This window comes from Camelus dromedarius, chromosome 15, assembly GCF_036321535.1.
Source record: "Camelus dromedarius isolate mCamDro1 chromosome 15, mCamDro1.pat, whole genome shotgun sequence".
NCBI classification, from domain to species: Eukaryota; Metazoa; Chordata; class Mammalia; order Artiodactyla; family Camelidae; genus Camelus; species Camelus dromedarius.
In genome coordinates, this window is record NC_087450.1 from 38,878,798 (window position 1) to 39,022,976 (window position 144,179).

The following is a 144,179-nucleotide window of genomic DNA, read 5'->3' on the forward strand; positions in this document are numbered from 1 at the left end:
GAGGCACTGTTTGGATATTATGGACATGATCTCTACAGAGCTCCAGGATGAAGTAAACTATACCTTTTTAAATTTCTTGGTATTTTGGGAGAAAAAGTAAAGGTTAGCAATGTAGGCAGGAAGATAGGAAGTGTATCCGTGGGGGACAAAACCCCCAAACCAACAAAAAAACAAGTCTTCCAGACACCAAAGTACAGGCGTCTTCATGTTATCAGGCTGCTTCTAAATTAAATGAAAAATTCTATAGCTCTTTCCAGTCTGCAGAACATTAGCTGAGCCTTGCTTGGGGATTCCAATATAGTATTTATCTGCATTTGAAATTCAGGTGGTGATTACTGATGCTCTGCCTGTGTTTAGGGAGACAGATGTTAAAGGTACCACTTTAGAATCAGGTAAATGTGATTTTCTGATTCCACTGACAGGAAAAAAAAAAAGCTTGTCATTGATGCAGACAAGTGACTCACCTTTGAGGAGATTCAACTCTATGGAAACTGTCATTCTTTATGACTTTTAAAAAAAACATTTAAAATCACTTAAGTCTAGTTCTTTGATGATCCTTTATCACAGAGGGAGACTCTTAGATAATTGAAAAGGGATGAGTCATAATGAGTTTTCACCGATGCATATTGCCTCTCATCACTAATTCCACTGATATCCTATAGGGAGCATAAAGAGCCTTGAAATTCACTGATTGGTGGCATGAAAAGGCTTACATCTGACACACAGTCCTTGACTCTGCCCTTTCTTAACTGGATGGGCTTGCCTAGGGACAGAGAGGAAAATGCCTTTGTTCTCTGACCCTCCTTCCTACAAAAGCTCTAATTCAGTCAATTTTATTCCTGATGGATTGAAGAATAACCAGATGCCATACCCCATCATTATCCTGCCAGACATTTGTTCCACATTTGCACCTGCTCTCAGTCGCTATCCCATTGGGACAGTTAGAAAACTTAGATAAACATAGTGTAATTCCACATTTACTGCAAAAGATCTCTTTGTTTCTGATATATTAGCTAGCCCATCATCAGTTCACCTGATATTTAATCTTAAGACAGTTTCATGTTTCAGTCCTACAGGCAACTGAGAAATGAGTGTTTAAAAATATTGCAAACAACATAGGGATCTTTTTTCCCCCTCAATTTTTGCATCCTCAAAGCCTGCAGCGCCTGATGACTATAAAGTGCTCAATAAATGTTTATTGAACCAAATCAAAATCTTAAGCAAATGTCGTTACAGAAATGTTTGTAAACATTTACAGATTTTAAAGATAAAGTTATATTTAGATAACTTCATGAATTTTGGGAGAGTCTGATTAGGACACTGCTGAATTAATACATTACTCCACTGAAATGGAATTGAGAATTCTGATAACCATAACCATCTGGAAGCAAAACCAGAATTCCTTGTGAACAAAGATTTCTAAATAACAGGAAGGAAAAAAAAGCTGTCCCCAGGCCTATGCACACTGCAGGAGAGGTACAAGGTGTTAAAATTACTGAATTAAAGAGCTTGATCTTTAGTTTGCTTCCTAATCTTCAATTCTTCTGGTTCAAGGTGAGACAGGATGGAAGGGGGCAGGGCACAGCCATTCAAGGAATGCTACAACAATTAACATCAAAATGGTGAAAGATTCAACCCCCAGTAGGCCTTGAGGCTCAGGATGATGGGAGATTTAACTTCTAGTAGCTTCATTATATGCTCATTGTAATATATAAGCATGGTGAATAACGCCCACAGGCACCATGGCAGTCCCAAGGCTAGCCACAAAAGGTCAGAATGGAAAATGGACAACTTCCTGGGAATTCCAGCCCCTTCCCCAGGCTACTTAGACTGGTCCTTCCACTTATTAGCATATGAAGCCACAAAGTCCATAAAAACTGACAACACGGCAGTTTGTCGCTGCCTCTCTCTCTCTCCTTTCGGAGAGAGCTCACACTCTGTCTAAGGAGTGTGTACCGGCTTTTAACCTGAGCACCCAACCCCCCAAAGCTCATGGCCTTTCTCTTGCCTTTCAATGTATCTCTGAGTAAATCTACCTTTACTCAACCGTGGCTCACTCTTAAATTCTTTCCTGTGCAAAGCCAAGGACCCACACTTGGCGGGGCACATCCCAGGGGCTCAACCAAAGCCTGGGGCATGGCCTTCCTCACACCCTACAACCGTTTTTCCTGCATCAAAGAAAAGATAAGATATTTGTTCTATTACGAAGTCAATGGTAGAGGTGAGAAAACAGAGCTGTGTTGAGTCATGTTGGAGCCTGAGGCAAAAGGAAAAATTAGTAATATTGCCGCTGATTTTTTAAAATGATACTTTGTTCATCATGGATTTTATTTACTAATTTTGACTTTCAAAGCTATTTTATTAAAAGATTATTCATCTGGATTACTGAGTTTTTTATTTTCCCTTAGATTTTGCACCTAAGGTCATTACCTCACTTGCCTTAGCCTAGTCCCAGCCCAGAATGTGACAGTGGAGATGTTATTTTTCTGGCTGGTATAATTTAGAAAATACTTAACTTCACATCTTAATGTGATGCTGAGTCATTAAGGAACAAATGTAAAAATATTCAATGTATTATTTTTAATAAGGGAGGGAATATGTCCTGTTTTAGAAAGATACCTTTCAGGTGGAAATAAAATTATAAAAGCTTTTTAGTTAGAAATGCTCTCAGCTATAAGTGATGGCATATTCAACTTCTAGAGGCTTAAAATTATGAATCTGTTTTTCTCACATAGTAAGTGGTCTGGAAGTAGTCAGCTGCGGAATTCCTGCCCTTGGTTTCTTAATGCCTGTGGTTGTAAAATAGCTACTTCTCTTCTGGCAATTTGTTTTTTGATGCAAAAAGAAGGGGAAAGAAACTTGCTAAGAGTACTTATATGCCCTTTATTGGGGTGACCATGCCCTCTCAGAGGGCACACCAACATACCTTTACTCACGTCCCCTTTCAGAATAACCGACCCTATCTCCTAAGGAAGCTGGGAAAGCCAATTCTGACATGGACCCAGTCACATTCCTGCCCTGAACAAAAGGGTCTTAAGCAAGAAGAAGGAAATAGATACTGATTTATGAGCTAAGAGTGTCTTTGACAGAGTCCTAATGTGAGTTAGCTTCTAAAGAATTATTGTAAATGATGCTTTAACTACTTGATGTGAAACATGACCTGTTGTCTTTGTAAACTCATCTTCAAGAATGCCATTCATAAAATTGTTCTTTGTAGAGACTTTGTGGGTTTTATTATTTTTTATTTAGGAAGTCCCCAATGCCATTTCCCTAATATTCCCACTAATCAATCTTAAAATGTAAGTGACAAATATGTCTATGTACAGATCTGCCAGAAAGAATAAATGGATGGGATGTGTTAGCAACTGTGTTTGAATATTGATTTCTGTGAGTTTGATTTTGTTATCTTGCTGTGCTTTAGGCAACAAGCTCTCATCCAACAGCATTTGGGGTTCAAATATCAATCCACTGACCTTCCTTTTCAACTAAGCTGAAACATATATTAGGCTGGCCTCTTCAGACCATTTACATATGATAGTGTTTTCAAGCAAACGATTTCCTACCAGAAAACAATAGAGGTGCAATATATTTAGTTACTCTTTTACAAGGTACACTTTTACAAATTGTTATTTAGTTCATAGATTTTTTTAACCTTTAAAATTGTAAATACCACCACATGCTTTTTTAACAATTCAATTACAGATGCTCCTCAACTTACAATGGGGTTGAGTTCAGCTAAACCCCTAGTAAGTGGAAAATATCATTAGTCAAAAATGCATTTAATACACTTAACCTACATCATCATAGCTTAGCCTCGTCTACCTTAAACGTGCCCTAACACAGTGCACCACAGAGAATGTTATTCACCTTCGTGAGCATGTGGCTGAATGGGAGCTGCAACTTTCTGCCACTGCCCAGCATCACCAAGATAGCATTTTGCTGCATATTGCTAGCCCAGTGAAAAGATCAAAATTCAAAATTCAGAAGTACAGTTTCTACCGAACACATACACTTTTCCACCATCAAAAAGTGGAAAAAACCACAAGTCAAACCATCAAAAGTCAGGGACCATCTGTATGTGATAATCAGCCATATACGTAATTATGTGGATGAATTTTCCATAGAATAAGATACTATTTCTTCTCTATTTTCTAGTTTCTGAATCATAGAGGTATGATCAGCAAAAGTTCAGCTGACCAGTTGGGCTCTCCAGAGGTCCGACAGGTTTAGAGAGTTCAGGGATCAAGTTCTGGGAACACAGGCAATCCCTATAGACTAGACGAGGTAAAAGTTCAGAGAGCTTCCTGAAAGAAAGTGTCACATACTAAAATAGCCACATATCATGGAAATTAACACAATGGATTTTTGTTTTGTTTGTTGGTTCGTTTCATGTTAGGATTACTTTTGTACCTTGAGAGAAGATTATGAGTTGAGTGACCTGTCCTGTAGTAGAACTAGCATGTGCTGAGGTGCAAAAGACCTGGTTTAGCTAAATGACTCTGCTAATATGTACAGTGACCTTGGGTTAGTTTCTCCATCCTTGGGGCTTGGTGTACTTATTCACAAAATGGATGCTTTTTTTTTTTTTTAATAATTTCTTTCTTGAATCTAATCTTATAGAGAAGCTTACAGAAAAATTTCTTATAGAGAAATATTTGGATGGATAAAAGCAGATCTACTCTGCTTAAAATTAGGCAGAGGGTTATCCCCAAACCCTGTCTACTGAGACTTTCTGGTAGATCCTGCCTTAGCATTTGAAATTCTGCTGCAAAATCTTAGGCTTCAGGGGTGTGACCGTAAACACTCCCGAGGGAAACTGAATGAAAACTGTGAATAAGATCATAGGGATAAATCAAAATTCATTTTTGTTTTCATTTTCCTGACTTCTCTTATTTTCCTTTTTAATTTTGGGGGGGTTCCTTAGAAGCCCCAGGAAATTGCTTTCATGGTTCACCTTATTATTGCTTGAATTAACTTGTTTGTGAATATATAATTATCCTCATTCTAATTATTTTTTCTCTGCATGTCACATCCACTCACTTTCATGGACATGTAGACGCAACATCAGCATCAGCAATTTTGTTTTAATTATCTAACCTTCTTATTGTGCATAGAGCAAAAATGTATGTGTCAATGAGTCTGTCACAAAGCAGCCACCCATGGAATCACCACACAGTGAAAGAAGTTGAACACTGACAGATTTCTAGAAATGAAACTTCTGACTCCTTGCACCCGCCCCCCTACCATTCAACACCCCCATCATTGTTTGCTCCCTTTGTCATTCTGGCTCCGGATGGTAATGGGGCACCTCTGTTTCCAAATCTGAAGATTCATCATTCCTCTTTGGTTCCCCTCTCCCTGCCTCCCTGTTCCTCTTTATTCACCTCTCTTCAATTAAACTGCTTGCATTTGCTCCTGTCAGGAATCTGAATGACACAAAACCCCTGCAGAATGTTTAACAGAAGTGGTATTAGCAGTTTCAGGAAAAAGCTTCTTAACATTTCATGATTAAATATGATGCTTGCTGAGGGTGTTTTCTAATAGATACGATTTATCAGATTAAGGATGCTCCCTTCTATTCCTAATTTGCTATATACATTTTTATCATGAATGGATACTGGATTTTATCAAGCCATTTTTCTGTAATGATTGAGACTATCATGTGATTTCTCTCCTTGGTTCTGTCGATGTTTGAATTGCATTAATAGCATTTTGAATGTTAAGTTCTGTTGAGTTCCTAAAATAAAGCAGTTTGGTCTGGTGTGTTATTTCCTTTCTAAAAAATTACTGAATTTAATTTGCATATATCTTGTTTAGGATTTTTCCATCTATATATTGAGTAAGATTTAGCCATATTTTCACTCCATTTAATATATACATTCTAAAGCTCTAAATTATTCTCCATGCTAACCATTAGTTGTATAGTGCAGGCTTTGATATATAGTGTATTTATCATTACCATTCAGTTCAAAATATTTTTCTAATTTAAATGTTGATAGTTTTATCACCATGGGTTATTTGGAACTGTATTTCTTAATTTCAAACTATGATGATTTTCTAGTTCCTTCGTGTTATTAATTTCTAACTAAATGGCATTTTTGTCAGAGACCATATACTACATGATTTTAATTTTTTGAAATTTGTTGTTGCTTCCTTATTATGCAGAATATGGTTAATTTTTATAAATGTCCTGTATATTTTTTAAGAATGTTTACTCTGCAATTGTTGGGTAAATTGTTCTATATATACATAATAGGTAAAATTAATTGTGCTATTCCAATATTTATATTCTTATTGAATTTTTGTCTTCTATCAATTACTGAGAGAGATGTGTTAAAAAAATTTCCAATATGATTGTGGAATTGTTTATTTCTTCTTTGACTCCTGTGAAGATTTTGCTTCAAAGATTTGCAGCTGCTTTATTAGGGTCAAAAGTATAACATTTTTTATCATCCTGGTTAATCAAATATTTTACCTCTGAGATACGTACTTCCTTCTCTCCAGTAATCCTTTTTGTCCTTAACATTTGCTTTGATATTAATGTAGTGACCCCTGCTTTCTTTTGGTTAATGTTTTCAAGATCTTCTTCCATTCTTTTCTCTTCAAGTTGACTACATCCTTCTTGTTTAATGAACAACACATAAAGTTATTTGAAAATGCAGTCTGGCAATACATGTCTTTGAATTGGAACACCTAGTTCATTTAATGTAATCACTTATATATTTTGGTTTAAACTTGTAATCTTAAGTGTTCTATGTTATTTTCTCTTTTCTTTCTTGTCTATTTATACATTCTATTACTTTTCCTGTGTGCTTGTAAGATGTACTTTCTTTTACCATCCTCTCAGTGATTACCTAGAGAGTATAATACGTATCTAATTTATCAACGGCTAATGTTACTTGGCACTTTTACCCAAACAATGTACGGGAACAGTTCAATTCTCTCTATCCTCTTCCAATCTACATGCTATTGTTGTCTTGTATTTTATTTCATTTTGTATTTTAATCTCAAGGCATTATTAATATTGGTTTATTCAGTCAATATGAATTTACATTTTCCTGAAAACTTGTTATTTTAATACCTCTTTTTCCTTTTTCATTATTCTTCTGCCCTTAAAATACCTTTAGTATTTATTATAGAGTGGGTTCAGTTATGATACATTCTCTCATAACACCTACTTATAGTTACCTTGCTATTTTCACTTGAAACAGGATTATACATTATCTGAGTTTCCCTCCCCAGCATGTTGAAGATGTTCTATGTCTTTTGAATTTTATAGTTTTTGTTGAGGAGTCAGTGGACACTCTAACTGTTGCTCCTTAAAAAACAAGTCTATCTGTCTTTCAGTCTCTCTCTCTCGCTTTCACCTCTTTTAAGCTGTTTTTAAGATTTTCTTTTTGGCATTCAGTAATTCTGATATGTTTGCCTATATTTAATTAAATTTTATTTTATTATTTTAATTTTTCATCTTACTTGATGTTCTCAGGGTTTCTGGATTCTGTGGCTTTATGCTTGATGTTTCTCATTATTTTTGGAAAAAATATCAGCTATTACCTCTTCACTGCTCCTTCTGTCTCATCCTCTCTTCTCTGCTACTCCAAATATATGCATTTTAGACCTATGATTATATGCTGTATGTCTATTTCTCTTATTTTTAATTACTCTTCTCTCTTTATATTTCCTGTGAAGCATTTTTTCCCCAATGTGTGGTCTAGGATATCGATGATCTATTCAGCTATGTTTAATCTGGCTATTAAACCTATCCACTGAGTTCTTTTCTTTTTTGGTTATTTTATTTTTCAGTTCTAGAATTTACATTTGGTGCTCTTTCAATAGTTTTACATTTAATGCTAAAATTTTAAATCTAGTCTTTTATTTCTTGAACACAGTAAGTGTAGATTTTTAAAAGTCTATGATGATTTGAGTACATTGAGCTCCTATGGGTTTTTTTCTGTTGTCTATTTTTTTCTGTTGTTTTTGTTCCTCATCCTCAAATGGCTTGTTGTTCATGATTACATGCCAGACATTATATTTGCAAAATTGCTTTTAGAAATAATGTGTGACCTAAGATAATGTTATCTCCTTCCAAAGAAGGATTTATAGTTCGCTTCTGCCAGATACCTGAGGGCACTGCTGATTTAGGAACACTTCAATCCAACTTTAAGAGATAAAAATGATTTGAAAATGAGCTGTAGTCCCTGTGAAGACCTGTCTACTTTCTCCTTCTAGCTCATTCTTACTCCTGGTTGTAACCCTTTTGTGGTTCCAATCCAAAGGAAGGGGGAGTGACCAGGGCCCCATTAGTAGATTATGGTTTCTGATCTCTATCCCTTTAGCCCCAGAAGATGACCTAAACACTTCTTATCTTCTCAGCCATCCTCTCTGAAATTGACAAGTGTTACCAAAGAAAAGGAGCTTGAAAAGCTGGACTCCCTTTCCTTGGTGTCTGTACTCTCTCATGTCGAGTCCTCTTGGTACACTATCTCATTGCCTCTCTTATGTCTATTTTTTTCAACTCTTCCAAGTGGCAAGACTAGTTTGAATTACCTAGTCTGCTGTTACCAGAGGTGGCTATTCCAATGATTGTGTGCATATTATTTTTTTGCCCTGATAATTAATTTTCCATGCAATTCTTGGAGTAGTCCCTTTATTAGTACACCTAGGAATATGTGAAATATTAGGCATACACCCTTACCAAGAGTTATTACATTAAAAAATTTCATTCCCATGGGAAAAAACTTGGCTATAGGGTATAAGCTCTATAAGCGACATCGATATTCTTGAGAATTCCTGGAGACTTTAAGCTCAGTTCAGCTCACCTCGAAATGATTATGTAAGCCCTCTTAAACTGATGTCAAGCTAGGAGGTGTGACTTGTTTATGTTTCCAGGCTGTCCATCTTCCCAAATTTCCAAAGAGCCCTTTATGTGCATTGACTTCTGTTCCCTTCAGAAATCCAACTGAATATATTCTCAAAGGAGCACATAGCACAACTATCTCAGGGCTAGCCTTTATCTATGTAATCCATCTTAGCATAGGAATATCCACTGAAACCTATCCCAGACAATCTTAGTTCCTTTTCTACTCTCACTGGCTCTAACTCCCCACTGGTCTATAGAATTCAGTTTACTTTTTTATTTTTCCATTCCAAGAATCCACAGGTAACACAGTAGTCACTGCTTGCCCACCCTGGTATTAAACAAATCACCAACATTCTATTTAGTTTTATCAGAAGAGAGGGCAGCCATTTCTTTTACTGGTCTTTACCACCCTGTTTCTCTCTCCCTTGTGACTTTTACTTAACCCAAGACAGACATTTCTGGTCCCCAGTATCATCTTCTCTTTATTTTTGGCCAGTTTTCCGAGATCCTTGCTTCCAAAATTTCTCCAAAATCCACTTCTTAAAAAATCAGATCAGTCACCTATACTTCAATTAAAAATAAAGAAACAAAGCAAGCAAACAAAAAAACCTAATACAAAACACAACCATTCTCACTTACTTCCTTTCTTGTCCTTATGTTTTTAGTAGCCAGTGCCAAAGCATGGCCTAGAAGCTGTGGCATCCAGTGCTTTGGTGTACTCTCACCTGGGAGAGACCACTGCTGCTTTTAACATAAGTTGCTGCCTATTACGTGCAAATGACTAACATTTGTAGCTCCAGCTTAGACCTCTCCTCTGAACTCAAGAGCTGTATACTCAACTATGCCTTGACACATCCTTTAAGTATTCCAAAGGTACTTTAAACTTCACATATCTAAAACCAAAATAATCTTTTCCCACACCTCACTCTTTTCCAGTCATTTGTATTTAAATAAATATCATTATTGTCAATTTCCCTTTTAAGAAATGTATTTGAAGTTTAAAAAGAAATTAGTAGACTTTATTTTTTAGAGCAGTTTTTGGTTTAGAGAAAAACTGAATAGAAATATACGGGGAGTTCCCTTATATTCCCTTTCCTCCTGCCCTCAGTTTACCGTGTTACCAATGCTTTGCTGTGATGCAGTACATTTGTTAAAACTGATGAGCCAATTATTATTAACTAAATTTCATAGTTTACATTAGGGTTCACTCTTTGTACTGTATTATTCCATGGGTTTTGCTAAATGTATAATATCACATATCCACCATTACAGTATCATACAGAATACTTTCACTGCCCTGGAAATACCTTGTACTCTGCCTATGGATCCCACCATCCCTCATCCTTCTTCCTACCTCCTGCAACCACTGATTTAATCTTTTTATTGTCTCCACAGTTTTACCTTTTCTAGAATGTCATATAATTGATTCCATAAAAGTATATTGCCCTTTCACATTGACTTCTTTCACTTAGCAATATGCATTTACGATTCCTCCATGTCTTTTTGTAGCTTGATAGACCATTTCTTTTTGTTGTTTTATTTTGTGCGGGGGGGAGTGGTTAGGTTGGTTGGTTGGTTTGTTTCATTTATTTTTTTAATGAAGGTACTGAAGATTGAACCTCAGACCTTGTGCTAAGTATGCACTCTACCACTGAGCTATACCCTCCTCCTCCTCATTTCTTTTTATTGTTAAATAATATTCCATTGTATGGAAGTACCACAGTTTCACCTATTGAAGGACATCTTGGTTGCTTCTAATTTTTGGCAATTATGAATAAAGCTATTGTAAACATTAGTGCACAGGTTTTTATGTGAATATAATTCTTCAGTTCATTTGGATAAATGCCTAGTAACACAGTTGCTAGATCTTATGTTAAGACTATGCTTAGCTTTGTAAGAAACTGCCAAACTGTCTTCCAAAGTAGCTGTACCATTTAGCATTCCTACCAGCAATGAATGAGAGTTCCTGCTGCTCCACATTCTTACCAGCTTTTGGCATTGTTGTGTTTTGCATTTTAGTCATTCTAATAGGCATGCAGTGGTTACCTCATTGTTGGCATCCACTTACTTCTACAAAGCAGAATCTTTAGCCCTCTTTGACACCTTTCTCTCCCTTAGCTCTTATCACCAATCTCTTTTGTGGATTTTCCTTCTACATATCTTCCATTTTATCTACTCTCCATCTTCATAGCTGCTACCCTAGTCCAATCCATCAATTGTTACCTCTAGATTACCTCAAAGCTCTCTTGCTCCCTAAATAATGCAACCATAGCAATCTTTTCAAAAAGTAAATCTGATCACATTGCATCATCCCCCAAACTTGCTAGAAACTTCTCAATAGATTTGCATTGTGCTAAGATAAAACCAGATTTTTTTTTTGTCCTGACCTACAATGTTCTGTATGGCTGTCCCCTACTTCTTCAGTCTCATCTGGAATCATGCCTCTGCACTCCCCGCACTAATCCTGCTGGTCCTATTGAGAGTCTTGAAAACACTTCTTAAGACATTCTGTTTCTTCTGCTAATTCTGATCCTTATCACCACCAAGCCCCTCTTTACCCCATTCCCTTTGCCCAGTTTGTTCCTACTCACCCTTTCACTGTAAGTACAAGTGTTATACATTAGGGAAGGCTCCCCCAAGCTCACCAAAGAGGTGGGTTCTCCTGTCATTCTCGCATGATACCATATATTTTATGTGCAAATTGTAACCATACATTTGTCTTTATGATTATTTGATTGATGTCTGTCTTCCACAGTAGTGTTTGAGGAGGGGTTTGCATGTTTGTTTATTTATTCATTTCTTTAAAATCAGTACAACCTCAGCAACTAACACACTGCCTGTCACCAAGTAGATGCCTCATACAAATGTGCTGAACAGATACTTTGTCCTGGAGGATAGTGAGATTTATTAGTCAGAAATCAAAATTTAGGGACTTATGAGCTATACAGTCAAAGAAATCTAGCTGGCAAATGGATATAAGGCAAAAGAGAAAAAGAGGGAAGAAAAAGAAAACTATCATTTTAGATGCATAGTATTTTCTTTTTCTTCTCACACTTAAGGAACCTGTAACGGAGGTAATAACCACTTAGGCGAAGCTTCAGGGATCTTAAAAATGGTGGCAATTAAAAAAAAAAGTCTTTGATTAAAAAAAACCCAAACTGCTGCTTTTGTTTCCCCTATCCTATAAATCCAAGAGGTTTTTCAGTTTTTCCTATTTGGATGAAATACAGAATCTGTGGTTTTTAATCAGCCCTGTCCATGTGCATTAATGCTTCCTTAATGGTGATGACTCTCTACTTGTATTATCCCCAAGTTAAAAGAACACAAGCGCATGTGTGTGTAAGCCCAACAGGTTACAAGAACGTAATAGAAAACAGCCCACTGTCATCCTTTCAAGCCCATTCCCAGATGTCTTTTCCCTGCACTGAGGTTATTTGCATGTGTTGAGATTTTGGCTAAACCTTGGACCACATTGTGCCTTTATAGTATTACTCACTCTAAATAAAGATCTGCATTTCCTCTGAGATCTGCAAAGTAGCCAGCACAAGCCACTATACCTTAAGCAAGCTTATGAATTACTAATTAAGGCAATGAGAAATAAGTGTGCTCTGAGATGTTTCTTTTCTCTCAAGAATCATCATGAAGCCTTTGGATGTGCATCCCTAAGCACTGATATAAGTGTAGTCACTGTGAAGTCTTCTGGTAAAGCTGGCTTAGCCTGAAGCTGTGTATTTATGCTCAAACCCTTGCTGGCCATGGCTGGGAATATACCGGTTTGCAGAGAAATATTAACAAAGTCTTTGGTGAGACACTGTTTATTTCAGTGGAGGCTGCCATTCATTTGTCAGTTCACATCAACATTTCTAAAATATTTTTGGACACCAGTTACATATGCCAAGCATAGAACTAGCATGTGGACATAAAAGTAATTTCCTTAGCTTACAAATTATAACGGACCTACATGTACAATGGGCTATGTACTATGTGAGAAAGAAGCCTCAATTAATAAGTGTGTTCTGAGGTCAGACAGCATGGTGCTCCATAATTTGGCCCCCATTCCACTTATTTGACTTTATCTTATCTTTTCCACTTGGTTATTAATTTTCCAAATCTACTGAGAGGGACTCCAGGGAAGGAACTCTGGGACTGTGGGGAGGGTGTCGTCAAGAGGCAACTCAGTAGACAGGGCTCCAATCTTTCATCCTCCTCCCCTTTTTACTGCAGTCATTTTGCTGGTCTTACATATTGTGCCCCTTCATCTGATTTCATTGGGAGGACCCAGGACTAATACATTTTGAAAATGATGATTCTAGACAAACCATCTCTTCTAGTCAGACTGCTCACCTTTATTGCCTCCACTCCTCAATAACATGTTACAATTGTTTGTGTGCCTTTGCTCATTGTTTTCCTTTCCTTCTTCCAACTCAGAAAGCCCTCTACATTTTCTCTGCCATGTGTCTGCTCATAGAAGACCCCTCCTCCAAGGTTCAGTTCCATGGAAAGTTCCTTAATAACTTTCACCTGAGTCAGTAATTGCTTTATTTTAATCATCGAAATGTTAAGCATAACTCTAGTTTCATACAATATCCTCAGTAGATGTTTGTTGACTGAATGAGTCACGTCCACGTAAAAGGATGAAATATGAAAGAAACTGAGACATTATCTGAAGGGCGACCTCTGTGAGTACAACTGTAGGAAGTACACAGATTTTCATTTTTTAATCTTAGTTTTGGAGATTTTATATAATTTCACTTTTTATGTAAATAATAAAAAAGAATTGGGGAGGGAAAAGCTGAATACATTTGCCCCTCGATATCCCTGGGAATTGGTTCCAGGACCCCCCAAAGATACCAAATCTGAGATGCTCAAGTCCCTTACAGAAAATGGCACAGGGCTTGCATATAACCTATGCACAGCCTCTTCTATACTTTGAATCAGTTCTAGATTATTTACACTGTACCTCAAACAGTGTAAATGCTATGTAAATAGTTGTAAGTACAATCCAAATGCTGTGTAAGTAATTACCACTGCACAGCAAGTTCAAGTTTTGCTTTTTGGAACTTTCCGGAATTAAAAAAAATTATTTTAATCTGCAGATTGAATCCACAGTTGTAGAACCTGCAGATACAGAGGGACAACTGTAGGTTTCTTCAAGGAAAGCAACTTCAGTCTCCAAGAGCTATGCCATACCCAGGACTCAGGACTCCTGAATGTTTGTTTAGCCTTAAAGAAAGACATTAATTCATCACCCTGGCCTCTATGGCAAATATTGGAGCTCTTTTTAGAATTTTACAATTTCTAAGGAAAGGTTGCCTTTTATTATAATCCAGTTTCTTCTACTTCGACTTCAAAAAGTATAACTGAAATGAAGTTGAATGAGGCATGATTTCTGCTTCTAGTAACTCATGCTTTAGTGATGAGACCATCACAAAGAGAAGAATCACTGCAGCCTGTGGTAAGAATTGGAGTCGAAGTGTAACAGTAAATAGAGGAGGGAAAGACTGGTTTTGTCTGAAGGGGTCTCCAGCAGACCTGACGGAGGAAGCTCTGCCTAAAGACTGTGCAGAAATGCAATAGCAGGAAATGAGGTTGGAGTATCCAAGGCTCAGGGGACATCATGGGAAAGGCACAGAGTCAGGGAATTGTTGGAAATGTTGGTGATGCCATGAATCGCACGTGTGACCACAGCACCAGTTACAGTGGGGATGGCACATGAGATGCAACATGGAAAATCTGCTGCAACCAGTTCATACAAGATACTTGATTTTGTTTTATGTGCAGTTTGGGGGTCACTGAATGTTCTGAAAAGGGGAATGATGTGATAGGATAGGGCTTGGGTCTGGTGACAAGAGAGAAGACTTAGGAAACTACTGGGATGCTCCTGACAAGCTTTAATGATGACTGGACCTAGACGATGCCAAGGAGACTAGAAAGACTGAGGGTGAGAGATACTTCAAGAACCAACTAACAGGATTTGATACCTCTTGGATGGGATAGAGAAAGAAAACACTTTAATAGAGAGATAAAGTACTTGAAGAAGTCTCCAAAGTTTTGAGTTTGAAATACTGGGGGGATAATGATTCTATCTATTGAGATACAGAATGTATCAGATAGAGGAAACTTGTGAGTCGAGAGGAAGACCTAGTGGGGAAAGGTAGTGTAGAGATGCATATTAAACTTCAAATGCCTACAGCTTATCCATGAAATGGTGCCCCACAGGTGATTAAAGATGCACAAACTGAATCAGGAACGGAGAGCTTATTTGGGAATCATTACAACAGAGTCATAATGAAGTCACGGACAGTGAAGGCAAAGAGTGTAGATAACCATGGGAAAGTCTCGCTGATGTAAAGATGCTGACTGAGCCCAGACATGAAATCAGGAAAATACTCTATCAGGGACGTCAAGAGAGGGAGTTATGAAAAGCAGACAGAATGAGTAGATTGAGACTGTAAGGGCTTGAACTTGCTAATTAAGCAGATTTTAATGATCTAAAAAGGTGACTTCCCTAGAGGAAATAGAGGGTGGAACTCAGATTGCAAGAGGTTGAGGAGTTAATAAGAGGGGAGAGATGGGATAGGAGGTTGAGGAGGACGAGGAAGAGGGCTGACTCTTGGTATATGCTTTGAATGTGTTTGAAGGTGAGGGGGAAAGAATGAAAGAATCATCATAAAGAGTAAGCTGCATATAAAATTAATTCTAACCATGTTGTAGCAATAAGTAGATATAAGCAAGTGAGTGTAGACCTCTGCCAGAAATCAGACCAAAGGCTAAGAACAGTGGGAAATAGGTCAGTTTAATATCCCTGGGCATCAGAGAGCTCTGCCGGAAAAGGATATTTGGCTCTTAAGTAGTTTTGATCACAGTGATTTTTGGTCACATATGGTATGCATACACTTGGAGGGGAACCAACTAGCAATAGGGTTATCTCCAAGGAAGGACTGAGGAAGGGTGAAACAAAGGAGCTTGGGCACCAGCCACTCCCCATATTACAATGACATGATAATGACAGGAAGTGTGGCCTGATTTGGTTCCAGCGCAGGAACCTGGAGGAAGTCTTGGGTAGGAGCCTGGAGAGAGTCAAGAGGGAGAACAAAGGAGGGAGGGGCTTGGAGTTTTGCAAAAGCACATAAAACCAAGCTGGTATTCTGAGATTGTCTGATAGCGCAGGCTTGTCACCTCACTCTCTGATTTTGGCCCAAATTAGTATTAAATTAGACATGTAATTATGAACCAGGTCTCTCACTGTTTTACCAGTCAGCATTACTGAGTGGAGTAAACCCTGAACCAGAGAATGGGGTCATGGACAGGGGATCTGGCTCAGAGAAGCCACAAAAGTCTATTGCTTGGGTCACTCTTTCCCTGCTCTGACTCAGAGTCCAGAAGGGTTGGGGCTTTTCCATCTGAAAGAGATGAAGGAGACGTAATCAACAGATGGGCAGAAGTGGAAGTTATGAAAGGCTGAAAGGAGGTGGTTGCTTAGGAGGAGGAAGGAGATTCCGTCAAAAACATGGGTAAAGAGCAAGCTATTGGATTTGGAATGAAGCAGAACAATTGGAAAGAAGCTACAGTAAAGGGATGATTTAGAAAATCTCTGAGGTTAAAAGGAGGGAAATTTCCCTTGAATTTGCCTCAAACTGTTGATGTGGGTAAGGGTTTGAGAACTCGGGAGGAAATGAAAAAGGTTTTCAGTTTCTGTGGGGCACTCGATGGTGTGCCTAGGAGATGGTTACCAGGACTCATGAGCAAAGAGCTGGGGATGTGAAATGCTAGTGAGGGCAGCTGAGGAAGCTGATGGAGACCAGGAAAGGGCCAAAAGATGGAGAAGGTTAAGTCCAGAAGCTGACGGATGGACTCAGTTGTGCTCAAAGAGTAGGACAACGATGAAAGACTAGGACTGCATTTCACTCTTCAAGTCACCACTAGAAATATTACGTTGTGGTTTTCATCGGCCGGGTTAAGAGCTCCTTATATTATTTCAGTGACTCCCGCCATTATGAGGAAATACAGTGAGGTGGAAGTAGAAATTCAAACCCTCCAGAACACTTGTCCAATAGAAATACAATGTGGATTTCAAAGGTACTTTAAAATTTTCTAATAGTCACAATAAAAATAAATAAATTAAAAGAAACAGGTCTTAAGGACACATTATTTAACTCAATGTATCTAAAACGTTATCTTTTCAATTCATTATCAATATACAAATTATCATTGAGATTATCTACATTCTCTTTTTTCTTTCTAAGTCTTTCAAACCTTGTGTGTATTGTTTGTTTTCAGCACACCTCAATCTGGAGGCTAAGTTTTTATCAAAAATAGTTGCCCTGCACTTAGATTTCATATAATTTACTGCTGAAAAAGGAGATTCACATACCCAGGTTGTTCCAAACAGAATTAAAATTTGAGAAGTTTTTATGTTTAAATTTATACTCACTACAGTGAAATAAAATTTTAAAAATTCAGTTTTTCAGTGTCATAGCTAAATCCACGTGTCCAGTAGCCCATGTGGTCAGTGGCTGCTACACTGAATAGCACAGAGCCAGCACACTGGGTAATTGCTAATAAAGTTATTAAGAAGTTATTGACCGTTATTGGGATTTATGTAGTATTTTATTGAAATTAAGAGGGGAGAATTGGATTCTGCCCTTTGGGAAATAAAACCACAAAGGCATGAGAGAATGAGCGTCTGATTCTCGTTGTCTGGGAAAGTGCCAGGAGACATATGTATACCAGCATAGCCACAACCTGCCACAAAGAAAGTTCCTGTGTTTTTCTCTCATATTCAGATGATTCTGAATGGTCTGAAGCTGACCTCTCTTCTAAAAGTATAGCCCTGCATTAAGCATTAAAATGCAAATGATGGTAACTATATTATCAAATTATTCACCCTATTTTCCAAGTCCTTTTGCTAGACTGTGGGCTATTGATAAGAGACTTCTTAGAATTATATTCCATTTTCATTATTTTTAGAAGCATTTGGCTCTTGTTTTTGCACCAATTAGGAGGCTTGGATAAAAGGAGCTGGTGAAAGAATAGAGATCTGCATTGTTGTTAGTGTGATTTATGCTGCCTGCTCTGTCCCACCTGTATATATAGCTCATAATCAATTTGCACATAAAGTTGATTGAGCTCTATGGGAATATTTAGATGAAAGAAACTCTGTAAATGCCAGGTATTTATTATATTCATTATGGCGATATAATGTGGTAATAACAGAAATGTTACAATTGATTTAATGGAGCTCTGTAATTTGAAGCAAGTTTTAGAGTTATTATGGTGAACTTATTTCTTGAATTTTTATATTGTTCATGTAAGTTGTTTCATCTATGAGCTTTCTCACATGGTGACAGGACGCTGAGTAGATTTGGTTTCTTTTACAGAAACATCACAGTTTACAAAGAACAACTGCACAGATTTGTCTGTTATTAGTTACTTATAAAGTAGGAAGGACGTTGAGAGATGAAACTAGTCCTAGTTTAGAGATGAAAAAAGGGAGGCTTAAAGATGTGTAGTTTGAGATGACACAACTAGCACATGGCTGTGTGAAGACGAATACTTATCCCTTTCTTATCATGAATTCAAATTTGTAAACTATGTGCTGATGAGTAATATTCCAGAAAAGCACTAGGAAAGAATGGCTAAGAGTGCAGGCTCTGAGTGCAGCAGCCCTGGTTCAAATCCTACTCGGCCTCTCACTACCCATGTGATCTTGCTCAAGGTACTCTCAAAGCCTCAGTTTCCTCACTTATAAAAAGGGAAATAATAATAATCACATAAGCTCTTTTTTTTTTTTTTACATTAGGCTGAAACATTACTCAATTTGTGATTGAAGAATACAGATATTTATAAGAACAGCATATTAAATAAATACCTGGAGACATTAACATTAGGTATAAGCATCACTGTGACCACCATCTGAGCACTTATTTTCTCTACCAACCACAGCCCAAGCCTCTCTGCCTCCTACCCACTACCTCCCAACCCTACTGGCCTCTTTATAGAGCTCTGAAACTGCTAAACTCTTTCTCTTCCATAGCGCCTTTGCAGAGGCTGGTCCCTCAGTCCAGAATGCTTTCTGATAACTTTTTGCGGGTCCTCTCTCCGTCCCTCCCTCCCTTCCTTCCTTCCATCTCTCTTTCCTTCCTTCTAGTCTGAGGTTAAATGCCACCGTCTCACAGAGGCCTTTCATAACTACCCCATCTAGGGAGATTCCCCTTATCCCCTAGTTACCTCTTATTACTAGTCTCTGTTCCTTCATAGCCAATATCACAGTTTATTTAAAATTTTATTACTCACTGAATTCAACTTATTTGTCCACATAAGATTTCCCCCGCAATATCCTGAGGATGGTATATAGTGTGTGTTTGTGTTTGAATATACGTATATCCAATTTTGCATTCTGCTTTAATAACCTAGCATTTTACTGAGGTCATTTTCTGGTGATTAATATATGTTTATAACATAACTTTTTAATGTTTGTATATTATTTGTTCACATGGATCACACTGGCTTATTTGATCACTTCTGTTTTATTGTACTTTTTTTTCACTTTCTAAAAACTATTTTAAGAAATGTTCCTATGTTTGTACTTAAGTCTCTATTTATACCTTTGTGCTAAATTTCTTTCTGGAGAGATTATAACAATTTATATTCTGTGATGGTGTTTGCGAACACCTGTTTTACATACTGTGAGCAGCAATGAATGTTAATCTTCATAAATAATGCAATTTTATAGGTAAGAAATAGCACTTTCTTATTTTAACTTGCTTTTTTTTGATTACTCAGGAGTAATTGGGTTTTCCTGTTTACTAGACACTTGTATTTCTTCTTCCAGAAGTGGGCTTTCTATTCATTCTTCCATTTTGGTTTTATGTTTTCTTATTAATAAGGCCAATTTTATATTAAGAATATTAGCCAATTGTCTATATTATTGAAAATACTTTTCCAATTTCTTGCTTGATTTTTAATTTTGTTTATATTTTCGATGGATATGCTTTAAAAATTTTTATGCACTCAAGTTGACTGAACTTTACCTTTATGATCTTTTTCTACCCTCTTCATATTTAAAAGGTCCTTACATAAGACAAGATCAGTTAAATATCCATAAATTTTCTCAAATTATTTAATTTTTTTCATTTGATTTAACTCTTTAGGCCTTCTAAAATATATCCTCGAGTATGATCTCCTATAACATATTTTTTTTTAACATTTTTATTGATTTATAATCATTTTACAATGTTGTGTCAAATTCCAGTGTTCAGCACAATTTTTCAGTTATTCATGGACATATACACACTCATTGTCACATTTTTTTCTCTGTGAGTTATCATAACATTTTGTGTATATTTCCCTGTGCTATACAGTGTAGTCTATTCTACAATTTTGAAATCCCAGTCTATCCCTTCCCACCCTCCACCCCCCTGCTAACCACAAGTCTGTATTCTCTGTCTGTGAGTCTCTTTCTGTCCTTTATTTACGCTTTGTTTTTGTTTGTTTGTTTGTTTTTGTTTTTGTTTTTTAGATTCCACATATGAGCGATCTCATATGGTATTTTTCTTTCTCTTTCTGGCTTACTTCACTTAGAATGACATTCTCCAGGAGCATCCATGTTGCTGCAAATGGCATTATGTTGTCGGCTTTTATGGCTGAGTAGTATTCCATTGTATAAATATACCACTCTTCTTTATCCAGTCACCTGTTGATGGACATTTAGGCTGTCTCCATGTCTTGGCTATTCTAAATAGTGCTGCTATGAACATTGGGGTGCAGATGTCATCCTGAAGTAGATTTCCTTCTGGATACAAGCCCAGGAGTGGGATTCCTGGGTCATATGGTAAGTCTATTCCTAGTCATTTGAGGAATCTCCACACTGTTTTCCATAGTGGCTGCACCAAACTGCATTCCCACCAGCAGTGTAGGAGGGTTCCCCTTTCTCCACAGCCTCTCCAGCATTTGTCATTTGTGGATTTTTGAATGACGGCCATTCTTACTGGTGTGAGGTGATACCTCATTGTAGTTTTGATTTGCATTTCTCTGATAATTAGTGATATTAAGCATTTTTTCATGTGCTTTTGATCATTTGTATGTCTTCCTTGGAGAATTGCTTGTTTAGGTCTTCTGCCCATTTTTGGATTGGGTTGTTTATTTTTTTCTTATTGAGTCATATGAGCTGCTTATATATTCTGGAGATCAAGCCTTTGTCGGTTTCACTTGCAAAAATTTTCTCCCATTCCGTAGGTTTTCTTCTTGTTTTATTTCTGGTTTCCTTTGCTGTGCAGAAGCTTGTAAGTTTCATTAGGTCCCATTTGTTTATTCTTGCTTTTATTTCTTCTAGGAGAAAATTTTTGAAATGTATGTCAGATAATGTTTTGCCTATGTTTTCCTCTAGGAGGTTTATTGTATCTTGTCTTATGTTTAAGTCTTTAATCCATTTTGAGTTGATTTTTGTATATGGTGTAAGGGAGTGTTCTAGCTTCATTGTTTTACATGCTGCTGTCCAGTTTTCCCAACACCATTTGCTGAAGAGACTGTCTTTATTCCAATGTATATTCTTGCCTCCTATGTCAAAGATGAGTTGACCAAAAGTTTGTGGGTTCATTTCTGGGCTCTCTATTCTGTTCCACTGGTCTATATGTCTGTTTTGGTACCAATACCATGCTGTCTTGATGACTGTAGCTCTATAGTATTGTCTGAAGTCTGGGAGAGTTATTCCTCCAGCCTCTTTCTTTCTCTCAGTAATGCTTTGGCAATTCTAGGTCTTTGATGGTTCCATATGAATTTTATTATGATTTGTTCTAGTTCTGTGAAATATGTCCTGGGTAATATGATAGGGACTGCATTAAATCTGTAGATTGCCTTGGGCAGTGTGACCATTTTAACAATATTGATTCTTCCAATCCAAGAGCATGGAATATCTTTCCATTTTTTAAAGTCTTCTTTAATTTCCTTCATCAATGGTTTATAGTTTTCTGTGTATAATTCTTTCACCTCCTTGGTTAGATTTATTCCCAGATATTTTATTACTTTGGGTGCTATTTTAAAGGGGATTGTTTCTTTACTTTCTTCTGTTGATTTATCGTTAGTGTAAAGAAATGCAACTGATTTTTGAACATTAATTTTGTAACCTGCTACCTTGCTGAATTCTTCAATCAGCTCTAGTAGCTTTTGTGTGGACCTTTTAGGGTTTTCTATATATAGTAACATGTCATCAGCATATAATGACACTTTTACCTCTTCTTTTCCAATTTGGATCCCTTTTATTTCTTTCTCTTGCCTGACTGCTGTGGCTAGGACTTCCAGGACTATGTTGAATAGGAGTGGTGATAGTGGGCATCCTTGTCTTGTCCCAGATTTTAATGGGAAGCTTTTGAGTTTTTCACCATTGAGTACTATGCTGGCTATAGGTTTGTCATATATAGCTTTTATTATGTTGAGATATGTTCCCTCTATACCCACTTTGGCGAGAGTTTTTATCATAAATAGGTGTTGAATTTTATCAAATGCTTTTTCTGCATCGATTGAGATGATCGTGTGGTTTTTGTCCTTTCTCTTGTTGATGTGATGTATTACACTGATTGATTTGCGTATGTTGAACCAGCCTTGTGTCCCTGGGATGAACCCCACTTGGTCATGATGTATGATCTTTTTTATGTGTTGTTGGATTCTATTTGCTAAAATTTTGGTGAGGATTTTGGCGTCTATGTTCATCAGTGATATTGGCCTATAATTCTCTTTTGTGGTAGTGTCTTTGCCTGGTTTTGGTATCAGGGTGATGGTGGCTTCATAGAATGAGTTTGGGAGTATTCCCTCCTTTTCAATCATCTGGAAGAGTTTGAGAAGGACTGGTATGAGTTCTTCTTTGTATGTTTGGTAGAATTCCCCGGTGAAGCTGTCCGGTCCTGGACTTTTATTTGTAGGGAGGTTTTTAATTGCTATTTCTATTTCCTTTCTAGTGATCGGATTGGTCAAGTGTTCAGATTCTTCTTGATTCAGTTTTGGTGGACAGTATGTTTCCAGAAACTTGTCCATCTCCTCTAGGTTATCCAGTTTGGTTCCATATAGTTTTTCATAATATTCTCGTATGATATCCTGTATTTCTATTTTGTTTGTTGTAATTTCTCCATTTTCCTTTCTTATTTTGCTAATTTGTGCTCTCTCTTTTTTCTTCTTTGTGAGTTTGGCCAGAGGTTTGTCGATTTTATTTACTTTTTCAAAAAACCAGCTTTTGGTTTGGTTGATTTTTTCTATGGTCTTGTTAATCTCTATTGTATTTAATTCCTCTCTGATCTTTATTATTTCCTTCCTTCTGCTGCTTTTTGGGGCTTTTTGTTCTTCTTTTTCTAATTCATTCAGGTGGTGGGTTAAATTGTTTATTTGAGATTATTCTTCTTTTTTGAGGAAGGCCTGTATCGCTATAAACTCCCCTCTTAGCACTGCCTTTGCTGTGTCCCATAGGTTTTGAGTGGTTGTGCTTTCATTATCATTTGTCTCAAGGTATTTTTTAATTTCAGCTTTGATTTCCTCATTGATCCATTGCTTTTTCAATAACATATTGTTTAATCTCCATGCTTTCCTTTTTTTCTCCTTTGTTTCTCTGTTGTTGATTTCCAGTTTCATGGCATTGTGGTCAGTAAAGATGCTTCAGATAATTTCTATCTTCTTAAAATTGTTGAGGTTTCTTTTGTGCCCAAGTACATGATCGATCCTGGAAAATGTTCCATGTGCACTTGAAAAGAATGTATATCCTATTTTTGGGGGGTGTAATGCTCTGAAAATATCCACCAAATCTAGTTTTTCTATTGTAGTATTTAATTTCTCTGTTGCCTTGTTTATTTTCTGTCTGGAAGATCTGTCTAGTGATGTTAATGCAGTGTTAAAATCTCCAACTATGATTGTATTCCCATCAATATCCCCCTTTATCTCTGTTAGTAATTCTTGTATGTACTTAGGTGCTCCTATATTGGGTGCATATTATTAACGAGTGTAATATCCTCATCTTGTATCACTCCTTTAATCATTATAAAATGTCCTTCTTTATCTTTCTTTATGGCCTTTATTTTAAAGTCTATTTTGTCTGAAATCAGTACTGCAACACCTGCTTTTTTGGCTTTTCCATTTGCATGGAATATCCTTTTCCATCCTTTCACTCTCAATCTATATGTGTCCTTCTCCCTAAAGTGGGTCTCTTGTATGCAGCATATTGAAGGTTCTTGCTTTATTATCCAGTCTGCCACTCTGTGTCTTTTGACTGGAGCATTTAGTCCATTAACATTTACAGTAATTAATGATAGATGTGTGTTTATTGCCATTTTGAACTTATCTTTGCAGTTGAATTGGTATTTCCTCTTTGTTCCTTTCTTCTTCCTTTTGTGGTTTGATAGTTTTCCTTTGTATTATCATGGATTTTATTTAGTTTTTGTGACTCCCTTGTAAGTTTCTGGCTTGTGGTTACCCTTTTTTGTAAATCTATCAACCCATTACTATAACTGTTTTTATTAAACTGATAGTAACATGATCTCAAACCCATACTACTGTTAAAAAAATTTAAAAAAGAGAGAAAAAAATATTCTATATTTCCCTGCCTCCCTCTCCCACTCTCAGTGATTTGTATGTCTTCTTTTATAATTTCATGTTTACTTTATTTGTAATTCATGAGTTATCACCTTTCCAGTTGTGTGTTTCTCATTTCTGTAGCATCCTGCTGCTTTTCTATTTAGAATAGCCCTTTCAATATTTCTTTTAGCATGGGTTTAGTGTTGCTAAACTCCTGCAGCTTTTTTTTTGTCTGTGGAACTCTTTATTTCTCCTTCTATCCTCAAGGATAGCCTTGCTGGATAAAGGATCCTAGGCTGCATCTTTTTTTCATTCAGGGCTTTGAATATATCTTGCCACTCCCTTCTGGCCTGTAGTGTTTGTGTAGAGAAATCAGCTGAGAGCCTTATGGGGGTTCCCTTGTAACTTACTCTTTGCTTTTCTCTTGCTGCCTTTAGAATCATTTCTTTATCCTTGACTCTGGCCATCTTGATTATGATATGTCTTGGTGTGGGTCTATTTGGGTTCTTCCTGTTTGGGACCCTCTGAGCTTCCTGTACTTGGATATCTGATTCCTTCTTTAAGTTTGGGAAGTTTTCAGTCATGATTTCTTCAAAAACCTTTTCAATCCCCTTTGATCTTTCTTCTCCTTCTGGGACCCCTATTATGCAAAGATTGGGACGCTTTATATTATCCCATAGGTCCCTTATGCTATTATCATTATTTTTTATTTGCTTCTCTTGTAGTTCTTCTGAATGGGTGCTTTCTATTGCCCTGTCTTCTAGATCACTAATTCGTTCCTCTGCATTATCTAGTCGGCTTTGCACAGCTATTAGATCATTCCTCATCTCTGTCAATGAGTTTACCCATTCTACTTGGCTCTTCTTTATAGCTTCATTTTCATTTTTGACATATTTTATATCTCTAAACACTATCTCTTTTAATTCCTTCAGCAATTCGATCACTCCTTTTTTGAAATCTTGATCTAGTAGGCTATCGATGTCTATTTCGTTGATCTTTCTTTCAGGGGATTTCTCTTGTTCTTTTAATTGGGAAAGGTTTTTCTGCTTCTTCATCTTGCTCATACCTCTTTGGCACTGTGGTTTATGGAGTATCAGTTGTTTATTTTGGTCCTTAAGGATTTTATCTATCTGATGCCTATTTAGGAATAGAACTTAGGAAAAAAAGAAAAAAAATAGAGAGAGAGAAAGAATTTTAAAAGAAGGGAGAAAGAGGATTTGAAAACAGTGTATAATGAATAATAGAAGAGTGAGTTGAAGCAGAGTATTAATCAGGTTGAGACGTCCTTTTGAAACCTTTACAAAAAAGGGGGGGGGAGATGAATAGATGTATTTGAAACCTGTGTCTAATCAATAGCAGGACATCAAAACCCAAGAGAAATAGAAATGAATTAAGAAGTAAAGATTAAGAGAGTAATAGAAAATAGAACAGGTAAAAACAGATTTAAAAAAAAAAAGGGGGGGTTGTCGGTGTTCTCCTGGAGTCTGTGTGCTTTTAATGTGAAGTCTTTCTGTCTTCATCCTGTTTTGGAAGCTCAGCTTGCTGTTTTCAGAGGCCCTCCGTTGGCGCCCTCTTCTGTGATGCTCCCAGCACCTGTCGGCAAGCGGATCGCGCCTCCTCCTAACACTGGGTCAGGTGCAGCTCTCTGCTGTGGGCGGGCGGGTGGCTGCCCCTCCGGATGCCGCAGTCAGATGTTGCAGACTGGCCGGGTAGGAGGGCGGGTCGTGCCCCCTCCCAGCACCTCGGTCAGGGGCTGTGTTCCTGCCCGAAAGGCGGGGGGCCGCTCTCGCTCTACCTGCGCCGCCGCCAGTAGCTCCGCTGCTCTGTGCAGCTGCGCGCTCCGCCCTGGTCGGCGCTCCGCCCTGGTCGGCACTCCGCGGGTGGGATCGGGGAAGACTGAGGGACAGCCCTGTCCCTGCTCCGAGCCAAAACTCAGCTCCTTGTTTGTCTTTGTGGAGCAAGTTCTCTGAGGGACCAGGATGGAAGGATCCTATCTGCCCCAGGCTGCAGGCCAGTCTCAGTCTGGCCTTTGAGGCTGCTAAGCCCTTCGGTGCAGATGCAGGTTTCGCCCCCGCCCCCGCCTGGGTGCTCAGCGCGGAGGATATGGCGGCTGTGCCTGCGCCCCGCCTCTCTTCCCCCGAAAACTTTCCGCGGGTTTTCAGAGATGGGGGTGTGCACCCTTCCCCCGAGAGCACATCAACCTTGCTGTTTTATGGAGGGCCCAGGTTGTTCTACCCTGTGCACCCACAGCCACGGTGCGCAGCCCCTTACGTTCCTCCGGGGCTGCCTCCGTGCAGCCACTTCCGTCCTCCGCCCGGCTTGTGCAGCCTGGCTCTGCCCGCGGCTGCCGGCCCGCATCTCAGGCTGGGTGTCGGGGGGACGCTCTGTGCCCGTTTAACTTAGTTCTGTTAGTCAAGGGCTGCTCTGTATAGATCCGAGCCTCGGAGGCTCCCCCTCCGTCCCGCTGGCCTCTCAGTTGGAGAGGGGAGACCCAGCGAGCGAGCGCCAGTCCTCCTTTGCCGCTCCCTCCCCGCGGGACCTGTCCCGCGCTGCTTTGCCTTTTGTTCTTTCTTTTTTCCTTTTCTCCTACCAGATTTTTGGCATCTTTATCTTTTGAAGAGGGCGATGTTCTGTCGGAGTTCCACAGGTGCTCTGGTTGGCTGAGTGGGTCTGTAGATGTGGGTCTTGGTGTATTTGTGGGAGAGGGTGACCTGCAAGCGTCCTTCTACTCCGCCATCTTCTCCGTCTTCTCCTATGACATATTCTAATTTGTCTTTTTTATTTTTTTAAAGAAAATACCTATATTTTCTGAATAATTCATTTCTTCCTTATTGGCTTATGGTATTTTATCACATATTCCATTCTCATGCATACCGGACAGTTAGCTGGAAACCTACACTGGTGTCTTTTTTCTGTAATTACTGTAGGTTTAAATGATAATTTAATATCTAGTAATACAATTTCCCCCTCCCTATTCTCCTTTTCCAAAGTTTTTTCAGCTACTATTGCTTGTTTATATTTCCAATAAATAAAGAACTATAGTGTCAGTTCTGGTAGGCTGAATAATGACCCTCAAAGATATCCAGGTCCCATTTTCTGTAACTAGTGAACGTTATCTTATATGGAAAATGGGTCCTTGAAGGTATAACTAAATGAAGGCACTTTAGATGGGAAAATTTTCCTGGATAGATAGGCCTTAGATGTAATCAGTAGTCTGTTTAAGTAGAAGACAGAGGGAGATTTGACTACAGAGAAGAACGCTGTGTGAAGATGGAACGAAGAGAGAGTTGAAGATTCTACCTGCCTTGAAGATGGAACGAAGGGCGCTGAGCCAAGGAAGGCAAGGAATGCAGGTCTAGACACTGGAAGCAAGGAAAAGGAATCTTCCCTAGAGCCTCCCAAGGGAGCATGGCCGTGCCTACACCTTGAGTTCAGTGCAGTGAATCTGATTTTGGACTTCTATGTCCAGAACTGTGTGAGGATAAATGTATGTTCTTTTAAACCATCAAGTTTGTGGTAATTTATTACAGCAGTGATAGGAAACTAATACATCAATTTAATAAAAAATGCTCATGGGATGTTTGTCAATTTTCATTAATGTCATCCATTAATATTTGAAGAATTGACATATTTAAGTTATCAATATTCCTTTCCAAGCAAATATATCTCTTATTTCTGAGTAAAATGTTATGGCTTTTGGGGAAATTTCTTGTACTAATATTTCCAATGAAAGAGATTTTTGTTTTTCAGAGAATCAGCAGCATATTTTTTGTAAAGCAATTTTCTGGAGGGTAAGTATAGAGGGAAAATGGGTGTCATTACGATTGGCAGGAGCTGGGCATTTAACAGGTCAACTTCTATACTATTATATAAGGAACAACAATTTGGTTCTTCAAAAGAGGTTAGCGTAAAGAAACAAACTCACTATTTCTCTAAATTATCTTATTCTTTTGGAAAGCTTTTCTGTAAGCAGGTTTTGTTTACTCTATGAGGATAGATGATGAATAAATGGAAATATAAAGCTGTGTTATCTCTTTAAAATACAACCTTTTTCTATAACACGGCATCAGAGTATCCCCAAAATAATTCTTAAAGACTGAAGTCATGTTTTTCACCAAGACATCAAAACTCTGAGGTTTCTGGCATTTTATATATACCCATCTTCTCTGGTTTGCATTTCATTTTTTATTGTCCTTATTTTGATAATCAAGTTACTTACTTTTTCATTGTGGACACTGAGATTTATTTTGTTGTGTTTCAGACATAGTTATGGGAAGAAATTCTGATGTGTTGGGAGTGGAGTTAATTATTCACAGATTTTTAATACGATTCATGGGACATTTGGGGCTGGTAATTTTTCTAGTAGGTGGTTTGAGTAGGTGAACATAAGAATCCTATAAGAATCTGAAAACATGCAGATGTCTTGATCTTCCTCAAAATATACAGAGGGAGTCAAAGCATTTGTATTTTTAAAAAGCACAAAAGTTCCCTCACCTTGGGTTACGTAGTAAACCCTCCAGAATTAGAGATCTTCTTGAACTGTCAGTCAATCATCCCCAAAGATCTGCTGCTTGTCATCTCCCTGACATAGCTATGTCAATGTGTCCCATTCTCTTTGCTCTAAGAAGAGAATCTAGTTAGTCTTCTTGCCCCTAGCCAGTATCTCCCAGAATTTTCTCTTATATAGTAAATCTTACTAACAGTCAGAAAGGGCAACTTCAAATATTTAATCAATGTTACTTTATTTCACAGGGAAATTTTTATGCTAGTGCAGCATTTGTGAACTGAAAATTAGAAAGTTCTTTAGTGTATCTCTTTCCAATGTCAAGGGTATACCATTTCTAGTTTATACTGATATTGTGACTATAACTTTGATGGAAAATATCCTACAAACACAGTAATTTTAAGGAAAGGAAATATGTCATCTTTTTGTTCTGACTTTTTAATCCTAAATCTTCTTCAAGGAAATGCCTTCTTCTTAAAGACTACTAACATACTCAACTTTCATGGTAACCTTTCTTGTTTCTAATTGTGAGGCATTTGCAATTATTTTGGTGCCTAAATACTATGGTTTTTATTGTGCTTCAATATTTACATTAGAATTTTTTTCTCTACAAGTACAAGGCTCTTAAAGGCTAAGATTTGTAGTACCCCATGCACTGCTGAGAAAACAGTGGTCCCTTCTTATCTGTGGTTTTGATTCTGTGGTTTCTGTTACCCGTGGTGAACTATGGTCCAAAAAATATGAAATGGAAAATCCCTGAAATAACCAATTCATAAGTTTTAAATTTCAGCCATTCTGAGTAGCATGACGAAATCTTGCACTGTGCTGCTCAGCATTGCCTAGGACGTACATAAATCATCCCTTTGCCTGTAATATCCTGTGTTAGTCACTCAATGGCCATCTGGGTTATCAGATGACTACTGCTGTGTTACCACAGTGCTTGTGTTCATCACCCTTATTTTACGTAATAATGACCCCAGAACACAGAGTAGTGATGCTGGCAACTTGGATATGCCCAAGAGAAGCTGTAAAGTGCTTCCTTTATGTGAAAAGGTTCAAGTTCCAGACTTAAAAAGGAAAGAAAAAAAAGTGCTGAGGTTGCTAAGATCTACACTATGAACTAATCTTCTATTTGTGAAATTGTGAAGAAGGAAAAAGAAATCCGTGCTAGTTTTTGTTGTTATACTTCAAGCTGCAAAAGTTATTGCCACAGCGTGTGATAAGTGCTTAGTTAAGATGGAAAATGCATTACATTTGTACAATGAAAGGGAGAGAAACTACACTCACATAACTTTTATTACAGTGTATTATTATAATTATTTTCACTGTATTATTGGTTGTTATTAATCTCTTACTGTGCATAATTTATAAATTAAAGTTTATCATAGGTATGTATGTATAGGAAAAAACATAGTATCTACAGGGTTCAGTACTATTTGTGGTTTCAGGCATCCACTGGGGGTCCTGGAACATAACTCCTACAGGTTAAGGGAGATTATTGTTTTCTCAAGTACATTTTAAGTGCATGAAACTCATATATTGAATTGAATGAAATAAAAACATCTTTCTTAACAGAGAAACTGATTTTATCAGTTCCAGCTAAGCAAAGTTATTACCTATTTATTTCTTTTTTTGTACAGTTAGAAAATCTAATGAGATTAAAGAAAGTGACCATTTTCTTTTTGCAGCTGGTCTTAAAAATATGACTGCCATCTTGGTATCATGCATTGTTGTTTTTAGAAGAATGCATTTCAAAAACTATTGTATTCATATGTAAACAGCAAAACCAACCTTTAGTAGCTATGTTTAGTGTGAGTCTGGTGTGTACAGACACATTCTGATGTCTGTGTTTGGTTTAAACATGTGTGGTGAGGTGAGAGGAGAAACTTTCCTTACGGTAATTATCAAAGCAATACTTAGATAAGAAACATACAACAGTTATGTGATTCAAGATAAGTTACATCCGTTATTATCCAAGAAATTTAAATCTCTTCACTTTGCTTACTACAATAGTAATGCATCACCTGTGTGGAGGATTTCTTGGCATTATTGGCTGATCTTAATATTTATCATAAAAACACTGTTAAAGGAATGACATTGTAAATGCTCTCTTCCACTTTTATGAAAGTGTTATTAAAATGTCTTTACAGAATACAACCATCTTCTCATTAGATGTCACAGAAGGGTTCGGTGAAAATAGGCTTTTCCCACAAGTTCCAATCCCCTTATCTTTTTTCCCAGCTGTTTTGATTCTTCTAAAAATCAACTTCTCTTGATAGTTTCTGTTAATAGGTAATAAGACCAGTGATTCAAATCACTGATTACCCTCTTTGGGCTTTCAGACCATTCTAGCATGCTTCTAGTTAGAATAATGATTGCAGTGATAAGTCGGCGTGAGAGGATAGTAATTTTATACATTAATGCTCATCGACCTCCTTAGATTTACATTAGCTCTTGCAATAATAAAAAATGTTCTAATGGTAGAAGAAATATTTATGAATATTTTAAATATATTTGTGCCCTCTAGCAAAATTAGAGGTCTACCTGAGCTTTCCTGGGATACATTTTGCTGCAGCAAAGCATGTACTTCCAGTACTGATAACAGATAAATTTAGATTACTCTGTGTTCTTGTATTCCTTCTCAAAATGTTGTATTTTGATTGGATCTACTAGCTGTGTCTTTAGAGCTCTTTAAGGGAAATTCACTTAAATTTAGAGGACAAATTTAAAATAATTGCTAGCCCTGAATCCTTCATCTTTCCTCCCGCAGGTGCACAGGCACAGGTAGACATGGTCATATTTACTTTTTCCACAGAGTCTCCGTGACCTAATGACTAGCTCTGACATGTCTGATAACAACTCTGACATAGAAGAAGATGTATACTTTTTAACTGGAAGTAGCTACCTTTTCAAATTCTTTAGCAAACCATTACTTAGCATAAAGTCACTTTGCAATCAATTAAATATGAACCTTTGTCACATCAGTATTCATTGAAAAGCACTTAGGTGACTAAAGACCCTTGGCTCCTAAATATTTGACTACTCACCAGCACCAGCCATTTAGAAAGCCTTATTAGCTCTTTATACTTGCAGGGATGGCAGCATGGAAAAGTGAACAAAATGAGGGGAAACATAATTGCCTCCAAATGAATGTTCCTTCAGCTTCGGCATGGCTTGTGCTATTCTGGGGTGTGCCTGTTCTTCCTCTAACTCCCCATACCTTCTGCTGCTACCTTCTGGGGCTTCCAGAACTCTCTGCTTCTACAGCACAGTCTTTTTAAATGAAAATTCAAGATAAAAATAAAGGAATAAATTTATAAATTTTCATCATCCAAGTGGGATCAGGCTAAACTACACATCTTCCATTTAGCAAATGAAGCAAGTACGAGCGTGTTTAATATTTCAAGAACTGCCTTTAAACAAATTTTTAAACATGTTAGAGCACATGTAAACACAGTAAACAGGAATAACATTAGTTTTAAATGCTAATTTATGATACTAATCACAATAATGACTACTCTATTGATGGAATTATACATGAAGCTACGTGGTGTATGTGTGTTTCTTTCATCTTCTCAGCACCAATGCTGTGAGGTCGGTATTTTCATCCTTGTTTATGTATGAGAAAACTGAGGCTTGGAGAAGTAATTTAAGTAATTCAGGTGATCCTCAGAAGATTACACAGTGCTCTAATTGGAATTAGAATCCAGGCTGGCCTAAATTCAAAGTTCTGTTTCTTGACCATTAAGCCCAATGATGCCTTACAAAGGTTCTCTAAGAGTCTATAAAGAGATTTCTTCAGAACTGTTTAAGTTCTTAAGTGCACAACAAATTTTTGCTTGGACAGTTACTGAATAAAGTAAAAACTTTTATAAAGCTTACCCTTTGCTCAATTTGTTTCTAATTCATAATTTTACCTGTTCAGATGGAAACTTCTACTCGTTATATACCTGATGCTTTCATGAAGTTAAGCCCTTTCATATATAAAGAGTCTAATATACAGTCTGTATATTCAAAAATATACATGATCTTGTAATGCTTGGCTAAAATTTGCAAAATATTTACCTGTGCTTTATTTGGATGATCAATGTCATTAAAAAATATTCCACATCATAAATGTCCTAATTTAAAATAATACTCTTTAATAAATTGAAACAAATAATTATAAAAAGGAGATAATTTTTTCTCCAACAGCATAATAATGACCATTGACAGAATTAGTGAGTGACTAATTGCCAAAAGGGAACGTGAAACAATTATTATGAGACCAGATAATTAATTTATAATGAAAAGGAGTGATACATTTGGCAAAAACTTTTTTAATGCTTTTTGATTTATTTGAAAATAATGATTTTTTCCCAAGTTTATGACTCTATATTTTCCCTTCTCTGTAATGCCCATTTCTTTCAATTCTACAGAAATTATTTTAATCTCAAATAATAAAAAACCTGTATGCTTATTAATCTGACTCAGGCTTAATGAGAGTTAAAGTTTGGGGTTTTCCTGCTGTCAGCAAAGTCCTCCAATTGTCTCAGTTTTGTAAGATTACTGCCAATATATACAAATTTTCCAGGAATGTTACACTAAATATTAATAGGCATCGAGATTGCTATGCTTGAATTTTTATTCAATGTATTGTTCAGTAACTTTATTTTAACCTGCAGTATTATGAAGCTTGGTATTCTAGGTGTAGTGTTGTTAATATATTGCATATTTTCTCTCCTTTCTCCTTTCAATGTACAGATTTTTTTCTATTTCATACCTTTTAGGTCAGGCATACATGTTAACTTTCATGTGGTTTAATCCCCTGGGTACTGAATGCATTGCTATTTGGGTACTTACATGCATCCGACCATCTCGTGGAGTCCAGGTGGAGAAGAGAAATATCTTCATCTGAGGCAAGATGCTAGAAGACAGGAGAATGTTTTAGGTTAGTCAGAGGTTGCAGTAAAGTTAGGTGAGGAGAATTCTGCTCAAATATTTCTACGTTCTCTGGAACACAAGGCAATATTATGACTTACGGTGAAGAGCTGGGAAAGCAAGCTTAAAAGGGATCATAACACAGATGCCATGGGGAAGGTGAAGGGGGCTGACTAGGGACAAGATAAGTGATCATGAGCAATCCTCAAGCCCCTTGACCATGTAGCCTGCGCAGGTCTGCAATATGGGCAGGATATCCTTTCGGGATGAATGCTGATAAAGCGGCCTCTGGGCTGCCACAGATTCAATATGCCCAGATATGAGTTTTAGGGGCTAAAAAGGTGCCATTTTCTCATTTACACTACTCTATGAAATATATATAGTAAGACTCTTTTTCTACAAGACTGTAACATCTTTGTTAGTTTTGAATTTTAAAATAATGACAAATAAACCATGACATACCAGTGCAATTGAACACTACACATATTAAAGGGAGTAAGATGAGAAGGACCATACATGCTTACATAGGAGGATTTCATAGAGAAATTAAATAAATAAAATTGCAACATTATATGTGTAGTAAGTTTTTTGTGTGTGTGAATAAGTTGTGGTTAAAACATACCCATGGACTGTTACTAGTTTGTAGACATTAGATAGTAGTCTACAGGCTGCAATTGTGGAATTTAGACATGGCTTTATACAGCATATTCCTTTGTTTCTGAGGCTGAATGGCTAACTTTTCTTGAAGTATATATGATAAAGTGGGACACTGCCCACCTTAATGTTATCATCTATCAGCAGGACTCTAGATGGTGTCATCTGATGAAGTATAAGGGTGTGGCTTGGAGATTTAAGTCTGGTTAGAGCAGGTCAGAGCTTTACTGGAAAAATCTTTACTATCCCAGAAAATGGAGGAGCTCTCAAATTCTCACTAGTAGTGAAACATTGTGAGAGAAGGAGAGAGAGAGAGAGAGACATTATTGAGTATTCTGGGCATAAAAGCTGTGTAGTGGGTTTGGTCTTTGAAGCTTTTATTTCCAGATATGATGGGCAACTCATGTCAACACTCTCACTGAACTCAACTCAATAACAGATTTAAAAAATCTGCTTAAAGGTACTGAAAAACAAACAAACAAGCAAAAAATCTAATGATGAATGATCAAACCAGAATCCTGAGGGGGACAGAAGCACAGGGAAGAAAACCTGGCATTGCGGATGCTTTATCCTGCGGGGTAATGCACTGATTATTGAGAAGGCAGACAGGTCAAGAGGCTTACTAGCCCTCTTGAAAATACCCATATAAATACAGGATGCCCAGGGAAATTTGAATTTCAGATAAATGATGAGCAATTTTTCAGTATAAGCATGTCCTGTGCAATATTTGGTTTAAGGTGAATGAAGGGGAAAAGCTAATATCCACAGGAGGCCAGCCCATCTGGGTGTTCAACAATGAACTACTGATAGGCTTTATTGCCATGTGAGGTTTTAATTTGTGGTGGACTAACACTTCCATACCAATAATTTTTTATGACCACTGCTGCTTTTGTCCTTCTTTCCTAGTATGAAAGGAAAGATGCAGTTGAAAAATTTGAAAAAAAGGATGGCTGAATTTGGCAGAAAAGAGAGGAGGAACTGAGATAAAATGGAATGTTTAGTGAGTTGCTTTTTTCCTGCGTTACATTCCCCCAAACACACACGCGCGCACGCACACACACACACACTGGGAGAAGAAAGAGAAGAAAATCAGATTTTCCTTTGAGAAGATTTAAAGATCTAAGCATAGGGGAATCCGTATAGTTCTTCAAGTGGGAAGCTAGTGGAAGTACTCACAGACCAACCACAAGGTAGAATGAACAGAAGAAATGGCTGTATGGCATGTGGAGATGGGAGGAGGAGATAGCAGAGCACTTCCTCTGGGTTCTGAAAGGAGTAGAGAGAGCCAAACTGCCGGAGCCGGCTGTAAAAGAAGTGGAGAGGCAGGTCCAGGACATCTGCCAAGTATTTGAAGAAGTGCAAATTGAGGAGAAATCCCAACCTACAGCAGTGGTAAGAAGTAGACAGCCCATGTACAGTCAGCATACGTGGTGGAAATCTCTAGGAAGCGCTCCTCCAGACAACACCAGCTGGGCTAAAAGCTGAGGAAGTTCTAGGATGTGGGAACAGATGGGAAGGGTGTATCTGTAGAGTTGTAACAATGACCTAACAATGGCCCAAGTTGCTTAACAATGATTCCAAGTCAAACAATGATCTCTCTTTTCCTGCTGGGATGGTTAACTTTGTGTGTGAATTTGACTTTGCTAAAGATTGCCCAGACAGCTGGTAAAACATTATTTCTGAGTGAGTCTGTGAAGGCATTTCTGGAGGAGATTAATATTTGAATTGGTAAAACAGATAGTCCTTCCCCATATGGATAGGCATCATCCAATCTGCTGAGGCCCTGAATAGAACAAAAAGATGGAGGAAAGGTGGCTTTAGTTTCTCTGCTTGAGCTGAAACATCTATTTTCTCCTTCCTGGTTTTTGGACTTCTGGATTCAGATCAAGAGCAACATCAGTATACCCCTACCCACCACCCCTTGCCCAGTTCTTAGGCTTTTAGACTTTGACTGAATCATACCACTAGTTTCCTAATTCTCCAGCTTGCAGACAGCAGATCTATGACTCTTTGGCCTCATAACTGCTTGAGCCAATTCCTATAATAAATATTCTCTTATCTCTTTTTGTAGCTTATTGGTTCTATTTCTCTGGAGAGGTCTGACTAATCCACTTACTAACCCTACTGGGAAGTAGGCTAGCAAACCCATAAGAATACAGACAAGTCAGACAGAAAGTAGATACAGAGAAAAACCTAGGAATTTATGGTAAGCTAAGATATGATTGTATCATAAACCTAAATCTGTCAAGAAATCATTGTGTTGGGTTGAGAGACACTGAAATTGATTGGAGTAAAATGTTCACATTATATAGCTGGGATTTCAGAGACAGGTATAAATTGATTATAGAAATGAAGAAAATTTGCTTAGAATCTTGACCATAAATCTTATACTTGTGATATCAGGCTATACACAGAAAGAACCTGAAGAAAGATCCAATCAAATTACTCATGGTGATTTGGGACTGGAGTGGTGTGGAGTGGAATGGAGATATGGGATTATAGCAATACTCCCTTAGTACATTGTGTATTTCTCAAATGTTTCAATTTTGAACCAAAGGAATAGTTTCATTGGAGCAAGAAATAGATCCTTCCAAACACAAGAAAGATTAACATTAACATGGGGAAATGGACTGAGCATATATAATCATGACCTTCCTCTTACTGGCGCACTGAACTACTAGGCAAAGCATAGCATAGAACTGGGAAACCTGGGGGAGATCCCAGTTGCTACATATAAGACCTCAGATTCATTGATGAGAAGATGTACCTTCAGGGCACCACTGTTGTAAATGCTGAGCAAAGACCCAATCATTACAATGTGGCTCTGCCTCTTTGGAAAAGTCCATGATGAGGCTCTGATTCGTGTCTAGGGTGGAACATCTGAGTTAACACAGGTAAAAGAATGACCTGTCATCTTGCTTCATGAATCCCTGGAAGAAATAATTTTCCTGCTCACTTTAGCTGTCTGAGAGAAATATCCAGGTAGAGTAGAACTACCACTTCCTCATTTAGCTGGGAGAGGATGGTTCTCTACACTGGTGAAGCCTCCTGGCTAAGCCTCAGTGAAGAGGACTTAATTTAGTCCTGTCACTTCCCATCTGCTGGTGGAGAAAATCTTATCATATTTTTCACTACTGGATCGTCCATTACTGCTGAAGAGCTGAGGTGACAACTCACACTGAGGAGGCTCTCTCTTTCTGACAGGAACAGGCAAAGAAAGCTCAAGAAGGAGGCAAAGCTGAAAAAAAGGAAACAGGTGGCTCTGTTGGAGAGGTTGCACCATTAAAGGTGAAAAACAGAATCCATGCTGCTGAAAACAGAGTTTGTGACCAGAAGGTTAAATGGAGGAACAAGATTTCAACACAAAGGAGAAACACTAAAAAATGTAATTTATGACTGAAAATATGGGAGATGCAGGAGAGTCCCAGGGGAAGTAATATGCAAATAATCAGCACTCCAGGAGCAAAAGGAGCAGATGGAGGTGGAATCAATAATCAAAGCAATGATCTTCAGCTCCCTGATCTGAAGAAAGATCAAAAGGGCTTATCACATGTCAGGTAGAAGTGATGGAAAAGGCATACTTCTGGATATATCTTTGTAAAATTTCTGGCCTCTGTGGAAAGAGAAAAAATATATACATTTTTCAGACAAATAAAAAAGTTCAAATTAATGAAAAAGGAATGGTTGACTTTGACTTCTTATGTATGACAGTAGAAGCTAGTGGAACAATGGTTATAAGCTTTTGAGAGAGAAAGCACTGTTGTATAAAAATCCATGTATGACTGAAGAATTGTGCTGTATACCAGAGATTGACACAACATTGTAAACTGACTATACCTCAATTAAAAAAAATCCTACTCTTGGAAATGTTATTCATACGATGAAAGAAGAGGACATTTTGGGATATGTAGGAACTCAAAGTATTCTACTCATATTCTCATTCAAAATTACTCAAGGATGTACTCCAGCATAAATGACAGTAAATTTGAATACAAATCTAAAGCAAATGGAAAATAAAAAAATACAATAAATAGTAGTGAGCAATGAATCTAGCAAAATATGTAGGTGTTGTCAAGTGGATGAGGATAAAGTGATTGCAAAACGTAATCACTGTTGAATAAGTATACTAAGAAGAGAAGAGGCATGCTCTAAGGAAAAAGTGAAAAATAACATGGAATTGCATTTCTAAAGTACATACTCAGAAAAATCTAGGATTTGGAAATGTATGAATGAGTGAGAGAGTAAAATATTTTTATGGTCCTGCCACTGTGGGAATGGTAAAAGTACTATTACTTTTAATAAAAGAGCAGAGAAATATGGGTTTTAATATGACTGCTTAAAATACAGGCTGATAAACTATTCAAGCAATAGAGAAACATATTATTATTGCCAAGTTATTGGTAGGGGGCAATTGAAATGCAAAACAAAATAAAATGAGCACAAAAACAACTTGTTCAAGCCAGTGGAAGTAGAAAAACATAAGTAAAGAGTATAATGAAGAAATTAACATAAAATTAGATGGGAATGAGAACAAACACATGACTTTTCACAATAAATGCAAATAGACTGAGTTCTCCAATTAAAAGACAAAGTCCAGCTATATACTTTTTATAAGAAATGTAACTGAATTAAAAAAAAAGTGTTTCATAAATACAAAGAAGAGCAAAGATAAAGTAAGTGCAAAGAAAAAGGGGTGGTTATAATATCAGAAAGTGGGGAATTTCAGGCAAAAATAAATCAGTAAATGTATCAGAAAATATTATGTAATAATATATATTTTTTAAAGCAGCAAAACTACCTGGTAAATGTATCAGAAAGGGTCCAGTCAGGAGATAATAATCACACTATAATTTAAATGGGGAAGTTAAATGTAAGAAAATTTTAACTAATAACAAGGGATTAGCTACTAAGAAATAAAGTGAGCACTAAAGAATGCAAGAAGGGCAGATAGAGGGAACCCCCTAGGGCTGAGACTGGTTACCTAAAAAATGAACACATTTGGGAGCACTCCCTTCCCTCTCTGCATCCCTCACCTCAGGCTGAGATTTAGATGTCATTGGAGAAGGTATGACTCCAGCCCTTGGTGAAGTTCACCAAGGTACTGCAGATTGCAGCTGGCAAGCAGGAACTGCCAGCTAGAATAGTAACGAAAGTTTCCAGGAGGCTGCCCAGGTGGTGCTGTTGAAATTCACTTGAAAGCTATTTAGGGTGCCGGTAAAATTGACATGGAAGCTAGCTGGGGTGCCTGGGGAACTCTCCAGAAAGCTACCCATAAGAGAACTGCTAAAATTTGCTGAGGAACAGTTCCACTGGGAGTCCTGCATGCCAGCCAACTGCCAGAGGATAAAGAAGAAAAGGGCAGCTCACTGGAACCAGAAACAGAAGTCCCTTTCTCCCACAACGTCCCTCCACCGCCCCCTACTGACAAAGGCTAATATTGGCCAAGTGCCAAAGAAGAAACGTTTATAGGACCCAGCTCCAGTATCACAAGTAGGGCAGTGAAAGGCAGATTTACAACTGACAATAATTTGATAACTGGCAGAGTATTTAAGGAGAACTCGATTAAAAAGAATTGAAACAGTCGTATTTTAATATCCCTCTTTCAGAGTGATAGATTACATTAAAACATGATGCAATTAAAAAGATTTCATACAGAAAATGTGAATATTACAACATAATTATTATGTACTTGACAACAAAAATAAACCTTAAATTCCAAAATGTGGCCATTTAGAGGTCCTATTATTTGGGTACAAAACAAAACAAAACAAAAAAACAAAAACAATACTTCAAAAATGAGGTAACTGAAATTAAGTCTTAAAACAATTTCAATTGAAATCAAGAAAGCTTTTAAGTTTTCGGATCAATTTGAAAAACAAAAGTTAAATTATATCTAGAAGTTGATAGTAATAAGAACACTAATTATCAAAATCTATGAGATATAGCATAAATTAAAAAATGTATAATCTAGAAGCTTTTATTTTTAGCAAAAGAGAACATACATGTTTAAGTGTTCAACTTAAGAAAAAAACCAATAAAATAATAAAATATAATAAATAAAATATATAATGTTAAATCTAAAATAAAGGATTAAAAACAAAATAATAAAAACTAGAGTGAAACACTAAATAAAAGCAAATGCAAATAGAGAAATAAGTGATTTTTAGCAATCTATAAAATAAAAAATTTATACAGGAAGGGATTAAGTATTTGAGCAGACCAATTTTTGCATTGTATGTATGTAAAAGATTATTAACAATCTAACACTAAAATATATAAGGTTTGGCTGGTTTTACAGTTAAGTTCTAATTAACCTTCAAGAAACTGGGATTTTCTATATAACCAGATTTTTTCAGAGAATGGAATAAAAACAGCTTTAAAAACTCATTTTATAGAGTGAACACAATACCTCATACAAAAACTTGAAAGGATGGTACAATATTTTGTCTAGGTCACCTATGAATACAGACATAAATATCCCAACTATAAATAGAATTGCAGCAGTGTTTTAAAATAATAATAATATTTTGTGGCCAAATGATTTATTCCAGAGATGCAAGATTGTTTCAAAATTAAGATCTAGCTATATGATTTGTAATATTAAATTATAGGGAAAAACCTCTCAGTGTCAATAGATTCTGTGAAATACTTTGATTAAAATAATTCACTTAAAGTAAAAAGAGGGGAATAAAAATGGTAAAAATTTATTTTCTAAAAAAACATAATGAATGATAAAATAGTACAGTCATTGATCTTAAAATCAAATATAAGGGAGGGATGCTTCCTACAGATCACTATTTAAAATTTTATTTTGTACTTTTAGTTCATATAACATAACAAGAGAGTAAGTGGTATCAACATTTGAAAACAAGAAATAAAATTACCATGTTTTTCATATGATTTGTTTGTATACTTAGAAAATTCCATGAGCCAGAAAACAAGACTCAAAAATAATTAGTTGTATATAGTAAGTTACCTGGATATACGATAAAGATACAATTTAATGACTTTTTTTCATAGTAACAAAAACCTGTTAGAATGGAAATTTTAAAGATATGCTAATCTCAATAGCAGCATTAATCATAAACTCCCTAGGAATAAATTAACAAACAAGAATGTTGGAAAAAAACTATTTAAAGGAAAACATTCATTGAAGGACAAATAAAGAGTGATGGTGTTCCTGAGGGGAAGATTTACTAACAAGCATATAAATCCTTCCCTAATTAGTATATACAATTAACATGTTTCCAATAATAGTCCCAATGGTATTTTCTATGCTCAATTCTACAGTTCCTTTGTATATCATTAGCTTCCTGGCAGAAAGCAGATGGCACATTTAAATGGAGAAGTTGAGGAAAACTTAATGAAGAGACGATTTACAAAGGTTTTGGTAGGGTGAATTGGAAACCACAGGAGACGACGAAGTCCCCTGGACTCATTTTACCCTCCTCAGTTCTAAACAAATGGGAAAAGGGAGGGAGTAAAGAACAGAGAGTACCAACTCTAGCCATAGGAGAGACCACCCAATGAGAACTATGGCCCACTGGATGGAAGCTACTGAGGACTGGTAGTCCTGTTGTGAAGGAGCAGAGTGAACAAATGCTGTATCTGTCCTTCAGTCTCTTGTTGGTGCTTCTCATTGGCCAAGCTCAAATGGAAACAAGAGACAAGAGATTCAGAGTAAAGCAGTCCACTTATGCCAGCCTCCCAAAATACAGAAGAAAGTTAAACAGGAGATACAAATACAGACATCCCACACTATATAAAAAGAATCATGTATAATGCCGCTAAGAAAATGTTGAAAACTACATGTAATAGAAGAGGACTTATCCTATACCAGGTCTTAAAATTCAATAAATGTACTGATTGAGGAAAGGAATAAGTAAGCAAAGCAACAGACTGGAACAGAGAGCCCAAGATAAGCTTGAGCATACATGGAAATTAAGCATATATTAGAGATTCTATTCCATTATGTAGAGGAAAGAATGGCTTATTTGGTAAAAGTTTTTAACAATTTAACCATTGATTTGGAAGAAAATAAAGCCTATATTCAACTCATACAATGCAAAAATAAATTACAGATGACTAAAAAAGCTAACTAGGAAAATAAAATATAATGTATCTGAAGAAACTATAGTAGACTATTTTTTATAACTTTTGTTTTGATTGCATTTCCTAAATAAGACAGGATGCATCAAAAGAAAAGTGTAATGGATTTGTTCAGATAGAAATAAAGTTTGGATCACAAGAAATAAACACTACAAAGACATATGACAGCAAGAACATATCTGCAACAAAATAAATACATAGCGGATCAATTCCTATAAAATAAATAAAGCTATTCACTAAAAATAAGAAAAACACATACCATCAAACAGAGATATGGGCAAATTATAGGTACAGGCAATTTGAGAAGGGGAAATATAAATAATAAGCATAAGAAGACATGTTAAACCCAACTAATAGAAAAATTAAACACTTGAAAGTATCATCATCAGAACGGAAAACTTTGAAAATATTAATAACATCTAGTGATGATGAAGATGTGCAAAAAAACAAGTACTTTTCCTACTGTTGGTAGGAGTGAAACTACTACACTTTTTCAGAAATTACTTCTCAAGTATCTATTAATTTTAAAATGTGAATATAGTTTGTCCCATAATTCCACTTAGAAGCATATCCTATAGGAATAAAATCATTAAGCTATGAAGAGTATCTCTTCTTTCCTTCCTTCCTTCCTCCTTTCCTCCCTTCCTTCCTTCCTTCCTTCCCATTAACAATTTTTAAAAAAGAAACATGCATTTAACATGGTTAGTTAAATGTCCTTCAGCAATGGAAGGGTGTATGACAGAAACTTAGTGCTCTCAAAGATCCATATTCTCTTCTACATTTCCCAAACTCCCTCTCCTTAGCTTGGGAACATCTGATTACCTCTGGCCAATGACTGTGAGCAAACGGCAGGACTGTGGAGGCAGTCGGGAGGGGTGTGATTCCTGCCGCCCTTCTCTTCCTCTGCCACGTGACCCTTGGAGACCAGTGTCCCAGATGGCATAGTCACAATACGGAAAAGGGCTGCCTGACGGAGCCACGTTGGATTTACACCATCAAGAAATAAGCATTATTGTGTTGTGCACCTGAAATTTTGAAGTTTATTTGCTATAATAAATATTTGTAGTTTTTTCTCTGCAATCTTCAACTGATTGAATGAGTCCCACCCACAATATCAAGAATAATTGCCTTTACGTAAACTCAACTGATTACACATGTTAACATATCTATAAAATACTTTCACAGTGACATCTTGATTAGCACTTGATTAAACAACTGTGAACTATAGCCTAGCTAAGCTGACATAGAAAATGAACCATCATAGAGATCTATGTGTACTGACTTAGAAAAACATGTTAAGTGGAAAGAGAAAACTGCCAACAAATTGTACAAAATATGGGGCAGGTACTTTGGGTTTGCTTGTTTAAGTTCTATTCTAACTTTCTCCTAGCATGCCTCTGTGCACTCTGAGACTGGAAAGGTGGAAACTGTACTTCCCAAGCTCACGAGAAGCTTGGGTTCCAGACGAGGCAAGGTTCTCCTGGGCTGACATAATGAGATAAGGAAGAGCAAGGTGAGACATGGGTGCAGGTATGTGAGAATGTTAACTCCTCTCTAATGTATGATGTTGGGGACATCTGACTCTTCTGGGGTGGCTCTGGCATAGGTTCAACTATCAGATCCCAGTGTTCTGGTTACCCAGTTGTGTAGTCTCAGCGCCAGATTTTTGGCTAGAATAGTCTGTGGTGCAGATGAACCTTTCTCCTGGCTCCTTTTATTTTGAGCTGCATATAATACAAATCTGTCTCTGTGGCTTTCCCAAGAATTCTGTACAGTACTTAATGCTCTCTAATAAATCTCTTTCTGCTTAAACAAGCTATATTTGATACTGTTTTCAGTTACTAAGAATCTTAGCCAATAATGTATGATCTATTACTGTAAAAAGAAATAGCCCTTTCTGTTTTATTTTCAGTATGAAGATATGTAAAATTTCAGATATGCCCAAGTAAACATTAAACAAATGGGAAACATAGAGGTTAAACTATTATACACATAGCATGAAGTAGAAGAGGGAGGGAAAATAATTTTTATATCAATCAGAGTCCAAATCAGTCTGGAAAAATTCAAACCACTCAAGACTAGAAATGCCACTACCTTCAGGATTCATTGCTATTTACAATAAACATTTCCTTTTGGTTTGTTACATTGAGTTGGGATTTCTAATAATTGTAAAAGTAAATTTTATAAATTTATACTGATAAATTGTTGAGTGAACAAAATTCTGGAACAAAATTTCATTCAAAATTCTGGAAGGTTATGTCAAATGCAACTCATCTAAATCCAGCTTATATGAATACAATTACTTACATTTATTTAAGTTACTATTAACATCCTATAGGAATTCAAAGTTCATCTTTCATTAAATGTCACAACTTTAATTAAAACAACTTATCTATGCTAAAATAAAAAATTCTTATCAGATTTCATTGCTCTAGTTTTAATTTGTTATATTTGGTTCTCTATATCAGATTTGTTATCAGTTATTTGGTTAATGCGATCTGACATCTACTTATATATGCTAATAAATTTTTAAAGCCCTGAAAAACTATCATAGTCCCATGAAGTTAAAGAAATGGTTACTGAATGGGGCCCTCTCCTCATTGTTTCCCAAAGGCAAGCCTGTAGTGGGCAGTTAATACTTTATTTGCTCAGCACCCTACCTGCTATCTTACTGAGAAGGTCCCCAGGAGTGGAACTGGCAGCTGCTGAGGTCTTGCACAATCTAGGTCCTCCCCACCTCTTGGATTTTTTTTCCTGGTAAATGAGTATGCTTATGACTTCCGCTGAGCCTGGGGATTTTTGAAGTTGGAACTAGAGAAAGTAGGGGTCAATTCTCCCTCTGCTGATGAAGCTGTAAGGGTCTTACCAAGTTCATCATCAGTATGGATAATGAGGCTGATGTGCAGAGAAGATAACAAGGGGTGATGAGTGAGAATCCTGGAGACATCTTTGGTTACTCGAGCCTGATTGCTTAACATGCAATTGAAATATGAGTTTCAGTCACTTACGAGGGAAGATACAGGTAATGGAATCTCCTATAAAAACTTTATTTTTCTTGAGATGAGTTTGGTAGAAAACAGAATGGTTTACCTTGCAGGGTTTAGTAATAGTTGCCTAGTAGCACTAAATTATGAGTGCTGCTGGTTTAAACTGTTGAGTGCTTTTGGAGACATGTTATCCACAGGTTCGTGAAAGAAGGGTCTGCACTCGACGGCCCAGTTTCAATGGCCCCTAGATGGAAGTTCTCCTCCCACTGCCCTTCGGGACTTTCAGACATTCTAGATTGCTACTCTCCTCCTTCACTGCTGCCCTACCAATTCTCCCACACCCTCCTCCTAACCCCTATCCTGTTGGTTTGGGGAAGCAGAAGCCCTCCTGAAGCATTAAGGAGCTGCATGACCATGAACTAGCAGCCTCATTCCATTCAGGACCAAGTTTCCTAATGGACAAAATGGAAGCGGTTGACAAGGTCACTTCTAATATTCCCTTTTATCCCCTTCAGTGTCAAGTCTTTCAGTGTGAGTAGAACAGCTGGAAATAAAGCTTCAAAAATAGACTGGGATTCTGTTTAAATACTTTGCCAGATATGATGAACACTATTCTATGGGAACAACAACAACAACAAAACTATTAAAGGGTTTTTGTTGTAGAATAATAAAATTAAGGTAGAGGTAAACTGAAAGAGTGAGAAATTAGGAGTGGCAGGAAAAGGTAGGAGGCTATTACAAGAAATCAGTAAAGAACTGATGATAATCTTAACCAAGGAACTATCTGAGAAGATGAGGAACAAATCATATACTTTGGAAATATTTAGCATGTTTTGACTGGAGGGTAAGAATTATAACTTTTGGGATTCTGCATTGTAAACCATTAATTGAAAGGGATTACAAGAGGAGAAGAATGGAGACAATATTTCCATTCTTGGAAATGTTGCTTAAGGTACCTACAGAGCACTCAGGCAGATAGGCTAACGGCAATAGGGAATCAATTTGGAATTTCTGAGAGACAGTTGAGGATTCTAGATAGAAACTTTTAAATTTTGCTTTCTATGACAACTTCTGGTCTTCACTTCTTTCCTTCCTTGATAGATTCCATTGTTCATACTTATCATAACTCGTAAATGACCCCAAATTTCAACTCTTCTCACTCCTCTCTCTCACTTAGTTGCCTTGCAAAACAAAACCCCTACCTTAATAAAACCTAAACTCTTTTCATTTCTCACATCTTTACCTGAGACCTCGCTCTCCCATAACCTTTCTTTGCCGCTCCAGTTGGAACTGATTTGCTTTCCAGGACATCTGATGTCTTGGAATCCTGTTGGATCTCCTGTTTGTTGGATTATATTTACTCTTCTTTCTTGATTTAAAGTAGCATGGAAAGTAAACTTCTAAATCTTTGCTTGTGTGAAAATGACTATCTCACCACCATGATATTTTGACTTGGTTTAGAATTATAGGCTGAAAATCAGTTTTACTCAGACTTCTGAAGGCATTGAAGGCGTTTTAGGATCTAGGATTACAGCTGAAAACTCTGACATCACTCTGATACCTGTTTCACTGTTTATGACATGGAAGTTCTGTGAAGGGCTACTGAAGTTCACCTGAAGATCTTAGGACTTTCTCTTTACTCCTTGTCTTCTGAAATTTTACATTGATATGTGGATCTTTTAAAATTTATTCTGTTGGGCATTCTGTGGTCCTTTCAAACTGAAGAGCCATTTCCAACAGTTTTGGGAAATTATCCTGTATTATTTTTTTGACAGTATCTTTTTGTTCCATTTTCACATCTATCTTTTCCTGAAACTCCTGTAATATGGAAGAAAAACTTCTTAAAATAATTTTCTAATTATTTTATTTTTCTATTTCCTTTTTAATATGTCTGAAAGATTATTTCGACTTTATCCTCAATTCATTTAATTAATTTTTCCATATGATTAATTTTATACTTTTGGACTATTTTTCATTTCAAAACTCATGTTTAAAAAATTTAAATAGCACCTTGTTCTTTTTTATGGATGTAATAATTTTCTTACCTTTCCACTTACGTTAATTAGATTTTAAAAAGTGATTATTTTCTCTTTATATTTTCTGTGATTTCCAACTTCTTATTCCTGTTTGTTTATTTTATCTCTGATGTTCATACTGAGTCTGATTTTCAATTTTGTTTGGCTTATGTGATATTTATAAAACCACAGATTTCACATTTTTAAAAAAATCAGTGATTTTTGGCTTCTTTAGAAAAATTGCAAGATTTGATCATACTGGGGCCATATTTTTTTCCCCTGGTCAGTAGAGATTATACATTTTAGATGGGACATGTATTCTAATGGTGTCCTGCTGATTTATTTATCTTTCAGGCCCTATAGGCATTTAGGTAGACCACATTCTCCATGGTCCTCTGTCACTCATATGTCTCTAGTCCACTCAGAAATCCTCTGACTTATACTTCTAGACACAGGGCTTATCTCTGAAGATAATAATATTTGCTCTGTTTTTCTTTCATTAAATCCTCTCCTGTCACCAAATCCTTTTGGAATGTAGTTGTTCTTTTAACAAGACAATGAGCAAAAGTTTTATGACCACTGAAATCCACCAAAGACAGGTTATTATTTGATGTGTTCCAAAGACACTCATTAGCAGGGATAATTTAGAATGTTCTATCTTGTAAATCTACTCTTGTACAAAATAAAGAAAATTTAAAGCTTCAAGTTTCTCATGTATCATTTTGTGAAGTTTGAGTCAATTAACACTTTCTAAAGATAGAGCTCTCTTTTTATATGTGGATATTGTGACTTAATTAAATGTTGACAACTTGGTGTTTATTTATAAAATGGTAAATAAATTTTTTCTTTGTTTTTTAAATAAAAGAATTGATTAATTCAGTAAATGTCCATCATAGTTAAATAAAACAGTATGCCATATCTTATGGGAAGACCACTGGACTGATCAAGTCTGAGGAGCTAGATTTCAGTTCATTGACTCATCCTTCAACTATAGACATTGATTGAGCACCTACTGTGCACCAAGCACTCTTCAAGGTGCTGTAAGCACTCAGTCAACCAAACAGTTAAAGTTTCTGTTTTCAGGGAGCTTATAAAACAGTGTGGAGGAAATAGATGGTAAGCTATACAAACAAATTTGTTAACTTATAAATTAACCTCATGGTTTTGGGAAAACCATTTTATATTTCTGAGACTGTTTCCCCATGTATAAAAGTTAAATGCCAAGCTCTAATTTTCTCTTACATTTACAAGTTAATGTTCTGCTTTAGATTTTAATTTTTTTCAATCATCTAAGAGTCCTGACTGAGTCTGGATGTTGCATAAGGATAACATATAGTGGAAAAATAACCTCTTGGTGTGGTTTTTCTGAGAAGGCATCTTGAGGAAGAGAAGAGTTTCGTGTCGATTTTCAAATTGTCTGACTGTATGATGGAAATTGCTTTGTATTTTTCTCTAGGAATACTTTATGTTTTAAAAAATATAATAAAGAAACATTCCATGTTCATTTTAACTTAACTGTGTATCTTTCATTCAACCATTCAATACATATATTTTACCATCAATTATATGTTGGGCATTAGGATTAGGGCTTAAGAAGAGAGAAATATTTTGTCCTCATGAAATCTACATTTTTAGATAGAAAGGTTTTTTTCATAAACACAGACAATTAAAAAATATTTCAGGGAGTGATAAATGCTATGAAGAAAAGCAAAGTAGGGTAGGAAGAAAGCAAGCAACGGAGGAGGAAAGGGTTCTATTTGACATGAGTAACAGGAAGACCTCTCTGGGGAGGTAATAGTAAGGTTGGCAGATCAAATACAGGATGATCAGTTACATTTGGATTTCAGATAAATGACAAAATGCTTTTTAGTATAAATATGTCCAATACAATATTTGGGATGTAATTAAAGTATAAAATTCATTGTTTATCTGAAACACAAATTTAACGGGAAATCTTGCATTTTTATTTTCTAATCTGGCAACCTTACATTTAAGCCAAGGCCTGAAAATAGTGAGGAAACTGTCTGCACATTAGATTCAGAGGGATGGCTTTCAAGATAAAAGAAACAGCAAAGTGCCAAGTCTTGTGGTAGGAATTAGCAAGGCTGTACAAGAAACAGCAGGAAAACCAACGTGGTTGGGTTGGATTGAGGGAGGAAGTGAACAGCTGTCTGTGTTGGAGACAGAGGCAGAAGTCATATCATAGAGGTCCTTTAGGCAATTGTAAATAATTTGGATTTCACTTGATAGAAAGCCATCAAAAAGTTCTGGGTGAGGAATGATGAGGCCTAATTTAAGTTTAAAGAGACCACTTGGCTGCTATATGAACAAATTATGCAAAGGCAAGAGATGAAGCAGGAACACTTGTTGGGAAGCTAATGAAACAGACGATGGCCGAGATGGTGTTTTGGAATTGGGCATTAGCAGTGGGGATGGTGCACCAAGGTCTGAGTTGGGTTATGTTTCAAAAGAAGAACCACAGGCCTTGCTGGTAAATTGTGGGGTATGTGAAAAAGATGAACCAGGGATGCTTTGTCTTTGGCCTGAGCAACAGGATAACTGATCATAAGCAAGTTTTATGACAAGTAAAAGGAAGTAAATTAAATTTGCTTAAGCAGTTGTTTATTGAAACAAACACAAACACACACTCACCCCGCCTTGCACATTCCTTGCCATGGTTATCAAACCACCTCACTGTTCTAATACATGATTTATCATCATCATTATCCACATTGTATACTGAGTAATATTACTCGCCTATTAAATCTATTACTCAGTTAAGTGTGATATAGTTACTATTATTATAATGGTTCTCATATTACAGACAAGGAAAATGGAGCTCAAAGAGATTAAATAACTGTCCCCAAGAGATACAGCTAGCAAATGGTGAAGCATAGCTCTAAAGACAACCTGCCAGACTTCAAAACTTTCCCTCAACAGCTGAGTTTTGCAAAAACAAAGAAGGAAAAAGACAAATATGTTTTCAATCATTCTGAATATAAAAAATATTCATCCAACTTTTATACTTTATTCAACTATTTCAAAAGAACTTGAAATTTTTATTATGAAAAGCGAGGAACAAATATGAAAAAAACTTTACTAAATGACAAAACAGAAGACTTGGCAAATTAAGGATCAGATGTTTGTTCTTAGATGGGAAGACTAAAATTATAAAGAAGTCAGTGTTTTAAATTAATTTATAGTTCAGTTCCCATCAAAGTCGTATATAATAATACACACAACACTCACACTTATGTGTATATACATATATATTTATGTACAACCTATGTGCTTATTGGTGTTATTTCAATAAATCATCAAATCTAACTTTATCAAGAATAAGGAGAGAAAGCAGAAATATAGAACACAGGAAATAAAGTTAAAGTATGATGAGAAACAGTAGAAATTAGAAGACTCCTAAGAGATTAACTTTTTCCCCCCAGATCTATTCATACATATATGAAAATGCTGTTGACATAAAAAGATTACCAAGCTATGTGTTTATTGATGAGAGCAAAGGAGGGAACAGGAAAAATTATAATTTTTGGTTTGTAAAAAGGCAGAAAACAAGAGAGTAAATTCATATTCACTATTATTTGAATACTCTGAAAGGATACTTTCATTTGAAACTCTCAGAAGATACACAGGACACTCTGAATCACTGTACCTGGGTGAGAGGCAGGGGTGATGGGAAGACTTTCCACTACATAACTTTCACTTTGAACAATGTGAATGTATCACCAAGTCAAAATTTCAAGAAATAATATTAACATGCTATATTTTGGAAACTGAAGGGCAATTACTTCTGTTTGTGGTGAAAAAGGCACGCTTTGAGCACTGACCATACAAAATTTGACTAGTTTTACTCTAAAGCTGCCTTGGTTAGGAAGCATATGGTTTTGATCAAATAAATCTCTGGATGATTTTTATAAGTCTTTCATCACCTATTGATTCTGAAGAAAAAGTCCTTTTGACATCATAGCCTGTGTTTGGTCCAATTCCGTATTACTAGCTTGATTTCCTTTCTCATCGTCTCTGAAGCAATTTGCCTCCACGCCTGAGCAGGGTTTCAGTTCAGAGATAAAATAGAACAATTATTAACTAAATCTGATGTATTATTTACTCTGTTATGCTTCTTAGTCTCTGAATCTAAGGTTCTGTGTTCAATTTATTTATAAAAAGGAATATAAATCTCTCTAGACTTAATGCTTTGAACATTGCATTTAAGACGTTTCTACATGTTTAATCATTTTTTTCTATTCCATAACGAGCTGCAAAATAGGTCTGAATAAGTTTTAACAAACTTGATTACATTGTTCTCCAGAGCTATTATATTTTGCATAATTCAATCTGTAATTCTGGTAACTGACTAGTATTTGTAATTTATTCAGGACAATTTCCCTTTCATACATTTTTATTGACAATATATTTTTTATCCACATACCCTCTCATTTTACTTTGTCAATATTATGCTTGGCTGAATTTGGGGATTATACAGTTTATCTTATTTATTTTTACTTTTATCTTCCATCCAACGAAAGTTGGTAGTTGGAAAGATGATTATTATTTTTAATGTTTCTTTCTTTGAATAACAGAGAAATCATTCTCACTATGTTCCAAACCCTTCTTTTCTATAGGGATTCTTTATTTCTCAGCTCCATTTCCAACATGCTAGCTCCTAATGCTTCTAAATTTCATCTGGGGGTAACACAATCACTAGTTCTTGAAAGCTGATAGTATTTGTAAGACATGAGAAAAACTCTTAAGCAGCTGATTACATTGACAGAACAATTTCTATTAAAGAAGTGAGTTCTACAGTTCATTTCAAATACTGATGGCACTGTAAGTCTTCTCTGCTCAATATTAGAAATAATCTAAAAATTGTTTTTAGATGTTGTAACGTAAAATGTCTTTTGGAGACCTCTCTTTGCTATGGAAGATATAGGATCCCAGTGGTTTTTATCTCGCATAGATACCATGATGATTATGATGATATAAGGATTTGATAAGTATGATTTTCAGAGAAATTTGTCTCTTTTGAAAGAAAACATAGTGAGGTCATTTAATGAAATCCTCAGGGTGTTTGGATTTGGATTATATGGTTGCCATAATAGAGACAGACATAAAGCATGGTGTCAGTAGCAGAGGCATCTCCCCTACACTGGAAGGGAATGATGTCAGAGGAGGCTTTGCAGAGAAGGTGACTTGAATGGATCATAAAAGGATGTGGAGGAGTTTGCCTAGTGGAGAAGGTATGAAGGGCAATGAAGTACATACAGAGGTAAGTGCTGTGTATAAAAACAGGGAGGCATGAAACACTCTGGTACTTTTGGGCAAACAGATGAAATATTATGAGATATTGGGGAGAACAATTGAAGATGGAGGAATTCAGCCACATCAGGGGCAAATCAAAGAGGTCCTAGTCACCCATTCTAAAGATTCTGAAAATTATTTTTGTAGCCATTTTTGATAATTAAAAATAATAGTAAATCTGCATTAATTTTAACCTTAGATTGGGACTTACACTGTCTTAGAGAAACAACTAACTCTGTATTAGAGCTCACAAGCCAGGCGCTAGAAAAAGTATAGACACATCAATTGAAAGTAATCTCCATTTGAGTGTCCACTTTTTCACCTTCCATTCACTCCTCCAAGTGTGACTTAGCTGTTTCCACCACAGCATCACAGTCATTTAGGTCACTGTTACGGACTGAATGCCTGTGTCCCCCCAGATTTATACACTCAAATCCTAACCCTCAACGTCGTGGTGTTAGGAGATAGGAACTCTGGGAGGTAATTAGGTCACAAGGTGGCAACCCTCATGAATGGGGTTAGTGCCTTTACAAGAAAAGACACGAGAGAGTTTTTCTCTCTCTCATCTTCTCCATATAAAGAAGCATGAAGATGGTCATCTGCAAACCAGGAAGAGGGCCAGCACCAGACTCCAACCATGCTGGCACCCTGATCTTAGACTTCCCAGCCTCCAGAACTGTTGGAAGTAAATGTTTGTTGTGTCAGTCTTTGCTAATTTGTTATAACCACCTAAACTGACTAACAGAGTCACTAATGAACTATATTTCTAAATTCAACACATATATTTCAGCTTTGTTCTTGTTTGATCATTTGGGAACATTTAGCATTGTATGCCACTATCTGCTTCTTTAAATTCTCTCTTCTTACGTCTTCCCAAATGCCCTACACCTCTGATTTTCCTTGTGTCTATGGTCCCTCATTTCAGTCTACTTTAGAAGCTCTACTCTTTTCAAACTTTTAATTTTGACCTTCTTGGGGTCCTTTTCTCTTTTCACCATGCCCTCTCAATAGGGTCAAGTCTATTTACTTCCATGATTTTAATTACAGTTAATATTTGTATGCAAGTGATCTCTAAATCTTTATCTCCATCTAAATTTCCCTCTTGAGATTCAGATTATATTTTTTCTCAGTGTTTCTACTAGGACATTCAGTAATTCAGGCTCAATGTGATCAAACGTGAAATCATTATCTTCCTCCCCATAACTCTTCCTGATTTTGGAAATGTTATGTTCCTCCACTCAGCTGTTCAAGCCTAAAAATTACATGCCGTCCAAGATTCCTTTTCTTATGTTCCACAGCTGGGCCTATTGATTGTACCTCTTTAATGTTTATTTAATCTCTTTGTCTCTTTCCTTTCTCACTGCCATTAGCCAAGTCCAGGCCACCAAAAAGTCTAGCCTGGCTATTGCTGTAGCTTCTCTACTTCCACCACAGTGCCCACAGCGATTTTTTAAAATGTTACCTAATCACATCTCTCTCATGGATAAAACCCTTCAGTGGTTCCATATTTTCTCTGTGATTATGCCCATGCTTCACCCTAAAAGTACTTATCAAACACATTGTAATTGCTCATTTCACTGGGTATTTATTCTACTGGACCATAAATTATTGTTTATATAATAGAAACAAAATAAGATGGTATCCTGTATACACAGCTAATGAGGGATATATTCCAGTCTACTAGTCAATGTGTGCTATAGTCTCTCAACTGTAACGGTTTCTGTAGAAAGAGGACTAGAAACTAGTTTTTACCCTCTCTAATTTTATTGTCTGGCTGGGAGCAAGACAACTTGTAAGGTATGAATTAAACAAAAGCCATTCAGCAATAAATTATGTAGCACTGCCTGTAAGTGAAGAGATGAGGAGAGAGAAATCCAAGCTAAAATATTTGAAGAAATTTCACCAGAGATGAGGTTGGAGGAAGGGCTTAGAAAATAAGTAGAATTTGATAACATGAAAGAAGAATAGAGTTTATTTCACAGAAGGAGAATATTGCATAAAAATTTAAAAACCAGAAATAAAACAAGTTTTTCTTTTTTAAGGATAAATAAGCCTATCAGTAAACTTGTATAAACTTTAAACTTGACTGGAATTTCAACTGCCTTAGAGAAACAAGGTAACATTTATCAGTAAATTTTTCCCCCTGGTAACAATTATTTATCTTGGTTCCTAGTGATGGTTAGGGGTGGCTGAAGAAGCCACTGTCTTGGTTTTTATCTCTGTGTAGGCTGCCTTAGTTCCAATGGCCAAAACCATGCCTTCCTCATACTTGGCCAGCTCTACTGCAAAGGCATATCCTCAGAGGTGGGGTGCTGGTTGCTGTTTAAAAGGCATAGGCAAATAGATGGGTTGAGTGTTTGTCTTTCTTATGAGTCTTTAGAGGGACCACTCTGGTCCTGACCCGCTAATCAATTAAGGTCCTATAATTTAACTCTTTCATTGTCAACAACTGCAAGTCAAGAACAGATCTACTTACTTTTCCTTGAGAAAATGTCATGTGCTAGTCTGATTGTACAGACTGAACTGTGTCTTTTCCCACCTCAAATCATGTGTTGAGGTCCTAACCCCAGTACACCACAAAGTTGACTGTATTTGGATACAGGGTCTTTAAATAGGTAATTAAATTAAAATGATGCTGTTAGAAGAAACCCTAATCTAATATGACTGGTATCTTTATTGGAAGAGGAAATTTGGATACAGATGGTATAAAGGGAAGACCACATGAAGACACAGGGGGAAGACAGCCATCATCAAGCCAGGGAGAGAGGCCTTAGGAAAAATCAACCCTGTTGACACCTTGATCTCAGGCTTCTAGCCTCCAGCATTGTAAGAAATACATTTCTGTTGTTTAAGGCTCCAGGTCTATGGTATTTTGTTATGGCAGTCCTAGAAAACTGACAACAGTGATGAACAGTAGATGTTTGGCTTTCTAAGCAAATTTCCAACCAATAGCTAGGATAGTGCTCTTGCTACACATCTTTAGGATAATAATCTTTAAGTAACTTTAAAGTGAATAATATTATTTTTTGTTAGGGTCAATAAAATAAAAATGTGATATTCAATACTAATTTACAGTTGCACATGAACTTTCAGATGCTGCTTTACTGAAGGACTATTAATATAGTCAAATGCACCCTATTGTAAGTAATGTGATGTGGTCTTGTGTGCATGTTATGTTATTGCATATTCTGGTACAATCTAGAACTCATTTTTAAGAAAGAGATCAGAAAAATGCTGCTTCAAATAGATATAAGCCACATATGATAAACTTCTTTTATGTTACCCACGGATGTTAAATGGATCATACAGTAATGTGAAAGTGCCAATCCTATTTTTAAGGTTGAAAAAGTCATTTCCATTTAAAACTCCTATTTTCTCTTCCTCATATATATTTTTTAAACTCCCATTTGCTGAATCCTCATGCTTCATCTCCATTTCAGCCACATATAGTGAAGTTACACAAAAATTCTTTGGGCCGATTCTGAGACATCCAAATGTGAAAGGGCATTTGTCAGTTCGAGGAAGTTTTTGAAACCAATTAATTTGAAGATTTTGATCATTCAGAATGGGTTTGGCCTTTATGTAATGCTTTTATTTGAAATGATTTGGATTATCAGGAGCAAATGTGTAGCCTGTTGAAAGAGTTGCCCTGACCGCGGGGATGGGCACTGGCTCGTGCACGGTGCTGTCCCAGTGGCGTCCCCAGTATTTCTCCTGATGTGCACCAGCAGCTGTGAAACACCATCCACGGTGGGGCTGGCAGCTCAGGTGCCCTTCCTGGGCTGGCTGTTACTCCAGGCAGCTCAGTTCTTCCCCCTGAGGCTCACTCAGAGCTTCTAAACTTTCATCTAATTTTCTCACTCACAGTTTCCATTGTACCACACAAGACAGTTTGGTTGAGTTATTTTGTGGAAATGAGGGCATGCAGACTCAAACACACACACACACACACACACACACACACACACACACACACACATACACACAGCCACAGCATTTAGAATCATTAGGATGCGACAGGCTTACGGTATAAGCATTGTCTTGTGAAACAGGGAACAAGTATCTAGAGGCTGATTAGACAAAAAGGGGGTGAGATGGGAGAAGCACTTCCCAAATAGGTCCCAACTGACAGTCGCCCAAGAGGGACTTGGCACTGAGCTTGATGCAATTTGCATATTTACACTCATACTTCTTAATGCAGGATCTTTCTTCGCTTGCTTTCTCACTTACTTTCACTCTTTCTGTCTCCAAAAATGTAGCATGCACTTATAATAGTAAATATTGTGAAAATACAGAGTATAAGGTAGAAAATATACTCATTTCTACAAATCTATTTTGATCTATCTCTCTGAATCCACCTATTTATAACATAATTTGTCTCAAACTAAATATATCTAGTTTTACATTATCATGTTTGAAGTGTATTATGAGCATTTAACGTTTTATTAAATAATTTTTTAAGAATTAGCTATGTAATGATCATTTTATTTTTTGTTATTTTTTATCACTTTTTACATTGAAATAAATAAGTTGTTTCAGTTTAATTTTGTTTTGCTTTGCTATATAATTAACTCTGAATAATAAACCTATTGAAACAAGTGCCTGAAAAATTCAGAGCTGAACAATGACTGGCAGGTGTCTGGATGTGACTGCACAGGAACTTTGGTGGAACAACTCTGAGACGTGACGTCCCCTCCAGAGTTTCCCTGAGGGATTAGCTGAAGTTTTACCTGCAATTGCTCCCTTGCTTTGCTTCCTCTCTTTTCCTGCTCCTGCTTCTTCTACTTACTGATCACTTTCCCTTAAGAGCATTTCCTTAATAATTCACTTGCAATAAATCCTTGTCCTGTGGTCTACTGATGAAGAACTTGACCTAAGACATCTTTTCATAAATCTGATTATTCTCATAAGATAATATCTTAGACATTTTCAATTATAGAGTATATGTCTTTTTAAAGTGTTTGACAGAGACTGCTAAATTTCCATCTAGAAAAGCATAGAATTAAGTTTCAGCCATCAATTCATGCATGCTCCTTCCAGTGCATCCTCTGATCATTTGAATAAATCTTTGCCTTTTTGGAAGCAAAGGATATTTCATTGACATAATTATTTGGGGCTCTTTGATGAGCAGTTTCTGAAAAGAATTTTGTCATACTCTTTTATACTTTCATATGGTTACACTATCAAACTTCTGACAGTTGCTCAGATAAGTAGTCACTGAGCCAGCTCCCTTTCTCTCAATAGTTTTACCTTCTCTGGAGATGGAGGTGGACCCCTAGTGGCCGTATTTGCTCTGTGTCTACAACAGATGATGAAGCTTGGAGCTGGTATTCAATTGACCTGGGCCCATCAAATTCTCTTTTCTGTGAATACAAAATGGGGGTTTAAAGCCAGAAATTCTAAACAGTCAAAGGGACTTAAAAAATCCTTTTAGGAGTGTAACTATATTTATAGCAGAGCCCAAAAAAGGTGATCCAGTTGCTTAAATAGAAGAAACCGAATATTGGGCTTAAAAATTGGCTCATGCTCATGTATGGAAATATGATAATTAAAGAAGTTGGTGTTGCAGAACAGAGAAGTAAAGGAAGGACCACTCGGTAAATGATGCTGGGAAAATGTCCATAAGGAAAAATGAAAATGGATCTCTACTTCATATCATATACAAAACTCAAATCCAGTTGGAAGAAGGACTTAAATATGAAAGGTAAAATTATAAAAAATTTTGGAAAAGAATAGGAAAGAAAGAACTTACACTCTTGGCGGTATAGAAGGATTTTAAAGGAAGAAATCAATAGCTCTTACTACAAAAGAGCTGAGTGAAAACAGAAATTTTATTGCATTCAAATTAATAACTTCTGTTCTGTAAAAGCAACCATTAAGAAAGGAATAAGAAAAGCCACAAAGTGGGAGAAGCTATTTGATAAACATCATAATAAAGAGATGATTAGTATTCATACTATATAAAAATGCCTATAAATCAACAAGAGGAAGGCAACATAATGGAAAAAAAAATGAGCAATAGGTATGTGGACACATTTTGCAGTAGCAGAAAAATGCATGGCTCACAAACATGAAAATATGCTCAACCTCATTTGTAATCAGGAAAAGGCAAATTAAGCATAATGAAACAACATTTCACCCACCAGAATGGCTATAATTTATAAGCCTGTTAGTACTAAATATTGATAAGCATATTGAGCAATGATAACTCAAATGAGCTGCATTTTGGAGTGTAGATTGGAACAGGCTCTTTGGAAAACAATTTGAAATTATCTTTTACATTTTAATATTTCCATCCAGAAACCTCAAAAGTTCTACGTTCAGGTATACATACCCTACAGAAACTTGCACACGTGTGTGCTTGAAGACATGAATAAGATCATCTTGAGCAATTTTGTAACAGTAAAAACATGTGAGCAGCCCAAGTGTTCCTCAGCAGTAAGACGGGTAATTATATTCTAGTGTATTCACATGTTGGGGTATTAAAGCAAATGAAATCATAGATATATGCATCGGCACGTGTGAATCTCAAAATTAGTTCTTAGTCGAAAAAGAAAATCACAGACCACGTAAATATGTCACTCAGAAATCAGAAAAAATTACTTATGTGGGTTCATGTATAACACAAAAAACTAGAAAGAAAAGCTAAAGAATAACTAAATATAACACAAAAAATTAGAGTTGTAGTTAAACCCACCTAAGGGAAGGGGAGGATGATAAAATCAGGAAGGGCACACAGGGGTCCTCAAAGCTAATGGTAATGGGATAGTTTCAGAATTTGAGTGGTAGGTTCGTAGGTTTGGTTTTGTTATTACTTTTGTAACTCTTCAAAATACTATATACACTAGTATACCTACATCCATATTGATAAATATATTTTATAATAAGCAGACCAATTTTGGATGTGGCAAACAAGGGATAACATAAATAGACCACAATGACACTGTCACTACTCAGGGCACTAAATATTGGTAACAGTTGTCAGCTGCGGTGTACCAGCTTAAGATACTTGTTTTAAAATTACAATTTTAAAACTTGAAATATTGTTTTTAAAAGCCATTTCACTGTGTTAAGTGAGATTATGGAATTTGTTTACTTACTCTTTGAACAATGAATGATTTTTTTTTGAGATGCTTGTATGTGTTAAGTTACTATTCGAGATGCAGTGTTTAGAGTATCAAACAATACACAAAATCTTGGCTTCCTGGGAGCTTTCAATCAAGATGGGATAGGGAAATACTTATAATAAGCAAATAAACTAACGGACATATGATATGTCAAGGGCTGACAGCTCTTATGAGAAAAAAATAACAAACTTGCCTTCTCAGTTAATAACTATAAAATTGAACAAAGCATATGAAGTAACTGTTTTCAATGACTGAGCAAAAGACAATGTAGGCAAGTATAGGTGAGTCCAATGACTGACAAAGATTTCCCTGGGTTTTCACCTAGGACAGACACTTTGCTAGTAGAGTAGGGAGTGGGCTGAATTTCTGAGCTAAGGAAATAGAGGATCAAAGTTCCAAGCTGCTGAAACAGTTGAAATTGTGGGGCAGCATATCTAACAAGAGGCAACCGAACATAGAACCCAGAAGTCTGTGTGGAAGTTTCTCACATATACTTGGCCAAGCACTGAGCTGCATATATGCCCACTGAAAAGTCGAGAGCTGAAAGAGGTCAGCTGGTATTAGAGGTCCTGCAGTTCTGGAAGACATTGGAGTTCCAGCCCAGTCGTGGTTGGAGGGACCATGCTGAGCATTTGTAATTTTCAATGATACAGAATGAAATGCTCATACTTTATGGAAATTGTCACAACTTATAGTAAAGGGCATACCACAATTCAAAAAAATAAAATAAAATAAATTCAAAACCAAAGGAAATCTGCCACAACAAATAATAGAATCAAGTCTGATAGAACCCAAATAATCCTTCAGCAATTTGACTGCTTGCCAAAACAAATGTCAACACTTTTTAAAAGATGAAGGCATAATTTAGACACCCTATAATCCATTATCCACAATCTAATGCATATAATAAAAATGACTAGACTTGAGAAAAAATAGGACTACATCAGCCATAGTCAAGAAAAATAGTTAATCAAAACTAAATCCAAGAATTTGTAAGCAAAGATTTTAAGGTAATATTATACATATATTCAAACTCTAAAAAAATGAGAAATTTAGAACTAAAAGTACAATATCTGAAAAGAAACATTTGTATTGTGCAGGAAAGCATCAGTGAACTTCAGGATCGATCACTAGAATTTATCCAATATGAAGGAGAGAGAGAAAGATGATTAAAATAATGAACAGATCTTCAGTGACATATAGGAAATATTGATTAGTCAAATACGTGCATAATTTGACAAGAAGGAGAGGAAACAGAATGAAGCAGAAAAAGCTTAAAGAAACAATGGCCCAAAATTTCCACAATAGGGTGAAAGACAAGGTTATGAATTCAAGAAGCTCAGCAAACCCTAAACAGGGTAAGACAAAGAAAACCACATCTAGAAATATAATATTTAAACCACTAGAAACCAAGTATAAACAGGAAATCTTGAAAGGAGTCAGAAAAAAAATTACTTGTTATTTACAAAATGATGGCAAACTTCTTATCAGAAACAGTAAAGGTCAGAATCAGTGGGATGGTACCATTAAAGTGCTGAAAGGAAAAAAAAAACCAAAAACCCTGTCAACCGAAATACTATATCCATCAAAAATATTCTTCAAGAATAAAGTCAACCAAAGATATCTTCAGATAAGTAAAACATAAAGAATTCATTTCCAGCTGACCCGCACTACAAGTAATGCTAAGGCAAGTTCTTTACTCTTATGATAAATGCCATCAAATGGAAACTTCAATATACAACAAATAATGAAGAGTATTATACATAGTAAACATGTGAATACATACCTATAGATATAATATGTATGTAATATGTATGACAAAAGCATAAAAGTAGGGAGTAAATGGAACCACATTGCTGGAAATGTATCATGTTTTATATGAAGTAAAACAATATTAACTCAAAGTAATATGTTAAATAAATGATACATCTTGTAAATTCTAGAACAATCACAAGGAAAGAAAGAAAGAAAAAGGCAAGGAAAGGAAAAAAAAGAAAAGGAAAGACAAAGAAAATACAAAGAAGTAGAGCTAAAAAGCCAATAAAGGAATCAAAACTAAATACTAATAATATTTGGTTAACCACAAAGGAGGCAGGAAAAGAGAAATAGAGGAACAAGAAACAAACTGGATGGAAAAAAAATAATGGATCAAAATCCAACCCTATTACTAATAACATTAAACAAAAATGGACTAAACCTCCAATTTAAAAACACATTGTCAGACTGGGTAAAACCCAAGAACTATCTCTATGCTGTCTACAAAATAGATACTTGTTTAAACTAAAAACTCAACCAGCTTTATTTATTCTATTGCTCAGCCTCTGCTTTCAAGATGCTGCTTTAAAGTGTAAATCATCTCTATCTACCCTTATAACAATGATGACTTCAAAAGTTATGTCTCTAACTCCATCTCCTTTTTGTGCTATGATACTCCCAAATGCACACGTCTATTTAAGTCTCTTGGTACCTCAGAAGAAACACTGCTAAGATTGGCTTAATCATTCTACCCCAAAGCAAATTTCCCTCTCCATTTTGCCTTCTCTGTTAATGAAATTACCATTTTTGCTAATTGCGTATGCCCAAAACTTTGAAATCAACTTAAATTCTATCATCTTTTAATAACTAAATCACATTACATGTTTTGCAAAATGTCTATGTGCACTGACGTATGATTTAGGTTATCGTCATTTGACATATTTTGTAGAGTGGCCACAAAGTGTTTAAGCGGAGAAAGTAGATGTCATTTGTATGTGCTTCTCCAATTTCTGCACACAATTTAATTTTTACAGTTTTACTCATCTTCTTTTTGACTTCTTCTTCTGTATTAATGGATGGAAGTCATTAAAACAGACCCTGATAGCTGTTCTTAGGTATTTAATTGATTTTTGTTGAATTTCAAACTTAGGGACTTTGTAGTTACTTGGTACTAGAACTTCCTTAAAAGTGTTATTTATGGCGGAAAAGCATTGTAATAGCATTAAAAGAGACACAAATGTATCTACCCACTGTACCTAAAAATTACATTGTTTTAATTAAAACTTTTAGAGATACTTTTTTTGTACTCTGCTTTTAAACTTCACACTTCTCATTTCTGTTGAAAAGTCTTGAAATTGGGAGGAGTGATGTTAGCAAAATGGTGGCACGGGAATTTCTAATGCTCGTCCTCCATCAGAAACATCCATTTGAACAACTATCCATGCACAAAAATACCTTTATAAGAGCCAAGGATTCCAGATGAGGTATTACAGCATGTGGGTGAAGCACAGAAATAAGAAAAGATGCATTGAGGAAGGTAAGAATAATAGATTCAAATACTCCCATCATCTATTCTTTGACCTTGAGCAGCCCAGCAAAGAGACATACCCTCCTGGTGAAGAAATGAGCCCCAACTTCATCGCAGACCTTACAGCTAGCCTGTCCCAGCACCATGGAGATTCCAATGGCCTCAGGTGGCTCCCTGGGGACTCCTACCAACCCAGACCCTTAGCTCACCAGGTAACTCTCAGCTCCAGTGGCCTCAGGCAACTCTTACAGTGTAGGTGGCTTCTGTGTTACCAGGCTGCCAGCAGGCTCCTGCTAACCCAGGCCCCTGTCTCACCCCAGCTGCCTGCTGGCTTTAGGCCTTCAGTGGATCCCATGCCCCTAGACTCCCAGTTAAGCCCCAGGAATTCAAGTTCCTTGGTGGGATCAGCAAAGGAAAGTGAGATGGAACAGAATGAAAACTATATACAGTCAAATTAGACATTATTATTTAAAATTAATTTTAATAATACATACTGTATTTTCAAATCTTTTGTTTCTGGAACTCAATTTTTTTTTTTTTTTTGCAGGAGTATCTTCCTGTGGCTTTTATTTTTTATTTATTTATTTTTGGGAGAAATTTTATTTTATTTTTTTCCCCTTTTTCAGTTTTATTAGGTAGAATTATTACAGTTTGCACATACACATTATATTGCATGTAAATACATATATACAGTATACTGTACTTATTTTAGTTTTCATTTATGTACTAATTATAGTTTCTAAGAACAGATTAGATCTCTAGCTTTTTGAACTTACATAGTTATCAAAGGAATAAAGCCAATGACAACAAGACTCAACAGAATGTGGTAATCCAATCATAAAGGACAGTCAAATGTGCTTACACATATTCAAGAAATCAAAATAATAATTCTTTCATTTGTGTCCTTATTATTATTGTTATTATTTTTTAGGTTCCTCATATAAATGATGCCATATGGCAGTTTTATTTCTCAGCAATATGGATGGACCTGAAGACTGTCATTCTAAGTGAAGTGGGCCAGAAAGAGAATGAAATTCTTTATCAAAGGTGAGTGAAAGCAGTATCTTGGTCCCGATTTGTTCCGGTTTCTCCTCTTCTTTCTGAGATCAGCGTGTGCTTGATCTGCTGGCTTATTTGAACACATCCACAGTGGTAGGTTGAGGGAATTCTCAGCCACATGGTCTGTAATTGCAGAGCTTCCAGACTTTGAAAGAGAATCCTCATCCACTATATATCCTGGAGTGTAATGTGGAGAATTTAAGGAAGTTCTGTCTTTCTACAAAACACTTTGCAAAAAGTTTGCCACTTTCTTTTTCTCCTGCCCCTCCTCCGTTTCCTCCTCCTTTTTCCTTCTTTCTCTCTGTAATTAAAGCAATGCAACTTTTTTTTTTTTTTTCCAAAAGACTATTCTTGCCTGCTCTTTCTCCGGCTAGAAAATATAAAAAGTTGCCCTTTGCTGCCAAAATCTTTGGGCTTATTGATCCCTTCCATGTAGTATAGTGAGCATAGCCCTTGGGTTAAGACTCAGAGTTTTATTTTATATCTTGGGTCTGGTGTTAGCCACATGAAGTGAAGATAAGTACCTTCTGACACCTTTGGGATTCCAGGGTGTTCTTACAATCAGGGACTTTGGAACTTGTCTATTAAGGTATGGTCTGCATTTTCCTGAATAATTTTCTTGTTGAAGCCCCCTAACATGTGGTAGAGTTATGTTGACAAAAAGTCAGCCTGTCTCAGTTACGGTAAGAGGAACCGAGGAACGGAACTTTGTGAGAGTCAGCTTCAGTGTTTCATCCAGTGAGCAGCCCATCCCTGGAGAGACTTGTGGAACCAATGAGAGCATGAATGAGAAGGAAGATTTCTGGATGCAGAGTCAGGGTCTGGTTTGCTTCTCAGTTTTCAGCTAAAGATAGGTCATGGTCCATGCGAAGAGAGTCCTTATAGGGCCATATCTTAAATAAATGTGTCTGAGAATTGCTTTCCCTTTTCCATCAGAGATCCAGGTCTCCAAAACATATTTTTGATTTTAAGGGATTCCCATAGACAAGCCTTAGTTCTTTCTTTCTGTTTCCCTCCAACTAGATTTAAATCCCAAGAGACAACTTACCCTATGCAAAATAGCAGGGATCTAACTAGAGCTGGAGCTAGAGATTAAAGTGGGAGGAGAGGGCTTGGAGAGAAAATAAGGGGAAGAGATAAGATTAAAAATCAACATCCTATGCAAGAAAAGAATGAGCTCAGAGCAAAGGGCCTAAATTGCAGCTCCCTCCACTTCTCTGTCACATCACCAGGCTGATACCTGCATTCCAGCTGCCAAGTTCCTCATGGCTGGAGTTGCTCTTCCTAAAGAGGAATCTTTGCATTTAAGAATGAGTCTTTGAACAATAATATATGCTTTTTTTGAGTTATGTTACTACTTTAATGTAATGGGGAACTGAGTGCCATTAATTCACTCCCGGATAGGAGACTTAACTAATACCGAATGTGATTCTGGTCTTTTATTTACGACCACTTTTCTTTTAACTCTGCACTGGAATGAACTCAGCACTGCATTTCACGTATTGATTTGGAATCTGAAAGTTTTATTTATTACCTTAATCAGAATCCTGGGTATTTAGACAGCATTTGCCTTTCCCCTGTGGAATGTCACTGTGTGGCTGTCCTCTGGCATCTCTTTCTTTTCTTGCTTTTCTTTGGGTGTTTAACAGCTCCCTCAGGGCATTGCCAATTATTTATGACATACTTCTCCTTGTTAAGATCTAGTTGGAAAACCTGTTCCTATGGAAACTGCTGTTTTCAAACAGGAGGGTTCCAACTTCAAAACAATATCATCAAATATGCAACAGCATATATATCTTTTAATGGCAAGCATATTCTAATGATTTGTATAACCAAATCTGAACATTAAAAAAAAAAAGGACAAAATGTACAGAAAGCCCATCTGATTGAGTGGGAGATGAGGATTATCTCAAGAAAACTGGGAATTAAACAAACAAACAAAAAACAAAGCATAAATACAAAACAGAAATAGACTCATAGACATAGAATACAAACTTATGGTTGCCAAGGGGGCGGAGGGTGGGAAGGGATATACGGGATTTCAAAATTGTAGAATAGATAAACAAGATTATACTGTATAGCACAGGGAAATATACACAAGATCTTATGGTAGCTCACAGAGAAAAAAATGTGACAATGAATATACGTATGCTCATGTATAACTGAAAAATTGTGCTCTACACTGGAATTTGACACAACATTGTAAAATGATTATAAATCAATAAAAAATGTTAAAAAAAAAAAAAAAAAGAAAGAAAACTGGGCATTAGTTTGACATGACATATTTAGGGAAGCCTAGTGAGAAGAGCTAGGCCTGTGACCTTTGTGAACAGATGTAACAGAGATGGACTAAACCTGGGTTTTGACATTTCTGTTTTTAATGTACTCTTTAACATTAAACCCCGACTGAAATCTATTCATTCAAAGCATGTTTCACTGGCAACGGCACCAAACACTACATTTTCCACCCAGAGTATTTATTAGCTTATTACCCAGCCATAGTTTGTTTTCTTTGTCCCACTATTCATTCATTTCAGTGCCAAGGAAAGGAAGGACAATGTTACCACTGAGTGATACTTTGAGAGTTTTGTTATTCAGGTTACTAAGGCAAAATCACTCTATCTATATCCTTGACTGGTATTTTTTCTTTTGTTTGTTGAGAGACAGCCATTTTCTCTCACTGCAGTCAAAGCCAAATTTTGCTAGTTACCATGGCAATATTTTTGAAGTCAGTATCACTCTAATGTTCCATCATGACTTATTATGATATAGCTTGGGTTTGTTGTAGAATTCATTTGCCTATCAATCACACTGGAGAATTCTAAGGTGGGAGGAGAGAGAGGGGGAGAAGGTGAAAGAGAGAGAGAGAGAGAGATTGATTCACAGAGAATTATAATATTGCATCAGAATGTAAAAATGAGTCTACATAACTTCAGAGTAGCATGTTGTATTGAGGGGGACAAATTATTCTTTTAATCCTTACTCAATTGTAATGAAATGTAAATGCAGGCTCAAATTATCAAGTCCATTGTCAGGGATATGCTTGTTTCTTGATTTTGAGCCAACATACTACACAAGATATGTATAAATACTTAGGAAAAAAAATCAGCATGTTCAGTTTAAAGATGCAATATTAGAGTCCCTGTTGAGAAGTTCACGTTTATAAAGACTTCAGCTTGTTCTCTCTGGGACCTGATTCATTATTGGAAGTTTCTCCTGGAATGTGCATCATTTCTGAGGGAAGGCTTGAAGCATATGAACCTCTGGGAGACAGATGGCACAAAATGGAAAGCAGCACTGTGTACACTGGTCCCTGGTCAAAAGGCAATGTTCAGCTTTAGAATAGAAGGAGTCTGATTCTATATGGTCAAAATAAGTTTCGTCTTTGCACTGATACTATCACTTTCACTATCAATCACCTCTTATGGAACATCACACAGCTCCCCACCTCCCTGAAGATTAAAGCATCATTTGTAATAATTTGTAAAAATTAGGAAATTATGTAATTAACAATGTTCAGTAGCTGGGATAAACATCAACCATATAGTGTATGTACGTTAAATGAGGGTGGTATTGAGTCTTGGAGGGTAAAAAATACAGATCATAAATAATAGATTAACAAATGCACAGTATATGTGTGATAAAATTTCATGGGAGAGGGACTATTTTAAAAATGTCAAAAAATAACTCCTTAGGGAAATAATAATGAAAAAGGGCTGAGAAACATGAATCCAATGTAAGTCCCAGGTAGGTTGACTGACCTGACCAGTTTCCACAGCTAGTTAGCACAGATACAGCTCTTGGTATCAGATCTCTTGACTTCCTCCTGAGATTTCTAAATTTATTCAGCAAATATTTATCACATGTCTGTGATGGATTACAAACTGTGTTAAAATCTGAGACACAGAAACAAAAATGTCATAGTCCCTAATGTCAAGGAAAACACTGAGGAGCGCCTGGTGATTACAGAACAATGTAGTAAGGACTGTGACAGCAGTAAAATATTGTAGAGATCCCTTGTTCTCAGTACTATGGAAGAATCAATTAAATTCATAAGTTGATTTACCTTACTATGTCTACATTTTCATGAGCTTGACATTGGTTTCTCATGTGAAATTGTTCTTTGGGAAACACACACTATGTACTTAGTTAGGGTGTAACAGAAAGAGCATTAGACTTAAACAATTTGGACTCGAATCCCTGGTTTTTGTCTTTAGTAATCATCCAGGTAATTTTTAGTTGGCTGTGGATATGCTCAAAAAAACTTAATTTTTTTTCATCTATTGATGTCACAAAATTTCTTTGAGAATTAAATCTTATAGAAAAAATATCCGTTCAAACCTAAGAAGGCACTTGGGTGTTCCTCTGGCCAACTAAAATGAGGACATAAAGCAGGTGTGTTGTCATAAACCTTAGGGCCTGACTTTCAGTAAGCAGGGGATGGACTGCTCTGTTTCATCAGCTAAATTTCTTTGCCATCTACTTGTGCTCTCATGCCCAAGGCTTACTCTTGGAGATATGTTTTTGATCTCAAGGGAGTCCATCAGTGGGACTTCAGCATGAACTTTGCTGACTGGGGTGAGGAAGAAAGCCCTGCATATTAATCACTGACTTCCGGTGAGATCCAGTGGGGAGGAACATGCCTTGTCCCTGCCAAGTGCAGTCAGGCCAGTGAAAGCTGGAAGAACAAGAGGGAACCAGGGGCTCACACTTGAGTGACCTGTATAGTCAGTGGCTCTCTGGAAGTGACTGGGGACTTTAGATTTTTGCAAAAGGCTTATTATACAAATGAAGACTCCCTAAATGAGAACAAGCAGAGGCTATTTATTTAGAGCTTACTGTAGCAAGGGAATCACTTGGCTTAGCAAATAAATCAAAGATAGGTTGGGGCATGTGAAAGCATTCTAGTATAAAAAAAGGGAATGGGGAAGTTCTAGATATGCTCGGATAGGAGATCCTTGGCATAGGAGGTGGGCAAATTAGAAGCACAGCATTGCCATCTACATGATTGATTTAGGAATATATTTGACTTTCTTTGATTGGTTCTGACTTGAGGTTGAGGGAGGCAAAAATTAGGTAAACTGGCAGTCATTGACTAAGTCCTGACCTTTCTGGGCCAAGGGTTATTACAGAAGTTGTGGTTTGGTTTCCTGAACTGATTGTTGTAGAGGCTGTGGGTCAGATTTCTATTGTCACGCATGGTCTGGTCACTGTTCATTTGTGTATTCAATCTCTCAGCTGGTATGCACAGTCCCCTGCTACAGGTAACATATTAAGCTGTTATCAGTCACTTTAAAAAAATATGTGACTAAAACCTCCTTGGAACACTTTTGAGAAATGAGTTGGCCAGGAAAAATAAAAGAAAGACCTAGACTGAGTGTTTCAATAAATCTGGGAATAACTATGACACAAATTTCCTGAGCTTTCTGGAATTTGTACAACTTCCTCACGTCTATTTCCCCCAAGGTGATTAGAACTAAAAGTTTAAAATGAAAAGAACTCATGTACTTATTTCCCCCAACATCCAGTAAAAGAGCAGTTGGAAGGGTTGTGTCATTATTTACAGCAGTCCTGGGAAGCAGGGAAGTGGACAGAGGAACCCTTAGGTTAGATTTAAAAGCTGGTTGAACCAAAAGGGTAGAAAGGGGACCCCTTGTACATTGTTGGTGGGAACGTAAATTGGTGCAGCTACTATGAAAAACAGAGTGGAGTTTCCTTAAAAAATTAAAAATTGAACTACCTCATGACTCAGCAAATCCATTTCTGGGTATGAATTTGAAGGAAATGAAATCACTATCTTGAAGAGGTATCTGCACCCCCATGTTCAATGCAGCATTATTTACAACAGCCAAGATGTGGAAACAACCTGAGTGTCTATCAACAGATGAATGGATAAAGAAAATGTGGTATATACACACAATGGAATATTATACAGCCTTAAAAAGAAGGAAATCTTGCTATTTATGAAAACATGGATGAAACTTAAGGGAATTATGCTAAATAAAACAAGTCAGACAGAGAAAGACAAATACTGTATAATCTCGTTTACGTGCAGAATCTAAAACCTGAACTCACAGAAACAGTAGAAAGATGGTTGCCCCCAGGCGATTATGGCGAAGGAGGAAATAGGTGAAAGTGGTCAAAGGGTACAAACTTACAGTATATAAAAAACAAAATACAAAAAATGAATACAATTAAATCTTAGAGCCAGAGTAAAGAAACTAGGGAAGGGGGAAGGAAAATTAGTGTTTGTTGAAGACTTGTTTTATGTCAGCTACTATGCTGAAACTTAACAAATATCTCACGTAGTCTTAACAAGCAAACTGAAAGGTAAATAGTATTTTCATTTGACTGATGGGGAATATGAGACATACAGAGTAAATGAGACACAGAGGGTAAATGAGTCACCAGGTTACAGAAATTGTAAATGTAGGATCTAGTATTACTACTGTCTATGCCAATATGATTTTACTATTCCAGGAGATTCTTTCCCAGGGGTATAAAAGGTGAAAATAACTTTATTATTCAGGGGAATTTCCTGAAAGATTCATTAACTCTTTAATAGAAAATATCAGTGGACTATTAAGTCCCTAACGTTCTTTGAACCCTCATCTCCAAATCCTCACCTTGCTCTTTCTACCACTCCTAAACCATTACACCAAGATCTTTACTCAGTGCTAATGAAATCCCCTCCACCCTGCCTCCACTCACCCATTGAAAGATCTGCCTTAAACCAGACTTCAAAGTCTCAATAAATCAAATCTTGCTCCTTTCTTTTCAAGACTACTGGTAGAATTAGCAGGCTCTTACTGCAATAGGCTATAAATTCTACTTTATCTTATCTGGTTGATTCTTTCATTCAATACTCATTCAACGTTATCTGTGAGGCTAAATTGTGTAAGTCCTCTCCTTCCCATGCTTAACTGATACATCCTTTATTGACACATTTTCATTGTTCCACCTCTACCTTATTTGCCACTTGAATCCACTTAGATGTGCCCACACGGACACGCAGACCCAGACAGGCATACACACAAAGAGTCAAAACCCTCATCTGCATCTCGGTGTAACTTCAATTACGGAAGTCCCATACCATTGCTCTCTCTTTTTCCTGGTTTATGTAGATGAAGTTTTGAACAACAATGGACCACCAGCTTTGTCTTACAATAGTGCACCTGAGAGGGGAATTATTTAAAAATATGTATAATCTGTTATTTTATCTGTGATAATACAGAATATTATGAGATAGTGACATCCGACTTGCAAAGTGGTATTAACATACATCTATTCTGATTATTCATTCTGAGGACAGAATAAATGTGCATACTGAGGCAAACAGTGGAAGGAAGTGGAGAAAGTAGCAAATCTTGATGAGCAAATACCAGTCAAACTTAAAGGGACCTTTTGATTTCATCCATGAATGGCTACTTAAAGCCCAGATCAGATGAGGTAGAATGGGAACAGAAAGTAGCAGAGTGGAAGATGTGTGGGAAATCAGAAACTATGGACAAATGTGGATTTGAACCATGCATATTACTGGGTGGTGATAAGTTTCAGAAGGCTAAAGGTGGTTTTTGAGGAAATGGAAAGTGTAAATCAAAGTAAAAACTTCTATACTTTAATAAAATCTGTAGAGCTACAGGCTGTGTTATCTTCATAAAGTCACAAATTAGTCATAGCCTTCAGGCAACAGTGGGTTACTATTTACAAGGAAGACATGGGATATCTGCCTCGCTGGGAGCAGCCTCAAAGAGCCAAGGTGAACTGGAACAGCTGAATCTGACTTATAACCAGTTCCACCATGTACAAGTAGATGTGCATATTGGAAGTGGTTTGTTTATGCTAAGAAATTAAGGACATAAAATTATATTTTGGGGATGAAGGAAATCAGTGGTAAATATCAGGTAATGAGATTCTGATATCACAACATTTCAAGGTTGTTTTGAAATCCATTATGGGCAATGCATAAGCCAAACAGGAAGACAAGAAATTAGGTGTCTAAGGCAAGACAAGTCCCTTTGCAGCTTGTCATTAAGATGGGTGAGTAGTCTTCTCCAATTTGCAGCTGGGGAGTACTGTTTCTTTCCTTAGAGTGATGAAAAAGAGAACTGAATGGTAAATGACAACCCAAATGTCAAACGGAATTGCACAGCTTTGAATCCCTTGTATTTTAATCCTTAAAAATTGCAGGATTCTGAACTCAAAGTAAGTCATGGCATTAAATTATCACCTATTCAATTTCCGCTCTCAGTATGAAATTATGCAGTTTGTTTTGAAAATTAGACTACTTTTCGTTTGCATTTTTCAACTTCATATTCACAAACAATATTGAATTTTTGGGCTCCAGGATAACATAAGTATTTTTAATACTACTGAATACTGTTTATATGTTTTTTAATTGCAATTAGTAGCCAATTTTTGCAGCTTTACATCTTTTGTCCTTACACCATCTTCCCTTTCAAAATCAGTATTTTATGAGAAAGATAGATCAGTAGGCTAAAATATACCTGCTAATAACCAAACAGGAATGATATCTGACAAACTGATTTCCTGATACAACTGGCATTTTAATAAGTAAAATAACTTAGGAATGTGTGCCTAATTTATATTCAAAATACTCCAGTCAGTGGGAAAGGTATAGTTCAATGGTAGAGCTTCATGCTAGGATGCATGACGTCCTGGGTTCAATTCCCAGTACCTCTGTCAAAATAAACAAACAAACCTAATTACCACCTCCCCCCAAAAAACAGACAAAGCAAAAAGACAACAACAAAATATTCCAGTCAGATGTATGATTTCTTCATGGTAGAACTATGAATATTAAACTATTACAAGTACTTTTTGCTTTATTCTCATTTAAAATAATGAAATTGTATCATTAGCAACACAAGAAATTTTCCAAACTAAAATTTCAAGACACAATTTGGTTATGCCATGAAAATATGGATTCACCATAGTCCTACAAAGAAGGAAGAATATACTTTTAAACCTTGACCCATATTTGCAAAGTTTCTATGAAAAAAAATGAGAAAATCTTACCAAATGAAATTACAGAATTTTCAGTCTTATTTTTCTCTAAAAAAATATAACACGATGTCCTTCTCCCTTACTGGAATTTCTGCAGTATTTTTAGGGTTTATGGTTGACTTGGGCACACAAACAGAGGTGGTGATTATAAATTTAATGTCATATCCCATAATTTCCTTCAGCAAAGTAATGGAAGAAAAAAGCTGGAGAAACTTTGCTTTACACCCAAGAGACTTTCTGGTGTATTCAATATCTACGTTCCCAGATGAAAGGGAAGGGGAAGTTAAAAGGAGAGAATGCAACAATTCAATTCAACTCATTAGATCTACATATAATTATTGAGCTAAGTTCAACTCAAAGCATAGTGCAAAGAATGAAAACGAGCAGGTGTGGTTAATGGCCTCAAGGAATATCTCCCTTTTCTTTCCTAATGAGACAGATTTTCATTTTGGGACCCTCCTCTCTGTCATAATGTAGCAGCCATATGCTTTGGGACTGACCCTAAGGCCAATTTCAAGGATCCATCTAAAACAGTCTACATCAAGGATTAGCAAATTGTTTCTGTAAAGGGCCAGACTGTAAAGATTTTAGGCTTTGGGGAACCACATGGTCTTTGTCACAGCTGCTCGCCTCTGTCCTTGCAGCACCCACAGTGAAGGAGTATACAGATGGGAGTGTCTGTGTTCCTATAAAGCTTTATTTACTAAACAGGCTGCGAGTCCAGTCTGGGTCTTACACTACAGTTTGTGGCAGTGCCGAGCCCTGGCCTAAACGAAACTCCAGGGCTCCTCCTATGGATTCAGACATCAACCAATCAATGCATGACATTTCCTTAGTTACATGGATTCTTGGGAAATGGGGGTCAATCAGCAGGAAACTCAAGATTTCTTTTTTCAGTTATTATGGGATGTCATATCTCGTGTCTACCACGTGTGAAGGAGAAAATTATGGTTGCTGCCAGCAGCCAATTTACTGCTATGAATGAAGTCAGCTCTGAGGATGGAACCAACAAACGGAGGAGAGCAGAGTGAAAAAGATCAAAGAGCCACAGATATTTGGAATTCAAGTTCTTCTTGAGTTTTTTTTTTAAACATTTTTTATTGGAGTTTTTTTAATTTTATTTTTTATTGAAGTGTAGTTGATTTACAATGTTTCACGTGCACAGCAAAGCAATTCAGTTATACATATACATACATATATATGTATTTTCAGATTCTTTTCCATTATAGTTTATTACAAGAAATTGAATATAGTTTCCTGTGCTACACAGTAGGTCCTTGTTTTGTATTTCTTTTATATATAGTAGTGTATATCTGTTAACCGTAAAATTTATCCTTCTCCACCTTTCCCCTTTGGTAACCACAGTCTGTTTTCTATGACCTAGTTCTTCTTTAACCATGCCAGAAGTCTGCCCTGCTTCAAGACTTCTCAGTTAAATGTTCTGTTGCCTTAGCCAGTTTGAGTTCTATGTTACTTGTAACTGAAAGATCCAAACCAGTACAGACCCACGTGTACATGGAGTAAAATAGTATGAGTGCTACAAAAGAACTGCCAGGTACCATAGAGGCTCAGAGTAGAGTCATAACTGGTTCTGAAAAACCTTAAGTGATGGCATTTGAGGCAAACTTCTTAGATTATAATTTTGTAGCAGAGGTGGAAGATAAGAACAAGCATGTAAAGTGTTCATGGGTGGTAAAGAGTGGGCCAAATTTCTGGACAGTCAAATGCTATGGTTTGAGAGAGGCATACGGCTTTCAAGGGAGGAGAATGGTGGACTGGTCTGGAGTCAGTGTGAGGACTCTGAATAAACTCTCAGGCTGGAAAACTTGAAGGTGAATAGATGGCTTGGTGATAAAACTGGGATTTCCAACAGAAACCAGGTAATGTCTGAGATACTGCCATACACGCGATGATACAGACAGTTAGTTAGGAAAATAAGGTGGATTTAGAGATGTGCCAGCCACAGGGTATCAACCTATGCAGGGCACATGTACATCCCTGGAAAGGTAAAAGGCATCCTATTTTATCTCCTGTAGTCCCTTTGAGGGAAAAATACAAATGCAATTAGTAGGAATATTAATAAAGTTCTTAGAAATGGTGCAGGTGACACTGCCAGCAACAACCTTAAAGACTGACAGGTTACCACTAAAATTACTTTGAATAGCTAACTGAAGGGCTTTTTATATTGCAAAATGCAGTATGCAAATTTGAGTCCAGAGCTGATTTGTTCATATATTGAAAGAAAGCCAGACTACTACCACCAGCTCTTCTCTGTCCTGTCCTTCCCCAATAGATCCTTTGGCTTCTCCACCAAAGGCCAGCTCACATTTAAAGTGAATATCCATTTTAAGGGGCACCAAATTATTACCCAGTCCCATGTGACCACAACTATCCAGCCATGTCTGGTGGTGCTTACTTAAGGAATGCTGATTTTCAGGAGGAAAACCCTCTAGAATCTAGATCCATCAGACAAATCCAGACAAAAAGAAGTCTATCTTTATAATTCAGTCCCATGTGGTAGGTATTGTGTGCACACTCTGCAGATTCTCGCTATGTCAGGTGATGGGAATTCGAAGATGAACAAGAAGCAGTCCCTGCTCTCAGGAGTTGGGGTACTTCCCTCTTGCCGACTCCTCACTCCTTACACCCCTCAGTCTGTTCATTCTCCTCAGCCTCTGCAATCTGTCATTTTATAAATTAGCACCCAGCTGTGATCTCAAAAAATACAGTAAGACAAAGCCTGGGGTTAATTCTCCATTTCAGCTGCCTTGATTAGCCACTAATTAAATGTTTTGTTAGAAATTCACCCTCTAATAAGCAGCTAGATTACATTAATTATCTGTTTCTTGAATCTTCTAGAACACTCATTCTCATCCTTGGCTGTGAATTACAATTAACTGAGGGGATTTAATAATACCCAGGCCAACCCCCAACCCCAGAGATTCTGATTTAATTCATTTGGGGTGAAAATGAGCATGGGTATTGTTTTCAAGCTCCCCCAGGTGAGTCTAATGTGCAGCCATGGTGCAGGGGGACTTTTCTGGACTTTTTTACTGTCAAGAAGTCTGTTGGAGCTGGCTTGGTTCTCTAGTGCCTTCTAAGAAGGTGATTATCATTACATGCCAGGAGTAGTTTAGAATTTAGCCAGTCCTCGTGGCTCACAACTCTGCTCAAGATCCTTTGGTTTCTGCACCAGGTTTCTTGAATAAAGAGTTGCTGGGTGAGCTGGTGTGACCCCTAAGGGGGAAGTGGAAAGACTGAAGGGTTTCCCTGTATTGCTTTCCTCCTGTGTTACTACTTAGAATCCCTCTCAAGGCCAGAGGCCAAGGAAGAAGGTGAGTGAATCATACCATCAGAAATGAAAATTGCTGAAAACAGGTAATTCATGGAGTGTAGGGGAATGTGGAGGGATTAAAAAATAAGAACTTTTGTTGACAGTTGCATTAAGTTTTAAATTTTATGACAACCTCCTTTGGATTCCAAGGGCCATATATTTTGAGGGGTATGACTCTTCCCCATGTTTTATTTTATTTTTTTAAATAATCACTTAAAAATTAAACCTGCTGCTTAATTTCCTGAAGGTATAAATTCATCCTGCAAAGAAAAGACTCCCTGCTGGCAGAAAGTCTCTGTTGTTTGGCTTCCTGGTTCCTCTTGCCTCAGAACTGCTTTTTCTGTACACTTTCCAGGGTAAACCCTAGGCTTAATTTGAGGGCCTCCTCATTTCCCCAAGGTCTCTTCCTTCCTTCTCTTCTCTGCCTTATTCTTCACTCACACCATACATGCAAATGGTCATTATGCTAATATTCTCAGTATCTGATTATAAAAAGAAGATCAAAGTAGTCATTTTATAACCACCTGCGATACCTTGTGAATTAAACTAAACACAATTGGCCCATCATTTTGTTTCAGTTGGCATTTTTTTTTGTCACTCCTAGCACTCCCCTGGTTGAAAGCAGTCATTTATTGTGCACTGCACTTTAACAGAGCCCTCACAGAATACTCATAAAAATCACAGAATGTGACATTTTGGCACAAATTTGTAAGAAAGACTAACAACTTTGACATCTGAGTTCTTTACATAGTCCGGTCAAGTGATGTGGTGTATAATAAATTGATATTCCTTGTAGTTAAATACTCCTCTGTCATTAGTACTCCCCCAAACACTTTTCAAACATTTGTTTATTTTTTCTATCTATTGCCCTTTATATTCACCTAACACAAGAAGATTTTGAATGCTTTTAATATACATATTTGTTTGTTATGTATCTTTGCAAAATCTTTGACAAATGTACTTTTAATATATTTCTAACATGGAAGGAACCTAAATGTGCATTGACAGATGGACAGATGAATGTATAAAGATGTGGTATATATATACTGGAATATTACTCAGCCATAAGTAAGAATGAAATAATGCCATTTACAGCAACATGGATGGACCTAAAGATTATTATATTAAGCGAAGTAATTCAGAGAGAGAAAGACAAATATATCACTTATACATGGAATCTAAAAATGACACAAATGAAGTTATTTACAAAACATAATGAAATTCACAGACACAGAAAACAAACTTATGGTTACCATAGGGGAAAGGGCAGGGAGAGAGATGAATTAGGACTTTGGGATTAGCAGATACTAACCACTACATATAAAATGAATAAACAATAAGTTCCTACTGTATAGTACAGAGAACTATATTCAATATCTTATAATAAACTATAATGGAAAATAATCTGAAAAATTATATATATATCTGCATCACTTTGCCGTACACAGAAACTAACGCAACACTGTAAACCGACTATACTTCAGTAAAAGATATTCTAAAAATTTTAATAGATTGTTTTCTTACTATACAAAAGTACTCTCTCTCTTTTTTTCCCCTGCACTGAGGCTCTTAAAAAGGAGGGGAGACTAAGTTCTTAACTTACCTGTGCTAGTTCAACATGTCCACGTTTTCTCAAGAACAAAAAGTGTTTACTGAAAAAGCCATCCTCAAGGGACCACATCACCCTTATGCTTATGTTTCTAGGATCTGGGAATGGCATCATCCTTGTCAAAGCACCCAAGCACAATAGGATGAGGACAATTTTGCAGGCAGCAGAGTGCCCAGACACTGGTAGTCTTGGTGGCAGCAGTCAACCTCTGTATTAGATTATTTATGTTAAGTATCTAGAGAAAATTCCTTTCCATGTCTGAAAAAAGAGCCAGGATTGCAGAGTTGTGCTGTTCCCAGAGAACAGCCAAATTTTAAGGGCATGATTTCTGATGAATGAGATAATCATCTTGAAGACATCCATGTTCTCTCATTTTTATGTTCTTCTCATTTGTCTTGTGCTTTTCCCCACACCCAACCAGGTCACATTCTGCTCAGTACTTGCATTGTTTAATTTAATCCTTGAACAGGTAACCAAAGCACACCCCTGGATCTACAGACATACAGGTTCACATAGTAGAACAGCACTGACCTGGGGTCTGGAAATCTGGACTTGATCTTTGTTCTCCCACTGACTTCCAGTACGACCTTGGCCCCAACAGTTTCCTGCTAAGTTTCAATTTCATCTTTTACAGACATATAAATTACTTACATGTCTCTATGGTCTCTTCCACTTTCGTGATTCTAGTATTTTTGTTTCAGGTCTCTATGAGTGTGATCTTTCACAGTGGGTGTGTGTGTCAACAGCAGTATCTGAAACTGAGAAAGTTAAAAATGTTGTGGGTTGATATTTGAACTCTGCCAGGTGCTCTGTTTTTGTCACTTCTGTTTTACATTCTGATTACCCACACTTTCTCAAATTCTGTTAAAAATGGGAACTTCATTGTAAGCAGAAGAATATTTCTTGTAAGAAGTAATCACTTATTAATAACTTGTCTTATGAGTGGTACTATGATTAAATGTTTTTTGAGAGCTCCTTGCCACATTGGAATTCACTGGGAGTAAGAAATGTGATAAAGAATTTAGTTTGCTGATTGGAGCGAAGGCCAGCATTAAAGGGAAAACCTAGGGGAGGGTATAACTCAAGTGGTAGGGTGCTGCTTAGCATACACAGGGTCCTGGGTTCAATCCCCAGTACCTCCTCCAAAATGAAATAAACCTAATTACCTCCCCCACCAAAAAAAAAAAAAAAAAAGAGAGAAAACCTTTATATTTCCAAGTCTGCCAATGCTAGGCTATTCCTTAGGTTACTAGAGGCTTCCAAAACTTTGAATTTCTAATTTTATAGGAAGCATGAAAGATTGAATGTACTGCACTATTAAATTCTCAAATATTTTGAGCTGAGAGCAAAAGAGCACAAACATCTAACAATAGAGACAAACTAAGAAAATTTCTGGGACGTGTTTCTACAACCAAAATGTCTGATGAATTACTAAAATATATGAGTAATGACATTTGCAATGGCCTAAGTTTTTATAACAATTTCAAAGAGTATGGAATAAATTATTTTGCGCTTTTCATTTACCCCAGAAAATGGGTAAAGAAAGCATTAGTATTGTAAACCTAAAACTGCTCTAAAAAGAGTCTTTAAAAAATAATAGCAAAAAATTTACTACCCCAGCAGAGGTTTATCAATATATAAACAGTTAAAGAACACAAAGAGAGACAGAGACAAAGAGAGACAGAATCTGCCTACTGAAAGGATCTCAAAACAATGACACCCAATTACTGAGGAGGACATCTAGTTCCCAAAGTTGGTTTCAAAATTCCATTCCCAATGAAAAAACTGCAATTCATTTGAGAAATGTTTGATGCAGCTGACTTCTGATGTAAGCCTGAAAAAAATGCAAGGTGAGCCTGGAACATCTTGCGGCAGGAAGCAAAGAGATGCTCAGACACAATAGGGTCATTTCAAAACAATATGGAAAACAGCTTGGAGGGGCTCCCAATGGCCACAAGTTGAACAACTGAAGCATCAAAGATTTATGATAATCACATTGATATAAATATCTGTGAGTTGGTAGTGGTACCTGTGAGATTGTATATGTGTGTGGTGGGGTAGGAGGCGTACAACTTCAGGCACTTCTTTTAAAAAATTATATATTAGTGCATGTAGATGGAACAGTAGAATTAGAAAATCACTAGTGGCAACCCTCAATGTAGTAACTGGATTAGGCAACTGTCCTCCATGGATACTAAAACTTTTAGGTAAAATATGATTAGAGAATAGGATATTCATTCAAACTCAATGATTTGCACCCACAAATTATTTACTGATTGAATTTTATAGGGTAAATGTACTTTTACAGAGAGATCTGGCTGTAAACTTCTTAACCAAGCAATGAGACAGCATTACTACTAGTGTGACAATCTGATATATTGTGCTTCTAATGTGATGTAGTAAGAAGTACCAATAACACTTATGTTATTGTTTCCAGGTGTGTTTGATCTGAATCTGTTCATGAGAAAGGTATCAGAAAATTCAAAATTCTTCAAAGTAACTTGTACTCATAAAAAAAAAGATCAACATCTTGAAAAACAAGCAGGTATAAAGTGATGTGACTTCTAAAAAAGACATAACAATTAAATGTAATGGTTCAACATTCATTGAATCTTGTATTTAAAAAATTTAAAAATACATTTTTGGAATAATTTGGGACATTTTAATTGGGATGGTAGATGGTACTGTCAACTTACATATGTAGGGTGATGTTTTTATCCTTAGGAGACACATGATGAAAAAGTTGGGGGTGAAGTGTCATGATTTCTGTAACTAAGTTTCAAATTATTCAGGAAAGAAGTCAGAGAGAAAGAAAGGGACAGAGAGAGAGGTACGGTAAATACAGGTGAAGGGTATTTAGGTGTTCATTGTATTAGTCTTTCAACTTTTCTGTCAGTTTGAAAAACTTCAAGAAATAAATCTGGAAATTAAAACACACACACAAACACACACAAATATAGCCAGAGACAGATGTAAAGAAGAAGATATTTGATGAGATGTATTGGCCCAGACTGTTGACTGACACACCTGCTAAACTTATCCAGTTTAGCAGTAGATGGGTGATTAGAAGCTTTCAATACATTCCTACTTGTACGGTGGTGGTGACTGGAAGAGGGCTCCCAGGATGTCCAAGAAATGACTGTAGTCCAGCCTGGAATTAATACCTTTCTACCCCTTCTTGCTTAACTTCAGTTGGAGTTTAGAAAGCTAAAGAAACTTACGCTCTCATTCATTCTAATACTAGAACCTGAGTAAGGACTAACACTCCATTTTGAAGAGGGGGGCTTTCTACCGGCGTCTCTTGGGCAAATAGCACAGTTTACTTTCCCCATCCTACTTCACTGTTCTTTTTAAATTTGGCTCCATAACCCCCATTTCCATTTCCTTCTTTTTCACTTCTTGCTCTAAATCTGCTTCAAGGATTGCAGGAATTTCCTTTAAAAAAGTCTTTTAAGTTTATTACACAATAGAATTCTTAAATTATTTTTTTTAGATTTTTACCATTTAGTATTTATATTGGACTCTATCACACCAGCACCATTTGGCTGATTTTTTCTCAAATTCTAGTGGGAGACTGACCAGGCTTAAATTAATCATTTGTTTTTACTCTATTAGAGACATATCAGGAGTAAGTAGAATACAAAAGGTGAAATTTGTGTATTCTATGAAGTACTGACATAGCAAACTCCTACTCCACTTGAATTGTGGAAGATAGCTACCCTTCACTAGAAAAGGCTTTAAAAAAAATAAAACATAGATTTATTCTTCTAGACTTTACATTGCCCTAAGTTACGTTGATGGAACAAAACTCTTTCAAGGAGTAATAGACACATACTGTCTTGTTTCAAGCGACTAGTGGAAGAAAAGGCTAAATATACAAGTCACTGGGATCTAGAAATCGGCTATAAGAATTAAGGACTTAAAAGGATAGGAAAAGAATTGAAAAAATGGAATCCTCCACTTTGGGACTTGAACACATTGTGACTTAGGCTGGAGAAAATATGGAAGCAACTTATCTACCCACACAAAATTTAAATCGACTTGGAATAAGCTTCTATCTCATCATTTTTATTTGTAGGAAAATAAGGAGAACACATTTATAACAGTAAGAGAAAGAAATGGACAGCAATATCCCATGCTTTCTGTTGACTGTACTCCCCTTGTGAGCATGCTGCCTAAGGCATTTTCATTATGCAATTTATTTAATGTTTTTTGGGATTTAATTTGACCAGTAATACATTCAAAATCCATTTAATGTCAGATTATGTTCATCTAAGAGTCTAGTGAGTCCTGGCATATGCTTATAAATACAGAACTCCATCTACTTAGTCAGTTAGTTCCTAGTTTGATTCTCCGGAAAAGAGAAAAATCTTACTTTCCTACACCCTGAAACAACAAGATAGTGATACAAATGCTTTATTCTCCTTATGTGTAACTATACATTGATTATTTTTTGCTGAAAGTTTTGCATGTTATTCTAATCTAATTAAATTAAACAACCACGTTTGAAAGCAGCTACAGGAAAGACTATGTGTTGGTTTACGCAATACATAGTTTGTGTGTTATGTTGGTTTATATTTTCAGAAACAAACAAGACCTAAGGTGAAACATCAAAGAACTTTCAGTCTTATACAAGACATGAAGTGAGCAACTTTTACCAGGTTGTGAACCCAAGCTAGGCTGTTTTTACATAATTCTAATTTCTGTAGACTCAGCATTTAGAAGTGACTCAAATAGAATAACACTTAGAAGGCATTAAATAAATGTTTGTTGTGCTCGCTTCAGCAGCACATATACTAAAACTGGAACGATACAGAGAAGATTAGCCTGTCCCTGCGCAAGGATGACACGCAAATTCGTGAAGTGTTTCATATTAGAAAAAAAAAAGCTTGTTAAATCAGTAAATATATTTATTATAAATAAATATAATGTATTACTATATAGAACTATTAACAAAGTGCTACTGAAAATAACAGAGGAAGAAAGATTATACCTGATTGAGGATGAAAGGAAAGGCTTCAATGGCAGAGGTACCATTTGAATTGAATCTTGAAAGATGAGTAGGTCTTAAATAGGTAGGGATGCTAAAGTGATGTGGGGACAATAGCCCATGGAGATGCAAGTATGCACAATGGCTGGTTGCAAGTGGAATGACCCAGAAATGCATCTGGCTGTGTAAGGAATGAGTGGATGAGTCCTCACACAATATGAGTATGCAATGAGTGTTTGTTGAATAATTACACACATGTACAGATGATCATGCCATCATGCCAAAATTTAGCTTGTATTTAGATATAAATAATGATCTTTCAAAAGAGTTTTTCTCTATACTGTGTGGTATCATGAAATAAGTTTACTAAGATATTTGAGATCAAGCTGGTTTTATGTATCTCTCCAGTGTTATTTCATGTCTTTGCTTTAGTTTTTAGGGAATGTGTGAGTAGGTTTTAATTTCCAATTGATGGTTTCCTGAGGGTGCCCAAGTGCCTGTAAGACGCACCTCTCTTGATCTGAAAGCTGCCTAGTACATTTAATGTTTCAGGGAAATATGATTTGCGGTGTTTCCTAAGAACAGAGTGATCTTTGACTTAGAAATGACAACTTGCTGGGGAACAAGAAGAAGGCATCCCCAGAACATGGAGTGGACCGCTGTATGGTAGCCTGGTGTGTTGTAGGAAACAGAGGTTTTTAAAAAGTCAGGCAGTCTTGGCTTCAAGCCTTGATTCTGATTCCCATAAACAATGCTATTTTGAGACAGTTGCTTAAACACTTGAGCTTCGTTTTCCCCTCCTTTGTAAAATAGTGCAACTGTTCCGGCCTCTCTGGACTGCTGTGAGGATTAAATGAGGTAATGTTTACATGAAGCATCTGACCCCTGGTGAGTGCTCAGTACTCCCTAGTGGGCACACTCTGAACCAATTATGTCATAACGTTTCCCTTAAAAAAAAAAGGAATACAAACACACTGAATTCTTTCCATGTTGCAGTTCTGTCAGTTTATCCTTGTGTACAATATTTATCAGAGATGTTTATAATTTATCTGTCTCTCTGGGTCTTATTCAAGACTCTGTACGCAGGAGGAACCTAATAAGTACTTCTTAAAAATAATTTCCATCAACACTTCATTCTGAGGTTACATTGATTCCAAACAACTCGGAACCATATCAATATCACTGACAAGTTTTCATCTGAATTTTGAATTACTGATTTGAATTGATCATGTGTCAACCCTGAAAACTTTATCCCTAACAGCCTTATTAAGTAAGCAAATGCCAATTATATAGTTTGCTGTTTAAAAAACAAAGTATAAAAACTTCTCCCTTAAATAGGCTTCTATTGTTTCACTGATTTTTGCCAATTCCTATTTTAGTGTGTTATTTGAGTTGTAAGCATATGTTCCCCAAATCAGCAAGAAGCAGGTAACTGCAGTACCCCGAGTCTCACTTGAACTTGGGGCTGACCTACCTATTCTTGGATCAGTGTTTTCCTTTACTAATGTGTTTAATTACTTCAATCACTTATTTTAAAGTTGTTTCTTCTTCTTCTCCTTCTCCTCCTTCTCCTTCTCCTCCTCCTCCTCCTCCTCCTCCTTCTTTTTTTTTTTTGTGCTCCTAGGGTATCTTTATGGAGCAGGAAATCACTATTGCCAGAGTTTAGCTAAGCAGAAGCCAGTATATTGGAAATAGCAACAACATTATTCTTTATGCAGAACAAAAGGAACTCTCTAGACTTTTAAGCCCTAAAGTGAAATGACTAGATATATATGCTAAGTAGCTGGTACCAAAAGGCAGTGTTCTCCCGAAGGATAAGTGAGTCAAGGACATTTTGTTCCATCTATGGGACAATATGCTGCCTTTCCATTGTAAGATAGGATCCTCATTTCTTAAAGTTGAATGCCACTTACAAAGGAAAAACAAACATTTTCAGCTGGTTAAATTTGAGATGTTGAGTGAAGTTCATTACAATGCCTGTAGCACTTTTATTTGATCTCGAATTCGAGAGGTTTTCATATTCTTGAAGCTTTTGTTTCTCACGGCTTTGTTGAGATATTCAAACAAATGTTTAAAACTATATTTGAGACAGTAGACTTAAATATACTTGTCCTTAAATATTAACTTCAGCTGTGTTTCTAGTTGAACATACCCTTGTGTTTGTTGATACGTAGTCAAAGATTAATTATGTAATGAATAGGAATGTAAGTATCGTCCTATAATTAGCTGTAGCTATTTGGGGATTTAGGGTAGAAAGGAAGATACAGCTGCAAGAAAGTTCTCAAAGCTGCTATCCCAGCATAAGAGGAAATTAATACAGAAAAAAAATACAGAAAACCAAGCCTGGGGGAAACTTGTGCAAGGGTAAACGCATACCTTCCCAAGGTAAGGGGTTAGGGTTATGTTGTCTGAGTTATGTGCTAATTTCCTCACCTACTTATTTGCAACTATTTTTCTGTCACATGTCTTATATTTTTGGAAACCATCTTAAATCCAAAATAAGGCAGAGATATAAATTCATAGTTAAAAATCTATTCCTATTGTCTATTAAAAGAAAAATAATGAAAAAAGTAGATTAAATTCGATCCTATTTGTTCTGTGACAGCTTTTTCAACATGAGCATTTTAAAAGCAACTTGGAACCCACAAATAATATCCTTCATTGCCTTTTCCAAGAAAAAGTGTCGTATTTACTTTGACCTTGAATAAAAACCAAGGGCAAAATATTGTCGTATTATTGCCATCAATTTCACTACCCTGTACCCCACAAACAGAGCCTTCTGGTGAAATGACTGGATAGATGGGTAAAATTGTGAGAATCATGAGGAAAGAAAGTTAGCATTTCTATTAGAACAGTGGTTCTCAAAGTGAGGTCCCTATGTTAGCAGCATCGGTATCACCTGGGAACACGTGAAAAATGCAAAAATTTCAGTCCTCCCCAGAACTCAGAATCACGGACACTAGATAATTCTGATGCATGTTCTAGTTGAGAACCATCTTAGACTATCTATTTCCTGTAGGAATAAGTTCAGGTGGGATTTTACCTCCACCTGACTGTTTTTAATCCTTTAAAAAAATGATACAAGCTTACTAAATAAAACTTAGAAATTATAAAATAGAAGATGAGAAATCAGAGGAGGAAGGGGAAGAGAATGATGTCAGCATCATGCTACCCACACAAATGCAAGAATTTGGGACTTTTTTGTGACTTTCCATTAAAATGTTTTGTTCTCTTAGGCTTAGGATTTTTTCACAATACTGATTAAAATATATCTACATATTTGAACCCACATTTTAAATGTAATAATTTTTTTAAATGTTATTGCCTTGGATGTGTAAATTTTATTTTCAGGTCTTCAAAAAAATCTCATTCATTTAACTGTCTGCCTATAGTTGGATATTTGGATTTCACAATTACAGATAATCCTCTGGTAAATATGTATGTGTATCAAATATTTTCTACATTTTAAAATGTGTCCTTAGTAGCTAATCCTGTAAGGAGACTTTCTGAGTCGAAGTAGATAGTTATATTGTAAGGTGCTTTTATTGGTTAGATTTTGAACATTGTCTTGATTTTCTAAGACCCACTTATTTCTGAGGCATAGAGCTTTAACTCAGGAGGCAATCCTACGTCAACTTGCAATGTCCTCTTTCTTTTTTCTTTTTTGGCCTATTTATATTTCTACTAAAGTTTGCAGCAAATCTTCCTAAATTTTGTCTCAAGTCCAATCTTACTCTAAGTTTCTAGTACTGCCTGCACACCTAGGTCTGCAAAGTTTACTTTGAAAGAAAGTTGGATGCAAGGCCAGGACTTTGGCAGCTTTTATGTGCAATTACTATTGGACCTGAAAGTCCTCATATTTCTTTCCAAGCTTCCCTTTAACAATGTTCACATTTCCCTTTTTTATCCCATCCATTTACTTCCATGTTCATGTTGAAAGGTCTGTAGCCCTATTTCAACAGCCAGTGGCCTCCAAGTGCTTTTCTTCACGTACAGTGAAGCTCTGCTTACCATCTTCTTTATTACTGTCTTTGCTTTCTTTTCAAGATCTTGTATGACCTGTTCTTTTCTCTTTATAAAATTTGTTTGCAGAGGAGATATATTTAGAATTAGAGGAAGACAGTGTATTCACTCCCCTAAACTGGGTTTAATATTTTGCTAGATCGACCTATCCATTGGTGGGTTCGCAGCTAATCTGGAAGCCCACAATAGCCTTGTTTCCAAGTATTTTACTAACTTCCTCATAAATGCTCTGTGTCCCTATTTTTCAGCTTCTTTTTGCCCTGTCCAGGCATCACTCCATTGTTACTATGTTACATAAGAAAAGAGATAGAGATAGGTAAGCATCATCATGCTCCATGCCATCAAATTCTTCTTAAAATTCCTTACCCACGATTGCCTTCTCTAGACATATGACTATTGCTCAGAAATCTGGAGCCAGAATAAGATATTCAGCAGATAAGTAGCCCTCTGGTTATTCTTTCCATAAATGGATCCAGAGTGGCTGCCAAATCAACACACTTTTAAAAAGTCATCTTTCCCTTATTTTAAGAGCACTTAAAGAAAGTACATTCAGTCTAGTGGAGAAGTCCACTTTAATGAATTTATTTCCACAGAAGCCTAAGAAAGCGAATGTAGCCTTGAAAGTGTTTAATTTGCACCTGGGGAATAGTTTACATGCCTGTAGAAAATTTATGAAGATCCAACAGGAATTTAGGAAATTGACTCAAAGTTAGGATAATATGGTAATAATCCACTCAGTGATTTTGTACTCTACTTCCATGTGCTTACAATGTCCTCAGTACATCACTTGCTTTGTGCCACATGCCTTCAGATCATACCCCTAGAAAGAACAGAGTTTCAAGTATAACTACACAGGTCATTTCATTTTTTCCTCTTTAAATATGGGGTGAGAGAGCCAATGGGTAAACAATGAGAGATGGATTCCTTAATAAAATAAGAGATTGATAGGTTAATTAACTCCTTGTCCAACACCTATAAAAAGTAGATATCAATTAATTAATTAATCATTAAAAGCCCCTGTGTTATTACTTAAGTTAAGGGAAAAACATCCATGAGTTCCAAAGTCCAGAAGAGGCCTGGAAGGGTTTTCAAAGTGAAAGCACATCAAGGTAACTGAAACTGCATTCAAACATCAGTGAATTCATTGTTTCAAACATCAGCTTTATATAAATCTATTTTAGAAAGAGTTCCATGTGAACACCTAACTAGTTCTTTCCAATGTCCAAGCACTCTTGTGAAGTCCTGTCTTTCTCACTCATTCACAGCTTGTGATGACTTTATCTGGGGGCCTTCTGTTCTTTTCTGCCATGACCTTGCATGCTTATCCTGTTCCATCAGCCGTGTCTGTATAAGGCTTCAGCTTAACAGAAGGATATAGGATTTGAGTTTTTCTCACTGAACTTCTAGGTCTCAGGAAAATCAAAGATTGTAGCTAATTACCAGTTTCTGTGTCTTTGAACATTTCAAATGTAATTATGTGGGGTTTGTCTATCCAGAGTACATGGAAGCCACTGACTGTGGGAAGGATGTGGAAGGTGAAGAATGACAATCACACAAATTTTGTATGAGAGTTTCACGTTAACCCAAGTAATATGTTGTGGCACTTTAAAGTGACACTGTGTGTATCATAGTATAAGCATCATTTTACTTAATGTTTGCCTTTTTTTTTTTTTCTCCTTTCCTTATGTGAGTAAAAGCTGGGAGAAATGATAGGATTCCCACATTGTCATGCTATGACTGTTCAAATGCTACTAATTTTTATGGGACTGTAAGATGAGTGAAGAATGACATTGTTGCTACCATAAATGCAAGTCACTCTTGTTGTTGGTTGGGTGGACCTGGGGGTGAACAAAAGAGACAAAGAGGGAGAGAGGCAGATTTTTGTCTTTGGATTTATAAGGCTCCTTAGTATTCCACTCTAAGAAAAAAGAAGGTGTATATGCCCTGGTGGTAGTGGTGGGGGTTATTACACTTTGGTAGTCATGAGATATCCTTCATCAGAAGTGAAGAGAAGGAAAAAGAAGGGTGGGGAAAAGAAGCAGAGAGATTAAGAATGAATAGCTGGGTTGATATATTGACAGCCTTTATATCATTAAACTACTGATTTATTAATTCAATCATGTATTCATATTCAAAGTCGTTAGGGAAGACTGGAGGGTTCCCTTATGAGCCTCTGTAGCATATACCACTAGAAAATTTATCAATCGCACTCACTTCTTTACATGCTTCTTCTGGAAGACTTTCAGGAATAGACCTCCGCTCTTTTCTCAGGTAGGCTATCACTGTGCCATTGCTTTTATTGCTTGGCTGCTCCTCACAGCAGTAAATTAAAACACCTAAATCCAAAAGTAGACAATTTGTTCTCTCACTTTTCTTCCAGTGGGTTCGGATAGATAGTTTTTCTAAAGGAATACGTATTTAACAAATCTTGACATTTGGGTTTAGCGCATGAATTAGCCATTCTGGCCACAGCTTTGATCTACATAGATGCTAGCTCAGCATGAGAGGCCGTGTGGAACGTGATTCACCACGGCAGTTCTGGGCAGAGCCAGTGACCTGCAAAACTCATTCTTGACCTGTCTGGCTGTGGGTATCCTCTTGTCTCCTAGTGGTTACAATCACAGTGATAAGTATTAATCATTTTTCAAATATATATTAAAATACCCAAATCCTCATTGTCTTAAGATTGGCTCTAAATATTAGATTTCCAAAAGGTAAAAAATGATTTTGCAATTTAACAAATAATTCAAGCCTTTTAAGCACCAAAAATGATACTTTTTTTTTTTTTTTTTTGCAAAAAGGTTGAAAGAATGTAAACAGCTGTCATAGAGTGGAAAAACTTTTCTAGATCTGACGTGTAAAATGTAGGGACTTCAATGCATGTTTGTTAAGAGGCAGTGAGCCAAGGGGTTAGAGCATGGCATTTTGAGTCAGACACACGTGGTTCAGATGCTGGGTCAGCTGCTAAGCCTTATTTTCCTCATCAGTAAGATGGGGTTCCAGTAGTAAAAGCATTCTGAGGATTAAATGAGAATGTGTGTGAGACATTTAACAGAGTGCCTTCCCCTACCCAGACACAACAGCTAGCATCAGCATCATTATAAGTATACTATATACAATCTAAGGTCTTCTGCCTTCCAGATTGAAGCACTCAACAGTCTCTCTAAAAACCCAACTTCTCAATGAATTCTGCAGCAGGAAAGAATTTTTAAAAATAAAACCACAGTATTTGATTTGCATGGAAACCATGCATCTGCGAGAACAGCCTTTTAGCTAAGGCTCTGTTAGATCATAGAGTTACAGCCTATCTACTGTTCACACCTGTTCCTCATGTCTGACCAAAGATTCAACATCAATAAAACCTTGTGCTCTTCTTAAGGTACCACTGATGAGTGCTGTAAATAGTAGACATTTTAATATCTTTTATTTTATTCATACAGATCAATAAACAGTTATTAGATTTTTTACCTTAGAGATAAAGCCTTACTTTATTTTGGCGGGGGGAGGCTACAAGACAATGGGAACAGAGCCCTGGTCATTTTATGCCACGCACAGATCCCTTATTTGATTAAGCCAAAGTGACGATAGATATGCAAAAGATAAAGCCTTACTTATGGTTACACTAGGTCCTTCCATTGCTGAATAAAAAAGAAATACACACAAATGGGAAAACAACTGTCATCTTGTAGGCAGTAAATTGCTCAGCTCTCTCATCATGCTGAGGCAACTTAGCTTTATTATATACTGATATTCAGTCAAACCCATTATTAATAAGGGTAACCCTTAGGTGCTAAATTTCTAAGTTCTTTAGAAAAATAGGTAAATGAGCCTAAAAGATACTCAAAATATAAAATATGGCCATGGCAATTTTAACCATAACTCTCTTCCTATGGCCTAAGCTTACATACTGTAATAAATGTGGCACATGTCATTCTGGTATTGATTGGAATAATTTTGGCTCACTTTATAGACCCTAAAGCAGTTATTCTAACTTGGACTCGAAATCTGCACCATCGACACATCCTCTTATTGAACTCACATGCTGTCTTTAGTGACATTCCAAGACAATGGTATAATTTTTCCTTCAAGAGAATAAAGCTTTATTGATCTTATTCCAAGGGACTAAAGAAATTGAGTGATAGCACAGGGAGGCTATTCCTGTCACCAGTGCTTGTCTCTGTCTGCACAGGAATCAAACCATGAGAGAATGAGGTTTGAAACGCCATTGGGAAATCTTGGCTGTCTGAAAACGTCTGCATACAAGGGGTCAATGGATTCACCCATGGCATACAAGTTTCCTAAGTGAAGTACTTATCAACCTCTTTTTTATGTCAAAGCACATGATAATATCTCCTGGGGTAAATCAGAAATTCTGGGAGTAACTATATAAGGCATGGTGATGAAAATAATTACATTTCTTTATAAAGCAAAATGTTAGAAAAAAATATTAGATCTTTAATTGGAAGAATACATCCATGTAAAACCTTGAAATTTCAAATGAGAATATTGAGCTTGCTTCAGGGACCATAACTATCATTTTCATTAGGCTTTTATACTTAAAATGACCACAAACAATTTCTGATTAAGACTTTAAATGATGATATCTTCAAGTTTTTATAGTCATCATCAACAAGAAACTTTATTCCCTCAAACAGCTAATAAAAAATATAAAACCATTGTTACAGCAATTCAAAAATTTATAAAAGTTGAAATTAGATTTAAAGAATACAACCAGTATTTCTTTTCTTTTGTTAACAAATGCACTGTTAAAGTTTCTGTGTTAATGAACAATGATCTCAAGTCTAAGTATGTTAAAAATCATGATGGAGCTCTGATTTGCAGAATGTGCATACATTGTTAAAGTAGCCACCCTATGTTAGTCTGGACATCTCTAGAATGTCACAAACAGCCAGAGGTATCTGGATTGTATGAAGGCTTCAGCTATCAGCCACTGCACAGAAATGTACTTATGAGGAGTTCCCCCAGTTAGCTGTAGGTTGGGTTGTTATTCTGTGTGGTTTTTGTCTCTTTTGTCCAGTATTCCTTGGCTCCACACAAGAGCATCAGGGCATAACAGTCTGTGCTGGTTGCAGACAGCTACTTGAGGAGACCATGGGGAATACTGTCATACCCTCCTGTCCTCTTGGGCTGCTCTTGGAGGAGCCCCAGAAGAGCAATCTAATGACCAGAGACAATTGGCTTTGGGACCTCAACCAGCCCCACACTGACGCCAAAGGTTGCCCAAGTCCAGAGGGGATCCATGTCTCACGGTACTCCTATAACTCTGTTCTATGAAGGTTTGCCCTAGGGTCTGGAATAACTGGATATCTATATAGAGTAAACATAGGATGACAATGAAGTGTCCCTCCTTCCCTAAGAACTGGGGGGATGACTGTAGGAGAGTGCATAACATATTTATCTTTTTAATTATTGTATTTTCAGTTCCTAATTCATAGAAAGAATTCAATAAATATGTTTTTGAAAAAATGAGTTAACAAAAAAGTGAGTTTTCCCCCCTGACAGTTAGAACTAGTCAAGGTGATGCACTTAGGAGGATAATGAACCTCTAGGGCCATGAAAAATGCTACTGGAATAGTAGCTTAATTTATTTATTAAATAAATAATTATTGAATTCTTACTATGTGCTCTTCTGAGCACTAAGGTTCTAGTAGTAAACATAAGTCATAAATCCCTCCTGAGAAATAGAGGACACAGAAATATATAATATAGATAAATTCAACATATATGTGTTGGATGATTGTGAGAGAAATGAAAAAGGCATTGAAGAAGAATAGGGAAAGCTAATTTAATTTTGAGAAAGGAATTATGGGAAAATGACATTTGAACAAAGACCTAGAAGAAGTGAGAGAACAAGCTATAGATAGTGTGAGGGAAGTGTATGCCTGGAAGAGGGAACACCAAGTGCAAAGGCCCTGAGGCTGGAGCATGCTGTTATGTTCAAGAGATAATAAGGGGGCCAGTCTGAATGGAATGGAGTGAGTGAAGAGGAGGGTAACAGGAGATAATCGTGGCCCAGAGCATAGAGAACCCCGTAGACTTAAAGGACTTTCTTTTTAATCTGAGTGAGGAGATGCCATGGCAGAGGCAGAGGTGACGAGAGCAAAGGAAGGATCTGACCAGGGCTTTAAGAGGACCCCTCCGGCTGCGCTGCTGAGAATAAACCAAAAGAGCAAAAACACAGAAGCAGGCATACCAGTTAGAACTCTTCTGCGCTAATTCAGAGGACAGTATAACTCGGAAAAATTTGGGCCTCAACAAGGGTCCCTCTGCTCTGTGCTGTTCGAGCCAACAGAATGAATTTTTTTTCAAATACTTTGTGATTGTTAATTCTGAATGAAAGGAATGTATATAAAATGTATGGGGAAATATCCGACTCCTATCAAAATGTTGCAAATAATGCAACTCCTAAAGAAGGTAAAATCGAAGGACAAAAGCTCTTTAAATACGTGATTTCTTATTTGGCTTTTAAAATAATTTTTTAAAGCTGAAGGATACATTATCTGCAAGATGGCGTTTAAAAAAATCACACTTTCTGAAGGTGTCAAGTTAACTTTCTCCTCAGGTTCCAGATATGTAGCTTTAGGAGCCTCACAGCAATCCAACTTTATGCACCGTCTTGACCGGGAATGGATGTCAGAGAATTGGTTTTAAAGCGATTTTCAAAATGAAAGTAAACCATTTCATTCCCTGATTTACTTACCCACTCTTTCTGACAGCTTCTGTACTGCACTAGTCCAGAAGCGCTGAGTTCCGAGCAGAGGAAAGTTCCAGTCTGTGACCGGAAAATGGAGAGCTGCGAGTTTCCGCACCTGAGGGCAATCTCTCCTGGAAGCGCCAGGGGCGGGGCTGCTCTATGTGGCTCTCGGGAGGAGGCGGAGTTCTCGCTGGTCCCGGGGCAGCGCTCTCTCGAGAACTCTGCCTCTTATCACAGTGCCCCGGGGCTCGCGAGAACTCCGCCTCTTCTTGTAGCTTCAGGTGGGCGCTGAGTCTCCGCACACGAGCGGCTGCCACCATCTTGTGCTGAGGTTTAACGGGTAGCGTTTGTGCGCCCAGCCTGCTGAGCTAAAGAGCCCCGGGAAGCCTGAAGCCATTTCTCACTAGGAACTCCGGTCTGAGGTGCTTGTGCCAGGCTTCTGCATGCGGCACCCTGTGAGCAAGTGAAACTAGACTGGGCACAAAGGAAAAAAAGGTTAGACTTTATTTATTACCTAGGTTAAATTTTCATTCCCCAGGAATTGTTAGTAGAGTTTGCTGGTGACAAACAAACATGCAGTGCATGCAGAGAGAAGTCAGATTCAGGATTTATGTCAAAGGCAGAGCCAGGAAAGTATGTCGGAGGAGACACCGTGTGGTATGAAAAAAGGAGAGGAGTTAAGGACCGCATCTAGGTTCCTGTCCTGAGCGGCTGAAGAATTACGCTGCCTTGAAGACCACCTTGGACTTCATCAGTGTAAACCTGCCTAGTGTAATATCAAAGTGGAACTCAGAGCAACAACTTCGGCTATGTGCCTCCCGTAAGGTCTTCTTTTAAAAAAGTATCTTATAAAGAATGACATACACAAAAGCATAGAAAGTAATGTAATGAACCAACATCCATAGTAACCAACATTTTGCCGGTTTTGAATCATTTTTCCCCCATCTACTCATTTTTAATTTTTCAGGAGTATTTTAAAGTATGCTAGCCATTGTGTTATTGTTGAGAGAGGGCATTGAAAAGACGCGACCACTGGTTGCTGGCGAGCTGGAGGCTCAGTTGGAGGCTCCTGTGCCTGCCCTTCACTTGGAATGTAAGCGCTGCCCACCGTGCTTACACCGGGCGGACCAAATACCTGACTAAACCCAGTTAAGGCCTCTATCTAAACTGTTAAGATTCTGCTGGTGGGTATGGAGACCTGCTCATCTTGAGGTAGCCCAAGACAAGCCTCGTATGTAAGTTCCCTTGCTTGTTAAAACCGCCATCTTCCAATCTGGATCCGCGTGCCTCTTTTTTTTTTTTTTTTTTTTTTTTGTCTCTTCTTGCCCTTGGTGTCCAAGGCTTCACCTGGGAAACTCCCCGAGTTGTGACCCAACTGTTATTTCCCCTCCCCGAATCATTCAGTATGCTTCACTGCCAATGAATTGGGGGGGGGGGGAGGTAATTAGGTTTACTTACTTATTTTTAATGGAGGTGCTGGGGGTTGAACCCAGGACCTCGTGCATGCTAGGCATGCACTCTACAACTGAGCTATACCCTACCCTCCATGGACAATGAATTTTTAATATACCCATCATGATATTATTCCTGAAAAAGTCAGCAACCGTTTCTTAATACTAACACACAGGCCATTTTCAGGTTTCCCTAATTGTCTCAAAATTAGATCTAACAGTTGGTTCAACTCAGGATACAAACAGGAGCCTCACTTCACATTTGATAGTTAAGCCTTTTAATTCTCTTTTATTCACTAATATTCCTTTTCCTTCTTTTTTCTGTTTCTGATTTTTTATTTTTTTTTTATTTTTATTTTTTTTTTGCAGAAACTGGGTCATTTATCCTGTAGAATGCCCCACATTATGAATCTGGCTGATGATCTTTAACTAAGAGGGCTTTTTAAAAATCACTCTCTACCTTCCTATTTTTTATAAGTGATTTTTTTTTCTTAAGACTTGATTTAACTTCAGTATTTTTGTTCAAAATATACCTAGGTGGTGCTGATTATTTCCTAATTCACCAGGTGGTGCTGATTATTTCCTGTCACATCATTAGGTTTTTTAATCCTCTGATGAATATTGCTTAGATCCATTATTAATAAAATTGAAATTCAAAAATGGTGATTTTCTAATTTTATCACTTCTCCTGTACTTTTATCAGGCATTCTGTGGAAAAGAACTTCCCCTTATCAAATATTTGGTAACCCTGAAATAAAATTTTAGAGGAAAAGCAGGATAAATATTTGATATTTTTCCTTTATTTGTTAATTTGCAGAATATTGATTTGGTCCATTGCTGCAAACAATGACTTTCATTTTTTAAAAATCATCATGAATCCATAGGTTTTTATATATTTGATGTGTTACAATCCATTGTAGTTAATTTTTACTTTTTTTTTTTTTTTTGGTCATTTATTTACTCTATCCTAGGCCAGTGAAAGCTCTGTTAGTTTGGCTCTTCTGAGTCTTTGGCATGAGTTATTTAGTCTTTGATAGCTTTCTTGCTTTCTGGGCACAAGACAGTCAAGGTTGATCTTATTCATTTCCTGCGCCAGACATGAAATCAGCCAGTTCTCTTAGGACCTCTAGTCTCTGTTAATATAAAGTGATATTTAGAGACCACAAGCTGTATGTTAAGGGTCCTCATTCTGTGGATAGTCATTGTCTCTTGGGCAAGCATTATAAGGAAAAAAGGACACTGATCTTGGAATTTACGCAATCCGACAGGCCTTACTACAGTCTTGGTATTTGTTGATATTTCATTCAGGACAGACCTAAGTGTTTCTCAGTGAGCAGCATCCTAAACCCTGGTCACTAAGCGCCAGTCATACCCCATAAACACTACCAGTCACAGTTAAGTTTAAATAATTTCAGGAGGAAATACTGCCTTTGGTTGAGAACCATTGAAGATTATGCCATCTCTTGGCTTCATTTCCATGCTCTCCAAAAAAAAAAAAAAAAAAACCAACCCCTCCCCCCCAAAAGAACAAAAACCTCCTGCAAAAACAAGAATGAGTACTCTTTTGGCATTATAGTTGTGTTAATATTGGGGAATAGATGCCCTGAGCAGAGAACTTAGCCATCTGGCAGTTAGATGAATGGAGTTATTCATTACAAAATTGGTATTAGATTTCGTATACTAGGCTTGTGTGAATTTGTCTGATGTTGAAGCTCATTGAAAGACTGATTATTTTGGGATATGCTGATAGGTTTTATTTTATTTTCTAGATATTCAAGACTGAGAACTAGAACCTGGATTTGGGTGAATTTGACAAGGTAATTTCACTTTTGAAGATTATATTTTCCCTAATGACTCCACATTTAACTTGCTTTGTACATATTTTTATTCACATCATACCTAATGAAGAGGTACCAGTGATATATAAACATTCCAGAAAAGATAAAAAGAATATCGTGTTTGGAATTTCCCATTTGTCTATTTGTAATGAAGATCTAATTCTACAGTAGTTGTGCATTGGATCAATGACAGATTTCTTTCAGGTTTCCATTAGTATTCACGCGGCTTCTGGCCAAAAATTTAACTGAGCCTAGCTAAATAGAAAGGGGAATTTATTGGGTCACATAACTGACTGTCTAGGATTAAGTGAGCTCCCAAAATGGTTTAATTCAGATGGTTAAATATAGTCATTAGGATCAGAATCTCTGAGTCTGTTGTCTCTGCTTTCCTCAGTGAGTTGCTGGCATTTTTAGGTCAATTCCATTTGATATTGCAAGAAGGATGCAGTTGGGTGGAGTCTTACTTCTTACAAATACCAGCTGCAGATGAGGAAAAAAAATTTATTTTCTGGAAGCCTGAGCAAACCTTGCCTGTGTATCTCATTGGCCCTGATTGAGTTGCCTACCCATTCTTGAACTAAATACTTTGGCTAAGGGGACTGGTTTCTGTGATTTATTTAAATCTATCAGAGCCTATTCATGAAGAAAATCACTAATGGGCTGAGGGAAAAGGAACCGGTAAGGGATGGTTTTGGTGGATGGTTACCCTTTCTAGGGGAGGATGGATGCTGGAAGCAAACAGTAGTTAATCACTTAACTTCTTGAATTTGATTTTTAAAAGCCTTCAGAGTAAAAACTAAAAAAAAACAAAACCAAAGCAAAAACAGTGGAGCCTTGTGTTTGAAAAAGTCAATTTACTTCAGTTACAAAATTAAGAATATCTATTGTTCATAGGGTTAAAGATTTTAATAAGGTATCATTGATATCGTTATTTAAAATGGAAAAACAATTACCTTTTAACATTACAAACAGTGGATATTAGAAATCTGTAAATCCGCAGTGTGTTTATATTAATGTTCACCCTTAACAATGCCATAAACTAGGTTGTAGTCATGTGTTAACCCATGGAAGGTTATATGTCGTCATTTTAAAGCAAACCTTTAAAGAGTTTTCATTAAAACCTCTGAGTATTTTTCTTCTTTGTTTTGCTTATTTACCACACGAGAATAATTGCAAAATACATGAGCTAATCTGATGATGATAAGTAAGCAAATACGAAAAGAAACAATGGCCTTTTATTCTTAGAGTAAATCAGAATTAGTGAGAATGAGAAAATAATGCCATATAAGACATTTGCTTACAGAGGAGATGGGACATAACACTTTGATCTTTAACAGGTAAACTAGAATTATTCTTTCTTGATGAGCTTAAAACATAAAAGAAAAAAAGTAAAGTAGAATTTAACCTGAGTGAATTTAACCTGAGTAGAGCAGAATTTAGCTAGAGTGATAGATTATTCCTGAGACATATTCTCACAACCATAAGGACCATTTTATTTTTTGAAAAGGAAAGTGACACTGAAAATTTATCTATGTTGGCAATAAAATAAGTCAGGGTCTCAGTGGGCATTAACTATGCTATCGACACCTTACAAGTAATTTCCAAGAGTAAGTTAAAATTGTTAAACGTATTGTCTTCAATGAGGGAAAAACCAGATGGAAATGTTGTAATAGAAATTTGTCAAACCAATTATTTGAATTAATGAAATAGTCCCCATGATAATGTTGTATCTTTTGCAATAATTGTCACATAATAATCTCAGTATTCTATATCTCCACATACTCCTTTCATCCTGGATTGTATATAAAATTTCTGATCATGATGACTTGTTGTCAATCTCACATTTTGGGGGCTTTCACAAAAGGATACAGAGAGATAAGAAAACTGAGGGAACAAGCTTCTAGCATGGCTCCAAAATACATGGGAAAGGAATTGACTTAAGTAAGGCAGAAGTGCCATATATTCCATAGAGGATGATATAAGGAAGAAATAAAAGGCTCAGATAAATGGATATTACAGAACACATACAATAATTATGCCAAGAAAATCCACTAAATGTTCCATATAAGGTACCTGAGACTGTGCCATTTACGAGAGCAATAGGAATGTGTTGGTGAGAGGGGCAGCATCATCACTGAGATGTTCAGTGGTGACTCTGTTCTGTAAGTCAGGAAACAAAAGTAGGAGAGGCTATTATAGAACTGCAATAACCAATAGCAGTGGAGGTGATTGGACACCTGAACAAACAGAAGCAATTAGTTGGATCATTATGGGGAAAAGATGCCATGTGGGGTTTATGGCTTGCCTTAGTGGGCGGACCACTACACAGACCCCTAAGGTTTTGGAGCAAAACCATGTCATATACTGTGTAATATTATATGCCTTTTGATAAACGGCTTCTGTTTAAGTTCCTGTGTCCCAATAGAGAGAGAGCAATTGGTCGTGGGGTACCAAATAACCATGCAGGCATAACTGAGATAAACTTGGTTCTCTCAGACTCACCAAGTAATAATGTTGAGTGGGTCAACAGCAACCCATTTTGTAATGGAAGTGATAATTCTGGGGTCAAGTAGGAGTACAAAGAAGCAAGCCACACAAGCAGATACCCAGAGTTCCACCAGTGTCTCTTCCACAGCTCGTATTGTCATATGAGTGATCCTTGACTGCAGTCTCATAGAGGCAGTGAAAAGTCTGAGCATGGTTCACAAATGGACCAGTTCTGGTACAAACCAAAAATGGATGGAGGCCTCATTAAAGCCTCTCTCAGGTGTAGCCTGGAAAGAGAGTGGTGAGGAGAAATCCTCAAATGAGCAGAGTTTTTGTTGGTACATTTGGTCATTAGTTTTATGTGGAAAGAAAATGTTCCAAGGTTAGAATATAATGGAATGATTACCATGATCAAGATTGTGTAAGAAGAAATGTTACAAGATTGAGGACAAGAGGGTCTGCATTAGAGACATGTGAATGGACACCTAAGAGTGGACGTAGAGCTTGAAGATCATCATATCACATGTTAATACATAGTAGAGAGTACCTTTTGACCAGCATCTCCCCATTTCCCCAACTCTGGCCCCTAGCCACCACCATTCTATTATCTGCTTCTATGAGTTTGGCTTTTTTGTAGATCTATTTCCACATATAAGTAAGATCATACAGTATTTGTCTTTCTCTGGTTTACTTATTTCACTTAGCATTATGCCCTCAAGGTCCATCCATGTCGCAAATGGCAGATTTCCTTCCTTTTTGCAGCTGAGTAATATTCCAATACATAAATATTCCACATTTTCTTTATCTATCTGTTGATGAACACTTCGGTTATTTTCATGTCTTGGGTATTGTGAATAATGCTGCAGTGAACATGAGGGTGAAAATATCTTTTTGAGACAGTGATTTCATTTCCTTCACGTATATAACCAGAAGTGGGATCTCTAGATTATACAGTAGTTCTGGTTTTTTTTTTTTGTTTTTTTTTTTGAGGAATTTTCAGGCTGTTTTACATGGTAGCTGCACCATTTAACATTCACAGAAGTTTTTTTCTCCACATCCTTGTGAACACTTGCCATGGCTTGTCTTTTTGATAATAGTCATTCTAGCAGGTGTGAAATGATATCTCATTGTGTTTTTGATATGCATTTCTCTAATGATTAGTGGTGATAGGCATGTTCTCATGTACCTGTTGGCCATTTGTATGTCTTTTTTTTGAAAAATGTCTGTTCAGGTTCTCTGCCCATTTTTAAATAATACTTTTTTTTCCACTGAGTTGTATCAGTTCCTTGTATATTTTGGATATTAACCCCTTATCAGGTATATAATTTACAAATATTTTCTCACATTAAGTAGGTTGCTTTTTCATTTTGTTCCTTTTTTAAATTTACTGTGAGGAAATTTTTAGTTTGATGTAGTTCCACTTGTTTAAACATTTTTGGTTTTGTTGTTTTTGCTTTTGGCTTATATCCAACAAAATCTTTGCCAAGAACAATGTCAAATAACTTTTCCCCTATGTTTTCTTCAAGGGGTTTTCTAGTTTCGTATCTTACACTTAAGTATTTAATCCATTTCAAGTTAATTTTTGTGAGTGGTGTAAAATAGGGTTCCAATATTCTTTCGCATGTGAATTTCCAGTTTTCTTAACAGCATTTATTGAAGAGACTTTTCTTTCTCCATTGTGTAATTATCAGCACCCTTGTCAAATATTGACTGTTTATGTATGAGTTTACTTCTGGGCTCTGCATTCTTTCTTGTTTGTCTATGTGTCTCTTTCTATACCAGTACTATACTGTACTATTTACTATAGCTTTGTAATATAGTTTGAAATCAGGAAATGTGATGACTTAAGCTTTTTTCCCCCTTTCTTTCTCAAGATTGCATTAGCTATTGAGTTCTTTTGAGGTTCTATCCAAATTTTGGGTTGGTTTTATCTATGTCTGTGAAAAATGCCATTGGAATTTTGATAGGGATTGCATTGAATCTATAGGTGGCTTTGGGTAGTATGGCCATTTAAACAATATTAATTCTTCTGACCCATGAATACTAAATATGTTTTCATTTATTTGTATTTTCCCCCATTTCTTTTGCCAATGTCTTACAATTTTCAGTGAATAGATCTTTTTTTCTCCTTGGTTAAATTTATTCCTAAGTGTTTATTGGTCTACCTAAAAATCTTTTTAAACGGAATACATAGATCCACAGGAACCAGCTACCATCACTCCCAGTGACCCAGTTAAGGAATTTGTACTTCCTGTCCTGAAATTCTAGGCTATGAGCCTATATATTATATGGAAGTGCAGGTTCTCAGAAAGAGTTTTGCCAGGGAACACAGCTAGAGTTCCATTCAACCATAAGCTACAGTTGCTGCCTTGGCGTGTTGAATTTTTACTGCTTAAGGGAGCAGCGGACAAGGCTAGAGCCACCATTGCTGGTAGCAGTAATTGACCCTCATCACTGTGGGGAGATAAGGCACTGTTACTGAATGGCTGCAGGGAAGATTACTTTTGGCATCCACTTGGGCATCTCTGGGTACTAATTCTGACAGTGAAAGAAATACAACAAACCTGCCCTGAGGAAAGGATGGTGAACTGGGACTTGAACCGATAGGGATGTGGGTCCAGATCACACCACCAGACAACTCAGTGAGATCAGCCTTCATGTGAGATGAAGGTGAGGGGAATATAAATGGAAAAGAGAAACAATGATATTAGCTGTAGCCCCAAGACCAACAGTGACAGAGGCTGCAGTTCCTCCCACTAATTTCCCCTTCTATATTTCCCCCAAGAAGAGTAGCCCACTGAAATCCTAAAGGATCTGTTCCCAGAACATATACAAAGAAATGTATCCAAGGGGCACAAGGTGTGAACGGTTGTGGTGGTTATGGTGCACTGCCTTGATCTCCTTTTGTAATTTAAGAATTTATTGTACCAGTTCCTGAGAGCTACTGAAAAAGATGGCTGTTAGTTGTCATCCCTCCTTGAGAGTTTCCTTGGAAGACTGGGTGAGAAAGAAAATTGTTTCACCCAAGGTCCTTCCAAGAGCAACTGGCATCCATGGGGATTCCCTTGCCCCAACTGAAGATAACTGAAGGACCATCTCAGTACTGGAGCTTACCATAGGGTTGGCTGAAATTTTGTTGGAATGGGATTTCAGCTCCACTGTCCCCCTGCCCAATGTTAATTCAGTTTTCTTTTCTTCCCTTGGTCTCTGTATCTTGCAAAATCACCCTGTAGTTAGTAGGTAACAACATTTTCTTAAACTTTTCAGCATTTTCTCAAACATCATGGCATGGAATCAGAAAACTGATAATCTTAGTATAACTCATTAACATCAGAGAGAGAGCATAAGGCTGTTTTATCCTGTGAGAGGTGGGCCGAGGCAGGTTAAGCTGTGCAGTAAGGTAGGATCAGAATGTGTGAATCTAGCTCCACATGATACCAAGTGCTTGTAGACGCTGTTGTGATGGTCAAGGCTCACTCCTGGTGTAGACAATGCAGGTTGTGGGATTGTTAGGAGCATCTTCTATTGTAAACTTATACTTTTGGGTGTTATAAAACCCAACCTCCTACAATACCAAGCAAAGTGCTTTGTACTTAATAGGCTGCTTGAAAACATTGGCTAAATGCATCCATGCATAATTATAAGTGAATAATTAAATTGATAAATGATCTGTGTTAAAATCTGTGGCAGAATATACTTTCTTCCTTGAAGAGTGATCATGTTAATTGAAAAAGAAAATGATTCATTTTGTTTAATTCTATTTAGTACCTTGTTTTTCAAGAACTTATTACCTAGTTTTTTTGGCAGTTCTACTTACTAATTTCATTATCTTGGTCACATTTCCTAAACTCCCTGAGTTTCACTATCCTTTTGAGAATCAGAATAACAATAGAACCTGTTATTAGTGTGAGAACTGAATGTGACAGAATGTAAAGCATTCTGCACACCGAGCCTCATAGAGTGAGCATGTTATATGTGCGTACTATTGCTATAATTAGTGTTCACATGGCAGAGGGTGTTTTCAGCCAGCTACCCTTCTGACAGCATCTCTCATCTGCATGACCCCATTCATAAATTTTTGCTCTCTCTCAGTCCTTGAGCTGGTGGCTCAACATCATATCAAGTGTGAGGTTTCTCTTAGGTGATCGGTCTTGCCCTTTCCATAAGGATTATTTTTCTGTGAGAGCAACATATTAAACTCTTCTTTGAGGGCAGAGGGTTCTCCTCAAAGGGCTCAAGTCTGCTTTATTTTTATGTCCCGTAATGTCATAATGCCATTTTCTAAACTGCACTTTTGTTTTTATAAAAGCCTTTTGTCATAAGAGTGCCAGGGTAATGACACTTAGTTCAAAGTTCTCAAAGCCTTTGCATTTTCCCAAGAGGATTAGGTTGGATTCAGTTATTTGGATGAATAGAGATTCAAATGCTTTTTCAAAGGAGGTAGCACAAGAAGAAAAGTGTTGAAGTCAGAATTACCTGAGTTCAAATTATGGATTGACTTGTAATACCTCATGTGATTTTTCCTTTCATGTTTATGTCTTCACAACTTTGTGAGTGTGGGTTACTTTTACAATGTCCATTAAAAAATCAAAGAAAGTTTCAGCAAATAGTCCTTATTATTATTACCAGTATTATTACAGCTATACCTTAAAGGGCACATCATTTATTTAGGATTGGCTGTAAGGATTAAATGTGAGTATAGGGATTGTTGGGCATATTTTACATTTTAAGGCTGATACTTATCAACCTTTTTATCACTTATTTAATCCTTACTGCAACCTTCCAAAGTAAATCTTACTGTTGGCTTTATTACATAGACAAGAAAACTGAAGCATCAAGAAGTTAAGGAATTTGTCTGAAGTCCCACAACTAGTAGCTCTAAGTGATAAAGCTAGAGTTCAAAGCCAGGTGCCCTGACTCCACACTTATCATCATTAGTTGTTGGACTGCTGCTTTCCACCATCACTTCTGATCCTCAGCAACAAAGTAGGGTTGCGTACAGACCTCATACCACATTTTAAGAAGCAAAATTAGGAATAGAAAAGAGTATAAGAAAGATAAGTAAAGAAAGGAAAAGAAAGTAGTAGAAAAGAAAAAAGATAAAAAATATTGAAGCTGATTGGTGCAGTAACTTTTCACGCAGCCTTTCTTTACTTGGCAATATAAGATGGGGAAGAGGTATCGCATAAAAGAGAAGATAAGCTTATTTTAGAATATAGGCACCAACAGAGCAAGAATTTATGTCTATTTTGTTCCCTGTTTGTCCCCAGCACACAAAGTGCCGGGCACACTATATCTCTTATGTGAATAAGTGAATGAAGTCAAGCAGTGTGTGTGTCCCTGCTAAGGCAGGTCCCTACGAGCTAGGTAAAATTTCTGGAATATTTGCCACAGAAATATTGCAACTAAGGGTGCATTAAAATGTAGCTACAGAAGTCCCAGACTAAAGTGAATGGTGTGCAGAAAAAGTGGCTTGAGCCAATCCTCTGCTCTGTTTAGAAGCTGGAGATCCAGTATTGTCTTTAAATTTGACAAAAATTGTTTTGTATTTGAGCTAGGATAAGGGCTATGAATCTGAAGTCTTTTCTAATTTTTTTCTTTGTAACTCTAGTCTTTTAACTTTTTTTCTTATTTATTTCTACTTTCTATTTTATGTTCTTTTTATTTCTAATGGTTTTTCTATTTCAAAGAATATAATTTTTTTCCCCTAAACTTAAACTTCTGTGTCTTTTCAGAAGTTTTGTCACCAGATTCTATATCTTACTTTTCCTCTTGAACTACTTTTTTAAAAAACATAATTCTCTATCGTCTTGAGTACATTTTCAGATATTTTTACCCAAGAGGGCTAAGTAATGAGTGTACTATTGGGTCACTGGACATTGGAAACTCTTTCTGTAGTTTTGGCACTTGAATGATATAACTTGGCAACTGTAGACGTATCTCCTTCGCCCTCTGGTGATTAATAAAACAGAAAAGAAATCTGATGTGAACATAACTTTATTTTTATTTTGTAAGTAAACTTTTTCCCCTGTGCTTGAATTAAAAAACAACACTTTTTTCTTGGAATTCAAAAACTTCACTAAAAAAAAGCAATTAATATTTTTCTTTACATCCATTTTTCATCCATAATTCTGAGCTCCTTTAATCTAAAGATTTAAGTCTTCATCTCAGAAAAATACTCCTTGTTGCTTACCCAGTTATAGTTTTGTCTTTCTTCTATTTGCTCTCTCACTTTTGGGGAATTTCCTGGATCTGTTCTCCACCAAAGTTGTCTTAGTCTATTTTCTGACATGTTATTAAAGAAATAAGCTGATCTTCTAAATCAGGGATTGGCAGATTTATGGCCCATGACCTGTTTTCATATGACCCATGAACTAAAAATGGTTTTTACATTTTTAAAGGGTTGCTAAGAAATAATAATAATAATCATTAGAGACTATATATAGAATACACCATCTAGAATATTTACCATCCTGGTCTTATAGACAAAGTTGAATAAATCCTGTTTTTAAATACTTGTTTTGCTGCAGTATCTAATTTTTTCTTTACTGCCACCACTCAAGTTTTAAATTAAATTGTCCTTTGAGAAAAATTTTTTCCTAGTCTTTGGTTTATCTTCTTGATGGATTCAATAACTTTATTTTTCTAGATGGAACGCTTCTTTTCCTGGTAATAAAAAAAATGGGGGAAGCAGGTGTCAAGTAGAAAAGAAAATATCTGATTTTGGAATATGGGCATATGAAGGTGAGGATTTTTTGTCTTTTTTTCCTATATACTCTCTAATGCTAGAATGTGTTCCTAGACAAGGCATTTTTTTTTTTGCAGAAAAATTTACTTGTTGTTATATTTATTTATTTATTTATGCTTGCAGTTCCTAAAGTTGTTCAAGTAATTTTCTTTCTGCCAGCTGACCTATACTCTATCCTCACTCACTACCCCCAGATGGAAAGTTGAGATGCCTAAGATTCATCAAAAATTCTTTAGTTCAAGAAAAGAATGGAAAGTGCTATCAGAGAGGCTGTTATTTTGCCTCTCTCCCCCTCCATTTAAGGAGGTGTCATTTCACCATTCTGTAACTGATGTGGTTGTGTTTTTAGGAACTTGCAGTAGCAAATCTCATGACTTACCTTGTGGGCTGGCCTCTAGTTGGAGGAGTGGCAGTGAGTGCCACTGCCCATTGTGTATCTCTGAGTACTGAGATAGTTTCTGAAATGCTTCCATTGGTTCAGTGTGCTAGTATTCCAAGTGTCCCAGGGGCATTCCTTCTCTCTGAGTTCATGCTGGTTTCAGAGTAGTACTTTCCAGGGCTCTGTTGGAAAGTCTTGTTCTCTTACTATCCAAGTGAGTCCCTTCTTCACATTTTTCACTTCTGTTGATTTGCCAGCTAGTAATTGCTTTTCCTAACATGATCTTACCTTTATTGTATCTTAAAGAAATCCTTTACAATTTTTGTCTTGTTTTCTAGCCCCAATAAAGTTTTTAAATAAAATTTTCTTTTTCATTTTGGACATTCCAAAGAAATTTGGGGATAGAAAAGAATTAGTTGATTGTCCTTTAGCAGCTATTCTTAAACATGTGTACGTCAGTGCATTTTCACAGAATTGATTTGTTTAACCCTCAGACAATCTTGTGAAATAGAAAATTGTTTTTATTAATTGCCACGTTTCTTTTAAAGGGAAGAAAGCTTCGGAGAGATGGAGTAGCTGTCTCAGGGTCACATAATGTGTAAATGGGCCCAGCTTCCGTGTCTCACACTCTGTCCTCACTCAGAGATTTATGCATGGTTGAAGTAGGTCCACCCACCTGCTATGATTGGAAGTGATGCTAGGAATGTCCCTTATCTGAAACATCACCAACATTATCTTCCCTTCCACCATTATTATACTACTGCTGGATAAGAGAATCCAGTCCTTAGAATTCAGTGAGAACATTAGATTTCTTTACTGTAACCAGTTTAAGAAAATTGATCCAGACCACTTTGGGGTGTGTACCTTCTGATCTGTTGGTATCTGATGTTCATCCGTTTGATCCCCTTACAGCTCAATCCATTCTATTTTCACAACTTGGAGTTTAAAAGGCAAGTGATTTGTATCCATCAGCTCAGCAGTTGACAACAGGGCTAAATCCATCATTTGGTATTACTTGGTCTTCCCGCACAGGCTGCCAAAATCCTTCCAAAGCCACTGAAATTGATGGTGACAATTTTCCACATTCTTCATCTGTGGTTTACACTGTGACTGTCTTCAACTTCAGTCTCTAGGGACTAAATCCAGTTTGTTTTGTGTTAGATTTTGCAGTTACAACCTTTCATCTTTTGAAGTTGCACCTTGAAAGCACCTTTTCTCACATCTGTGAATTGGCCAAACCACTTAGTAGTAAGGCTTCCCCTTTAGGTTCTTTTGCCTCTTATTGTTTGCTTTAAACTGATTGGAGAAGTATATTATAATTTGTTGGTGTCATATGCTTCTAGTATTTCTCTTTTGATTTGATCATTTTCCTGTTTTGTTGGATTTTATTTTGCAATGTCTTGTACTTTCAATATGTTGCTACATGTAAACTCAATTCTTGGACAGCTGCACTCTGTTGGACTGGTTGTATTGAAAGCCTGTCTGACCACAGGACATCAAGTAGCACCTTCAAGATTAACAGAAGTTGGTTGGGCACAAAATGAAGAAACAGAAATGGTTGAGTAACAGGCACTAAGGATAATTTTAGCCATGCAATATTGATGCAGACAGCTATTTTCCATGGCACTGAAGAGAGACAGAATTGTTTATTTTCAGCAAAAACCTCACACAATTCATGAAGCAATGACAGAGAATTTCAAAAAGGCAGAAGCAACTTAGATTAGACTATCAACTAGAAACATAGCCTTAGTGTGAGAAGCCCTCTTACCTCATAGAATATGGAATAGAACTTTTGTTTTTTTAACCTCTACACATTGAATTGGCTGAATATGGAAAATATTTTAAAATTTGTTAATTTTTTTCCATAAGGTTTTGGTTGCTTTTGAATTTATTTTATAAGGTTGATTAATAACTGGGATTTCAAATCATTAAAATCTATGGGACTTTCCCTACTTTATTTTCCTCTTTTAAGCCCCATTTCCCTGATTATATATAGGATTGATGTAAAAAGGTAATGCAGTTTATAAAATTATGACTATCAAACAACATTAACTAGAATTTTTAATATCTATGCTATTGTAAACAAACATCTTTTATTGAAAATATTCTATAGCCACTGTTTTTAGAAAGCTGTTTGAGCTCAAGAAGATGCCAAGGTGAATAAAATCTGTGCCCCAACTGTGGGGAATAGTTTTTTCTAAAGGGTATATCTGGCACATTATGTGTAAATGAATCAAATATAAAAGCTAGAGTTGTATAATCAACATTTTAGCTTGAATGTGTATTTTAGAAAAAATTGCTGTAAACATAAGGGGAGGGAAGACAGGCGATAATGGAATTATTATCAAAAGAACGAACTTCACTCAATTATATAAACAAGTAAGCATGTTAAGTGTATTCCACATTCATTAAGGCAAAATTAGTGCTCAAAATGAGTGTACCGGTCCACAAGCCATGCAGTCACTTACTCCATGACCAGCTTTTTATTCTGTTTATCTGTATCCTCCCACCTGTTTCCAGTTCCTGCTTATGAGATCAATTGTGGGCACACATCCCATGGAGAAATAATCTAGGAGAGGTTTTCAGTTTACAGAGGCCCTTGTATCTGCAGCTGTTACTGCTTCACCCTGACTCTAGTGATAATTTCTTACAAATTTCATCAGAGTTCCTTGGGAACCTTTATTGAGAAGTTGATTCTGAAGCCACTTGCTTCACTGGCTATAGCTGTGTTAACCTAAACTTGAAAATACTGGGTACAAATACAGCATTTGAGAATGACAGAGTAGGAAGCTTTTTTCACATCTACATTGCTAACCCTAAACTCATTCTTTCTAATTTTTTCGTACAGTGTTTTTTTAACTGTCTTACTTTTCTATCAGGATTTTCACGTTCAATACTTTTCATTCCTCAGTGAGGTGTCATAGCTGGGTGTGCTTTATCCCGTTATGGATGCTTCTGCAATCACATTCACTTTGGATTACTGTAAATTAAATCATCTCTGAGCAGCATCTGTGGAGGGAGACACAATTCTAAATTTAAAATTGTCTGGACTCCAAAATTGAAACCCTGTGCTGTTGGTTGATGGAAGTGAGATGGCCACACACAGAGCATATAGAAAATTCTTAATAAGAATTCACTAAGGACAAATTGCAAGTCATGAACCAAAATGTTGACAGCTGTCCATGCCAGGACCCCTGGTAGAATCTTTCAATGGCTCCAGCTATCTTACAGAATAAAGATAAAGCATCTTGTCATGTTCATGACAAGATGTTTATGATCCAGCTCTGGTCACCACCTTTGAGAACTAATTCCCTATACACCAGACTGTTTCATATTTCTGTTCTTCTTCCTGTCTCTCTTTACCTGGGGAATGGACCTTATTATCTTCCCATATTTTTCAGGGTAAACTCTATATGCATCAGATCATCTTAGGTATGACCTTCTTAGAAAGTTTTCCCAGATCTCCTATGTCTACTTGTTAAATTAATAGCATGCACCATATTGTATACAACTGTTTGCACATTCTGTTTCTTCTTTGTGTCTCTGGGAACCAAGCCAGTGACTGACAGAGTACATTTAGGTATGTGTTTGTTGCAACATCAGAAACAGAACAACAAACAGATGGAAAAACAGCTACAAATAAATAAATGTCAGTCTAATCAGAAAGAGTATAAGGAATGAAAACTCATTTCAACTGTTTTATAGATAAAAATTTTATTACACCTACTACCATGAGACTTCTCTTCCATATACATGAACTTTGGTTACTTCTCCCCTCAAAAATGGAACTTCTCTGGTCTTTGTCTGCTGGACAAAATCCAAATAACTTATGTAGGCATATTAAATCTGAATTCTAGCCCCTAATTTCCCTGTCCCATTTTCTTTTACTACTCTTTCTGCACTTAGAAGCTTTACCATTTGCTAACCATGTTTTAAGGTGATTATTTCTCTTGGCACCTCAATTATTAATCTGAAAAATGTAAATAAATGATATAAACTTTATTATACTAATGAAATATTTAGATAAACTAGTCTAGAACACTTGTTCAAAATGTTAATTACTATTAATATTGAGATAGATATTATGACTCCCTAACATTTTACTTCATTCAAACATATTTGCAAGCAAGTCTCGACTATATTTGTAATTTTCTGCCTCTTTGGTTTGCTATTTCTGTTTTTCTATTCAAATCATAATTAGCATTCAAGATTCAGGCTTCTGGACTTAATTCAGAATGTAACTGCTTTGTAAAGCATTCTCTGACAATTCAACCTGCTATAATCTTTCCATCTTTTTATTTTTATAGAAATTATCATGTTTACAACACATGAAAATTACTGAATTCATTCATGCAGCCATCCAACAAGTATTTATTTACCACTTACTGTGTATATGTCATTGTGTGAGTGGAGGTAGGTTGGTAAATGAGATGCCACTCTCCCAATTTGACATTCAACTATACTCAAAGATAGGTGGAAACTCTTTATGCCAATGAAATATTTTTGAAGACCCTAGGGGAAAAAATGGAGACTTTTAGGTAGTGAAAGAAAAGCTGCCTAAGAGACTTTGACTTACAGAAATGGCTAACTAGATGATTTGGATAAGTTATTCCAGAAATGATAATTAAAAGAACTGGTCAAAAAATCTGTAAGATAGTAAGATATTACCAGACCAGGAAAAAAGGCAAGATATTAGCCAATGAATAAAGCCTGAGCTGCTTCTACCCAGAAACATTTTCCTAAAACAGATGAGAGCTAGGGCTCCATGAGAGACAACCGAAAGACAGGAGTCAAAGTCCTTTGGCCACCAGGAGCCAGGCTCCCCAGAGAGTTGTCTGTTGTTCCCCCTCTTCTGCCAATTCTAGGAAAGCTGTTATCAGGCAAGCAGATCTTTGAGGCAAACTCCTAGAACTGAAGGGAAAAGATCAAATTTCAGAGCCCTCTAAAGATTGAAACCCAGTGTTAAATGCCCCGATTCTGGGCAGGGACCCCAGAATGCCGCACTATAGACTGGGGATAGGAATGGTATCCTGATCATCTAAGTATCACAGAAAATCCTGACGCCTTGGCCTGGGACTGTTAACTTCCCAGGATCTTGGAAGAAAGATTAAAAAATAAATAAAGTTATTTCTGACACAATAATAAAACCCTAGGTCTCAAATTATTTCCAAAAAAAGACTTATTGAACAAAGTTTCCAGCAAGCCATTAAGGTTTATGAGGCACAGGAGGCAATAAAATACCAACTAAAATCAGCAGAAACAATCACCCCCAGAAACACTTATAAGGGTAAAAACATGGAAATTATCCAGCACAGAATGTAATAGCGCTTTATCTATTATATTCTTAGAAATAAAACCTAAATGCAAAAAGCTTCTGCAGAACGTTGGATACCACTAAATATGATATTGCACGTTTGAAAAGGATCCAACTAGAACTGATATAACTGAAAAATATAATAACTTATAAAATCTAATGGATGAACCTTATGGCAAATGAGATACAACTGAAAAGAGACTTAATGAATAGGATGATAAGAAAGGAAAAATTCAGAATGAAATGGAGAGTTGGAAAGACAGAAATATGGTTGAGAGGGTAACCAATATAAAGGATAAAATAAGAATGTCTAAAATTCACTCATCAGTTAGAGTTCCAAAAGAATGGAGAGAGAAAGCGAGGAAAAAGAAAGAAACAATGAGATAATTATTGATAGTTTTCTGAAACTGATTAATAAGTCCAACACTTGTCAAATGGGCTAATTAAAAGGAAATCTACATTTGGACACACATAGCAAAAGTACAGAAAACCAAGATGTGTGTAACTTCCAAATTACGGAAAACATGGAATAGCACAAACTAGTTGTGGTGGCTTTGCGAAGTGTCAACTTGGCTAGGCTAAACTACATTTCCCAGAATTCCTATTCTGTAAGTTTCTGGTTGGAGCGGTGTACAGGAGAAATTCTTGGGGATTTGGAAGGTGGGGGTGAAGCCGCCGCCTTTCTGTAGGTAGGTAGTTACGTATGTACAGAGAGACTACTGCTGCAGAAGACTTCTCTGAGGCATGTAACTCTGTCACGTGTAGGAAACAAACGTCGTCTCTTACCAATTGACTTGAGTCAGTGGTAAAACCTGAAACTGCTCCTTTCCTTGGATTCTCCTCTACCTTCTCTGACTCCTGAGCCAGGGGAATGTGTATTTAGCAAAAGGACAAAGGTCCTTGACTTCTGCAAGATGTGTATATCTTCAAGGTTAAAGACAACAAAAACTGACCCAGGTTTCAGTCTGCACCTGTGGACTTGAGCTCATGCATCTGGGTTTTAGCCTGTTCTTGCCTGCTTCTACTTACATATTTTCTTCCCAATTGCCTATCCTATGGATTTTCAGTTCTAACATTAGATGTGAAAATGACAGCCTTACAGAGACTGCTTAACCATCTCCCATAATTGCATAAGGTCAAATTCATGTAATAAATCTCTTTAAATCTACCTTCATCTATCTATATCATCACCTTCCCTTGTGGTAGTCTTTCTTTTACTGAACTCTGACTGACAACACTAGTCATTTATGCTAAGGAGATTATAAAAGAGAGAAAAATGAACTTAGTACAGTCATTACATATAGAAGCCAAATGGTAAGATGGTAGGTATGATTTCAAATATGCTAGTAATTATGTAACCTGTAAATAGCCTAAATGCTTTCTATAGAAGAATATGGTTGAACCAGATTCAGAAACACAAAACTCAAGCTCTGTCGTATTCATAAGAAACACAGGTGAAATATATGAAAAAAAGTAGAAAAAGAATAACAAAATAAACTCAGGAAAATAGAAGAAAGGAAACAGCAAATAAAACAACACAGCTTATCACATATAATACATTTGTATAACTTAGGTTTGGAAAAAAAGACATTACAAGAAATGTTAAAGAAATTTCAAAGAAAACTTAAGGATATTAGGGAAAACTTGATGCTGATATGTATTAATATTTAGATGAAATGCATACATTCCAAGAAAAATGCAACTTAACTTTGACACAATGAGAAATGTTATGAATCATTTATTTTTAGAGAAACTCTGATTTAAAGTTCTTCACCACACACACACACACACACACACACCCCCAATGCTTCACCAGAAAATTCTACCAAATATTTTAGGAATAAATCATTCCAATTCTTATACAAATTCTTTCAGAATAAAAAAGATAGAAATTTCTCAACTGATATTTTGAAAGCAGTATTTTGAAACCAAGATCATATGACTTGGTTTCAAAACCTAGAAAATTTTATAAAAAAGAAAAATTGCAAATCTCTGTTGTGAACATAGGTGTCAAAGTCTTAAATAAAATATTAGTAATTCCATTCTGCCTATAGATAAAAAGAATACTTCACAATTGAGTTAAATCCATTTTGGAGTACAAGATTTGTTTATATTAGCATATGAAATAACATAATTTCACTACATTAGCCCAACAAAGGAGAAAAGTAATACGATTATCCCATTAGATGCAGGAGAAGTATTTGCTATAATTCAAAATCTAGTTACGATAGAAATTCAGAAACTAGGAAGATTAGAAAACTTTAACTTAATGAGGTGTATCTTAAAGAAAACTTAGAGCAGCCGTCGTACTTAGTGAAACCTGGGAAGCATTTCCTTGAAGATCAAAAAGTGGTGTGCTATCCTCCCTTACTACCAATATTGGAGCAAAATAAAATAAATGTGTAAATAAATTAAAAATATTAAGTAAAAACAAAACCCCTAAATATCACTTTATGACCAACAGATTGGCAAAATTTTTTTAAAGTTGAAAGTATCAAATATTGGTGAAGATGTGGAGCAACAAGAATTCTCATAAACTGAAGATGGAAATGTGAAATGGTAATAATGCAGCTTGACACTATCTGCAAAATGCTGAAAACATACCTATTATGTAATCTGGCAGTTACACTCCTATGTGCACATAAGTCCACCCAGGAAACATGGATGAGAATGTCCATAGCAAGGCTGTTCATTAAAGCTTCCAGTTGGAAATACAAATCTCCATCAACATTAGAATGGATAAGCACATTATCGTATATTAGTCCCAAAATATTAGACCTCAGTATATACAGATACATGCAAATTGATGAATAAATAATCCTCATAATGTTGAGTGGAAGAAGCCAGCTATAAAAGAACATATTCTCACAACATTGTTTAAGAAAAACAAAAAGAACATAGACTGTTTGATTCCATTGGACAAAATAACAAACTACAGTGTTTCGAGATGAATCATTAGACAGTAAAACTAGAAAGGAAGACAAAAAAGTTAATTTCAGAATATTTAGTAGCACAGTAACCGCTGAGGATAGGAAAGGCTTTTGATCAGAAGGCGCATTCGGGGCTTCCAGTTGCTGGTCATTCGTTAAGTTGTATATGTATCTTTTTGGATTTTCTGATATTTGTTGTATATTACAATTTTTAAATAAGGCAGTGAAGAAAGACACAAGAAATGAAACGAATGACAATTGAGAAGGAAGAAATACAAATCTCAATATTAGGAGGGTGATGTATGATTGTGTATGTAGACAATTTTTTAAGATCTACAGATTTTCCAGCTCCTGGAGTGGCTAGAAGTGAAGGTGAAGAGGTAGGTAGGGGCTATGAACAGCAGAATTTCATTTAAATACATGAGTGACTTGATCAGACTTGAATTTAGCTTGACGATGTCAATTTTAACTTGGCTTGAGGTGCTAAGGCTTTGCCCCTTAAATAGGTGTTAAATGCTTCTAGATTCTTTCTGATTACAGCCCCTAGTGTAGTGCCTTTTCCATGGTGCAGCTTCAGTAACTATTTGTGAATTGGATTTACTAAGAAATTGGCCCTCTATAAATACTATATTTATTTAACACATTTTTTGACATTGTGATATAGGCATAATAATAGGAGGCTTCTGAAAATTATTGAGGTTGTTTTTATAAGTTTTCCTGTTCTATATACAAACATGATTAGCATAGATATTGTGCCTACATATCTAGTGCAAAATGATGACTTATAGATTAATAACTTTGGTGGAATTCAAGCTAAATGTTATTTTACCACAAAAAATAACCAACCAACCAAACCATGCACTTCAGATTTAATTTTGCCTAAATTATCTGGAAAATTTCTTTTATTTTTCATTTGATACTGCATATGTACATGCAGATTTGATTGGCACTACAATGGTTTTGAGTCAGTCCTCCAAGTACTCTTATCTAGGAAACGCCTTCAGATCAGTTATTTCTGAGCTAACATTTTAGCATCAGTCTTGTGATTTTCTAAATAAGAGATGCATGAAAATACATAGTAACTCAAGCCCTTACAGTGGTGGTTATAATGTACAAATGTGAACATTACTAGAATATTAATGAAATATTAAAGCTGTGACCTGAAAAAGAGAATAATGAAAGAAATACTCAACTTAAATTAGTATTGCAATATTGTTTTAACACTCATTGAATATTCTATGGAGCAAAACACATTTAGTATTAGAAATTGCAGTCATGATATTTAATAAGAATACTTTTTGAGTTTAAAACCTTATCTGTAAAGTTGCAGTTTTACAATCTTTTTTTTCTTCTAATTTGTTTTCCAGAGAGAAGGTAAGCTAATTGTAACAGTTGAAGAAAAAGAAATATTTACTAAATCACAGTTTTATGGAATTGCAACTTAAAGTAACTCTTAAAAAAGTACATATTTTTGCCAAGTATTACTTAAAATTCTCTGTTTAAATATATGTATATATATAGTCACATCTAGTCTCAGTGCTGTATATTATGGTTACATACTGCTACATTTTCTTCCTGGTCATTTAAAACAGCAGGTTACCAAAGAGAACTACACTGGAGAGCAGAGTTTTGTGATTCTGAAGAAGCATTAGCTGATTGCCTAAAGAAATACACAGTAGATATCGTGCAATACCATGCTGTGTATGAGTTTCCTGAGCTAAGTTTCTCTGTTCTGGGTAGTGGCTCAAGAAAGGGAAAGTGAAATCTGACCTCTACTATTTGGGCTTTTGTCTAGAGATATTGGAGGGTCTACAACCATCACTTTTTGATGTCATTTCCAGGCGTCTGTGAGAATTTGTTGGTAAGACTCAATGTTGGCACTCTGTAGGTTGGCATCCAAGTCTCTGCACAATCTGGCTTGACCTTTATTTCTAGTTTTAATATTCTCTCTTAGTTGAAGCCTTTACTCCTATGCGTGTTTACCTATGCTTCCTTCCTAAATGTATATTTGCTTATGTGCTTACACTTAATGAAATACGAATATCCCTCTTGTTTACCTTATAGGAGGTGATCCTACCCTCCTTCAAAGCTCAAATTAAACTCGAATTTTCTTATGAAATATCTTCTGATAATTTCTTTCTGGAAAGAGTGAGTCCTAAGTTCCCCTGGCATTTTTCCTTTACTTTAAAGTCTCCATTTACAGTCTAGGGACCTCATAAAATTTCTCCCGAATAGAATCTTAAGTCCCTACATGTAAAAACTGCATCTTTCCTTTGGTCTTTGGCACAAAATCTTGCTCATGGCAAATGCTCTGCCATCCTTACCAGACTTTCTTAAGATTCCAATCCTGACCTGGTTATGACTCCAGATTACATACAAAAAAATAGTCCTGGTGAATGCTTAAAATATCACTTTGCATTCACTGCTTGGTAAGGCTGCAGTAACAATTTCTAAATCTCACTGATTCAGAAAGAGGTGAATTTCTTACTAATAATGCTTGTAGACTACAATGGCTATGTTGGTCACACATTGGTATGGCCCTTGTGTCTTTATTCCAAAGTTCAGGCTGAAGAAGCAGCCTCTAATCTTGACCTACCAATCTTGTGGCAAAGAGAAAACAGCAAGAGTGCCAGCAGAAGAATGCAACAGTTTGTAAAGCTTCTGCTTGGAATTGGCAGATGTCCCTTCTCTTATTTCATTGGCCAAGGCAAGTCAAATGGCCCAGCTTGACAATGAAACAAGGAAGCAGATGCTGCCCACAGAGAGATGCTGAAAGCTCACTGCGGTCTGTGGGGATGTATAATGCTGTCACTGGGAAGAGAGGCAGTTGTACAGTTTACCTCACTTAGGATACACAGTGCTAGTCTTCTTGTTCTCTGCTTGTTTGGGGGACTTACCCAGTGTTGATTCTTATTTTTTCTCTAGTGTGATACCCATGTTGGGTATTTTTAACTGTTGACATTAGAATCAATTTTTTAACTCATATTCTGCCTCTCTACCTGGCTGTATTTCTGCTTTATTACCACGGGTAAAGTTCCCTGTGCTCTGAGAATCTGTCACCTGTACACTAAACACTTCATCAGCAACTGTTGTGTAAACTCCAGACAATGTTCAAAAAATATCTATCGAATCATTGTTTAACAATCAAATTATTGTTTAACCAGTGACATTAATTTTTATTTTGAATCCAGTGCTATGGAACTCAAGGATCCAACATTTAATATTAAACTTAGAGCACCTGCTTTTTGGCAAGTGTTACCTCTGAAAGTGTTGAAGGTGGAAATTATGAGATTCTAGTTGAACCAAAGTAAGAGTTTACCTGCACCATTATTTTGGGAGGTTATTTTCCACTAACAGAACCTGAAATAAAACTTATTCAAATCATGTATTTCATATTTGATAACTTTTTAATAGTTTTTTGAACCTAGTGGTAAATTCTCGCCAGAATGAATTTCTCACACTCACGGTGGTAAAAGAAAACTCTATGAGTTAAGCTAAATCCCTACTAAAATTTAAATTAGGCAATTTTTGTGGTTGTTGTTGCCTGGATTTTCATTAAGTCTTTGTGCAATTTTAAAATTTTTATAACTTAGGTTATAAGTGCAATAGAAATACTCTGTACTCCTAGGAGTAAAGGAAAGTGATTATGGGGTCCAAAGCTATTATTAGCTTTAGTTTTATGAGTTATAGGTTTTTATTTACCTTTCTGTAATTGTTTTCCCTTAGCAATAGGTTCTAAACAATAAAACATTATGTAGTGTTGCATAAGGTGGTGTGTTGGCATGTAATTTTATGTACCATCAACTTATGTTCTTTCAAATATCGTTAACTCGTGTTCTACACATTTACATATTACAGTTTAAAAGCAAATAAAAACCTTATTAAGAGCTGAACATTGGAGATACAATGGTGAGGAAAAACAGAAATTAGGCATTCCTGGAACTTACAGTACACTGAGGAAATCAGCCGTGAAAAACATGATCATAAAACAAATACAAGAAATTTTAATACATTTTCTAAAGGAAAGAAAAAGTCTCATAAGGGTCATTTCCAGGTTGTCTGTGAGAAACCAAAGAATCTCACATAGACTCAGGGGTCAAAGAAATTTCTCTGAGGGAGAGAGTGTTGAGTTAAGGTCTAGAGGATGAATTGCAGTTAAGTAAGCAATATGTGGGGTAAGAGTGAGGAAGGCTTGTCATTCCAGAGTTAAGGAACAGCATGTGAAAAAGCCCTGTGCCTGGTGCTTGCATGGCATGGTGACCTCTCAGAAATAAACAAAGGCCAGGATTACTAAAACAAAAACAAAAACAGAATGTAAGGGGCAGAGAATGTGACACGTTGGAAAGAGTGTCTTCCCAGCACAAGCGGGAACTAGAGACTACATTGAGGATTCTGTCATAATTCTAGGTTCGACTGGGGAACCACTGAATGATTTTAAGTAGGAGTATAATCAGATCGTATTGAAGTTACTAGGTTTGCTTTAGCTTCAGGGTAAAAAAATTCCTGAGACATGGTGACATGGGCCAAGTACATGGTGGGACATCAGTAAAGATGCATATGTAGTAGGTGAGGTGTGACTAGAGCATGTAGAGTGGGTGTAGGGAGGATTGAATGAATGAATTCTAGAGCTATTTATGGAGGAATCAGAGACGACTACTCTGTTTTACACATGCTCAATCAAATCAATTATAGTCTCATTTAGTGAGATATGGAACACTAAAAGACAAAAGCAGATTTTATTTTGTGTTGATTTTAAATTTGGTCTTGGTGATGTTAAATTTAAAGCATTAAGACACTCAAAAGCTGAAGATGAATAGGATGCTTGATATGAGTAAGTAGTCTCAGTGGAGGGATCTTAGTTAGAGATATAGATTTGGAAGCCAAAGAACTAGACCTTAAGGAGCTCCCATATGTACAGTTCGGTTGGATAATGGTGAATTTGCAAAGATGTCTGAGCCAGGGTAGCCAGAGGGATAGAAGGCAAACCCAGAGAATGAAATATCTTAGATGCCGAATAAAGAGATCATTGAAAGGTTGAGAGAAGAATGCTTAAGAATATCAAATGCTGCATAGAGATCAAGTGTTATTTGAATAAAAAATTTCATTGGATCAAACAATTTGAAAGTCAGTTAATTTGACCAGAGTGGTTTTGATGTGGTGAACAGATTAGAATGGAGTGAATAGTGGTTGGGAGATAAGGAAATGGACACAGTGAAATTAGATAACTCGAGAGAGAAAATAGTTATCATTGTAGCTGGAGGGGAATATTTAGATCAAGGAATATTTTTTTTCTCTTAAATGGTAAGAGAGTCTTATGGGGATAATTCATTTAATTATTATTCAGAGGAAATTGCTTGCTTGAGTATCATTTATCGCTTATTTTTTTGTTGTTCTGTCTTCTCACTCACTCTCTTGTATACATACATACCTTTTATGAAAGAATTTTCACATTCTAAGAAGTGAGGCTTCCTTAATGGAAATTTTAGATCTAATCTAGAACTTTAACTTTGCTATTGTTTTCTTGCATAACTTTGGGTGAGATTTTCAACTTCAGATTAATTACAGTTTTGTATACTAATGGTAGACTTTGCCATATACACTCAACTTTAAATCATGTTTTATGATAGATATACAAAGAGAACATATGTAATTTATATAATTAAATGATTTTGATTTAATAATGCTATTAATAGTGATAATGAAAGTAAAGTTTATGTTTTCTTTGGTAGAATACACATAATAAATTTCTGCAAGATTGTTTCATTTATTTGTAATAGAAACAGTATAATAAAATTTACAAATAAGTGATTAGCTAGGAGGTGTCATTTTATGGATAATTTACCTCCAGCAATTTTTTTCTGATATCTATATTTCAAACAGCATCTGCAGGGAAAAGAAAGAAGGTGCTTTATTGTCATTTTAATAAACTGCAGAGGATGATGAGTGGGAGCTTCTTTGCTAAATAATAAAAGAGTTAGGACTCAGATGGAGAGATAGGAAATGCAAAACAAGTGGTTATAAATGTGTACTTTGAGAATTTACAGGAAGAAAATATGTGTAGGTGATGGCTAAACTGAGTAACTTGTGTTGATTAATCATAAATTAAGACGTGTTAAATATTCTTAGGGGAAACACAGCCCATTAAGGCTGCCAAGTTGCAAACACCCAGCTATACCCCGTCTTGGCAATGGACTCCATGGAGTGAAATGTAAATAGTGCCCCCTGGATTGGTGCAATGCTGTAGTCCTGTAGCATTCTGTGTGTGACATGCTGAATTTAGAGCATTGTTAATAACACAAATACAATGCTTATAGGTTTAAGAATTTCCCCTAAAGAAGGCCAAGGCGAAATCTCTGGAATCATATCTTGTAGGCATCAGAAAGTTCCATCTTACTTTCCTGACTGAAAGCTGAAGTGTTGAATTAATGACTGACTCATTGCCTGCATTTAGGGTTAAGGTTCTGTTAGCTAAGGAAGGATCTTATGAGATCCCATTATGTCCTGTAAGAAATTTCCTAAGATGTTCAGAGAGGAAGACAATATTTCAATGTATCTAAGAAGAACTGGAAAATTTTTCCATGTATCTTTTTGTCTTCATTGCCAGATTGATAGATTTATCTGCACCAAATTCTTTGTGCAAGTACAGTGCTGGATATCACCTAGAGCAGATTGATGGTTTCAAAATTCAATTATATATCTGTCATTCAGTAATTTGACAACAAATAGAGCAAGCAGCTTGCATGAGTGAAATTTTGTATGTCCCTTTTACTCAGTGAAAGGGCTAAATACATTTTCTGTTTAATAAAATTTTAATTTTGACTATGTCAGTTTTAAATATACCAAAAAATGTTTATATACCTTAATTCTTGATATCTTCTCTTACTATGAATCTAGAGAAGAATGACTTTGCTAGACTTTTTCAACTCCTAATTTAAAAAAAAGTTAGACTAATTCATCATGATGTGGGTTTATGCTCTAGCCATTTAAAATGATTGCGATATAATGATCTATATAATAATGAGATAGGTTTCAAAGTTAATAGTTGAAGGCTACCTTAGTCATTATCTACATCTTTGCTGCCCAGTACAGTAACCACTACCACCTGTGACTGTCAAGCACTTGAAATGTGACTAATCCAAACTGAAATGTGCTCTAGGTGTAAAATACATATCAAAGATTTAGCATGAGGAAATATCGAAAATATCTCAATAATTTTTATATTGATATGGTATATTTTATTTTATTTATCTTTACATTTTTTAATTTTTTTTTAGGAGTGAGAGGTAATTAGGTTATTTATTTAATGGAGCTCACACTCTACCATTGAGCTATACCCTCCCCCTGACGTAATATTTTGGATACATTAGGTCAAATAAATTGTATTAAAATTAATTTTACCTTTTCCTTTTTCAGTGTGGACTCTAGACAATTTACAGTTACATACATGGCGCCCATGACATTTCTATTAAAGATCGCTGCTCTAGATCAGCCTTCTCATTTCAAGGTAGAAAACTAACTACTGATTGACTAGATCCCCTAATTTCCAGTCCAGTGATATTCCCACTGTACTGCCTTTGTGCAGGGTTCAACATGTTTGATACACACTATTTAATTTGGTTTTTATAGCCACCTACTGACAAATATGAATTAGAAATTCTAATCTCTAATTTATGAAGTAGGCACAGAAGCTTGAGTGATTTGGTGAATGCAGTGTGTCTAATAAATGGGGAGCATGAGCCTGGACCTAATTTTTCATGACTCCTAGGTAATGTAGTTTATTATCACTAGTCATCATGAATGCAGGGAATCACAATAGGTGGAACAGCCTTTTTTGTTTTATTATGGCTTGTCATAGGTAAGAAATTAGTAAAAGAGCATCCAGCAGTAATTTATTAAAATTCCTATATTTTTAAAGTCACAATCAGTCATTTTTGATACTAAATCTAGGAGAGGTGAAAAAATATACTCTATGCACATTTCAACAGATTACTTGATAAAACTTCCAAAATGTTTTTGAGGATAACATGGTAAAATGTGACTTATTTGATTAAAAATCTGATCATCTTGCCCCTCTTTAATAGAGAGTATCTGCTAATATGGGACTAGCATAATTATATGAAGAACTGCCTGCAACACAGTGACAGCAGTCCTCTGTGCACTTTCTGGTTTGACACCCTCCCCCTACTCCCTGTTGTGTTGGAAGTATACTGCTTCACTATCTGCCTGATCCTGTAGGTGTTTGGATTTGTGGTCTGCAGGCTTAATGCTTTCAAAGGTACTTTCTAACTCCCAGTTAACTCGTAGTGCCTATCCATCTATGATCCCACACTTAACTAACTGGTTTGTAAGCCTTAATTAAAAGCTATTCGAGAGCTGGTTAGATGATACTGCTTTTTCCCCCCATCAATGCATATAAACTAATGTGCTTTTTCGAGCTTTAGATTTATTATCTTTACATGTTGCTGAATGCGTTATATTTAGAGCATTTTTATGTTTATTGATGCTATTTATACTCTTCCTCTGATGCTGTGTTTTTAATATATTTTATTCTGTAGAACAATACATAGCTCCCTACTGACCATTTTCTAAAAGTTACGTGTTTTAGCCTTGGCTTCCAAGGTTCCACATGAATAGTCCTTCATGTACTGTTCTTCCTTACTTTTTCAGTATCTTCTAACCCAGAGACTCTAACCATGTGTCTCCTTCCTGTCACTTCCAGTTGAGCTGTGGTATAGTGCTGTGGTTTCCAAGTACCAGTCAGTGCCCTTCTGCTCTTCTCACTATATGGGGATGTCTTCTTCAAATACATATTGGTTTCTCTGCTGTTATCCCAGATTGACTGAATCAGAATCGTGGAGGATGGGATTATGTCTCCTGCATAGCATAGTGTTTCCAGTTACCCTAAAACCAAAACGCCCATATATTTGAATCTTGGCCTCTGTATTTCTTAAGCTGTGTGACCTGGGTAAATCACTTAGCTCTTGATGCCCCAGTTTCCTAATCTGTAATCTGTAGTAATACTGCCTACATTAAAGGGTTATTAAGTAGTTAAATGAAGTAATATTTGGAGAGTGTTTAGAAGTTTCAGGTGTAGTGTGAGCACTACCAAAGTGTGGTGTGTTAAGTGTGTATTAACTACATAAATTAGAAGTTTCTCCGTATGGTTGTGGCAGAAATAAGGTTTAGGAACCAATGGAATGGAACAAAGAAGGCACTGAAATGCTTGGCCCTTTACTCATTGAAGATCTGTCCTCTTTCTACTTCCTGTTATTCTCAACAAAAGTAGTACCATCCCCAGGGGATGCTTTGGCAAACATGTGGAGACACTTTTAAGTTGTCACATGATTGGACTGAGTGATGAGCAGGAGGATATTAGACACCCTTCAGTATGAGGACAATCTTGTACAATAAAGTATCATTCCCAATATCTCACCATATTTGAATAGCCGCTGGTTATTCATGTAAATGGAAAGCCTGTTTCTAATTATTTGAGGCCAGAATTGTACTCTTTTACATAGAGGAAACAAAGTGTTTTTGTACAGTTCTAATATACATTAAAATTTTACATGAGTATACCCCACAGTATAAACCAAGAGAAGATTTGTTTTCCTTTAGAACTTGACCAAGAGTGGGTCGCCACTTTGGAAAATCTCACCTCTAACAGCCATGTCTCTCCTGATACTCCAGTCATAAACACATTTGTAGTTGTCACCTATAGAACCAGCATCTGACTCTACCTCATTTTGTCTGCTAGTGTGTATGTGCTTGATTTTATATTTTGAAATACATATTATTTGATTATAAATTAGTTTTGCTTTATTCTCCCTTATGTTGCAGATAAGGCATTCTGTTAATTTCTTTGAAATTGTGTGTAGTGGTAGATTTTATCACCTGTTAATTTCATTTCAGGATAGTAAAGGGCTATCACAAAATGTGTCTTATAAAAGGAGGCATAATAGCTGAAAGGCTTGAGACTCAAAACTGAGATCCAAAAAGCATTTATTAATCAATCTGGCTTGGTACTAAACAGCATTGCATTCTCTCAGAATTCATATAAGGGCTATACTAAATTAATACATGCCTATTTCAGGCTACTTTGGGATGTTTTAGACTCTTTTAATGGGAATGTATGTTCTCACCCAGTAGTTTGTACCTTCTTCAAGGAAAGAAAATTTTACCTTGATTCCTTTTGTATCTTTTCACAGCAGGCATTCAGTAAGTGGTGCTGAACAGCCTGACTTGAGTTTAAAGAAAAGCAGGAAAATTCAGAGAGTAGAGTCAGAAGTTTAAAGTAAATTGAAAAAAGTGCCTGAAAAATGTTAGTTCATCAGGAGAAATCCAGCAGAAGTAAAGGAAACAAACAGAGAATGCCTTTAAGGCAGTGTTGGGGGATGTGATGCTGAGGCAGCCGGAAAACTAAGCTCTTAGAGATATATGTAGGTGTGCCCTATCTTAGGAAGACCCAGTACAAGCATTGAAAATTAAAAACAAAACAGATAAATTAGAAGGGTGTGTGTGTGTGTTGAGGGGAATAGGAGAGGAAAATCATCAATCACACAAGAATTATGATTGGTCATCTGCTATGTGTTGACAACTTTGCATTAGCAAGTGTAGATTCTTTTTACTAGCTTTAAGTAAATCCACTGAAAGTGGACTTAGCTAGATTCAAAGTAGGGTCCAGTTTACAAAACATTTTTTTTCAAGCTTTTTAGTAGCACATGATTCCAAAAATTACATGGACCACAGTGCTTCATAAAGCTAGGTAATAATTTTATGTGTTGGCCTGATATTCAGGAAATGTCGAATTTACTGTGGTAAATGACACCATCATAAACTTCGTGATTTCATCTCAAACAGGTATTTAGGCAAACACAAAAAGAGAGAATAAACACACAGTATATTATTTCAGTTGAAAGCCTGTGGGAGCTTTGTGGTGTAAGTTGAGATGGAATGTTTGCTTTGGTGATTCACAATGAATGTAAGTTGAATGCATCCCGACTACATTGATCATGATGAGAAATAGTTGCGTGAGTGCAATAAGATGTGGTACCAAGTCCCTGCTTGTGTCCTAATATCACCATTAAGTTAGAAACTCTGCACATGACATCTAGATCACACAAACATTCACATCCACAGATATATACACTATAACATATATATACATGTAAAATATATAGCAATTATTAAAAATGGAGGAAGCAAATGTAGAAAAGTTAACTTTCAGTTCAATATGGCTTTCCTAAATATACGACCTACTTTTCCTGCCAGCCCAGACCTCACTAAAACATACAGAAAAGAAAATAGGATACAAAGGAATTTAGAAAGCTGGACTAGAACCATCAAAAAACCAGAACAGTGATGCTTTTTTTATTTTTATTTTTATTTTTTTTACTACTTTTTCTCTAGCAGTAGTTTTAGAGAAGGAGGTCATATAAAGTCTGCTTGGTAATTCATTAAAGTGCTGTGACATAGTCGTGCCAATTGTATTAATCAGGTGCTTAAATGTAAGCAAAGAATGCCTACTCTGGGTGAAGCAGATAAGGATTTGGGTGGCTCACACAATTGCAGGAAGGCTGGAAAATTAGGCTATGGCTGGGCTGCTAGGAGCAACAACCAAATTAGGCCACAGAAGTGGAAGTGGCCTTATAATGGAATTTCTGTTACTTCATTCAGGTGGCATTACAGTGATTTGCCATTGAGCCACTTCTGTTCTGGGACACTCATTTTGCAGGCATGAGCACAGGTTTTTGCTTTCAGGGCATCAAGTCTGGCATAGATACATTTTGATTGGCAGAGCCTAGATCAGGTACCTAGAAAAGCAGATCACTAGAGTCTCAGATTTTATAGAGGAATGTGTTCTTTGCCTGGGCAAGACTCACTGGATGGAAACTTCCAACATAGAAAGGGGTTCAGATGCTGGGTGAGGCAAAACAAATGACAAGTGTCCATTTATTTATCCTTCCCACCCTTTCTTAATTTTGGCCTCAGAGTAGGGTGGTGGAGGCATGAATAAGACATTCTAATTTAGACATTCTCACAAGAGATTACAAGAGTTATGGAGTTGGTATGGAGAAAGCTTCCAGATAACGTATATTTACCATGAAGAATGGGTGCCTCCCCTTCCCAGCACACAAAATATTTTCATTCACTTACAAAATGCTAAACCAGCCAAAAGTTCTGCTTCTTACTTCACTGTATAGCCTCTGGAGATAGGACTCCTCTATCAGAACTTTTTTTTTTCCCCTTACTTGGCTTTTTCAGTGTTTCCTAGCTACTAATCTAAAAATTGGAACATACATTAAGAGTTACCAGGCATGTAAGGACACCTAAGAGAAAGACAGAAAATTCAACAAAATAAGGAAATAATCACACACACAAATCAACACAGGAAAAGAAGAAAATTTAAAAATATTTATTGTTAGTGTACTCTAGGAGAGAATAAAATAACAGACTTCAGTGAAAAAGCAAATTTGAAGTCTTGGAAATTAAAAAATATATATAATGAAATAAAAAAGTAAACATAAAGGGGTTAGATAGGAGAAATGGTGCAGCTGAAACTAAATTACTTAATAAATGGAAGATTCAGCCAGGTGATTCATTATTTTAACTTTATTAAGTAATAACTGACAAATAACAATTGTATGTATTTAAAATGTGCAATGTAATGGTTTGATATACATATATAATTGTATATATATGATTGTAGAATGATTATCAAAATCAAGATAATTAACACATCCGTCACCTCACATAGTTAACCCTTTCTGTGGTGGGGGCTGTGTGTGTATGTGTGTGTGATCCTCAACCGATTTTTCTTACAACGAAAGATTTGTGCTTTTTGACTTTCATCTACCCCATTTCCATCCCCTGTCTCTCATGTGATTCTTATAAAAATGTGGTAAAAGGATGAAAATACATTAAATGTGAGAAAAAACAGAAATTGGATTTACCCAGGAAGTCTGTATCAGTTATGATTGACCTTAATTGCAAGTAATAGAACAAAAATAATTGTGGCTTTAAAAAATGTAAGCTTTTTGTTGGTCATGTTAAAGTCCACAGGGAGGCCATCCCAGGCTCTCATACTGTTCAGAATGTTGGCCATTGATACCCACATCCCAGGCAGTAGGATGGAGAAAGTAATAAAGAGAAGTTCCAAAGAACGAGTGCCTGTTTCCTTAAAAAGGTGCCAGAAAGTTGCCATAGAATGCTGCCACTCCCAACCCAGTGGCCAGAACCCCAGAACTTAGTTGCATGTCATATGTAGCTGCAAGCAAGGTTGAGAAATGTAGTTTTCAGCCAATTGGGAAAGAAAGGAGAAATTAAATATGCTAAATGTTTGCCTCATTCAAGGAATACTTGCAGTTATTTATTAATTCTCAAAGTTCATAGGCAAATATGTACAAATACATTTTTAAGCATAACTAATGCTACCAGAAATGTGATCCTCTAAAACATCAAACAAAAAAAAAAAAAGAAAAAAACTCGTCAATCTAGTTAACATAAGAAATAGAAAAAAGAAAAATGCAAACAAACAAACACAACAAAGAGAAAACAGTGTACATCCTTGCATTCAGCTTAATCTTGATACATTTTGCTTTTAATAAAATATTAAATTTAATTTGCTAATATTTAAAATAATTAATGTATGTTTACCATATATTAGTAAAACAGCATATATAATGCAGAAATACATATTTAGGTACATGGAAATTTAGTGGCACATATAAAAGTGGCATTTCAAAGAGTGTAAGAGCAATCTTTTATACTTCCTAAAGAAAAGGTTAGGTCTTGCCTTCATTTCTATGTATGAAAAGAAAAATCAGATAGATTGAATATATCAATGAGAAAGCTATAAACTATCAGAGTAGTGGAAATTTTAAAACTTATTGGTGTATAAAATTTTTCCAAGCCAAGAGGGCATAAAGTTTATCATGGACAAAATTTAAAACATAAAAATTAGGAAATTCTCCATTATGAAAAGCTCCATTAAAAAGCATAAAAGTGAAGTGAAAAACCAGGACAATTATATATAAGATCTATGATAGACAGAGGTTTATATATTAATTTTAAAAGTCTTACAAATTCTTTTGTAAAAATATCAACTTAGTGGAGAAGTGGGAAAAAATGTGAATGGACTATTTAAAAAAGAAATAGGAATGGTTAATAAATGTATGAAAAAAGCTAAATTTTATTATTAATATGAGCACTTCAAATGAAACCAAGAATGCAGTATCATTTTCACTCATATCCATTAGATAATTCAAATGATAAAAATCAACAATATGAGGGGTTGTTGAAAATTTAGGAAATAGGCACAACATAAAATTTTGGTCCATCTGATACATATCAGTGAAACTAACAAAACTGAAAATGCTTGCTTAGAAGGGGAGGGTATAGCTTAAAAGGTAGAGTGCCTGCTCAGCATGCATGAGGTCCTGGGTTAAATCCCCAGTACCTCTATGAAAAAAAAAAATCCCCTCCTCCCCAAAAAACAAGAAACAAGACAATAGGCCCCAAATAGGCACTTACGCGAAGTCCCACATCACCAAACACAGACTTAATTATGGTTTTGGCTCTCCCAAAAATGGAATCTTAAGCCAGTCAATTAGGAATCGTCTGATCAGCACCAGTTAGGTAACCCGCCTGACAGACCCCTGCCATTGTATAAAGTAAAGTATCTGCAGTAACCAGCCCAGCTTTTGCCTAGCACGACTTCCTTGTTTTTGCTCTCTTCTGCGTGTAAGAATCTTTCATTTACAGCTCTTCAGAGCGCCTTTCTATCTGCTAGATTAGATACTGTCTGATGTGAATTGACTTTTGCTCAAATAAACTCTTAAAATTTTTAATACGCCTCAGTGTATCTTCTAACAGTTCTGTTGTCAGAAAGGAGACCCCTGATGGTCTCCAGGAGCCGCAAGCAATCAGGGAAGGTACCTAATTAGCCCCTTGAGCTCACTGCTTTCTGTCTGCCTCTGGAAGTGGTCCCTCTGGGATCCCCCCTCTACAGCTTTTGTGTTACGAACTTTCAGACTTTATTTGAGCTCTTCCCCCCCCCCCCCCTTGGACTGGGTCTGGAATACCAGCTGAAGTTGAATTCTGTTGGACTTAAAAAAACCAGACTGGGTTCAAGGTTGGACTGGGTCCAACTTGAAAACTGTAGTGGGTCCAGGTGGACTGGGTCTGACTTACACTGGACTGGGGCCTGTGTAAGGCCACAGGTGAATAAAAATTTGAGGCTGAATAAGCAGGTTAATCTTACCAAAGATAGCCTTGAATTACAGTGGAGAATTTTTAACCTACATAAGCCTTTTTATTTACACAATGCCCTAGAGAAAAAGAGGTCTCAGCCAAGCACTCACTATAAAGGGTAGAGGGAAAATCGTTTTTCCTCTGCAGTGTCTCCTGACCAGGATGAAATCTACTGGGACACCCCACTTACTCTAGAGCCTGAAGACAGGATCCTGGAAAAATTGGCAGAAGCTGGCAAGGGGTGAGGTTCTTACCAAAGTCAGCTCTCCCAGATCTCCATCTGTGGTGTCTGGTAAAGAGAGGAAAGTAAAATTTCACATGGAAAGGAAAGAACAAAGTTCAGATTGGCAGGCAAAAAAAAAAAAAAAAAGTATTTTTTTTTTTTTTTGTATGAATTAGATCATTGAATTGTGACTCATTCATTTGCTTTCAGGTACCCAGTGGTTGTGGAATGTTTCTCTCCTAAGGACAGCTATTGCTTTCTTGTTTGTCTCATTATGTGACATTGTGTCTCTTTATGGGAACTTGGCATGGCCACCATCAGGTTGGGGACCCCCAAAATATGGCCAAACAGAAATGTGGGTTGCACTCCATTTGCAGCTAGGATCCTATAACTGTTGCCAGTTTTCAGGCAGAGTTATCTTTGGGAGGGGCTCTAAATCTTGGGAGGGTATCCTAGTATGCTTTGTACCCTCTTTGGGGACACCTCTTGTATCCTTGGGGTTGTTCAATACTGGCAAGAAAATTTACTGTTTGTCCTTACTGAAACCTGACAAGATATTTGAAAGAATTTTTTTTTAAGAGTAGCTCTATGGCCATTAATTGATTGAATTGGAAGCCTGATAGGAACTTTTTTTTTTAAGGTCTTCTACCCTAAGCTAAAATGAAACTTTATACCCAGAGGGAAAGAAAAGATTCTGAAACCTTTGTGGAAGTATTTGCTAAAACATTTCAAAGACACATAGCTCTAAATCTAGAACATAGGAATGTTCTTATTTCTATGTGAGTTGAAGGTCCTCTCCCTGGTATAAAGAAGCACATGGAGGAAAGATAGGTGGGTGGTTCAGCCTCTTGATATCATTCAGCTTGCAACCAGATTTTTTAAAGGATTAAAAACAAGTGTACATGTCTTACAAATGAGTCTTCACAAGAACAGAAATGCAGCTTGAGAAATAATTCAAATACCACCTATAACTTTTACCAATCCCAAAACCTCCCCTGATTATTTCAAGATAATATTTAAAATTCTTTTTCATTTGCACACTTAAAGTTAATATTCTTTCTAGAAGAAAGAAAATCAAGAATGTTAGGCTGAAAGGCATTTTTAAAAAAATTCAAGGTGATGAACAGGGAGGAGGGAAGGTCATGTTAAGAAAAAAGAATAGAAGAGCTGTAATTTGGAGATATATTAGGAAATGGTCGCATTCATCATCAAAAGGCATGGAAATAGCAAAAAAACAAACAAACAAAAAAAAAAACCAAAGGATTTTTTCCAGGTGCTAATGATTCTATTTTAAAAAGGTTAATTTATTTAAAACTTATTTAATCCTGGAAAATTCAGTGTTATTTTATTTTTGCTGGGAATCTTATACCCAGTCTCAAAAGTCTGGATCTCAATGATGAAGTTGTCATGTACATATACATATCCCCTGTTTTGAAAACTGGTTTGTTTCCAGGCAATTGATATTTTAGGGAACACTTTTAGCATAACGTGAATTTTGCATTTGCTTATGTGTGATATTATCTGTGAGAAATACTAGATGAATGCAGAAAACTGTTCCCAGCAGAACTGATTCAGATAAGAATACACAAAATGCATGCGCACATACACACACAAACACACACAGTTCCAGTTGCCTTAACTTAAGCGTGTTAGAAACCACACCTGACTGGATCTGGTACTTCAACTTTCCCTGAGATTTCTGTTCTGTTCTTTCTACCTCTTCACAATAACTTAAAAGCTGCAGCCTCTCTGTTGTCCCCATACACAAGACAACTTCAAGTCTTTTTCAAGGTAAAATGCCCTGTGTATTTATGTATTGTTAAGCTGTTTAACATGTGTAAAACTTTTCTGTCCAAATTCATTATATTCCTATCTTTTTTTTCCCCCAGTGTTTCACTGATGAAGCTTTTTAGTGCTGTGCCTCTAGCCTCATTTTTTTTTCTTTTGCATAAGCCCTATGGTTTTATGGTAAAATTTTGCAGAACAAAGCAATTTTCAGGAACACATATCTCTTCTTATCATAGACCTGACTGTATGGGATATCTTATTAGCTAAGACCCTGCTATCTCCTTTTCTTGCTCTGTAGTTACACACTATGCTTATGGACTTAAGTCTTGACTGAGATTCTTGCCATAAATAAATCTAAGACTTTCACATTTCATTACTGTGAGTTTAGCTACCAAGCCATTTTATTGGATATTCTCTTGTTTGTGTCTGCATTCTAGATTCTTTGTACCTTTTCCATTGTTTCAACCAAGAGTTCATTTGGCAGCCAACAGATTCAACTATTTGGAAACAAGTTATACTTTGAGAGAATACATTATGAATATTTGTACAGCTTTAGATAGGTATGGTCTGGCCTCATGGTTTCTAATAAAAGTGACCAGAAAACTGCCTTTCCAGTTCAGGTCAATAGAGCCTAACATTATTCAGAGCAAACAAATGCCAATTGTGAGGTTCAAAAATTCACTAATTTAGTAGTCTCTTGGTTAGAATTTAGTCAGAGTATTCCCCACTGCCCATTTGATGTGGTATTTGCATGCATTCAAAACTGTAAGAAATATTTAGCTACATTTTCCCCCATTAATAGATAATTTTAAATAAAATATTTTCATCTTGATGTTTCCAGTAATTACCTTAAAAATAATGTTAGGTTCTGTCAGATGCCGTGAGTTCAGATATTTGGGAGATAATAATAATTTTCTGTATCCTAAGAACTATCTTAACAATCACTAAAAAATCCTCCTGGATGGGTACCAAAATCTCTTCCTTTTACATATAAGAATCCCAAAGGCGTCTTGAAGTAATTTGTCTAAATTTACATAACTAGTGATGAAGCTCAGGGTTTGAACCCATGCATTCTGACCCTTGAGTCTATGTGTTTAATCATTGCAGTAAACCTTTGACTTGAAAGAATCCAATATGTTATTTCTGAAATTGGGAAGGGCAGCTTACGTTGCGGTATTATCGCATCATATTGGTCACTTGGTTTAGCTCCTAGACCTCTGACCAACAAATTTCAAGTAAGAGTAAGATGATAACTGTTATTCTATTTCTCCACAAACTCTAGGGGTTCATCTACCATAACTCTTATTTCACTACCTAGGGGATGGGCCAGAATAAGTCACTCTTAAGAACTGCTTCTTGGTTGCATCTGTACTCACTTTGGTCTAACTATATTTTCTCAACAAAGATGGGAAATAATAGCCTACATCTGTCGTTTAATTGTAGACAGTCACCCCTTGGCAGTCTCTTCTCTAGATTTTACAACTTAAATTCCTCTAATTGCCCTCACAAATATTCTGCTTTCTCTTTTTAAAAAAATGATACTTTTATTGTTCATTTTTGTATTGTTCATGTTCTACTTCAAGTGATGTTTTATTTAAAACATAGATCTAGAAACTTCATTTCTCCTTTTGAAATTGTATTGAAGATTAAATTACATGGGTCATAACTAGAATTTGCCAGTTCTTTCCCATCTAGAGAGTTTAACTGTAGTTGAATTGGACATTCATTTATAGGACCAGTTACCAGCGTGAAGAGAACATTAAAGTTTGTAGGAATAAAAAGCTAAAGTGTTTGATCTTGGGACAACAACATGCTTGTTGCATAGGCTGTTAACTATTTTTGAGGACTTAAATGAGTTCCTTCTTTCTTTTGACCTGAGTTTTTTCTCCATAAATATAAGGATTGGACTTATTGTTCTATATTATTACTTTTAGCCTGAACATTGATGTGGAAGTGAGTTTCCATGTCATCTTATTCAGTTGTAGTGTAGCATAATTCTGTTAATAGAGAAGACATTTTGTTATTACCTCAGTGATGACTTAGTATTGTTTTCCTGTGTATGTCTAAGAAACTCTGTGCCATTAAGAACTTTTTAATTTGGTTTTATATCCCCAAGGACTTATTTTACTTAAAATTCATTTGGCCTTTGGCTTATTTCTAATTGATTAAGATTACTCTTTTTTCTCTTTTTATTTTAAAAAGCGGTCCCTATGTGAAGGTAAGTGTTTCCTTTCTGTATTTTCATTCAACCATTGATTAGGATTAAAGCATGTCAGTTCTTCAGCTGATCTCCATGGACTGAAAAAAAAAGGGGGGAGTGGGTAACTCTGTCAGGATGACCTCTGATTTGGCAGATATAAAACATAATATATTAAGTTTGCTGTCCATTTTCACCAGCACTCAAAAACTGCAATCAGAGGGCAGAAACAAGATTTTTCCATAATCCTTTGAACAATTGCAGTAAATTCTACTTGATTATATATTGCCATATTCTCAACATTCATAAAATAAAGCTTTTACTTTTTAACTTGTATAATTTAATTTATAACTTAATTAAGGGCATTGTGAGGTATATTATAATAAAATTATTTGATATTTAGAAAGATGAAAATGAACATTAAATAAATGCATAATATTATATTTTATGGACATCTTAAGGGAACATATTGCATCCATTAAAAAGAACAGGATGTCATATATAATGAAAAGAGTACAACAGTAAACTATTAGAAAGCACAGAGATATTACAGAATGTATAAATGAATAGAAAAATGATACGAAAAGGTATCAACAGACATGGTTTTTCAGAATAAAAAGACCCACTGAGTGTCCAGCACAATGAATGGGAAAATACCCACACCGAAGGATATAGTTGTGAAATTTCGGAAAAGTGTAGAAAAAGGGAAGATTTTTTAAAAGCTTCTAAAGGGGGAGGAAAAAGCAAGTCACATACAAAAGATCAGCAGTTATCAATGGGCCAGAAAATTCCACAGTATTAAGTGTGACTTCATTCCATGTCCCACTGCATGGATATAAGGTGGAAAGGCATTATTGAAATGTGCACTTTCTTTCCTAGGTTGGTTCTGTATCCAAGCCAAGCCTGAGACAGCAAGAGAATGTTATTAGAGAGTGTGAAAAACTTGATGAGATGAGCCAAAGAGTAATACCTACTAAGCACAAAGCTGACTTTGTGAACACAGAGATGCAAGATACATACACTAAGCAGATGGAAGCAAATCTTTCCAGTGAAGTTATAGCTTTTACTGAAAGGGCAAAAAGAAAGGTGGCATTTAGGCCAAACCTCAGTGGAAGCCTTGGCACTCATTCTCAGTGTGTTTCTAAACCTGTGTGTGTGTGTGATGTTTGTGTTTGGGAAGGCAATGGGCACTGATTAGTTTTTAGATGAAGGAAACTGTTGAGGGAATGAATATGAAGAAGGGTAGTCCCTTGTTGAGCTTGGAAGAGAAAGGTTTAAATCTCCACAACAGCTTAAAAAGGAAAAGGACTTGTTGCTGGGATGTGAGACATTCAGGGCTAAAACTGGGACAGTCCCTGGCAAAGTGAGATGATTTGGTCATCCATAGTGAAGTTCTAGGGAATCTAGGGATGAACAGATAAATGCAGGACTGTGACTGGAATGGAAAGGAGAGTAAGAAAGGGAGGGTGATAAAAGTGAAACGGGACTAGCCAGAGCTTGAGAGTACAGTTGAGGATGTCAGCCTTAGAGGAAAACCTTCAGCCATGTGGGTGAAAGACTGAGCTTGGAGCAGGCGTGAGGCAGACTCAATATGATGTATGTCCAAGAGATTGTGGACCACTCATGAATGCCCTCTCTCAGGTTAAATATGTCTCTGTGAAAAATAAAATACACCAAATTTCAAACCTATCTTCTCAGAATTAATTGGTAGTACACCTAACTTTCATCAAAATTAGATTTTTCTAGATACTAGGATTTGTGAGGTTTTGTTTTGATTCTTATTCTTTGTACCGGCACACCAGAGAGAATCATCACTACCATTAGAAACCAAAAACCCCCATCAGAACTTCGCAGTGGTACACTCTGCTGCCTCCCTCTGGTGCCCTCCTCGGGCCTATGCTTCTTTACCTTTTGAAATTCCCAAGGACATAGTTCATTTTCATAAACACAAGATGTGACAGAAATTCAACAAGGGCCCCATGACATTGGCTGTTGTCAGAAATGAAAAAAAGCCTAATTGGTCTATCTGCTGAAGTATATACTGAGAATGCAACCCTAGACAAATCTCAAAGGCTGGTTTTTAAAAATCTGCTGCTGAATCAGGGGGGTTGACAGTGTATATTTTAGGAGGAAAATGCTAAGCTGGAAACTGAAGCATCATTCAAAATAGAATTTTAGTGTTTCCCTTCTCTTTCTCATGTAGAGAAGGTATAAGCTTTTTCCAAGTATGACTGCCTCTTTTCCACTGTCAGTGCTGTGAGACCTGATGCCATAATTTCCCATCATCTAATTTACCCCAGCAGTTCTGTATTTTGAAAGAGAGTAATTATTCTCTACACTGAATCTTCATTTTATGTACCATATGGGATTAACTGGAAATAATATTTAAAAATTTCAGGTATCTTGAAAAGTAACCAAGAAAATGAAATATGTCTTAGAAAAGCAGGTTAATGCCTTTGAGGGAAAATAAATGATAGAAAAATTCAGATACTCAATGGGAAGGTAAAAGCTGTAAAGGAATAATGCTGCAGGGCATACATAAATGAGAAATAATAAATTAGGTATTGCAATAAAACATTTTTTACAAAGGGCAACTGCAAGTTAGAAAATATTTCATATTTCCCATTATGGTAGAGTCTATTGTTTTCAAAGTCACTGATGAGACTTAAAACAGACTGTCGCTTTTTAAAATAGATTCAAATCTATATAACCTTGGAGTTTTTAATCCATTTGCATTTTACCATCTGCTCTGCATGCTTCTTAATTTAATATGCGTATCTCAGAATTGATTCAACTTACAAACACCTTACAAGGAAGACATGTGCTACTATTGTGTTGCAGAAATGATGATATTCAACAGTCTGTACAACATAAATCTAGAAGGGAGGCATGGAAAGAACACTAGACAAGGAGTTAGGAGACTAGAATTCAGTCATATAGTAATTACTAACTCACTTTGTGACCTTGAACATCATGTCTAAACCCTCCAGTCTTCGATTATCACGTGTACAAAGGCCACTTTTTTAGGACTCTTCAATTCCAAAATTCTCACAAATGTACAATCATATTGGGGGAAGGAGCGATCATTTCAATTAAGAAATAGACAAGGACTGATGCCTCTTCCCCCCTCTTTTGATAATTATATTTAGGAAAGAGTTCACAAGAGTTTTAAATGAAAAATCACAGTCCTGTAACAAACATAACTAGAGATAAGTATTACAAACTGAATACTAAAGACTCAATACTAATAAAAATGAAGTATGAGAAATAAAAAATTAAGTTTACATATATCAGTAATCACAATAATTGTGACTATAAGAAAATTTCTTGATGAGAATCTCTTACTGAGAGACATTATGAAAGCAAATTCTAAATCCAGCTATAAGGTAATTTCAATAGACATCCCTATGATATAAAGGTATAGAAAAATTGGAAAGAAAGAAATGAAAAATATATATATTTTTAAAAACTCTAACCTAAAGAAAGTTGATGTAGCAATATTATCAAAATGGATAGACTTCAAAGGCAAATGTATCGCTAGGGATCATGAGGATTATCACTTGACAATAAAAGAAAAATTTTGCCATAAAAAAAATCACAGTTCTGAACCTTGAATACATCTACCAGTGTAACATATGAGATAAACATTGATAGAATTATCTAGGAAAATGTCCAAAACAGAATTTTGATGGGACATTTTTATGCACTGATAGATCAGACAATTTAATGAACAACCTGAACTTAATGTATAGAACCCTGCAGCCAACACTGAGAAAGTGTATGTATTTTTCCATGGCAACATAGCCTATTAACAAAGATTTATATAGAGTCTGTGCATGTCTCCCATTCATGTTGACATCATTTGCATTATGCTATTAAATGTCATAAATGTGCAGATCAAAATCAAGCTCTACAAGGCTCCCTAGACATAGGAATCTTTCATTGTGGTGGTCTAATGAGCACAAAGGAAGGGATTTTAAATGTAAACTTTAATGTGATTTGATAAATGTGTGTATCTGTGTAGCCACCACTAAACTCAATATACAGAACATTTCCATCATCCCAACTTCGGTCCCAAGATGACCCAAGCCACTGGGATGTTGTCATTATTGTTGTCATTGTATAGAAGATTTTTTTTTCTGGAGGTTCACAGAAATGTTATCATGTATCTTGCACTTTTATGTGTATGGTTTCTTTCACTCATCATGTTGTTTTTGGATTTGGCCGCTTTGTTGTCTCAGTTGTTGCTTCTTTTACATTGCTGAGTAGTTTCCTGCAAATCCTTTTCCACTTGCCTCTTGATAGACATTTTGCTTGCTCCTTGTTTTTGACTAATGAAGAAAATTGCCATGAACATTCCTGTGCAAGTATTTTTGTGTATATGTGTTTTCAGTGTTCTTGGATAAATACCTTAGTTGAACAGCTGGATCATACAGTAACTATATGTTTAAATTTTTTGAAAAATTCATTTCCCAAAGATATAATCTCTACATGTTCCAACCAGCTGTGTATGAGTTCCATTTGCTCTACTGCAAGGGCAACAGTCTTTTAATTTTTAATTTTATTTTTTAGTTAATTAATTCATTGACTATCACAAGTTTAGTGAACATCCATTATCCTCATATTGATACAAAATTGAAGAAATAGAAGAAAATGTTTTCTGTGATGAGAACTCTTAGGATTTACTCTCATAACAACTTTAATATATAATCATAACAACTTTAATATATAATACACAGCAATGTTAATTGTATTTATCATGTTGTACATTGCTTCCCTAGTCCTTATTTATCTTGTAACTAGAATGTTGTACCTTTTGGACAATAGTCTTTTAACTTTAGACATTTGAGTGTAAATGTACAGTGTTATGTCATCATAGTTTAAATTATCTCTGATAATTAATGATGTTGAGCATCTTCTCATGTGCTTATTAGTTATTTGAATATTCCTTTTTGGTTAAGTGTATGTTCAAATCATTTACCTATTTTTGAATTGAATCTCCTTCACATTAGTATGTATTACAAATATCTTCTCCTAGATTGTGACTTCCTTTTTCTTTTCTAGCAGTGTCTTTGGAAAAGCAGTAATTTTTAGTTCTGATTAAATAATTCTTTTATTTATTTATTTGTTTGTTTGTTTATTTATTTATTTATTTATTTATTTATTTATTTGTGACTTACGTCTTTGCCTAGTCCAAGATTTTATTCTAGAAATGCGAATGTTTTTGCATTTGAAGGAGTTGCCTCTTCCAGTCTTTACATTCCTCAGGTAAGATCTACTTGTGGATCTTAAGTGTTTCTTCATCATCATCCCTGCGTTCCCAGGGTAAACCTCACATGTTACCCTTCTTATGCATTATTTGATTTTATTCACTAGAAGGGTTTTTGCATTTATACGCATGAGGGATATGGTCCGTAGTTCCTTTTTGTTTTTGTAATGTTTGTGTCTGATTTTGGTGTCAGGATTATAAAATGATTTAAATGTTTCTTCCTCTGTTTCATGAGAGAGTATGTATGTGGCTGATATTTCTTCCATAAATGTCTGACAGAATTCATTATTGAAATCATGAGGTCCTACAGTTTTTTGCTGAAAGTATTTTTGATAGAAAAATCAGTGTTTTTAAAGAATATTGCAAAAATAAGGTTTTTTGTCTCCTCTTTTGTTAGTTTTGGTTCATTGAGATTTTCAAGGAATTGATGTCTCTTTTTTTTGAAGGCAGGATACATTTTTATCAAGTTGTGAAAATTGTCTTCCATTATTTAATATCTGTGGGATCTTTAGTGAGCTTTTTAATTTCTGATGATTTATATCTTTTTTGTTTTTTTCTTGATCAGGCTAGCTAGCTAGTTAACAATTTTGTTTGCCTTCTCAAAGAAACATTTTTAAACTAATTTTTCTCTATTGCTTTCTATTTTATTGATTTTCATGTATATATTTCCTTCATCATACTAATTTATGTGTAATTAGCTCTTTTTCTAGTTTCTTAAGTTGACAGTTTACCTCATTTATTTTTAGATCTTCCTTTTTTTCTAATATAAGTATGTAAAACTAAAAAAAAATCTAAGTGTTACCAAGTCCAAGCTCATACTACTCCCTGCACAACAGGTGAATGTATCAAGAGATGAGTTGCTGGGACAGTGAATAGCAACTTTATTCAGAAAGCCAGCAGACTGGGAAGATGGTGAACTAGTGTCCCAAAGAACCATTTCGTCCAGGTTTGGATGCTAGTTTCTTTTATAAAACAAAGAAGGGGAGGTGAGGAGGTAAATTTAAAAGGTTGATAAGTTGTTGCAAATATTTTCTGATTCCTGCCAGACTTCAGAGGGAATGTGTTCATTTCTTCTTTCCTGCAGCCATTCACAAGTGGGCCTGGTCAGGATGTTTCCTGTGAACTAAGCAAAGGTATTTTAGCTTAATGCTTAGGCATAGGAGTCAGGGTTCCTGGAGACGGGCCATTATATATATTTTAAGCTGTAGGCAACATACCTTTAGCGATTAACTTGTACAAAAGCAATAGAATCAAAGGTTAAAATAAAAGAAACAAATCCAGTATGGAGCCAGATTTGTTCTTCCCTGTTACATAAGCTCTATTTTGGCTGAATCTTGCAAGTCTTGATATTTTGATGATTTCATTTTCATTCATTTTTAAGGTCTTTGATGATTATTTCTTTGACATATTTAGAAGTGCATTGTTTAATGTGCAAATATTTGGGGATTTTCCACATAGCTTTCTCTTGCTGATTTCTGTTAGTTCTATTGTTGTCAGAGAACATACTGTGTATTTGAATCTTGTAAAATTTATTGACTTGTTTTACAGCACAATATATGGTTTGTCTTGATGAATTTGGCATGTTTGATTGAAAATAATGTATATTTTGCTGTACTTTGGTAAAATGGCCTATAAATAAATGTCAGTTAGGTCAAGTTGTTTGATTGCATTGATCAGTCTTCTGTATCTTCACTGGTATTCTGTCTGAACGTTCTGTCATTACAAAGAGGAGCCCTGAAATCTTCAATTATAATAATAGATTTGTCTCTTCCTCCTTTCAGTTCTGCCAGATTTTGCTTCATGAATTTTCTGTACATGAAATTCTGTACAGGCACATACTATGTAGGATGATTATATCTTTACTAGAAATTGACTCATTTATCATTATGAAATGTCCCTTTTTAATCTCTATTGATATTCCTTGATTTGAAGTTTACTTTACCTAACTGCAGCCACTTCAGCTTTCTTAATACTAGTATTTGTATAGCATATCTGTTTTTGCATTCTTTTAGTTTTATCCTTAGGTATCATTATACTTAAAATAGGTATACTTAAAATGTAGACAAGATATAGTTTGTTACTGCTTTTTTGGGTCCAGTGTGATAATATCTGAGTTTTAATTAGAGTTGCTTAGACTATTTATATTTAAGTAATTTTTGACATCATTGGGCTTAAATCTGCCATCATGCTATTTGATTTTTGTTTCCTTTTCTTTTTCTTTTGGAGTAATTCAGTTTTGTTTTATTTTGTTTGTGAATATACCAGTTTATCTCCACTATGGGTTAATAGCTAGTTGTCTTTGTATATCATTTTGTGGCTATTCTAGATTTTATACTATATATCTTTTCTTTAATGAAACATATTTAAATTATATGTATGACTTAAGAACCTTAAAATATTTCCCTATAACATTTCCTTTCCAATACTTTGTGCTTTTGTTGTGGTGCACTTTACATACATTCATATATATATGTGTATGTGTATATTTAACCCCAAAACATATTTTTGCTTAAACTATCATTAATTTTTAAAGTTTTTTTAAGAAATGAAATTAACATGTTCTTATATTTACCTGAATGCTTGCTATGTTTGGTGCTTTTTCCCCCCTTTTCTTTCTCTTCTTTCTTCCCTCCCTCCTTGTCTCCCTCCCTCCCTTCCTTTCCTTTCCTTTTCCAACTGGTATTATTCTGTACCTGAAAAATTCCCTTCAACATTTCTTTTACTGCACACTTGCTGGCGAACATTCTTTCAGACTTATTTGCTTGAAAAAGTTTTTATTGCTTAATTTTTGTAGTATATTTTCACTGTGTTCTACTTCGATGGTGTTTTTTTTTTTCCTTTCATCAACTCTGGATCACTGAGTCTTTGATGCATCTTTGGTCATTCTTTTTTTTTTTCCCTGTATAAACTGTGTCTTTTTTCTATATATGCTTTTAACATTTTTCTCTTTATTACTATTTTTTAGTAATTTAAACATAATATACTTTGGTGTAGTTCTCTTTGTGTTGGTTATGTTCGAAGTTCATTGATCTTGAACCTGGAAGTAATATTGTCATCAAATTTGGAAAATTTTTGGACAATTTTGGAATTATAATTTCTTAAAATACTTTTCTATATTTCTCTTTCTTTCCCTTCTTGTATTCCAATTACATGTTTGTTCCACAGTTTGCAATTAATCATAAGTCAATGAGATTCTTTCTTTTAAAAATCTCTTTTCATTTCTTTTTCTCTCATTGCTTTATTTTGAGTAGTTCCTATTGTTTTATCTTCAAGTTCACTGATCTTTCTCTATGCGTTGTCTAATCTGGTGCTAATTTTTTACCCATGATAATTTCGTTTCAGATATTGTATATTTCATCTTTAGATGTTCCATTTTGTTTTTTCTTATATTTTCTATTTCCTTTCTCATTATATTTTTCTTCGAAATCTTTGAGGATATTGAACATAGTGATAATAATGATTTTAGCATTATTTTCTGCTAATTTCCTCATTTTTGTCATTTCTATGTCTTTTTCTGTTAATTGGTCCTTCTCCTGGTTATAGGTTACATTTTCCTGCCTTTTCACATACCTAGTATAGTTTTGATTGACTGCTGAGCATTATGATTTTACATTTTTTGAGTATTGGACTTGTTATATCAATATAAGGAGTGTCTTGGCAACCAGAGTTGCTTACAGATCATTTTGATGCTTTTGTGATTTGTTTTCAATCTTCTTGAGTTGTTGCAGGTATGGACTGGCTTCCATTCTAGCTTCATTACTAAAGCATGATCCTTTGGGGACATCTATTGACTGCCCCATATATTAACAGCAAGGTCTTTCCTTCTGGCTGGTGGGAACACAAATGATTTCTTTCTGAGTAAGGTCTGGGGATTACTTGCCTACAGATCCCCAGTAATTTTTCTTTTCCTGAAAGTTGTTCTTTGCGTGGCCCACAACAAACCTGTGCAAATCCATATTTAGCTAACAATTCAAGGGGAGTGTTATGCATATCTGAGCCTCTTTCTCTGCATAGCTTTGTCCTCTTGGGTATTCTACAGTCCCTTTCCCCAAACAAGTTGAGTTTCCTTCACCTCACTGAACTTCAAGCTCTGTCTCCTATACTGAGACAGATGGCAGTCTCTATTTGAATTACCCTTTTTTATTGTTAAATCTTAAAACTGCCTGCAGGCAGAAAGTCAAGGGCTCCTGTTTTCCTGGTTATTTGCATTCCAGTGACTGAAAAG

The 144,179-nt window shown here is 36.2% G+C and overlaps 1 long non-coding RNA gene and 1 other non-coding gene across 2 annotated transcripts; one reads left to right on the plus strand and one right to left on the minus strand.

Annotated features, from left to right (window-relative positions):
- Window positions 1-33,619: 33,619 nt before the first annotated feature.
- Window positions 33,620-94,188, minus strand: LOC116157444 (uncharacterized). The gene is made up of 3 exons (XR_004141505.2): window positions 94,088-94,188; window positions 79,005-79,111; window positions 33,620-33,822 (listed from the first exon to the last, which is right to left on the minus strand). It is a non-coding gene; the product is annotated as an uncharacterized LOC116157444 (long non-coding RNA).
- On the plus strand, window positions 83,126-83,231 carry LOC116157570 (U6 spliceosomal RNA). The gene has a single exon (XR_004141699.1). It is a non-coding gene; the product is annotated as a U6 spliceosomal RNA (small nuclear RNA).
- Window positions 94,189-144,179: the final 49,991 nt, after the last annotated feature.